Genomic DNA, 115,127 nt, shown 5'->3' with positions numbered 1-115,127 from the left:
CAAGTGCTCGTGATGTCATAAACAATTAATGCTCCCATTAGACGTATGCAACGCATTACATATATATTTAAGACTGCGCAATAAAAAGTAGTTCCTTATATTGCTTGCAATTATTCAATTAAAAGTAAAAATGAATATTTACGATATTAAAGGGGGTGCTTTGCTGGTCCGTGGCGAGAGTTTATAGATGAATATTTATCGTAACATCAGTATTTCATACATGATTACAATTCACCAGATAGGGTATTTCTGCGCCTGTCGGTGGAAAACAACAGATTTTCACAGGAATTGAAATATAATATAAACTGTTTAATTTTTTTTACACAAACCGATATGCTATCAAATTAGAATATCCTGCAGTAATATTTGTCTATCATGGAGATTGCCAGGGCAGTCTTTGGTACCAGAGATAACGAAGGATACAGCAGCAAGGCTACAGCTGGTAAGAAAATAACCCCCGATACACGCCACGAATCGTAAAATTAGCCGATTGAGGCGATTGCATTGGGACAGGACGGATATTTCTTGCTCGAGAATGCGTTAATAACGATCGCATCACAATATTGACATTAATAATAACTATAACATCTAAATTAACTATAATTTGAAATTATTTATGCGTCTATACCCATGTTGTTCGCCCATATGCACCTTTTATTGATAACAGATGTATCATTGACGTCACTGTGTAGGCTAGTGTGTTTAGATTTTCAGCTCGGTCCGGCACTGGCACTGTATCTGATAATTCCTTTGAAGTTTGAAGACAAAACGTTGTTAGGCTTATATGATTATGACTATGGTATGAGACAGTGAGGTGATATCTGACAATCTTAAAATTATTTCATCGGGACCTGACGGATATTTCTTTTTCAGGAATGCATTAATCACATCACAATATTGACATTAACAATAACTATAGTAGTTAGTATAAAATCCAAATTATCTATAATTTTAAGGGCGTTGCCATGTCTAAGATTCACACTAACTTTTAAAACTATTTCTCGGTGATACTTTAGTACCTGTCTCCTTTTCCCCAGAAAACATAAATCCTAAACACAAAACAGAAAGATTTAGCTCTGGCATACATGTAATGTATGTTTAATGAAGTTCGAAGATGGAGCGTTTTCTGTTTAAGCTAAGCACAGATAAGCTGAAAGAATTTGATTGTTTGATGCTTTGGGACATAATAACTTTGTTTCTAATTACCTGAGAAGTGATTAAACTTGATGTACATGTATAGTTTCACGTACATCAATGCCTTGATTAAGTTTGATAATGAGCATTTTCTGCTTAGGGTAAGCAGAGTGATAAGCAATTTGATTGGTCAAGACTTAAACGGCGTTTACACCATACAATCAATCCATTCAACCGTCAGTGCAACCGTCACATCCGACCAACTGATCAGACAAATGGTCGGATGGACGGCTTATTGCATGGATAGGATCAGTTCTATTCTCATCCGACCAACTTATACAATAGCCAATCAAAGTGCGTTGTATTAGACAACGTCATATGCCGTATGGCGTCGTATCAGACTTGGCAACCAGAATTCCTGTTAAAAGATGTCTTCTTCTGTCGCTTTGAAGTCTTTGATCTCCTCTAAAATGGATCTAAACCGATCTCAGACTGAATTTGAATATATAATAACTCTGTATGGGAAGCAAAGTCTTTGTGGAACCCGCGGTATAAAGACGGGGATAAGAAGTGTCGTCTTACTGCCATTTTATTCAATCACTAAGAAGGAATAAATGTTGCCATACAACGAATAGAACCATTGTATGGTGTAAACAGTCGTCCAATATGTTGCATCCGACGGTTGTATGGATTGGTTGTATCGTGTAAACGCTGCTTTAGGAACACAATAATACCTTCTAATTGAGGTAGAATGTTAAACTTGGTGTAAGTGTTTATTAGGTGAATGCCTTGATGGAGTTCGAAAATGAGCATCTTCTGCTTAGGCTAAGCAGAGATAAGCAATTTGATTGGCTGATGCTTTGGGACACAATAACTTTGGTTCTAATTAAATGAAATTTTTCCACTTAACCAAGTGTCTTACCTTAAATTGGTATTCAAAGGTTCTATTTTACATACATGTACATGTACTTGGCAATGTGAAAAACTTAACTACACACTGAAAATATAGAATACCCAATTAGCAAAACAGAATGAATTTTTAACTGTGGAATACCCTCCACTGCCAAAACACATGAATTACTCGCGTTGCATGCAAGTTATGTCCCCTTAAGAGCACCACTATACCGTACTCTATTAAAATCTTAGTTGTCATTACTACATGTAGGATGACACTGTTTGTCGAAAGATCATATTGTTAGTAATTTGTTACGTATGAAAAATTATGGTAAAATTATGATACTACGCATCCGTTGCCAGGATAGTTGTTTTCGTAAATGTTTTTAAAAAATTCAATTACAATAGATTTCAATTGCAGTTTTCGAAAATTATTGGTATAATCATGGATATTGTAAACTTTATTATCTTCAATGTATAATGATAGAAAACAACATATTATTAGCAATACGCAAGGCCCTTTGGCTTTTAAGTTGGATTGCACAAATCATTCAGTGTAGTTTATTAATCTATCATTTGAGAAACTCATAGTCATAGAAATAGTGTCTCAGTGCCTACACTTTAGAATCTGAAAGGCCTTGCGTTGACGGTACATTGCCTGTATTTCTAACCGAATAAATATTACCGATTAAAATGCAATAGGTAAGAGTAGTAAGACAAGAAATTAATTGTAAATCATTGCAGGACCCTCTGTCCTACATGTACACCCCTGTTAAAGAGGAATCATGAAGGGCGACATCACGACATGATACCAATCGGCCACCATATCAAAGCTGATGATAAAAAAAGAAGTTTGAGGTCAACTATGCCCGGCGACATTGTCTTCATTTCAATCCCAATCCTCTATCTTTTAAAATCGCCATAATGGGCCTGCTACTAGTACATGTACATTGTGTACACTGGATTTAAAAGAAGTCTTTATAATCTTGCTTAAAGATACATTATGGGAGATTTTAATAGAGAGTTGGCCATTCTTGCTATAACAGTTCAAACATAGATGATGAAAGAAGAATATATTGAAAATTTCAGTCAAATTGCTTTATTCTGAACAAAGTTATCACTATTGTAATTTTTGACTAGAAATGGGAGTCAACTCTCTTCACCGTCTCCGAGAAAGGACGATCGTTTGATTGACAGGGGTTAACTCCCACCCACATAATCTCGATTATCAAGTAACGTTTTCAATGGCTGTGGTTTGAGACGGGGCTGCAATTCAATTCGTATCACATTTATTTTTACTACAAATTTGCTACAGACTTTTAATATGTAGATAAGAAGCGAAAGTTTGAAAGGAATGGACCAAATCAATGAGGCATAATTATAGCCGACTTCTTGTTAGCCTGCGTGTACTCTTGTACTGTAACTGGTAGGCCTGCGTAACTCCCGAACAGTGATCCAATGGAACTTTCAATCAAATTGACTGACATGCGGCCTCGCTCAACAGCGGCCTCGCTTCGTACAATCTATCATTTAGCCTCGATCTAAAATTATTTCCGGGAGTATGACGTCAACGTAACGGTTAATCTCCGCTTACGACGCCATTTAAAAATTTAATCAATCAACGAAATCCTGTTTAAATCCAAGCCGAATCCAAGCCATCCGTTGGTCTACAGAGTTGATTTTGTGCTTGTTGTGTAAATAAAGATCTAATTTATAATTTCTATGACATCTGAAGCCTAAATAAAGACTTGCAATAATCAGATTTAGCTCTTGCATAATGTATGTTTAAGTTTAAGGTACCTCCCATAGTTAAGTGGATTTTTCTCACTTAAATTGGCCTTTGAATACCACTAAAAACTTAAAAGTTAAGGCAGCTTAAATTTAAGTAAATTTTGATACTTAACATTGCCTTTGAATACCACTTACCCTTAAATTATTGGAAGTCTAGTAGTTAAATGACTTAAGATATCCTTTGAATACGGACCCTGGTGTTTAGTTTCATTACAATTACATCAATACCATTAACTAAGTTCGATAATGAGCATATTCTGCTCAGCGTAAGCAGAGCGATAAGCAATAGGTTAAGTAAAAACTATAATCTGATTGGTCAAGACTTTGGAACACAATAAATACCATTCTAAATGAGGCAGAATTTTTAAACTTGGTGTAGGTGTCTATTACTAGTATTAGGTGATGCACATTTTCTGCTAAGACTAAGCAGAGATAATCAATTTAAAAATTAATTGGTTAATACTTTCGAACTATGTATAGTTAATCAGTTTGATTGCTCAATACTTTTTTTCAAAAAGATGAATGTGCAATTAGTTACATGTAATATGTGTTGTCTATTTATTTTGGGATGTTGGCTTGTTCAGATTCACACTACCATGGTTACATGTACATACATGTACATTATAGCCACAGACATGATGAGATCTTTTTTATATGCCCACATTTTCGAATTTCGTGAAAATCGGTCCAAAACTGCCAGGCAAAATGACCGCCCCTCATACGCAAATAGTGTAAAAATATGGTGCATGTATTTCAAGGTTGTGGACCCGGAGGCCACAAATTTGATCTGATTTTGATGAAACTTGAATTGTTTGTTTATAACCCAAAGATTGTGATTCCTTTCGCTATTCGCACATATCATACTTTAACTTCCTGGATTATGCCCCCTTTGTACGAAAAATCATGTTTATTAGCTTTTTTATCCGATTATAAAAACTGGTTAACTATCATCTTTCCACCATAATTTGAATTTCAGGAAAATACATGTAGAAACTAAACTGCCCGACAAAATGGCCACTCTTTGTACGCAAATTGTGTAAAAGTATGTAATACGAAGGTTATGGACCCTCTAGAGATCACAATTTTTATCCGGTTTTGATGAAGCTTAAAATAAATCTTTATACATGTATGTCAAAGATCTCGGCCCCTTTCGATATTTATGCATTTCAGACCATAACTTTCTGGATTATGGCCCCTGATTACATGAAAAAAAGCTTTTGTTTTTTTTAGCTTGTTCTCTATCCATCTGTTGTAAAATGTGGGCGTATCGTGTCTGGCAACTGCTGGTATGTAAGTTTACAGAAAGTCCTAATTTGTATTAGCTTATGGTTGCAATATAGAAGCCATGAGTCATAATAAAGCGTCAATGAATGTAACTGAAGTTTATTTAAACGTGACAACCACCTCCTGATCTTGCTTGTTTTTCTAGCTGAAACATTATCTGAAGATGAAGATGAAGTTATCAAAGTTTGTACTGGAGATGGAATCAGTGTCTCAGCTACACCAACACTGTCAAATGAAACTGGCTTTGTTCCTACTCCTGGTGGACCTTTCTCAGCGCTTACTACTTCTATGTGGCCACAAGATATTATAGCCAAACTAGGGAACACAGTAAGAATTTTTTTCTACTTTTTCACTGATATACGGCACCTACATGTAGGTAATGTGACAAATTTAAAAGCCATGTGTACACATACAGATAAAAAGTTATCATTGCACCTCCTTGCCCATTGAAAATATGAAATTTGTTTGCTCCTTCTTCTGACTTCCATGTTAGTATTGGTTCATTTACATGTACAAGTAAAATAAAAAAAACCAATAATTTTGTGTAGGGAGTATAATGTAAGTAAAGCATTGTTTTGTATATTTATAGCCAGAGGATTCCCATGGACAGCTCGATTACAGATATGATGAATTCGGATTCAAAGTCGAGGAAGAAGGTAATATTTATATTTAATAAATCCTTTTCCACTCGTTAAAACCAAGGGGCAAGATTTTGGGTACTGTTTTGTTTCTACTCTACCTGTAATAAATACCTTCTGCAATGTAACAAAACGGTATTGCTTTTTGACGTGTTAATAGTAGTTACCCGTTCCCATGTGGACAACTACAAAAACTGAGTGTGTTGTACTCGAGGAATTACTCATATTTGTCAATTATAAATAGGTTTATATAATTGCCATACATTTTCATAGCAAAATTTATTACCTTGACTAAGACTACTTGTATACATCTATAGTTTAGACATGTTTGTGAGTTGTAGTCTATTTAGATTAGCCAATGAAATTGTTAGTTCTATTGCATAGTAGTATCAGACTTTCAAATTTGAATTGAAATTTCCATTTGGTGTAAACTTGCATCTTTCGGATACACCGGACTGAGATTGAGAACTAGGCTGTGATAAACTGAAAAAAATTATATTGTCTCCAGTGAGGCAAGTTAAAAATTTATCCCCAGATAAATAATGGTAATTTGACAGGTAAATAATATTATAAATACTATATAGCGTTTGAAGTATTAATAATACTCAAGTCACAGGAGGATGGTGAGGTTTATAGAGATAAGAATTTCAGGTTACAGAGTTATGTTTACAAAAAAATTGTAAACATTTATTTAATTCAAGACATTTTTAATTTTATAGGTGAATACCTTGATGGAGTTTGCTGATGAACTTTGCTTATGATTAATTGAGGGCTTTGAAACTCCGAGTATAAATTCATTATATCATTACCTTGACTAAGTTTGATGAGAATTTTCTGCTTAGGCCAAAAGTTACCATCTGATCTGTATGAAATTTAAATTAGTGAAACGAAGACTCCTATTGAATTTCAGCAATTTCCTGTTATAACTTCTAGAATTATGGCCCTTGTTTCACTTTGTTGAATCTTGTGAACGCTCTTACGATATAAATTATCATCCAATCTGTATGAAATTTATATGCATCATTTAAATTAGTGAAACGAAGAGACCTGTTGAATTTCAGCAATTTTCGTTAATTACTCCTTGAATTAAGGCCCTTGTTTCAGTTTGTAGACCCTTTTTTTTATTGTGAACCCTCAAACATCTGAAATTATAATCTGGGCCCTTATTCACGAAAACTTAAACTAAGTTACAACCGAAATTTTAAGAAATACTGCAACTTCATTGGATATATGCAAATTGATTTTACTGGTCAGCCAATCGAATTGCAGTATTTCTTAAAATTTCGATTGTATCTTAGTTTAAGTTTTCGTGAATAAGGGCCTTGATCTGTATGAAATTGTCTTGTAAATGCCCCCATTACCGACAAAATAATAACTATGCAAATTTTAAGAAATACTGCAACTTCATTGGATATATGCAAATTGATTTTACTGGTCAGCCATTCGAATTGCAGTATTTCTTAAAATTTCGATTGTATCTTAGTTTAAGTTTTCGTGAATAAGGGCCCTGATCTGTATGAAATTGTCTTGTAAGTGCCCCCATTACCGACAAAATAATAACTATGCAACAACTCTTGTCGACTGCTTGTACAAGTTAGCTGCTGTGGGCGTATGTTTCTTGCCTGGCAACCGATCTTTACAGTAAGCCATAGCTTGAATTTTGCTCAGAATGCTTCTCACATTAGAAATTGTAACAGGTGATCGTGTTATAAGTTAAAATTGTACTATTTTAAGCATTTCCTATCTATATGCAGTTATGTTGTTTATTATCAGATGGACCAGAAGAAAATTCTAGTATTTTGCTCAGTACACCATTTGTTGAAGATCCACAATATAGATTGAAATGGACAGCTTATCTTGAATTTACGCATAATAATGAAGTTGGAGATTTAACATGGGATAAGGTAGTACAGTTTCAATCATCTATTATGATCTATACATGCTATACATGAAGGTGCTATAATACACATAGTTAAACATAAATAAACAACTGTTTCTATTAATTTGTGGCTTACTAACTAAGGGGTTCCCCACATCAATCCCTGTACGGTTTCCCTTAGTCACTGGTGCAGGATGGAGGGCAAAGAACAGTGTCTAGTCCTTCAGATGGGACAAACAAACAAGGTCCCATGTACACATAGCGTGCATCTAAAAGAACCCTGGGAGTTGGAATTCAAAGAAGAGTACTACATGACATGTAGGTGGAAACGTCATTGTCTTGTCAAAATTATCATCCTAGCACACTACATGATATATGCCTGTCTTGATTCACCCAGTTAGTGCAGAAAAGTAAGACGTTTAATCCCATTTCATTTCAAGTCTTGTGTCTGTGATTGTACTTCAATGAAATTGTCTGTTGCACCTTTGAAATGCAGAATTGATTTGTCCCTTTAAACAAATAATGATTTTGTTTCTAATCCACTTATCAACATTGGTGATGTCAGTCCAGATGTGGTCATTGATAAAACTTAATTGAATAGTTTGATAGACTGATTGATATGGTGAACTTCCTGTAGAGTTGAACTATTTTGTTGAGATCGTAATTTAGAATTATGTGTGATAGTTATAATTTACGAAAACTGCAAGTTCGATTAAATAAGACTACTTCACATACCAGAACCATGAATAAATTTTCTATTTTCTATTCACTGCAATAAAATACACATGTATTAACTCGCATAATTATGAATACTTAACAGGTTGAACCCCGATTACCTAGATCTGAAAAATTACGAGGTATGGTCCGAAATGGCATTCCACATTCTTTACGAAGTCAGATTTGGATGAGGTTATCTGGTGCATTAGAGAAAAAACTGAATTCAGAATTAAGCTATAAAGATGTCGTGAAAGCAAGTGCGAATGATCATCTCATGACATCCAAACAGATAGAAAAAGTGAGTTAAAAAAAAAGAGACAATAATTCATGCATCTCTCTTTATTGCTAAACAAGTCATTAAATATCTGAAACTGCTGATTGTCATTTGCATTTTTAATACAATATCTGATTTATGACATCTTTATCCACTCCAAAATGTAGCCAAAAAGATTAACACTGAATTGAGAAATCAGAAGCAAAATATCATGGTTGGAATTTGACTAGATTAAATAGAGGCCCATCAAAAGATTTCACATACTGTGCCACTTGTTTATGTTGTCTGCAGAAGATGTGGAATGCTGTGAAATTTTCAATTTATTATATTTTTATAAATATTGGAGGAAATTGAAACATTTTTGGACTGTTGCCCCTTTTAGAGATTCCACAATGGATTTGAAATCCCTCAGATAACGATCAGCAACTTTAAGAGCAAAACAAGGTTTTTTAAAACTGATAGACTGAATTAATGTTTAACTATATAAAAACAATGTGTGCATGACATTAATCATTTTAGATGAAACATTATAATATCAGTTTCTATATGATAATGTATTTTTTTGCAGGATTTATTAAGGACCATGCCCAGCAATGCATGTTTTTGTAATATCAGCAGCACAGGAATTCCCCGATTAAGAAGAATTCTGCGAGGTCTGGCTTGGTTATATCCTGATATAGGATATTGTCAGGGTACGGGTGTGGTAAGTTAAACTCATGACAGTTAAGCCCGGGCCATACCGCCACGATTTGCCCAGACTCTACCAAACGCAACGTCTTGTCTCAGATAATCAGTGCAGTGAGGACAGTCCCACGACCACGATTCAATCGTTTTCCGTCGCGCCGTGGCCAGTCGGCCCGATTGAACATGTTCAATCGTAGTCGGATGCAGTTGGTTGCAGTCATAATTATCGTGTTTACTTTTGGAATCACTCGCTAGAGGGAAGTGGCGTAACTCACGACGCATAATCTGTGGGAGTCGGGCTTGTGTGGACTGGTACCGTTGTAGGCAAGTGAAGTAAAGGCGCGACCCAATTTTTCTTTTACAACTACCCAAGACGCCGAGTCCTGTCGGCTTGTGTGTAGTCGTAGCGGTATGGGCCGGGCTTTAGACTGACATCTAAAACATAATGATTAAAGAATTATCATTTTCAGATTGTTGAACATTTTCATGATCTAGTCTTTTAGCTTGATACTGAGGCAGACACATATAATAATTATATAACTATTTACACTAATTAGATGATTACAGCTAATGAAGCCTTGGCAGTTGGAATTCGAAAAAAAAAACCTGAGACAGAAACACCCCTGACTGTCTGGGCAACATTTTCCTCATAGCACAGAACATGATGTATGGCTGTCCACATTACACCTATTGGTGCAGAAAAGTAGGATGTTCAAGTCCATTTCATTTCATTTATTCTAGATAGCTGCATCGTTATTGTTATTTAACGAAGAAGAAGATGCTTATTGGATGATGTGTGCTATTATAGAAGATTTATTACCAGCTTCCTATTATTCTAATACATTGATTGGCATTCAGGTTAGTAAGAAAACATGATCCTGTAAAATGATTTGGAGAATTGTATGTTACATGTACTAGAATTGTTTCCTAAAATTATCTATAAGTAATATATTTCTAGATCAGATGTGCTTATGGTTAGATATCTTTAAATAACGTTCCTGTCTTCATTAGTGCAGAATTAATGTTGATGCACATTTAATGTAAAACATAGGAATTAGGAACCCAAATACCTAAACAGATATGCATTATATGATATTTCAGTCGACTAAAATGAACGGGGTAAGGGTTGGGTTGTCCATCTGTGTGCTTTAGATTATAAATAAGGGCTGTCATGGGGCAATCTCATGACTATTCTCGCAGTACTCTGGTTTCCTTCCACTGCTAAAGACCCCTGTGCACAACTGAATTCTTGAAATAAAATTGTACATTATGTAAGTCCCAAAACAACCTATTTTTGGTTCAGCGATATTGCTCTGTCTCTCTCTCTCTCTCTCTTCCCCCCCCCCCCAAACAGTCGGTGGGTCGTGGACACTTTAGAGGCTAAAGTTATTATCCGGTTGACTTTAAATTTATACCCAGTGCTTAATGTTATGAGATGAAGAATCTCATTGATTTTCACCTATTTCCGATAATTTCTGCCAGCCAGAGTTATGGCCCTTGACCACTTTGAAAAAATCTTGTGGATGCTCTAGAGGCTAAAGTTAATATCCAATTGACTCTAAATTTATGCAGTGTTTAAGGTCATGAGACGAAGATTTCCGATAATTACTGCCAGAGTTATGGCCCTTGATCACTTTGAAAATCTCTAGCGGCTAAAGTTTATATCCGATTGACTTTGAATTTATACACAGTGTTTAAGGACATCAGGTTATGATTTTATATTTATACACCGTGTTTACGTCTATATATAATCGTTTTGATTGACTTTAGGTTGATATACAGAGTTTAACGTCTTGAGACGAACAAGTATATTGATTTTCAATAATTTTTGATAACTTGAACAGCTAAATCCAAATCCATGATATTAGATGTTTTGTATACTAAACTTTAGCATGGGCCAAAAAAATTCCAATGATTTTATGATAATTACTTAATGAGATTTTAATGTATTATAAATGTTTCATTACCGACAAAAGTAAAAGTATGCAACAACTCTTTTGACTGCCTGGACGATTTAGCTGCTGCAGACGTATGTTTCGTTGCCTGGCAACCTATCTTTATTTCTTTCAACAGGCAGATCAAAGGGTATTGAGACAATTGATAATAAGTTATCTACCTAATGTGGATTTAGTACTCAAAGAACATGACATAGGTAAGTAAAGTAAATTCAGTGGATTATTACAAAAATACAAACATTTACATTTCATTACTCTCAAGTCTGTAATTTATTCAGGTTTGCTCGATCACTAGCAATATCAATATAGGATCTGATATTATTCATAATGGACTAGAATTCATATAATTCTGTTTTTTATTTTTTAATATTCTATATATGCAATACAGGATGTGATAAGTATGGTAGTATTGTTATAAACTATACAAAACAAAGATAATTGTAACAGCTGGTGTTATATTAAAGCTACTATGTAGCAAAATTCATGTGGTTATTTTTTGTGTTTTGAGTGGGATGTATATTATAACACTCCATATATAGCAGTCTATATGTAGATAATGTAAACTTGTTACCTGTCATGTTTCTGATAACAATCAAAAATTTTAATGACTTTTTATGAAAGATGGGTTTTAATAATTGCGTAAAAGTGTGTAAGGTATACACAGTGCCGGATTTACCTATATGCTGGGCAGGCTGAAGCCTAGGGTCTCAAGATCAAGGGAGCATCCGACCAAGATGTAATATTTTGGACACTGTCATATAAGGTTTTCTTACATGCATCATCCATGGCTTCGCTCAACTGTGTTTAGACAAACTTTTTTCTACCGCTAGTCATGAGGGTGGGGGATTGGGAGGGCCCTCATAAGTTCAAAATTAAAAATCAAGAGTACTTTTATTTATTTTGGAAAAAAAAACAAGATCCTGATCCAAACATTATTCAAATCGATCAATTTTAACTTCATTTCATTTCTTTATTTCTTTAATTCTACTGACTTATTATACAAATGTATATACACACACATTATTATAATTATAGTTACATACAAATAAAAAATGTATATACATGACAAGTAAATACAAACCAACAGACAAAAGAAGTGTGTGCTGGGGTGTAAATAAATTGGGTTAAATTAATAGCCTAAATAGGACACACAGATACAAAACCACAAAAAACATCAGTATATACAAACATTCTAATTAGATCAGGTGTTAGGAAAAATTGATTATCATTTAATAGAGTTGTTCTTTTCTTATTGGGAAAATTTGGATTAGGGTCTCTTGTCACCTAAATCTGGCACTCAGTATACATTTTTGTTCTGTATATACATGTAAGAGATATTTTCAAAACACTAATATAATCAATGGTAATTTTATAACTTGTATTGGCAGTGGTAGAGATTATTTGATAACTGTTACTTATCATGATGCATGTATTTCTTGTATTGCATTGGGCCATTTCAAGTCATATGTTGGCTTGGGTAATGGTTGTGTTTATCTGGTGTTGTATTAACCTGCGCTACAAGTACAACTCTTTACACTAGGGTTAAACCAGAGTTTACAGTAGTATAATATTAACAACATTGGTGTTACACAAGATTTACTTACGGAACTGTATCAATTTGAAGGAGTATTTCAATATTGAAAGATGCATTATGTAAGAGCTAAATCTTCCTATTGCAGGTCTTTGTTTTGGCTATAAATGTTATATAGATTATTAATTAGGCATTTATTCACATGACAAACCCATAATCAACTCTCTAGACTATTGGGTGGCCCTGATTTTGAATATATTATTTTAACACAATTGCCATTTAATAATTTAATGTAAGAATGGATAATGGAGACTTTGTTAATTATCATACTAGCAATGGTACTTGTAAATCAAGACTATATAGTGAAAACGCTCATAACTTTGCCCAAAATAAAGTAATTTGACTGTAATTTTCAATATATTCATTTTGCATGGAACCATTATAGGAAGAAGGGCCAGCTCTTTATCTAAATCTTACATGATGCATCTTTAAAGTGAAAATTCTTCCAAAGGTAACATTAAAAATACACAAATATTGTGTATGGCCCTCTGAATACTATGATGATCATGACTAAAGATGAATATTTTAACACCTTAAGTTGGTTCTGGAATTATTTTTATTATTATAATCATAATACTTTTTTCTCTTAGCATAAATTTTGTTTTATTAAGCCCAGTTCATACAAATTTGTTTACATAAACCTGGAAAAGGATATTGAAAATATGTAAAAAATGAAGAGCTTAGGATTAAGTTTGTGTTTCGATAATTAGACCAATATATAATACAACATCAACACCACAGACCTTAACTAGAATAAATTTTAGGGGGCTTGGGTAGCCGAATGATCCAACAGGTGTACTGTGTACTTCAATTCCCTGCTTGTATGTAACAAGTAGAGTTACCTGTTCAACCATGTGTTAGTCCCAAAATGACCTAGTTGTGTCAAGTGGATGTTAAACCCCATTTCTCTTTCTCTGATATATTTTAAATACAGACACAACACCTTAACCCTGGACTTGAATTAACTTATCGACTCCAGAAAAACATTCCGGTAAAATATTGTCTGAACAGATCCTGTCCGTTTACAATCAAAATATATTTGTAAATGCTTTAAAAGTTTATATATTTATATCCACTTGTATGCTTAACCTGCATGTTTTCCCTGCATGATTTCAGAGCTCTCCCTAATCAGCTTACATTGGTTTTTAACACTGTTTGCCAGCGTGGTTCATATGAGAGTTTTGTTACGATTGTGGGATCTCTTCTTTTATGAAGGATCAGTGGTTATTTTTCAAATTACCATGGGCATGTTGAAATTGAAGGTAGGTTATAATATTTACTAACCATACTAATGTAAAATATACTAGAGATTGACAGTCTAAAAAGATGTGGAAAATGCAACAGTACTTCAAATTCTGTATTAAACTATTTGACATGTTGAAGAATATGTGTAAATAGTATCAGATTTTCTTATACCTTAATTTGTTTTTCTTTTCTTTTTATGATAAGTGCCCAAATTTATTGGTCTCTAGAAGTGCTTGGTTCAACTCTGGAGTATAATAAGGCATTACAAAATAACAAAATATATGCATGAAGCAAGAATTAATCATTACTTATTACAATTGCTTAAACATTGTGAAACCCAAGTTCAAATCTTACTACTAATCAGAATGGTTATCAGTCATAAAATAGTAGAGATGATAATCTATTGATTGTGTTTCAATGAATTCAGGAACAAGAATTAGAAGGATTAGATAACTCTGCCCAGATATTTAATGCACTATCTGATGTACCTGGTGATGTAGAAGATGTAGAAGAATTAATTGAGGTTAGTTAGTAATACAGTTGTCCAACCTTGTTCCAACTTTGTGAGTCATACCTGTTCCACGTTTGTGAGTCGTAATTGCATGTGTTAAATGAAAAGATAACCGTGTAGGCAAACCCACTCAGAAAGTATGTGAAAATCTTTTGAGGAATTCTCAGAACACTGGGCTTGTATAGGTTGATATACTCTAATATATCTCTCTTAAAGATAATCAACATCACAAAGCATATAAATTCCAGATATTTCTAAAAACAGACTGAAAATTAGTTATCTGTAATTTCAGTTGATAAAAGCTTGGCTGAAAGAAAGCATTATCTGATTCAAAGAGACAATGCTGAATAAATACAATTATGTCTTTTTATACATTAGCTGAAACAGCAGTGTACCAGTTGATTTAGAAGCCTAGGGTCATTTGTATTGATTTATTTTAATATTCATTTTATACTAAAATTACAATGAGCAAATGAAGTGTATGGAATTTATAACTCGATTAGACAAATATCAGTTTGAAAAAAATAGATTTTGTGTAGGGAGACAAGCATTGATACTGTTGAGGTATATGAGACTTGCTAATTTGCATGTTCTGTGAAAATGCCAAGGTTTTTATAATTTTATCTTTTTAATAAATAATATTTCATTCTTGGATGTCTGAATAACATTGAAGAACGAGATTAGCCTATATAACACCTTCACCCTCCAAATTATGACTTTGATTATTTTATAATTTTGTTCCTTGCTGATTTTAGATTGCTTTCCGAGTTGCTGGTTCACTGTCTGATGTTGTTGTTGATACTCACAGAAGAAAACATTTGGCCTATTTAATGGCTGATCATGGGGCTTTAGTAAATCCAGAATCCTCCCGTAATTTACCCAAACAGGTTAGTAACTATTACATATAAATCATCCCATTTCTAGCTACTACTTCTAGTCAAACAATATGTTAATTCTCTTCAACATGGCTGGGATGGAGATTCCTTATATAATAAAATGGTTGGGTTCAAAGTTTTACTTTTCTGCACTAACCTGGCTGATGAAGACGGATATACATGTATCACTCACTATGAGTGAATTATTGCCCAAATAAAGGAGCAATGGCAGGCTTTTATTTCAGGAGATCTTTTATGTCCTGGTAAGCACCATGGTTCATTGTCCCAATTCAAAAGACTAGACACTTCTCCTTGTTAGACTTTTATGTCCCACAACACTGACTAGAGAAAACCAGATAGAAAAAAACCTCAAGAACTATCTTTGATGACACTAGACTCGGACAAGGTATCTCCAGGTTAGTGAGCCAGTGATATACTTAGTGAACCACCTTGTCTCCAGAATAGTTTTTAAAACTTGTTCTCTGTTTTACAATGTGCATATTATTTCTCTGGATCATTTCACTTTTTCATAAAAAAAAAAAATGAATTAATTTTTTAGCAACTGAACAAAAGGCATTTAAAAAGGTCGAGATCATCACTGTCTATATTATTATGGGGAAGTGAAGATGATGACTTTGGTAAAGCTAAAAATATTCATCAAACAGAAATACTGGTAGATCTTCGTGAAGCTATTCTACAAGTTGCTAGACATTTTCAGTCTCTAGATCCTAAAAATAATAAAGTGGTAAGTTACTGATCAAAGGTACCATACATTGATTTCAACCAGAAACCATATTATTGAATCATTGTATTGGTGAACATGTAAATAAATATTGCTATATAATCATGAAGGCGATGAGAAATTGTTGTGTGCGGAGTGTTATTTGTATGTTGTGTGCTGAGTGTTATCGGTATGTTGTGTGTTGAGTTATGTCGGTTGTGCTGAGTCTTATCGGTATGTTGTGTGCTGAGTGTTATCGGGTGTGCTGAGTGTTATCGGTACGTTTTGTGCTGAGTGTTATTGGTATGTTGTGTGCTGAGTCTTATCGGTATATTGTGTATAGTCTTATGGGTATGTTGTGTGCTGAGTCTTATCAGTAATGTATTGATCTTGACGAATTATTGAACTCTGCGACAAATAATCCTTAGTGATAAATGTAATGTTCTGGCAAGAGACATTCAGTATGTTGAATAGATGAAACATGTCCCATACATACACCATACATAGATTTGTAATAAGTTAATGATATTGGTATTTTGTAGATACTAACAGCAGATTATACAATGGATAGTCATGCCAAAGATCTAGAAAACTATGTTAATGTTGCTAGAACGAGACGAAGAAGAGCTAAGGCATTGTTAGATTTTGAAAGAAATGATGATGATGAATTGGGTTTCAGAAAGAATGATATCATTACAGTGAGTATTTTTCATTATATATTGAATGTACAGAGGGGCTCTGGAGGCAATACCATTTGCTTGAAAAAGCTTCAAAATTCATTTCTTACATTTATTTGTAACCGGGCTAACTGTGGAATGTCATTATGTTATCCTGAGATATACAAATATTCATCATCATCCTTTCAACTAACACTTGTAAATAATACATTCAAACCAACTAAAAATATATCAAAACTAATAAAATATTGTTATGTAAAATAATAAACTATAATAAAACATTATAATGCAGATTGACAAATAACAAATCAACTATTGCACATTGCACTAAAGGGGGGGCTTATGTCGACTCTGCAACTCAAAGCAACTAGTTCCAGTCAGTTGCAAATGTGCTTATGTCAATCATATCAGCAACTGAGAACAACTGACAGCATCTGATTTCAGAGCGCTCATGTTGACTCAGAACTGATAGCGATTACACTAAACTGTAGCACTATGAAGTGCTATGAGTTGCTGGTTAGATGTGGAAAGTACAATTAAACAAAAAAAACCCACATCCAACTTGTGACACATACTCTCTTCTCTGCTAAATATTTTAATAGACTTGTGATCGTCTATTATTGTCTCTGGTTATATTTGTTTCTTTTTCTCTTCTTAGAACCCGCGTTGTGTATATTTTTATCTCTGCCATCAAGACGGTTATCTTCTCAATAGTTAAGACATCCATAACAATGCAACAGTTCATTTTTACATTTTATATCAAGCACTGGTTACATAAATGAAATGAAATGAAATGGGGTTTAACGTCCTATTGTTTTGTTCCGAACTGGGCTAATGAAGACGGGCATATGCCTTACAGTGTGCTATGAGGGAAATTTTGCTTGGACAGCGGCACTACGGTCTACTCTTATATCGAATTCCAACTGTCAAGGGATTTTTTACGTGCACGCCAATGTGTACACGGGACCTCTGTTTTTCGTACCATCCGAACAACTAGACAGCTGTCCTTGTCAGGCCCTCCATTCTCCCAGATACAAGCATTGATTACAATAAAGTTATTCTCTCCTCTCTCAACCCCACCATTTCGTAGAACGAGTTTACTGACAAACTTATTACATCATATGGCTCTTCTACGACTTGACGGGGCATTCTGAATTCAGATGGTATCTCTTGAGCCTCAACTGTCTATGCTTTCCAAGAAGATATTATGGTTGATGCAATTGTAATTTTCCGATCACGAGTGTTCTGGGTGCCTTCGTTTGCTTCCACTTTGTTCTTATTTATAAAGTCACATTACAAATGTCTCTTATCATGTGATGTTATTTCAATGGAAAGGAGTTGACGCCAGTTGTAAGACTGCTCATGTTGACGGCAACCAGTTGCCACTAGTTGAACAAGTTGCAGAAAGTTAACGATGGGTAACTGGCTTCAACTGACTGAAACTAGTTGCTTTGAGTTGTAAGGGGTGCTCACTGCTCAGGTCAACCTTTTTCAGTTGCATTCAGTTGATGAAATGGCAGTTGCTCTCAGTTGTAAGGTTGACATAAGTCCCCCTTAAGATGGACTGGCCTAATTTGATTTGAGGATATCAATTTTATTTCAAAGAAACTCGTTTGTTCGCTCGACCGTCCGTCCGTCACACTTTTTGTGATTGGTTGATGCTTTGGGACACAATAACTTTAGTTCTGATTAAGTGTGAAGTGTGAGTGATCAAACTTGGTGTATAGTTTAATTACATCAATACCTTGACTAAGTTCGATAGTGAACATTTTCTGCTCAGGGTAAGCAGAGCGGCAACAATTTGATTGTGTTCGAGACTTTGAAACACAATAACTCTCCTTCTAATTGAGGTAGAATTTCAAACTTGATGTAGGCGTTCATTAGGTGAATGCCTTGATGGAGTTCAATGATGAACTTTGTCTGCTTACATTAAGCAGAGATAAGCAATTTGATTGGTTGATGCTTATGGGCACGATAACTTTGGTTATAATTAAGTGATAGCTATGAAACTTTGAGTATAGATTCATTATATCATTACCTTGACTAAGTTTGATGAGAATTTTCTGCTTAGGCTAAGGAGCGATAAACAATTTGATTGGTCAAGACTTTGTTACATAACAACTCTGCTTTTAAAGATACATTATGGGAGATCAGATAACGAGTTGGCAGTTCTCACTATAATAGTTAAAAACTAGATAATGTAAAGGCAATTTGCTGAAAATTGCAGTCAAATTGATCCACTATAAACCAAGATTTTAGCGATTGAATATTGGGGCTAGCCTCGATCATCATTACTAAAGTTGGTAGGATAAAAAACATAGTCTCGATTATCCATTTTTTGATTTAATTATGAATAGAAGTCGAACAGCAAATCAGAATGTAATCCAATAAACAGCGCATTCTAGAGTTGATTATGGTCTGGATAAGTTAATTAATGTCTAATTAATAATTTAGATAACATTTCAGGCCCAATGAAAGACCTGCAATAGGCAGATTTAGCTCTAGCATAATGTATGTTTAAATGAGGTAGAATGATTAAACTTGATGTTGATGTTCATTAAGTGAATGTCTTGACTGAGTTCAATGATTTCCTGCTAAAGCTAAGCAGGGCTAAGCAATTTCTTTGACTTTGATTCTATCTGATATAGAGTGATGAAACTTATTGATAATCAGTTTGATTGCTCGATACTTTTGAAAAAGATAAATGTGCAAATAATTTATATGTGTCATCTATTTATTTCTGGATTTCAGTGGTTGATATCAGCCTCACTGTTGGCTTGTTTTTAGCAATTTTATTGTCTTTAGGTTCTCATATTTTCTAGATTATTAAATGGAAGATGATATATCCACCATTTTGATTACGTTGATCATGGTAGTAATCAAATAATTCATATTTTTTTTCGTTTGTTCAGATTATATCTCAGAAAGATGAACATTGTTGGATTGGTGAGTTGAATGGTTTACGTGGTTGGTTTCCTGCTAAATTTGTAGATTTATTAGATGAAAGAAGTAAAAATTATTCTCAAGCTGGTGATGATTCTATAACTGAAGCTATAACAGATCTTGTCCGAGGAACGTAAGTATAATTGTTTGAGTTAATATTGCTAATATGATAGTGTTCTAATCATACAGATTTAATAATGTTGGATATAGCCGATAATCGTCGGCACCTACCGGAAAATATTGATATAGATATTCAGTTCTTGATATCGATACTGGTATAAAAAATAAAGAAGCTTCAATAAACTGAAATTAAAGGAATATTTGATATCAAATATTCAGTGTCAGATTCACCAAGGTACAACTACTGCTTAGCGGTTTTTCACATTCACTTACAATGACAATGAATAATCAGTTGTTCAGGGGAAATAACTCCATTTAAATAGATTAGAAGTTTATTTATTGTTATAAGTGGCCAGGGAAAATTGTCTACAGTGATTGATGGCAAGTGCGAAGCTGCAAATACCATTTTCTTAATGACATCATCAGGTACTTACATGTAAGCTTTGAACGAAACAAACATTAAGATAACACAGTTTGAGAATCATAGTTTTTTTTTTATTTGATCAATAACACATTTTAATACATTATTAGCATACAAACAGTTATTTCTTTCAACTTAAAACTCTCCAATATATCGATATCGCCTAAATAGTTGCTGAAATCGATATGTAAAATCGGTATCGATTGCCAGCCCTAGTTGGATGAGAAACCCATTATTGAAGGTACAAATGCATGCCCTTTAAGTCATGATGATATTACAATGCAGAAAAGGAATGACGCCCAGTGGTTACATTCGTTTAGATGATCCTAAAGCCCCCTAGAATAAACTAAATTCTGTCATGATGATATTACAATGCAGAAAAGGAATGACGCCCAGTGGTTACATTCGTTTAGATGATCCTAAAGCCCCCTAGAATAAACTAAATTCTGTCACAACTTGTTTGTGTGTGGCCATGAATTAATGGTGTTATTTTATACCCGAAAACATTCATATTTTACATTAATATAGGAGGCCTCTAGATAACAAAGGTTTCTAGGCATATTCATTAGTTTTTATATGCCCACATAATAATGTTGGATATAGCCGATAATCGTCGGCACCTACCGGAAAATATTGATATAGATATTCAGTTCTTGATATCGATACTGGTATAAAAAATAAAGAAGCTTCAATAAACTGAAATTAAAGGAATATTTGGTATCAAATATTCAGTGTCAGATTCACCAAGGTACAACTACTGCTTTGCGGTTTTTCACATTCACTTACAATGACAATGAATAATCAGTTGTTCAGGGGAAATAACTCCATTTTAATAGATTAGAAGTTTATTTATTGTTATAAGTGGCCAGGGAAAATTGTCTACAGTGATTGATGGCAAGTGCGAAGCTGCAAATACCATTTTCTTAATGACATCATCAGGTACTTACATGTAAGCTTTGAACGAAACAAACATTAAGATAACACAGTTTGAGAATCATAGGTTTTTTTTTATTTGATCAATAACACATTTTAATACATTATTAGCATACAAACAGTTATTTCTTTCAACTTAAAATTCTCCAATATATCGATATCGCCTAAATAGTTGCTGAAATCGATATGTAAAATCGGTATCGATTGCCAGCCCTAGTTGGATGAGAAACCCATTATTGAAGGTACAAATGCATGCCCTTTAAGTCATGATGATATTACAATGCAGAAAAGGAATGACGCCCAGTGGTTACATTCGTTTAGATGATCCTAAAGCCCCCTAATATAAACTAAATTCTGTCATGATGATATTACAATGCAGAAAAGGAATGACGCCCAGTGGTTACATTCGTTTAGATGATCCTAAAGCCCCCTAGAATAAACTAAATTCTGTCACAACTTGTTTGTGTGTGGCCATGAATTAATGGTGTTATTTTATACCCGAAAACATTCATATTTTACTTTAATATAGGAGGCCTCTAGATAACAAAGGTTTCTAGGCATATTCATTAGTTTTTATATGCCCACATTTTTATGTGATTTTGAGGAAAATTGAAATTTTTGATTGTAACTGTGCCTGACAAAATGGCCGCTCCTTGTACGCAAATAGTGTAAAAGTAAGTAATACCAAGTTTGTGGACTCACAAATACACAACTTTTATCCGATTTTGATGAAACTTAAAATATATCTTTCCCAAATATCTCTGTCCATTTCGATATTCGCACATTTCAGACCATAACTTCCTCGATTATGGCCCCTGATTGTACGAAAATCGCTTTTTTTTAATTTTAGCTTGTTCTCTATCCATCTCTTGCAAAATGTGGGCATATCTTTCCTGGCAACCGCTGGTTCTTCTACTGAAGGTAGGTCAGCCAATCTGAGTGTGAAATAGATGTATTTAATGTCCTCTTCCACCGAAGTGATATAGCCGACAAGCTATGCAACAGTATACTTATATTGAAAAAAGAACCAGAACTCTACCAGGATTAAATGTATATTTTATCTGTTGTAGGTTATGTCCTGCTATAAAAGCTGTATTTGAGCATGGATTAAAGAGATCTAATTTATTAGGAAGTAACTGTCATCCATGGCTGTTTATAGAAGAGGTAATATTAATAATTTATTTTATTAATGTATCTGTTTACATGTTATTAATTTCTGCTATTTTGAATAACGCTGGCCATTATGGTCAAGTGATCCTTGATGTAAAGCTGTTCCTCAGTCAGAGATGAAGGGCTTCTTTGGATAAATTTATAAACATTGTTTTGAAACTTTGCATACTTATTCCTTATATACCCTAAGGATGATCCCTATTGTTTTTGGTGCATGCCTGACTCCCAGGGGCAGAACCTTGCCCACCTTTCTTATTTGTTTGTTTGTTGTCTACAGGCTGCATTTCTTAATGGATCATCTTGAAACTTTGCATACTTACATGTATTCCTTATACCCTAAGGATCATCCCTATTGTTTTTTGTACTTGTCCAACCCCCAAGGGCAGAGCCATGCCCATTTTCTCTTTGTGTGTCGCCTACAGACTACAATTCTGAAAACTTTTCATACATATTCCTTATGCGCTAAGGATGATCTCTATTATTTTTGGTGCATGCCCAATTTTTGTATTTATTTCGTGTGTCTCTGTGGCACCTACAGGCCACAATTCTTAACAGATCTTTTTGAAACTTTGCATACCTATTCCTTATACCCTAAAGATGATCGATATTGTTTGAATATATGATCCATCATAGGTTTGTACTTATTTATATTGATCTATATCCATCCACCCCCACCCCCCCAAGGGGCAGAGCCTTGCCCAATTTTTGTTTTTTTTGTCTACAGGCTGGAATTCTAAATTGATCATCATGGAACTTAGGATATTTAATACTTATACTGTAAAGACAGCAACCTTTTATCTTTTTGCATGCCCTGAACCCCATTGGGTGCTGTTATACCCACTTTTTTGTTAATATTTAGTCTGTAAATTTGGCAAAACAAACCCAACACCTCTTGTCATATTACAGTCATTGCAGCCATGTCATATTTCATTCTCTTCATTTTAAAAAAGTGCCATATCAATCAAAGCAGGAATGTGGACGTATATTGCTGCAGTAGTGATGCTCTTGTTAAATCTTCATAAAAGTTTGTCAATATCTGTTGCTTCATTTAAGAGAACTAGAGACTTCAAAACAAACAAAAAACTGTTAAGGAGCTCATAAAATGGTTATATCAAAATTGTATATACTTGTAGCCAGTATTTATTATAAACACTTTAGCTAATTGCACAACGATCTGATTAAAATTATTCAATATAGGATGACCTTCTATGTGTCAGACCCATTTCAGTTAACATGCAACAAGCTAAACTTTATTACTCAATCAACAATCTTAATCTCTTGACCACTATTCCTCCATTTTCTAAAGGACGAATAACATAAATAATACGAATGTTGATGAACTTAATTTATATGATTATTAATTGAAACCAATTTGTTTTGTATAGATCCAGGATAAATACTTATTTGTATTGGCTTCATTGGTGTTCATAGATTAGGGGCATCAATAACAATTTCATACACATCTTGTTTTAATCTTAAGCTTATTATTGTAGGTGTAAAGTTGGCTTACCCCAATATATATATACTGATCAAATTGATATGATTATCACTACAGTGACTGTCTTGGTTATGGCATTTATGAAACAAATTCTAAAGTTAAATCACTCTTTTAAGCTATGCTAATTTGTCTCGCTCATTTCATATATACATGTAAAGAAAATTATTCCGTAGTTAATTGTTTTATCTTATTAGGAGATTAAGGAATCAGCTAGGCGTTAATAAGTACTCATACCCGGTGTGTATATGATAATTAAGGAATTAACATTTCTAATATTAATATGCATTCGGTCACTGTGATGTCACTGGCATTTGAGCAGATTAAGAGTGTTTTCGATGATTGGCAAAGTCGTTTGTACAGGATTTTATATTTGCAACTTTCAGTGAAGATGGCTGAATTGATTTTAATCAGATTGGTGGGAACTTGCCGTAAAGTGTGTATATATAGATAGTAACAACTGGCTATATATAAGTAGGCCTACTTACATTTTGGGGGGGCCATTTTATGTGCAAATGCAGCTGTAATTTTGACCCTGTTGTGCTAGAATTCTCTTTATCTTCTCTTCTCTCCTTGTTAACTGTTCGTTTGTCACCAATACAAGCCATTCATGACTGGAACAACTGGTTTGCACAATAGTTATTTAAAACTGACAAAATCCGATATTGTATATAGAACAAATATAGATCTTGTATACATATATAAAAAAAAAGAACAATTATTAAACAGGATGCAGATGAACATAGTTTATATATAAACATTTAAAACTTTTAGTTGCTTTTGTATGTGGACGCAACAGTAAGGTGTGTACATTTATCATAGGGAAAACGGTTAAAGATAACATAGAATTGTTATTAAAAATGCCTTCTCAGCTACAAAACCATATTCAAATTAATCTTATCAAAATTTTTTGTCAAATCCCTCTTAAAACATTTTAATCGCAAGAACCTATCCAACGCCGTACAAATCTTGTGTCTTTTAAGGAAGGTCTATCTACAGATGGTATTTGTCGTTGCGCACTGTTCACTTAACATGAGTATATCCTTAGATTGTCTTCTGCCATTAGTCACTGTTCTCACAACCGCTAGCCATTCGATCAACAAATTACATGTACATGTGCCTCATACGTCACTCAAGCAGACAACAGGCCGATAGGTTGCCAATTAGTGATAACCTTACATTTGTGTCCTGTGCGTATCCCGTGGGTGTTTTTCAATGAATCCATCCTTTGTCTAGTAAGATTGTGTGTCCCTGCTTTCTTTATATATATATATTCCAAATTTGCCATGTACTTTTATTGGAAATGACCACCTTATAAATACTTTTGGGGGAATACATGTACATCTTTAACTTAGTCATAATTTAAGAACATCCAAAATTAAATGGTGTTTTTATCCACTCACCAAATCGATTTGAATTTAGCGGAGATGTCATGTGACAGTTTAGTTGATTTCATAGTACTTTGGCGAGTTCGTTAAATGCACCGATAAGCTGTAAACAATTCTTGTGGCTGGACATTGTCGTAGAGATTATATTGGTAAAAGTATTTTAATATTGCGGGCATTCATTTTCTTAATATGCAGTGTACGGTACTTATAATGGATGTGTGGATATGACTTCATGGTTGCCCATGGGCCTCTTAACAAGCATTTATTTCTCAGTTTCTCTAGTGTTAGATGCATGTTTGAATACTCATAATGGATGTGTTGTTATGACCCATGGGCATCTTAATGAAATGCCTTTAATTTCTGAGTTTCCCTAGTGTTTGAATACTCATAATGGGTGTGTGGTGATGACCCATGGGCATCGTAATGAAAGGGAGCAGGTCGTTTCATCCCACTACCTGTTCATCCCGGGCTGTTTCATCCCAAATTTACACGGGTCCTTTCATCCCACTTATATCGGGTCCTTTCATCCCACAAATTTAAAAACCGGTATTACATGAATTTGTAATATTTTATTTATACATTAATACCAATTACAATATGTCAATGCAATTTTATCATGAATAACGTCCAACTCCTTCTTTTGAATACGCCTTAGCTTATTTTCCGAATATTTTATTTATACAATGTCAATGCAATTTTAACATGAATAGTGTCCAACTTCTTCCTTTGCACAGGCTTTAGTTTATGTTCGGAATCCACACCAATTCTCGACATCAATTTCACTAAAATTACATCGCTTAGAATCGAGCGATGCTCATAGCAAAACATTCAACTTGTAATGCACTGTATAGTCATTTTCATGCATAACAGGATTGCCAGTGATAGAACAGTCATCAAAGAATAAAATTGCACGTGGTCACTATTTCGACACATGTTATCTTTAGATGTGTTACGATTCGCATTTTGGTATTCTAAATGAATTCTTATTCAGAATTCTTATATTTGGAGTTGTTGAGTTTCATTTCGTGAACGGAAATTAAATCAACGATCAGTTTTAAAATTAATTATGGTTTCGAATTAATATCAATCTAATTTGGCAATCAACATAAATTGACGAGTAAAAACTTATTTATTCCATACATTATTGTTTATTTAACAATAAGTAAGTGTTTAACAGTTTATTTAACGATAAGTACAACTCAGTTAATTGACTGCTATTATTATAATAACAAGCGGGATGAAACAGCCTGGGGTGAAACAGCCCGATGAAAAATTAGGTTGGGATGAAACAGCCCGGGGTGAAACGGTTGTGGGATGAACTGACCCTCATCCGTAATGAAATGCCTTTTATATCCCAGTTTCCCTAGTGTTAGATACATGTTTGTATACTCTGCATGGCATATATGTTATTTTTATATACAGCAAATACATCTATCTACATTCTTATTATAACTCTAAAGACAGTTCATATTAAAGTTTACACTATATTGATGTAATTCTAGCAAGAATTTGCCTTCCATTCATACACATGGTTCTAGAAACATTTGCTTAGTTCATAATGATCCTGTTTTCATCTGCTTTTGTTCTGATAAAGAATGTATAAGAATGATATAAAATTCATATCTATCTTAATGATATATAGTTTTACCTGATAACAATGTTACTTGATCTACATTCCATCTGATTACTTATATTGGCATATATACAATATACAACACTGGTCTTACATTTATTTATTATTCACAAATGTTTACACAATCTTACCTTGGAATTCCACTGCTCTTGAGAATCGCAGAGATTGTTTTTTTCTTTGAAAATCAGCCACATTGTTTAGCCAGGTAGTTTGTATTTTAGGAAAGTAATGTTAAGTGGATGTATGATTTTTCTCGTGTGTACGTAAAGTGAGATTTTGTGTACAATGCCAGGTGTTCACTATATGCTAGTACAGCCCTTGATTGATATTGATTTCAGTTCAGTAACCTTCGGGTCAATGAACTCTCTGAAGATTCCAGGTTTTTGAAATTAAATGGGGTTTTATGTCTTACTTTTTCTGCACGAATATCTTACTTTTCTGCACCAACCACCTGGTTTCTTCAAAACATATATTTATAATATTGAAACACGTCAGTATTAGATACTACCTTATATAGTTTATGGTATTTGTGAATTCAGATAAGATATTACCAAGATGTTCCTAATGAATGAGTATAAGATAATGGGGCAAAAATATTCTGCTGAGGACCATGTCTGTGCTCATAAATTTCTTAAATTTGTGCTTTAATCTTATTAAGTTTAATGCCTAAATGCACTTAGTTAATACGCCACAATGTGTGGTTTCTTAATTATGCATAATGCTTAAGATTAAGACAAGACATTAGCACAAATTTAATTACTTAAAGAGGCACCGTAGCAGCTATAATTATGAGTCGATAGGTAAATTATTTAGATGATATATGATTTGATTAATGAAATTAGATCAAGAGTATAGAATGTAATCCACCAATCCATTACCTTCCAATATATAGATGCTTTAATTTATTTATACAACCCACACAAAACATGCTACTTATACAATATACCCTATTTATTTATAAATCTTGTTAGATGTTACAGTTGGGGAAAGTACCATGCATATAGCAGAGTATTCAAAGTTTGAAGTTTTCTAAGTATACATAAATGTAGGTCTCTACTTTGCTTTATTAATTTCTACTTTAATATGTTTTCTCATAAATGTTCAATTTTATTTACCTCTAGGAGGTTTTTCTAAGTAAAATGTTCACTTTTATTTACCTCTAGGAAGTTTTTCTAAGTACACATATAGTTCACTACTTTTTATCCGATTTTAATGAAACTTGAAATATAGGTCTGTCTCCCAAAGATCTTGGTTCCATGATATATTGGCATATATTGGACTATAACTTTATGGATTATGGCCCCTGATTGTACAAAAAATCATGTTTAAGCTTGTGGACCCTCTAGAGGTCACAATTTTCATCCGATGTTGATGCAACTTGAAATGCATGTTTATAATCCAAAGATCTTGGTTCTTTTCGATATTCGTGCATATCGGACTGTAAAGATTATAGCTTGTGGTCCTTAGAAGTCACAATTTTTATCCGATTTTAATTAAACTTGAAATGTATGTTTATAACCCATGTTTTGTTTTTAGCTTGTTCTCTATCCATCTCTTGCAAAATGTGGGCATATCTTGCCTAGCAACTACTGGTTTTATGATTATTTGATTTGATCAAAGAAATATGGAACAATGAAGTTTTTCTCATAAAAAGGAATACTTTTTTTGTACTACCACATTTTTATATGGTTGTATATTGATTGTTGTCACCCATTATTGAAATAAAATTGAACAATATGTTCCGAAATGACCTAGTTTGTATCAAGTGCACGTTAAAGTTAAACCCAGTTTCTCTCTCTTTTTCTGAGTCTTCTGGTTTCTTCCCACTGCTATAGATTGTACCATATCTTAGTGACCTAGTTTTTGTTGAATCGATGTTAAACCCATTTGGAAATTTGTAATGTCAGTCTATCTATATAAGAGGATGAATCCTCTTGATTCCTACCATGTGTTTTCTTACAGATTAATCCATGATATATATCGTGATAGTGCAACCTATTTCTTACTCTTGTTTGAGATACTCAAGGTGTTGATGTGTTATTCAATCAGTTACAAAAACAACTTGTGCAAGATCGCTCAAAACTAAATTAGTCGGGAGAGAAAAGGCATTGTGCATAATATTATTTCAAATACAAGATGGTCATTGACCCTTTAACACTATCAGCTTGGTGCTATTCTTTCCATACAATTATTTGGTGTAGTTGAAGCAGATACAATTTGGGCTATGTTGATCAAGACTATATTTCTTAAAAGATGAAATGAATGGTGAATAGGCATTGCTGTCCTTAGAAAATTTGAATAATTGTATAATAAAAAATGAAATAGTAGTGATAACTAATGGGCTACTGGCTTCATGAGTAGAGCACATATGAGTGTTTGTTTTTTTTTTGGGGGGGGGGGGGTGATGAGTAGACCAGTCCTCGTGTAGGAGGGGAAAGCCATTGTCAGGGAAAGCAGAAATCAAATATAACTTGCATGTAGTATTTACATTTGAATTGATTGACATTCAAGTCAAGTAATTCTCTAAACAGGTCTGTAGGAAGTACAGTCAGGGTTATTTATACTTCGAGCTATGAGTATGATGAACTATCTGCACTGATGGTTTGTTTGGTCTTGGCTATAGTTTCAACCAGCATGACTTCAAAGCCTTCTACCTATATTAATATCAAAATGACACACTAATCTGTTCACAAATTTTCCCCATTTGATATTGATAAAAATTAGAATATGGTCTTACATCAATACATTCAGGATGGAGGACCCAACAAGGAAAGCTGTCTAGTCCTTCATATGTTATAAAAAAAACTGAGGTCCACCCTAGTACTTGTAAAAGAACTCTTGACAGTTGGAATTTGATTAAGAGTGGACGAAAATGCTGTTCTTCAGGCAAAATTTGACTCATTGCACACTGCAAGACAAATGCCTTTCTGCATTATCTCAGTTAATGAAGAAAGTAAAACGTCAAATGTTAAACCCTTTATCATTTCATATACATACATTCTCAGAGTCAGACTGGCCCAAAAAATGTTAAAAAAACAACAAAAAAAACTGATTTTAATCAAACTGGGTATGTGGTCCAGTGTCAATGAGATTCCAGAAGTGTACAAAGTTGAACTAATTAATGTAATTTGCTATATCACTTTATACCCATGAGAGCTCGGAAAATTTATAATTTGAACAAGATTTGTCAATTTTTTGCTGATTTGTTGTCCTTAACTTAATCTAAATAATAAATATTAGTTTGGGAACCATTTTATTTGATTTACACTAAGTTATTGTGCTGCAATTTCCTAAACCCTTTCAGTTGGCATACATGCCATAGTAGCCGCTCCTTGAGTTATAACTGATCAGGTAAATGGAGTTCTGGAAATGAGAGTTTGCCTTTGCCTCCTGGACAATTTTTAAACAAATGACCAATTATTTGCAACCCTCCGCCCACATAGGTAATTATGTTGAATCATAAATCTCTAGTAGTTCAAAAAATGAAGATTATGTAAAGCATTTAATATTGTCATTGTGATTAAAGCTAGTTGATCTACTAAAGAGAGAGAGAGAGAGAAATGGGGTTTAACGTCCACTCGACACAAACTAGGTCATTTCGGGACTAACATATGGTTTTAATTTTATTTACATAATTCGCTTGCGCGTAGGGGTCTTTAGCGGTGGGAGGAAACCGGAGGACCCGGAGAAAACCCACGAGGTTGGACAGGCGACCCTACTCCTTGCCACGTACAACCGGGGATTCGAAACCACGCCAGTCGTCTCAATGACAGACTTTATGATACAGCGCGCGCACGCTAACCATTCAGCCATCCAACCCCCCTGATCTACTAAAGGGTTCTATTATAGTAGTATATAATGTAAAAGTAGAGAGTATGTTGTACTGTTTGAAGCAGGTGGGTTGTAATGGGTATAGTTTGTTACCAGTATTAAAGGGGTATTTGATTTGACATGTTTACTTACTGTTGTATATATTTTACCTGATAGACTACATACTGTCTACTACTTTTTACATGTGTCGTGTCATCTATATTAAACCATACACCAGCTGTCTATTAAACATTACTGTAAATAGTGCATTAGATTAATAGCTTTGTACTGCCAGTCGTCTCATAAACACACAGACTACCTTTTACTTGTTCTAGTACATCTAGTAAACTAATACAAATAACATCACTTTTTGACGTTATGTCAATCAATTTGAATTTAAAAAAAAAAAACTCCATAAATAAATATCACGTAATAACAGACTGTTGCAGGATGGTTCTTGTCATGTGGAATGACAATAAAGATTTTAAATCTCAGTGACTTCTATACAATGTATATACTAGGTTGTTCATATAAATATGCAATATTAGCACATTTGTTGCCTAGTCATTCAGATGCGACCGAAAACTGAGGTCCACCCTGGAAGACTCCAGAGGCTCCAGGGTGCACATAAAGGTTTACAATTCGATGAAGATTAGGCAGAAATCAACTGTCCAGGAAAAAATCTCCTCCCTAGCATCGTACACATATGATTGAAGTCTTGTTTTGACTAGACTTTAGACTTGCTATCTTTTATATTAAAATGTAAAATAACACAATATCATAAGATTGGGTTACAAAAAATGATCAGCTATGCAAAATAACACAATATCATAAGATTGGGTTACAAACAATGACATATAAGCTATGCAAAATAACACAATATCATTTATGCAAAATACACCAATACTAAAATGAAAAAAAAAAAAAAAATGTTGTAAAACTTGTCTTAAAAATGGACTAGTACGCTGAATAAGAATAAATATGCTATAAGATTTTTGTAGTTGATCTGTTAAAGTGTATTTGTTTATTTACAGGCAGCTACAAGAGAGGTAGAGAAAGATTTTCAAAGTGTTTATTCCAGATTGGTATTATGTAAAACTTACAGGTAAGCACACAAATTGAATAATTTGAAACAGTTTTTGTGCTTGATATATAGCCAATACACACTAGTCGCTTTAAAAGATTACACTGTACCTTTATATTAATTCTTTTGATTCATATTTAGATATTTTATTTGTTTTTGTATAATAGAGGCTTATGCTGATTTTTTTTCTAGGTTAGATGAAGACGGTAAAGTTTTAACACCAGAAGAAGTTATGTACAGGGTGAGATGTAAATTTATTTAATGCCAAAATTTGTTGTGACCGGTTGATTTCCAATCTTTCATACATACAATATAATTACTCGGAAAATGTTCTTTACATTTGTTTCAACTAACCTTTGTAAAGAATATATAATATTTGATTTATGTAGTTGTCAGTGTCATGTTTGGGTCTATATAATAAATAAGTGAATTAATTGATGGTATAAATAGACGAGGAATTTTAGAAGAATTATAATTTTGATTTTTATCTTACTTTCAGGCTGTTCAAGCGGTGAACATATCTCATGATGCTGTGCATGCTCAGATGGATGTTAAATTTCGATCACTTATTTGTGGTGGCCTCAAGTAAGACATAAAGCTTTTTGAAAATTGAAACTGAACGTACCTTTATGATGCAATCAGTTGTTTGTGTTTCTGTACCCACATGATGACAGATGGCACTCTCTATAGATTTATGTAACCACATATTGGAAAGAACATTGGCGTTATTTATTGGTTGATCATTCCAAGCAATTGATTTTGAAAAAAAAAAATACTGATATCATCCTATGGGTTGACATCTAGTAGTAAAATGTATGTCTTTTGCCTGACACAAATATCTATTTACCAGCATCAGATGATGATCAGATATGAATCAGACAAATATAAATAACAATTTGGGGCTTTTCTGGGGATGCAGATTAAAAGCTTACTTACACTATGATGTCTGCTACCATTTTGATACGTCTGTCCACAATTTGTTTGTGGACACTCTATAGGTCACAACTCTTATCTGATTTTGACGAAAGATCTTGGTTCTTTTCGATATTGGCATATATCGGCATATATCGGACCAAAACTTCATGGATTATGGCCACTCCTTGTACACAAATTGTATAAAAGAAAATGTAACACCAAGATTGTGGACCCTCTAGAAGTCACAATTTTTATCTGATTTTAATTAAACTTGAAATGTATGTTTATAACCGAAAGACCTTGATTCCTTTTGATATTTGCGCATATCAGACTGTAACTTCCTGGATTATGGCCCCTGATTGAACGAAAAATCATGTTTTTTAGATTGTGAATTCTCTAGAGGTCACAATTTTTATCTGATTTTAAAAACTGTTTAAATATATCACCATTCCACCATAATAAAGGCTGAATTCGGATTTCGGGAAAATCAAAACGAAACTGCATGACAAAATGACTGCTCTTTGTACACAAGTTGTGTAAAAGTATGTAATACGAAGGTCACAATTTTTATCCGATTTTGATGAAACTTAAATTATATCTTTATAGCACAAAGATCTCAGTCCCTTTCGATATTTGTGCATTTCAGACCATAACTTTCTGGATTATGGCCCCTGATTGTACGAAAAATCGCTTTTGTTTTTAGCTTTTTCTCTATCCATCTCTTGCAAAATGTGGGTGTATTATGAAATTTATCACACAAGCGATATCTAGTACTGTAGAATGTATTATTGGGTGATAAATATGTTTAAATCCCAAAGATCTTGGTACATTTTCATATTGTCGCATATTGGACCGTAACATCCTGGATTATGGTCCCAGTTTGTAGCATTTCTGCTCCTCTCTTACGAAATGTGGGCGTGTTGAATATGCTTGATTAATGGAAATATGCTATGATAATTGGAAATATTTAACAGGTACCTGTTTGGGTATACCTGTACATACACACACAAAAAAATCATTTTCATGGATTATTTCAGTGAACAAGTTCTACATCTATGGTTGGAAACATTATGTTCTTGTGTCGAAATTGTTGAGAAATGGTATCATCCATGGTCTTTCATTAGAAGTCCGGGTTGGGTGCAGATTAAATGTGAACTCAGGTATGTTTAATTATAAATTATATTTTTTAACAGCAGTCCAAGGATACCCAGAGGTAAGGCATCCACCTTTCAAATTTTATATATATTTCATGTTGTTCAATGTTGCTATATGATGTTAATTGAAGATGCAATATGTAAGAGCTAAATATGCCAATTGCAGATTTTTTGTCCCCCAAGATTCGAAGAAAGCAGAGGACTATTAAATGGATCTGTCCGTCCATCACATTTTTTGGGGACACAATAACTTCTAATTGAGCTAGAATGTTCAGATTTGGTGTAGGTGTTTATTAGGTGAATGAATGCCTTGACGGAATTCGTAGATGAACATTTTCTAGTTAGGCTAAGCAGAGATAAGCAATTTGATTGGTTTATGCTTTGGGGCACAGTAACTTTGGTTCTAATTAAGTGAAAGTGATGAAACTTGGTGTATAGTTTCATTATATTTTACCTTGACTAAGGTCGATGATGTGCATTTTCTGCTCAGGGTAAGCAGAGCGATAAGCAATTTGATTAGTTGATACTTTGGAGCTTGATAACTTTGATTCTAATTGAGTGAGAGTGGTGAAACTTTGTGTATAGTTTCATTACATCAATACCTTGACTAAGTTCGACGATGAGCATTTTCTGCTTAGGCCAAGTAGAGACTTCAATCTGATTGGTTGAGACTTTGGAACACGATAACTTTTGTTCTAATTGAGGTAGAATGTTCAAACTTGATGTAGGTGTTTATTAGATGACTGCCTTGATAAAGGTCATTTGTGTGCATTTTCCACTAAGGCTAAGCAAGGCTAAGCAATTTGATTGTTGAGACTTTGGAACACGATAACTTTGGTTCTAATTAGGTGAGGGTGATGAAACTCTTGAGTATAGATTCATTATGTCAATACCTTGACTACGTTCGATGATAAAAGATTTTTCTGTTTAGGCTAAGTAGCAATAAGCAAATTGATTGGTCAGTACTTTTGAACATAACAACTCTGCTTTTAAACTTGGTGTAGGTAATTGTCTTGACTGAGTTCAGTGATTAACATTTTCCAATAAAGCTAAGCAGAGCTAAACAATTCCATTGGTCAATGCTTTGGGACAAGATAACCTTGATTCTAACTGATGGAGAGTGATGCAACTTAGTGTATAAGCTTAGTTTTACTACCAGGTACTTCAAAACCTTGACAGAGTTTCATCGTGAACATTTTCTAGTTGGACTAAGTATAGATAATCAGTTTGATTGCTCGATACTTTTCAAAAAGATAAATGTGTAATTAATATGTATCATCTATTTATTTTGGGATTCCAGCATGAGACATCAGCCTCACTGTTGGCTCGTTTTTGTTCTAGCTTCAAAGTTCAAATGTATATATATTATTAATTAGGCATTTGCACATAATCAACTCTCTAGAACATCGGATGACCAAGATGTTGAATGGATTTGACTGTAATTTTATATATACATGTATTCATTTTTCGTTATCTTTTTGGGCAAGTATAATGAAGGCCAGCTCTTTATCCAAATCTTACATAATGCATCTTGAATATATTATGTGTTATTAGATTATATTGACACTATTTTTTTGCTCTTAATTTTGGTGGTTATTCTACCTTTGTTTCTTTTCATTCCTTTTTCCGTGGGTTGGGACTTCTTATTTCTCTCTAATTATAAGATTTAATATATTTGCTTGCTTTATAATTTTAACAAAAGATAAGAACACATGACAAACCAAACTTAAAAATGTATTTTTAATACACATAGATTGTAGGTGTAACCGTTTCAATGAGAATTTAAAGTGACAATAAATTCATGTCAATGGCAATAAATTCATGTTAGTCAAAATAGATTGCCAATGTATAATGATACTAAATGTTAAATATGCATATTAGTTTAAAAATTCAAACGGTTTACGTTCTGAAATAATTTGCAGAAATTAATAAGCCTTTATCATATTAAAGCGGGGTTGGGTGGCCAAATGGTTCAACAAGTCTGTCATTGAGTCAAGTGACATAGTTTTGATTCTCTGATTGTACTTAAGGTCACATGTCCAACCTCATGGGATTTCTTTTGGTCCCCCAATTGCCTCCCACAGCTAAATTATTGCAAGCAAATTATTGGAGTAAAATTTAATAGGTGTTGACCCCATTTCCTTCCGTCTTTATCGTAATAAATGTTACATATGCATATTAATTTAATTAAATATGCGTATTAATGGTTTAAGCTTGGTTTCTTAAATATCATCCCTTATTTATCTATCGATGACATCTTTAAATATCAACAAACACTATTTTGGTAGCCGTCTAATTTAAGAAGTACGGTTTTCAAATGCTCATTTGAGAACATTTGGAAGGCTTTAGGATACGGTACACTGTAATTTGTAAAGAGCCATATTATGTTTTTACACAATGCAAAAATTGGACATGATTTGAGCTATAGAAATTGACAACGATATTGCTACTTTAAGCAAAGATTGCTTTCTCATGATTGCTGCTTGTTTTTAATACAAATTTTTTATTTATTTATTTTTGCAGGATTTTATCACACTTTGCCTTCTTTTTATCACAAAATTGGGAGTTACCTATAAAGACTAACAACCGAATAATAGAAGATGCTAAAAACCTTCTTGTTACTCATCATTTATTTAGTTGGGAATATTAAACAGATTAGTTAGACCATGTTATTTCTAATAACATGCTAAATTATCAACTGATATCTACTTAAACACCTGCAGACATATCTATATTATGTTACATATCATTGACATTAACCCTTTTAACATCTCAAACAATCAAATATTTACTGTATAATATATTAGACAATGCAACTGAACGTATCCACAAATGACATAATATAACACTTAAGTTCAAAATCCTGTATTTTATTTTTTATTATTGTCACCTTCTGGATGCTCAAGCATGAACATTATATCTTTTTTTAATATTGATTATGTTTTATACTTTACTTTATAATTTGGTTTTTCTGGATCTTTTGATTTTTTTGTATGTTTTTTGATATTTATTCTATTTCTACCACTTTCATTGTTTATTTATGAAAACATTACATTTCTCGTTTGTTAGGGTTTTTTTTCCTAGTCCATTATTTTTAATTTATGTTGCATCCAATCTGATATATATTGGCAGGTTTTTTAACTATCAATATTTTCCACTTAAAGCAGCAATCTTTTGAAATTGTCTTCCTTAACATAAATTGTTGTATGTTTGGTTTTGTTTGTTTGACATCTTAATATTTGTATGTGACTTGTGTTTTAATTTTCAAATGTACTTTTTATTGTATGTAGAAATTCTGTATATTGATGTTAGTAGTTTGTATACTGTTTTCTATCGTTATTCTGTTGTACACCATGTCCTATCTCATCTCTTTCAGAATACTAGCTCAGTTTGCATTTACGTTATCGACCAATTGGGAATTACCAAAGAAGCGTAGTTCACCTGATAGTTTAAGAGAAGGTGTTCGAGACATGCTAATAAAACATCATCTCTTCAGTTGGGATTTATAAATTATAGTTAATAGATTTAATTATCTCACAGACTAATATTAATTAATGACTTATATTATAAGTTTAGAATTCTTGTAGTTATAACTATGCAAAAAGTGAAACATAACTAATGATCAATGATCTCATTGTTGTGCCAGATGTAAAATATTTAAGTTTTATGTAACAAAGCACTTGAGAAACAATTTTGCTTATATATAAGATAATATTAATCTCTCAACATTTTGTTAAATACAGATGCACATACCATCCTAGAAGTCTATCTAAAGTACATTGTACTACTAATGAACTCAAAAACAAGAAATGTGATTCCCAATTTGAATATTTAATATTAAAATAAAAAATTAGGTTTCCTAACATTTTAACCATCCATCTCAGTTCTATTACATACATGTATTGCATTTTATGTAAACTTGTGTTAAGATGAATATAGATTATAAAAGATGTCTAGAGATATCGGAAATGTTTCTAACAAGAAATAAATATCAAGTTGTTGTTTATGTAAAGGTTTAAAACCATGCATGTAATGTTGTTAATCGTTTTGTGCTAATTCTTAAATTAGTAGATGAATGTTTAAAGGAGAAGTGCAGCCTTTTTTCAAATTTTATTCATCACCTAGTGCTGAAATAGTTCGAACCAAAGCATGAATCATTTCATCTTTAATTCACAAAAATAAAATTGCTGTCAAGCAAGACATTATTGTCCTAACTTTCATCTTCACTGTAAACAAATAAAGCAGTGTATTCACTCAAAGCTACATGTTTATAGGGTACAATAAGTAACTATTATTAGTGAGCAAAAATTCGCCCGTGTATCTGTTATCACTCGTCACTTCAGTCAACTATATAGAAGGATAACTCGTGTTCTCCTTTTGCGTTCGTCACTTCCCTTTCTTGAAAGCTTCATAACGCACCTATCAGCATCTTTCGTAGCATTGATCTCTATGTTAAAATTATATTTGGAACGTGTTTAACCAGTTTTATCACATGTGGAAATTGACACCAATATTATCCATTAACAGTGGCTGACAGTTACCCTGATGACATCATATATATGTTGAACATTGAGTTATGCATTATGGAAACTATTTTATAATTTTATCATTAAAAGAATATAAATGGTTGAGCTTCTCCTTTACCTAGTTGATGTGCTTTATATAGTATGATTGTATTAGTATGCACTGTATTAGTAAAGCAAATTTACTCATGTTTATGATGTATAGTACATGTATTATCATAAGTATTATTGATATTCATAAAATCACACAATTTATTAGGATATGCCATTAGTCAAAGACATTGGTCATATCACTGATAACTATAATACAGCTAACAAGTCTACTAGTATGATATTTTACTTCCCTGAATATAAAAGTTTTGATATGTCATTTTGAGCAATAGGAATCTTGTGCAAACTAATGCCAGTATTGGATTATTGGTCCAAAAATGGTTTAATTTCAATCAGTATTTTACAAAGTTATGTTGGAAATCAAATTTCATTGATCTACACCGTTCGATATGTGATAAGCCTGTCAACAATTTGTTGTGTGAGAATAGAAATTTTAGGCCTTTCTTTAAATCCGATTGAATCCAAGAATTTGCCTGGTCATTGTTTCCCATGTAAATTTTCTGCCATGTTTGAGCAATGGTTCGTTGACCGGACCACAGTATTCATGTAATAGTTTGAAATGAAGCTTATAATTGTTAAATGTAAATTATGTGTATATGACCTGACTATTTCAGATTGATGTCACAGTTTTCCTTTAATTTATCAAGAGACTGGGAACTTCCAAAACAGTCGGACACATTCCGACCTTTCAGGGATGGGGTGAAGGATATGTTAGTAAAACATCATCTGTTTAGTTGGGACCTTTAATATAAATGTGTCTATTACTCATATTAAGAGAGTATTATTATGGTATTAATTACTATATATATATTTTTTTTAATCATGGCATTGTTGTGCAGTTATCAGGGTTGCTTTTGATACTATGGCATGTACTTTATCATAAATACAATAAGTTCAACATTTAAATCCATGGTAAAAAAGGAGCTTCTTTTTTTAATCTGTCCAACTTAAAAGCTGCCCTGATTAATATACCGGTAACAGATATTCGGCATACATTACATTAAAACTATATATATAACCAATTTTTTTTAATATGGTAATATTCTGCTTCCATGGTAAACAATATTTTGGTCTGATGTATCGTCTGTGTACATGTTTATTGTATGTTCACATAGTTCATCATTTATAATAGTTCTAACAAACTATCAGACTGATTTATTTGCCTTTGGAACACTTGCCATTTCATCTTGAGAAACTTATGAGTTTCCGATTATCTATGTGTGTGTGTGTTTAAATCAATATTGATGCACAGTATGACATTGAAGCCTGATACATTTCTATTATTTTACTGAAAAGATATTGGATTACAATCTTATTCTTACAGCCTATTTAAGGTCATGAAATCTCTATAAAGTAATGGCTTGGTGTGAAAATAATTTTTAGTAATTGAAAATGGTAAAGTGAAATTTGATGGATTAGGAGTAACAGATGTTTTATTTAAAGTAATTTTGATTGAATATGGCAGATTAAGCTCTAAATTACTATTTGAGTAAGGGGGTTGGGTGGCCAAATGGTATAAGCGATTCACTTTAGATCATAAGGTCTGTCATTTAGTCAAGTGGTGTGGTTCTGATTCCACACTTGTGTGTGACAAGGACTACAGATATATATTTATTTGATTAGCTATTATACTGTTTCCCTTTCACTTGGTAAGTTGAATATATTCGAGTATAATTTATACCATTATTTTGTGTATATATATATATTGTACCTAGTTAAATTTATTTTGTTATGTTATCAATTGATTATAATTATGTAATTTATGATTGAATTATTCATTCATCATAGCATGTTGAATATATGTTATTGTTAAAAAATGTTCATAGTCCAACAACAAGATACAAGGTTGTGTTTTTTTAAGAACTATTGTCAGATTGTTATTGGGTGTATTTTAAAGTATTATCTACCTAGAATTGGATGACATGATTATCTGATATAGGATTAGAGTGAATTTCTTTGGTTTGCTGATGAGTTAAATCAAGATCGGATCTAGTCTTCAATTTTAATAGATTTATACTTAATGAATGCTTTCTTTAAGGGCTAACAATGTTTATTGCAAATCACTGTTGTTACCTTAAGTTGACAAATCAGGATTTGAATAATTTACAAAAACAACACACTCTTTCCGTACTTGGTAAATTTATAAAAAAAAAGAGCAGTTTCTAGCTTTGTAAGCCTCAGTCAAACAATTAAAGATAATGCGACATTAGCATATTTACTCTAAAATATTATAATCCAGTCAAAAGTTATAATCTATAACAATACTAGACCAGAAAGGCCTGTTATGAACAACGATTCTACGTATATAAAAAAATTTTTTTTTATAACTTAGGTAATGATTAGTACAGCCAGCATGTTAACTGAAGTGCTTTGTCAATCCACATCAGCTTGTGTATACCGTGATAAGATGTGTAGTCCCTTTGACACAAGCCAATCAACAGAATTAAGGCTGTAATTAAAATAAGTGTTTTAGCAGGTCTAACACATAAACGGTTAATATATGGTCATCATAATTATATCAAATAATTTTAATCAGATTGGTATGCAATTGACTAAAGTGTTTATAATAAACACTGGCTTCAAGTACATAAAACTTTCACATGGTCATTTGATGTGCCCTGTGAATAAGATAATGTTTAATGCTGTTTTTGTATTTTATTTCTGTACTGTAATACAGAAACACTGTAATGTAAAAAATATTTTCTCTGATGGTTAGCAAATTCACAAATCACAAATGAAAATGGTACTTAGCAATCTGACAACAGTCATAGAAGAAAACTCCTCTTGGACTGTTACTTCTGCCATTATATTATATTAACTTTATCATTCTTGATCTGTTTTATTTTATTTATTTAACAATAATATACTCTAACTATGTGCAATAACAGATTTACTTTTGTTATAATTATCTTGTTAACTAATTTTACTTTATTTATTAACGTTATTAACTACACATATACCAGCTAAATATCTCTCATTTTTCTTTATTTCTCAAAATAATATTATTTATCCTTGTATAGAATCTGTAAATGTTTAATATGAAATCACTGTGATATAGATATGTGTTGTTAATGGGTTGTATTGATAATTGAATTACTGTAAAACAAGACATTTATGCAAGTAGTTTTAAGTCAAGATCTCAGTAATTTTGTTATGTTGTAGAATAGAAAATTGAAAATATTACAACCTGTGATGTATTGGAGTTTTTCATCTTTGTCATTTTAAGGCTAAAATAGGAATTAAATTTTGCCGGGACTGTAAGCATTTCTGCTACTCTTTACCGAAATTCCAACTGTCACAGGTTCTTTCATGTTCACACCAACGTGTACATGTGTGGAATTTGGTTTTTGTCTTATCCGTGTGACAAGGTAACACTTTACTTGCCAGCCCCACAGACGCTACCTTGGACAAGTGGAAATGTGGCTTGAATTCTTGTTTTACAGTATAGTAATGCTTATTGTTTAATATTATATAATCCAGAAAATAAATAGGCCACTGTCAAAAAAAACAACAACCCAAAACAAAGAAGAAAATTGGTAAAATATTATATTCAAAAGGAACCAAGCGATACTTGTTTCCAGATCGTTTTAAGTCGGTCACTGTTTTAGGTTACATTATTTTATTTTTCATTCATTAAGTTTAATAAGATTACCAGCAAATGGACTCAGTGCCTGGAAAGAGATTTGGTGATGCCAGGAGCCAACTCCTTGAGTGTATGCCACCAAGACTAAGTACAGGGCCTTGTACTCTGAAATTTGAGAAAGGAAGGCATTTTAAATATGCTATCACAGATGAAATAAAAATTTTATTCAAATTAAGTAGGGCAAAGTTAACCGTGATAATTTGAAAGAAAATTCATATAATTTCACTCTTTGATTGGATACGCAGAGCTGTTGCCCCCTCTCTGCACGCTAGTATATGGAATATTATTTTGACAGTGACTTATTCACATTTTCACCCTTACAATGAATCCCTTATGCCCAAATAGTATAAGTATAATTACCCCAGTGGTTGTATATATAATATTGGTTGTTAATGTATATAGTTGTTGTTTGTATATAGTATAAATATATAAGTTATATATCCATCTGTGATTGGACTAGTCACCAGTTTGTGATGCATTTAAATGTCTGTCTCAATCGCTGATTGTATATATTATTATAAATGTATGATAAATCTGGGTAATTGTGTTATCCATTAAAAAATAAAAATAACATAATATTTAAAATTAAGTTACATTATAAATTTTCTCTGGATTCTCTTGTTATATGCCCACATTCCGATCTTCGGGCAGTCTATTAGTACACTAGAGGCTACAGTGTGGTTTCCCCCTCTGTGGTGCAGGACAGGTCTTGGCAAGAAACAGTGTCTAGTGACTAGTCATTCAGATGGTTAAAAAAAACGAGGTCCTGTGTACACATTGGCATGCACATAACAGAACCCTTGACAGTGTTGCAAACAAGAACCATGGACTATATAATACATGCATTCCATTCACTCAGACCATAAGACCTCTATATTTTATGATTTTCTTTGGGTTTTGGTATTGCATGGATATGTTCACCAGAGGAGTGGCGATCCTCATTGTCTATTTTCCACCTCAAATAATTGTAACAAATTTTCATAACCTTGGGAGAGGGGGAACACAGGGATTTTGTTAAAAATGTCTGTGAAATCAGTGTGGCATTGATATAGAAATCCCAGGATGTAAATTCCAGTCTAATCTCATAATTTTTTCTTTGTGATCTCTGGTTTTCCTGCTATACCCTCCCACTACTAAACACCTCAGAGAGCAAGCAAATAATTAAATAAATATTTACCATATGTTAATGACAAAATGTGTGTTAAGTAGACATTACATTTCATTTGCCCTGTCTCTAAATCAGTGTCAAAACTAATCCCAAAAGAAATGGGTCCTGGAGAGGTTTGCATACCGAGCGAGTGATCCTGTTTGGGGGACTGCAAACTTTGATGTTGATGGAGCCTTGACAAGTGTTAAAACAGGACAGCCCCTTCTTCCTACAATACGTGCCCTGTCTAATCCTACGCAGAGTTAAAACAAACTCTTGGAGCAAAACCATTTCTAATGATATGGCCACGTTTTTATTCATCACGAGGAATATTTCTAATACCATGTGTTAGCTATAAGAGCAATTTGTCATTAAGCTGGAGGGGGCTAGTGCATGTGTTCTGAGTCGGTTGCAAAAACCAAAGTTATTACATGTAATTTTCAAGGTTATGGTTTTATGGATGGCTGTTAAAACCAGATTGAATCGATCTAGTCACTGTCAGGATAACCTTGGACTTGGAGTTTTTATAAAAGCACGTACGTAGGATGATTCCGAATCATTCATAAGCTAGATAAATTACCACTGCTTTCATCCATGGTTCTGCAGAACGAGTTCCCCATACCCCGCGACCTCCGGCGCTCCGTGCACTAAACGATTGATTTGTTGTTTAGAATTCAGGTCAGCCATCTAAGTTATGCTATGTTGGACCACGTCGAAGTTGCTGTATTCACGGGCTGGAATAGCAGGAAAACGCGTTTGCGGACGTCAAGTTCTCCCAAATAGAGACTTGGCTAGCGGATTTTTCCCATCCGTATCCCGTATCCGTATCGTATGCGTGATACGTTGCGTCAATGTAGTTTTAGAGTTTTGACAGATTTTAGCAATTTTTGGTTTCACTAATGTATCATTTCAGAAAGTTTAGCCCGTAGATCAACCAGTATGCAGACAGGCGGGAAAAATATGAAAATTCCGAGAAAAACCCATCGAAAAGAATGATTAAATTCCAGTCGTTATCACTGTTAAAATCACATCAAATATACATCTTCGTGTTCTAGGATACACATAGATTCATAAAAACGCAATGATGCAACATTTCAGCGTATAAAAGTAGCAAAAAGACGGTAAAAAGACGACAGTGTTATACGGACCATTTCCGTATGAAAGCCGTTCCATACGTGCTGCCGTATCCGTGTGCCGTATCACGTATGAGAAATACACAGACATTGATGACGTCACACCCAAAATCCATACGGATACGCGATACGGACCAGGAAATTACGCTTGCCAAAAGTCTCTACTTTCTTGGGGAGGCCCCTATACGGTATGCTCAGAGACTTCGTCTCTCGCAAGTTTTTGCTAGAAAGCAGACATAACCGGCTTATTTAAAACTCTACCAATCATAATTGTAAACGCAATCTAGGGTGGAGCCCCTATGCGGTAATCTCAGAGACTTCGTCTCTCGCCTGTTTTTGCTAGAAAGCAGACATAACCGGCTTATTTAAAACGAAATGAAATGAAATGGGGTTTAACGTCCTACTGTTCTGCTCCTAACCTGGGCTAATGAAGACGGGCATAAGCCATACAGTGTGCTATGAGGGAAATATTGCCTGGGCAGCGGCGCTACGGCCTACTCTTATATCGAATTCCAACTGCCAAGGGATCTTTTACGTGCACGCCAATGTGTACACGGGACCTCGGTCTTTCGTCCCATCCGAACGACTAGACAGCTGTCCTTGTCAGGCCCGCCATCCTGCATCACTGACAAGGGGAAACCACGTCGGAAAATCTGGATGAAATTTCTCGGCCAATGCAGGGATCGAACACCCGACCTCCACGTGAACCCCCTTATTTAAAACTCTACCAATTCTAATTGTAAACGCAATCTAGGGTGGAGCCACGGCGGCTAAGTTCGTAAGACGCTTGCTCGGTAGCGGAGGTCGCCGGTTCGCCCTCGGTGTTGGCCGAGAAAAATTCATCGGGATTTTCCGGCGTAGTTTAACCTTGTCAGTGGTGCACGACGGAAGGTCTGACAAGGACAGCTGTCTAATCGTTCGATTGGGACGAAAAACCGAGGTCCCGCGTTCACATAGGCGTGCACGTAAAATATCCCTTGGCAGTTGGAATTCGATATAAGAGTAGGCCGTAGCGCCGCTGCCCAGGCAAAATTTCCCTCATAGCACACTGTATGGCGTATGCCCGTCTTTATGAGTCCAGTCGGAGTTGAAAAGTGAGACGTTAAACCCCATTTCATTTCATTGCAATCTGGGGTATGAAAAATATCCTAAATTTAAACAACGCAATCTCGGAAACAACAAAAATAGGCGTCCAATTGTTCTGTCTTTCGCCTATTCAGCGGTGTATCTGCTTTTATACGTTCACATTGCCGGCGGTTAATCGTCCACATCTTCTTGTAAACACTACAGACAAAATCCCATCTTTTTAAAAATTGATATAATAATCATGTTTTGATAACTTAACGCCGTAGCAATATGAACTATTTATTCTTTATTAATTAAAGTTCAAGACAATCTGTCTAATTAATTAATATTAAGTAAGTATAGCTTGATCACTGCGTCTCCACAAATCTCTTATTCAAGATTTGTACATCTTTCGACCTGTTGAATTAGGATCGACCCCTATGTCTTTTGCATTAAAAATGCGATCATTGCGGAGGTATTGGTATACGTCTATGTACAGTACCTAGTGGATATTGTAATTTGATTACGGCAGGTACAAAGTATAGTTCACAATTTTTATGAGCAGATAGATGTGACATACCGAGAGGGGACAGATACCAACTAATACAACCTTACAATGACATTGGCTACTGTAATTATTTACCATGTGCCTGTCAACAACAGGGACAGTAGGCTACGTCCCACACGTGCCATAATAAGACATTTTAATCCCCGAATAGTAATCTTTATAAGAAAAAGGTGGAACTAGTTAGTATCACTTTAACACCACTACATTTTATAAGAGTCTTTATCGCCCATCAATATGTTTTTGTTTTGTTTTTTATTTGAAGGGGCTACACCCCTAACTCAATATCCATAATATTCGAAATTAAAAACACGAATTAGAATTCAAAATTCGCCCATTTCAATCAATACTGATGTTATCTTACCGTGATAATATGGGTCCTAATACAGGGCCGGTGGAGTGGAGGGGCTAGGGGGGGGGGGGGGCTTTAGACACCCCAATAATTTGGCCGCAAGTACTCTTTTCTCCTGGTTATTGCGGCCCCTGGACCCTCGCCTATAAGTACCTAGGATGGAAGCCCCCCCCCCCAATCAAAAATTGCCTCCGCCGGCCCTGTAATATCCAATATTTAACACACAGATAAACATTTTAAAATCAGTACACAACTTTGTGTACTCTTTGGACATAATGATTTCAAGCGTCATTGGCAATGAACAAAGAAAAAAATTACAAATATCCGATTCACAAAATAATAATAATAATAAACCGTGTATAATGGAATAAGCAGCTGCAAACGACTGTCGTTAAAATTCGACTGTTCGTCTAATTCACCGAAAATAATTGATAAGAAATTAAAATAAAAATTATAAAACATGATACACTCATGTTAGACTAATATGTGCTTTAAGGCCCATTTTCGTATATCTTAAAGATGCATTATGGGAGATTCACCTAATTCACCGAAAATAATTGATAAGAAATTAAAATAAAAATTATAAAACATGATACACTCATGTTAGACTAATATGTGCTTTAAGGCCCATTTTCGTATATCTTAAAGATGCATTATGGGAGATTAGATAATATCAGAATCAGCATGAGAAACAAGATCCCGTCCGCCCCTCCCCCCCCCCCAAAAAAAAACTACAATATTTATATGTGTGTGCGAGGGAGGGATGGGGTGACAGTCCCTCCCAGTGCCACCAGGTAATATTGGGCTGTGTGGAACATGCTATAGAGTCGATTTGTAGCATATCTGACCCTGCTGTCAATCCGCCCTTTAAAATGATTTATTGTAAATTCTACTCGGTAATTCTTACAACACTATTTCTTCCGACAACAGGGAGTGCACTATGTAAATTGTGTAGGTTGTCATTAATTCAAGATGGTTTTCAACACCAGTACTAAAGGTGGTATAACCTCGAGATTTACCAGATTTGTTGAAATAAAACTGTTTAACAGCAATTCTTTTATTACTTATGTTATGATTACATTTTGTATCCACCCTGAAAAATGTTTGAAGTGGGAACTATGGTTCTCGTCGTAATGTTTTGGTCACGTTCCATCTAGCCTACTTACCAATACTTTCAATACTACAGAACGTAACAAATTATTTCGGGAAGCTTATCAAGGGCTCCACCCCTTGACAGACACGCCCTTGTTAATTTGGTTAGAGATTATGGTTTATATTAAAATGGCACCTGCTATGAGTGACGTATAATACGTATTATACACCATTATTTAATATTAATGAATGTTTTATATTTTATATTTCCTCGCGTACAAACTGTGTGATTTGATGATTTTTTCTAAACTAAAAACATATTCAAACTAATTTATCTATTTTCCTTCAAATCATTTTAATCTCAATAAATAAAATGGGATTTAACGTCATACTGTTCTGCTCTGACTAGGCGAATGAAGACAGGCACATCATACAGTGTGCTATGATTGAAGGAGAATCCACATAGCTTGTATTTGTCGTTAGCCGCTGTCCATTTACCGTAAATATGGAATTAACTTCTTGGATTAACCTCTGCCAACGTTTTTTCCGCCGTTTAAGTCTCCCAATGTTCCCATTAGCTATTATATCAACACATAAGAAGCGCCCCTTACGTCACTCGATTACACATACTGCGTTCTGAGGGCGGCCCGTGGGTATTTTCGTTGATTCCAGTATTTTTCTAGTAAGAATAAATGTTAACAAACAGCCCGAATTTATTTAAATAAAATTGAATCATATGTTAGTCCCGAAATGACATAGTTTGTGTTGACTGGACGTTAAACCACATTTCTCTTTCTTTTAAATGCCACTTTATCTGACGGGATAAAAGTTTAATCGAATCGAGCAGGCGCATTAGATCAACCTATAGAATTAATAAAGCCAGTTTACTGAGAAAAGAAAGAAAATGGTCTATATAAAAAAAAAATCAGTGTCATTGATATGTGCTCAAATAGGAAAATTGTGTTCAGTCATTTCTCTACCAGAATCCATTGACTACTGATATTTTTTGCTATTTTTGAATGTGGTCTTTCTCCTTTAAGTTAATAAGCAAGGCGTGGTGCTTCTTTAGAAATATATTATACAAAGTTATGATTATAAATAATATTGAAAGATCTATTAAAACTTATATAAATATATACATACATATAGTGTTTACATACTAAGCTAAGTATTAAAGATCTATTAATCTTGTGGCATCTTGAAAGTCAATAGAAATGAAATACGGTCCACGGTCCTACTTTTCTGCACAAACCGGGATAATGAAGTTGGGCATACGTCATGCAATGTGCTAGTTGCTGATTGTTGCAAGTTCCTCTATCCTACACCACTGACAAGGGGGACACAGAGCTGGAAAATCCAGAGGAACTTTCTAGAGCAACGCCGAGAATGAATCGGGTACTTCCGGGTTTGTGAACCAGCGCATTATCCACTAAGCCACAAAGAGAGACGGGAAGATCAACCGACATTTTAATACGGACTATAAACAAAACAGATAACAACCTCTTCGGACAGTTCAAATTATTGCCCTATTCAACTGTAGGAAATAACACGTGTCGTGCACGAGATAAAGTATTAAGCATTCTAAATATCCCAAACCCCTTCTCATCGTTTGAGGTTGGAACTTGTTAAACTTTATTGGAAATGATTAGTCAATAAACTGTTTGTTTTTTGTTGGGTTTTTTTTTTTTATTATTATTATTTTTTTAAAGGATATAAATGAATTTATATATCAGTAATTATCGCAGTTAGCTTAAATTACAAATCTATTTAACAATAAACTAGATACTACTAGAGTATACAAGTAGGCGAGGTTACAAAGAAAACAAAAAAAATATATTAGGTTCGACGTCCAACTTCAACAACGGGTCCTTGAAACGTCATACATGTAATGTAGGCCTATAAAAACACGTTGATGTTAACTCTACTGAAGTTGGGTAATTAAAGAGTGGGTGGAATTAATGCGTTTTATTTGTGGCAATTGCATACCTTCACTTTGAGCTACGTGTTGTTTTGCAGGTTACAAAATAGGTTGGTCATGAAATGCCATGCGTCATTTGCCGATATGTTTGTTTTGTGTTTTTGTGAGATCTTCAGCACGAAAAAAAAATATGTTATTTGTAGGTCTATTCTAACATTATTGTTTGACTATGTTGCCACTCTGTCCGATTTTAATAATTTTCTGTGTTGACGTAACCGATCGCAGCGATGAACGAATAAATCTGCAGTGGACGTAAAAGAACCCTTAAAATGAAATCATATGATGGGGGGGGGGGGTAACGTACTGCTTGTCTACACCCACTGGGCTAATGAAGACGGGCATACGTTATACAGTGTGCCATGGGTGAAATTTGACCCGGACAGCGGCTCTATGACCTATTCTTAATTCGATATCTAACTGTCAAGGGTACTTTTCGGTTTTTCGTACCATCCGAACCACCCTCTAGACAATGCTCTTGCCAGGCCCCCGTCATTCATCACCGACTTTCGCGTAATTGAACCCGTAATTACCACACGACTAAAAATTTCGATTTCATTAGATTTTGTTTGTTGGTTTGATTGTCTGAATGACAATCACCGTTGAGAATGTTACAATATTTAGATATAACTGATTTTGTTGTAGGCATCAACCAAACATAAAAATATAATCTATCAGAGCTTGCTCCATTGAATGGAAATTTCGGATCAACCCAATCAAATGCTCTATTTTGACCTTTGGAAATCAAAGAGGTTAATAGCTCCTTTAACAGGGCATAGCGATTGTCGGGGGTGTATGTTGCCTGTTAACTTTTAATTCATATTACTTCATTCTGAACACAGATACGACACCCAGTACCCACGAAGAAAACAACAGGTAATATTTCCACGCGATAGTTTCGTATGCATTTATTACCTATATATATCGTGACCCGGTATAGAGTTTATAAAGGTCAAATCATACATGTTATAAAATAATCAATACACTGGATAATTGTTCTATACACACAGATAAATAAATATTGATTCTAATCACTTTCTATTTATGAAACTCAAACAAATAATATCAGATGTTTCAACATGTTGTTTTTTATTCTGTTCAGTCTTTTAGTATTAACACAGTTTCATGTTGGCCGAGTTCTTGGTTTGAAAACTTAAAGAGGAAGCAGATGGGTTTTAGTTGACCAGGTTCTAAGTTACAAAACTTAAAGGGGCACATACCTTGTGGAATTCTTCGCAGGTTAGTAAAAATAACCCCAAAATTTGACTGTACAGTTACATCTGGAATGTTCAAATCAGATAGTGTGCAAAATATGAGAACAATTTTCCAATCCATGGATTAGATGTATACGTTTTAAATTGTAGTCGTACAATTTGTTGGTTTTCGAGGAGTTCTAACGAATGCTCGTGAACAATTCCTTGTTTTTAGTAGGTCAGTGTCTAGATTGTCGAAACTTAAACTTATGTGAATCAAAGATTATTGTGTATTAAGAACGTACGAGAATGCAGAATTTAAGACGAATCTGCCAAGCCGTTTATAAGATATTACATTTCAACTTTAAATTTACTAGTCATACAAACTGTTTAGTGAAAGAGACCTTCTTTGAGTATTTCAATGTTTGCCTTTTCTATAATTCGGCGAGTATTTTAAGCATGTTTTTGAAAGTAATTAACTACATGTAAATTTATTTTCTTGATTACACAGATAATAAGCACATATTCTATTTTTATACCTTTTAGTCATCTTCTTTAGCCCAGCCCGAGCAGAACAGTAGGACGTTAACCCCCATTTCATTCCCGACCTTTCGGTTCAATAGGCGCTAACTGGTTAGGGTTAGGGCTTAAAAATGTCTATGCCCCGAAATGTCGGTGGCATTTATACGAGCCTACTTCATAAGAACCAGGAAGTTGAAAGATCGGGATATATTGCGGTTTTATTTTAATGTTTAAAGTAGCTAAGTCTCTAACTAAATATCATCCAAAACTTTCGACAATGAAAACACGAATTATTTGTCAATTTTAATCAACATTGGTGTTGTGATCTTACCGGGAAAAGATGGGCTTCTGATATTCAATATTTATGACAAAATAAACATTTTACGATTGGTACACGAATCATGTCCCATAATGCGTTTCAGCGCAATTTGTAACAAGCGACTCGGAAGAACGAGGTTAGACATATTCCACAGGTCATGTCAAACGGTGACACCATATTTTTCTCTGGAGAGCATGAGCAATAAATACTATCGGTGTAGACTGGAATAACCAGACGCTAGAGATTGACATTCGATTGAGACTTCTGGCGTATTTCGCCGAACGTAACTGTTTTGAAATTAGAGTAAAAACGGAAACGATTGAATGTAAATCAATTTTTTTACATTCATATTACATTATTATATACGTTGCGACCCATTTGTGTCAATTTGTAGGTCCCAAATATTAACGATTTAGCTCCTTTAAATAGCAGTTCTTATAACATAACGATGACAAGTGTTAACAAGTGTTAACGATGGATAATCCTGATTTTACTGACTTTTTTTTATCACGTATGTACGGAAGCGTAATAGGGCCACATATTTTTTTTTATTATTCTATTTTCAATTTTTCAAGTTAGTAACTTGAATTTTCAAGTTAGTAACTTGAATTTTTAAGTTAGTAACTTGAATTTTCAAGTTAGTAACTTGAATTTTCAAGATACTAACTTGAATTTTCAAGTTAGTAACCTGAATTTTCAAGTTACTAACCTGAATTTTCAAGTTAGCTAACTTGAATTTTCAAGATACTAACTTGAATTTTCAAGATACTAACTTGAATTTTCAAGATACTAACTTGAATTTTCAAGATACTAACTTGAATTTTCAAGATACTAACTTGAATTTTCAAGATACTAACTTGAATTTTTTGAAGTTACTGTTATATTATAAAATAAGCGTTTTGATCTAATGATATAGTATGTCATGCAATGCTTTAGGCAATGGACGGCACGGTTATAGACCGAGACACAATTATTAAGGCTTACTTCCTTATAGGATTTTCGAATAAGGAAATTCGCATTCTTTTGGCTTATGAATATGGAATTGTTTTCAGTGAAAAAACAATGAAAAGAATAACATCCAAAAATGGATTATACAGACGGAAACATTATTCAGATGTTTTAGATATAGCCATATTTGTTTAGCTGAAATTAAAAAAGATAGGTTGCCAGGCAACAAAACACACGCCCACAGCAGTTAAATCGTCCGGGCACTCAACAAGAGTTGTCGCATATTCTTACTTTTTTCGGTAATGAAACATCTATAATACAATAAAATCTGATTAAGAGCAACAACTCATGAAGTAATTATCAGAAAACCATTAGAATTTGTTTGATTTTTATAAAGTTCTGCCCCATGCTAACGTTTTGTATACAAAACTTTTATTATAATGAACTAGAAGAAATGCCCGGCTTCGCTCGGGGGTCATAACCACGAAACCGGACGCCGGAGCGACGGAGCGACGGACCAACGGACGGACGGACGGGCGGACGGGGGCGACGACAATATACGACCACATTTCAATGTGGGCGTATAAAAATGTATCTTGAAAATTCAAGTTAGTATCTTGAAAATTCAAGTTAGTATCTTGAAAATTCAAGTTAGTATCTTGAAAATTCAAGTTAGTATCTTGAAAATTCAAGTTAGTATCTTGAAAATTCAAGTTAGTATCTTAAAAATTCAAGTTAGTATCTTGAAAATTCAAATAAGTATCTTGAAAATTCAAGTTAGTATCTTGAAAGTTCAAGTTAGTATCTTGAGAATTCAATTTAGTATCTTGAAAATTCAAGTTAGTATCTTGAAAATTCAAGTTAGTATCTTGAAAATTCAAGTTAGTAACTTGAAAATTCAAGTTAGTAACTTGAAAATTCAAGTTAGTAACTAACTTGAAAATTCAAGTTACTAACTTGAAAATTCAAGTTACTAACTTGAAAAATTGAAAATAGAATAATAAAAAAAAATATGTGGCCCTATTACGCTTCCGTACGTATGACAAAAATATAATGAACAGCATCTCCCAGACATAGTTTTTATATGAATGGGTTTTTATTGGCGCCTCTCTTTGAACAGAAAAAAAATGGCATTGGTTGTTTACATAAAATCAATATATCCTCCCTTTATTTAATTTTGTTTCCGGATTTAATCATTTCGTCGAGAGAGAAAATTAAATTAATTGTATAAACTTTATTTCCTTGCCAAAAAAAAGGCCAGTGACCTGCGCCCACGCTAGATATTATTGATGATATAATTTTTTTTTATATAAGTCTGAGTATAATATAATTACACTGAGAAAATGTTTTATGTTCGCCATACTAAATATAGTTCTAATGATTGACGAATATTAAAGTACGATATGATGTTAACTTTCGCGACGTCATCTGCCTTAGCACGGATCAGTGAGTTTTTTCAGAGAATTTTAATTCAACATTCGTGTTTGTATTTGTAGCCATTGTTGCTTCTCCCCCCAAAATTGTTTTAACTTTCGTTCTAATTTGTTACATACATCCCACTCTCTTGCACTAAGACCGCCACATGATAGACGCGTGGGTCGATTATTATAGTTCAATAAAATGTTCCTTTTTCTGTTTTTAATCATCTTTACGGAGTCAATCTGTTCGATATTTTATTCTGAGTTCTTGGGATAGTTAATTATCTTCTAACATTTACTTGTTTGCGGACTTCGGTATAAGAACCTCACAAGATTTCACAATTAGCTTTTCCTCTTAACATGACAAATTAAAATTCAGAAGAATCGATCCACGAGCAGCAAGCTGTGTTACCTAATACATATAGAAGGAAAACAACCCATCTTGTTTCACCAATGTCGGAGAGAACCCCACAGCTAGCTTTTATTCGGTATACTTACAGGGACTCGCTTGCCAAAACGGACGTCTCTAGTTCGATGCATTTATGTATTCAGGGTAATACTACAGTGGCCCCTTCAGCTTAAGTAATAAATGCTGAATTCCCATTGATTGATTGATATAGACTTTGTTCCGTGTTCTAAATGTATTTGTGATCAGTTTGAGAGCAATATTACAACATGTCCACCATTACCGGCGATACGACCAGGGTAAGTTGTGAAGAGATTCTAAAGCCTGGCCGACGGGTTGATACGAGATCTCCATGAAAACGGGTTGCTACATTTATTTATAAAAACAGAGATGACAATAAAATGACAACACTATACTGTTCTATTGTGAAGTAAAAATAGGTTTTGTGCTTTGTGACAAGGGTCGAACCCACTGTAGACCATATTACACACCTACTCCAACAAACTAACGCCGAGACAATAACAAATTTATTAACTCTAACATGTAGGGTAACGTAATAACAACGTTGTGAAACAAATACAGGTGATCTTCACTAATAATGGAAAGATGTAAAAATCCATAGCGTTTTCAAGTAAAAATCTGACATATCACGCAAGCACACTTTTGTCGTTTATTGCGCCGAACTGTCTACAGTGGTTATTTTAATAATAATTTTCCGAGTTTGGAATATATGATTGTTCCATTATATCATTATAAAAACAGATAAAAGGTTTAGCATCCGCAGTGTCCGCCCTTTCTTAAAATGTGACAATACCTTTATCTAAGCTGGTACAAATTTACCAATGAAAAGTTAGTCGTATACGTTACCAGAAAGGAAGGTGATAATCGGGTGTAACTAAGAATACCATAAACAAGTTATTAATATTTTTTATGACTTTAGTAAAAATGGAATCGGTTCTAATATCAAATGTCAAATAACAATTGGACAACATTTATTGATATTTAAGACATGCATTTGGTTACATTTTATTTTTGCGATTACCATGCTGACTGTTGAATATGAACCATATGTTACAGTGGTACCGGGAATTTCACTTAACTTTTATCCTGTAGATATCCTTATGAAAAGGTTAAGGTTGATTTTATTAATAAAGACATTTTTATATTTTGTTAAAACATTTTAAATGTATAAAACATGCCCTGAACAAAAATACGAGACAGTACAATATTCTAAGTCGAGTTCAAGTGATTTCAATAACATTTTCAGTCAGGTGAATGGTTAGGTAAAGACTATATTGGGAAACCCGAAGCTGTAAAGAAATTAGACTGGATTTTTCATTTAGCATGGTATATCGCAGTGTTCCATTTTCATGGTCAACGTATAAATTTGCTCGTATATTATCGCTACACATGTCCGTACATGGGTAAGTCAACTACTGCCTACCATGTAAACAAAACTTAACAAGCTCAGTGTTAGGCTATTCAGCTATAGTAGATATCAGTAAGCTATTAATATTTGTGTCCCTGTCATTGGAACCATTGAAGTACCGCGATCGACATGTAACTTGGCATCATTTTATTTTATCACGTCTTTAGATGGCGTTGATGGCGTCATGCTCTGTTCCTGGTCCACTGTATGCGCCTTCAAAAGAAATTTCAACTGAACCCGCTCAAAATACATATACTATAAATTTTGATTTACATATTCTCTTGCGTTTTATTTCCCTTTTAAAGTAGCTAAGTCTCTAACTGAATATCATCAAAAATCTTCGACATTGGAAACATGAATTATTTGTCAATTCAAATCAACATTGGTCTTGTGATCTTATTGGGAAAAGATGGGCTTCTGATATCCAATATTCAAGACAAAATAAACATTTTACCATTGGTACATGAATCGTGTACCATAATGCATTTCAGCACAATTTGGAACAAGGAACTCAAAGAACGAGGCTAGACATATTCCACAAGTCATGTCAAATGGTGGCGCTATATTCGTATCTGGAAAGCATGCGCAATAAATACCATCGGTGTACACTGGAATAACCAGACGCTAAAGATTGTCATTTAATTGAGACTTTGGCGTATTTCGCCGAACATAACTGATTAGAAATTACAGTAAAAACGGAAACGATTGAATGTAACTCAATTTATATACATTCATATTACATTATTGTATGCGTTGCGACCCATTTGTGTATATTTCTAGGTCCCAAATATTAGCGATTTAGCTCCTTTAAGGTTTCATACAATTGTTTTCGTGAAGAAACTGGCGAAATAATAATGTCATGTTCTCTAGTAATTTTGCCCGTAACTTAAAAACAGGTTTCCGATGATAATATATTTTCGTTACCTATAATAGGTTAATTGACGTCATAAGGCGACCCATTTAAGTTTTTTTTTAATCCTCATTTCCTGGCCTACGAACTAGTTTTTGGCCATTTATAATTTCCGCCCGTATTTTCATTTCTTTGATCAGTCTCAATAACTCTTCAATTATTCCGATGACGCCCTCATTACACAAGAAAATTAAGTTGGGTTAAAATGACATAGTATAATAAAACGTAATTAAAACTTCATTTCTTTTTTTCAGGTTGAAGAACGCAATATGTGAATAGCACACAATTTATTTCTAATAAAACGACGAAACTGTGAATGAAGAACTTGTTACGTTGTAGTAATGGGCCCGTTACACTGTTGGAGACAAAATTATCATAGCATCATGTTGAATATTTTATAGTATAGGTTTTAGCCTATTGAAAAGAAAGATCTCTGTGGATTTCCGACTTTTACTTTTCTTGGTATACGAATTTTGAAGGAGTCGCGGTTTTTCAGAGGCCTGTATAATTTTGAAATTTCAATTGATTGAATCAAATATCCCAGTTTATTTTGAACCATTTCCGATAGTTTTTGTCATGTTACTTCCCTTGGTGTGCGAAATTGTATTAACATTTTAGAATTCTTGTGCGTGAAATAAGTTTATTTAACGTGCGCTTCCAACTAAGTAATATCGCCAAGTTCAATCCGTAGTCCGGGCAAAATTATCCTCATAGCACATTGCATGGTGCATGCCGTCTTCATGTAGTCTCGGACTCCCAGAACCTCCTAGTTTTCAACATGCGGAGGGTCTGAGACCGTTGTCAATATTTGACGAAAAGTTCTATTGATCATGCGTAGCCGGGAGTTTGTTTTTTATGTGGTTGATTATCCAGTAAGAGTTGCGCCCATTCCCACAATAAATCCCATAATTCTTGCATTTATATATACATGTACTCTTAAAAAAACGTAGGGGATATTGAAATGCAAATACGGTCTGGGACCGTTGTCAATATTTGACGAAAAGTTCTATTGATCATGCGTAACCGGGAGTTTGTTCTTTTATGTGGTTGATTATCCAGTAAGAGTTGCGCCCATTCCCACAATATATCCCATAATTCTTGCATTTATATATACTCTTAAAAAAACGTAGGGGATATTGAAATGCAAATACCTATGCAGGTTGTGATGTGATAAATAGTCATGGACACTTGACATGCTTCACAGATGAAGAACTTATCGCCCCAACAGAATCACTGAGCTGCACATGCAGCACACAATAGCGACATACACGTGGCAGGGGTTCATTGTCAAATTTGACACTTGCTTCCCCATCGGTTCTTGCATAAGATTTACTGTTTAGCGTATCTTTGCTTTAGTGTGTTACGTTTAATTTGATCGGGAGACGTGTTCGTCGACGTCAACGTCAACCGACAACACTGCAAGGATTGGCCGTGACACTGCAAGAGGAGTGGGCCAGATTGTCCCAGATCGTGATTGGAAGGTTGATTAGGAGCATGCCGCGACGAATTGCTGAATGTCTGAGGATTGGTGGAGCAATTACTCATTATTAAGACGAGAATCAAAAACGTCCATTTTCACCGTCAGATAAGCCGCCCATATGAACTGTTTACGTTCATGTGTAGGCAATTGACCTGTTATTAACATACACTGGTTACCTCTAATAAAAGCAGCAGTGCATTTCCGCAATTTTGTATTGTTTCTGAATATCCCCTACTTTTTTTGAAGAGTATATAAACAAACATGACTCGTGACGACGAATTAGGATTAATTAGAATATGCATCTATTGCATACGCTTCCCTGTCGTTCACTTTTTGCAATACTTTACGTAGAAGAATCCTATAAAATATATTGGGGCTTATTTCTGCTTGGTAGCTTGTGATCGTGATAGAGAATATAATTCTCGATGAAATGTTAAGTTTTGAAATATTCCAAAGACAATTATATTCGCTGTAGCATGTTCTAAATTTCATTAGCGTCCTTCCTTATACTCGTATGGATAATCTCGTGCACTTTTATTGTATAGGGTTTTGAGCTCTAAAGGTTTCACATGTAGACGGGAGCTCTTCCATAAAAAATCGTGATTTTCATATTTAAAAAATATATAATACAAAAGATATTAGTAAACTTTTTATCGGAATTACTATTTTCCACGAATTGTCGTAATGGCGGGGCTTTCTGGACAAGTCCCTTTAATAAATATGTGCTTTTCTATGGAACCAGGTTATATGAACAATCCATTGGTAGTTATTATTTTAGAATTGGCTCCAGCTATTGTATTACAAATGTCGGGTATTCCCCTATATTGTTTTATTTTGTTTTGTATAGCACAGTTTACTTTCGGAAATCCGCTATAATATTAACTTATTTGGGTTTTTTTTTTGGTTTTTGTCAAGTAGATATTTATTCATATTACGTTATATTTATAGAATTTACATCCTCTAATGTTAACTTAGCAAATATTTACATTGATATTGGAAAGTGTGTCATACTTTGATACGTTAAAAGGGAAATAAACCAAATGATTTTTTTTAAGTCATCGCAGTGTATTGTGTGAACAATAATTTTTCACGGTGTATATAGTATAGATTGATTATTTAACATTTAACTAAGAAATTAAAACCAAAAATATCAGCGGTAGAATCATTTCAAAGTGTAAATGATAGTAAAGTATAAAAAAGAAGCATTGTTATCTGCTTCCAAACTAATATTATCATGTCTCCAAAATGGTTTTCAATATAGTCTTAAAAAAAATCAATAAGGTTGGACTAGTATTCGTCCGAATACGTCGGATAATGTAGAACATATGCGTTTAAGAAGATTTTCAGAGATATGAAAAGTATAATCAGGCAATTTATCTATGTGAAGTGAATACTGATTAAAACACAGATCGTTTCGTTTTTTTATTGTTCAAAACTTCGTTTTACTTGTATTCATCGAAAGTATAAAAAAAACCCGAAATGAAATAGAGATTAAAATACAAATTTTGTATTTTAATCAGATTGCGTACAGTGTAACTGCATCTTTATTCACGACCACGGTGTAAGCGGTTTGATTGAAAAGCGGAGCGGTGCATAAACAGATGGTTCAAATCTCTGAATTCACTTAATAGCATGTATATCGGTTGGGTGTATCATTAACTCAACACTGAAAGTATTACTGATACTAATATAGAGGAATACCTGCCGGGAATCAAATCAACTTGTCCACCCATTGAAAGCTCTTTAAATGTTACAATAAACAGCCTTGTGATTAATAGCAAATTGTAGAAAGACGCGAAGGCCTGGTGGTACTGATATAGCGTATAAAATAAAGCCCCGAGCTTATCTTTTTAACTACAGAATAAACTATTCATTTAATTTGTTCATTTTTCATAAATATAATGTACAGCTGTGTTTTTTTCTTCAAACAAATATCATAAGTACGTTGGTTTTAACAGTGGTGTATTATACTTATCAAACCCAAGTTATTATATATAAACACAAGAACATTTTTATTTGAATTATCGGTGTATGATATACGAAGTTGTTTTTCTTCTTATTTGCGGAATAAAGGTTTATATATGCGCTTCCCATAAAGTGTTAAGGACTGTTAATTTAACTAGACAGGTTGCTACATTGTCTGCATAATTTAGAATCGATTTTACAGATATCTTTATGGATTACTAGCAGGATACCCGGCTTCGCTCGGGGGTCATAACTCCGAAACCGGAAGTGGTAGACTAACGCCACCTGGCCTATTATACTCCCCGGTCCGAGCTACCCCTATACCCCAAATTTCAGACTCGGGGCAGACCTAGTGTAGCCGCCAACCCCGAACAGACCGGCTTCGCTCGGATGTCATAACTCCGAAACCGGAAGTTGTAGACTAACACCACCTGGCCTATGTTACTCCCCGGTCCGAGCTACCCCTTTCCCCCAAATTTCAGACTCGGGGCAGACCTAGTGTAGCCGCCAACCCTGAACAGACTTCGCTCGGGGGTCATAACTCCGAAACCGGAAGTGGTAGACTAACGCCACCTGGCCTATGTTACTCCCCGGTCCGAGCTACCCCACTACCCCAAAATACCCCAAATTTCAGACTCGGGGCAGACCTAGTGTAGCCGCCAACCCCGAACAAACCGACTTCGCTCGGGGGTCATAACTCCGAAACCAGAAGTGGTAGACTAACGCCACCTGGCCTATGTTACTCGCCGGTCCGAGCTACCCCTATACCCCAAATTTCAGACTCGGGGCAGATGTAGCCGCCACCCCCGAAGAGACAGACTTTGCTCGGGGGTCATTACTCCAAAACCGGAAGTGGTAGACTAACGCCACCTAGCCTATGTTACTTCCCGGTCCGAGCTACCCCTATACCCCAAATTTCAGACTCGGGGCAGACCTAGTGTAGCCGCCAACCCCGAACAGATCGGCTTCGCTCGGGGGTCATAACTCCTAAACCGGAAGTGGTAGACTAACGCCACCTGGCCTATGTTACTCCCCGGTCCGAGCTACCCCTAGAACCTAAATTTCAGACTCGGGGCAGACCTAGTGTAGCCGCCAACCCCGAACAGACAGACAGACAGACAGACAAACGACAGTCACAAATAAATATATAGAAGATTACCTGCAACACAAAGCTTCAAAGTTTCTGTAACTATACGCTTGGGCAGAAGCCTGATTAAAGTTATTTAATAGCTCTTCCATTTGTTTCACATACCCTAAATATCCATCTTAAACTGCATAATGTATTGATTGAATTTGCTTTTAGTCTGACATACCATATATATTACAGTGAACAGGCTTGAGCACAAACTAATACAGCTTTCATAACGAATATATACATTTTATTTTCACACACACACACCGCCCCAGTTTTCCCCTCATCTTCGATCTTTACCTTGTCTCGTCTAAACAGCTTTCTTATCTTTCCCCGTTTGCATAAAGCCCACACAAACAACTTCCCCCACCCCTTGAAACATGGACAAGTCCTGCACCAAACGTACTCACCTTCCAACGACCACTCATTTACTAATGGAATGACCACAGTTACGGAACAGCTTCCAACCACCGCCAGGCTTCTACCAACCACCACCAAGATTCCACCAAACACCACCAAGATTCCATTACTAGCGCCAACCAAACCAACAACCAAACCAGCACCAACCAAGTCGACAACAAACCAGCGCCAACCAAATCGACCACCAAACCAGCACCAATCACCCTCAGAGAAATCAGGTGCCGTTAATGCCTTCTTCCAGGTCCTCAATGTCTCCATCACTTGACCATTATGGAGAGCCAGGTGAATGGAACACCCACGAAAAGTTTCGCCTGGACGATCCAAGCCTGCAATGAAAACGCCTACCATAGCCACCACCATTGAGACATTGAACATGAAATGGGACAAAGACGTAGCCTCATCTATGTCGACACACTACCCAGCAACGTCTCTTTACTAAAGACGCTGTACAAGAGTACTCTAGCCATGCCCTAACATGGGCAACAAGTTCTACGGCAAGCGACTTCACGATAGTGTGAAGACAGAGCTCCACCACCCCCTTTCCACGGTCCCTTAAGCTGTTACCCCTCCTCCTTCAGCCATGCATAAACATGGTTAACATGGTTATACACGTCGGGCTCAACAACATGGAGGAAGTTGGACCAAGGATACACAAGCAGATGCTAGATCTGTTTTCCCAACAACCAAGCTCTTCATCACGCAAATGCCCACTTTTTCCTGACTCCGACTAGAAAAGCAGATCGCCTACCAATACACCAACAGCTACAACGAATTAATCACGACTGAACCTTCACCCAACGCCACCACACTACCAATCTTCAAGGCAAAGTAGAATTGAAAGGTATCCACTTGCCCAGACACGGCCAGATAGATCATCAACTGCTGGATGGTGAATTTAAACTAGAATCTGGGAAAAGGAATGAGAAGCCGTCTTTAGGACAGGCCGTTGTCAATTTGAGCGACATACTTCTCAGCCCCTTAGAAATTAACATTCTTGACAAAGGCCTCAAGTTTATTTCAACCCCCACAATAACATCCCATAGACCCCATTTCTCAGACAACCCATCGCTTTCAAAGAACCCTTTCATTGGCTTATTTTTTAGGAACATACCCGGCAGAGGTAAAAAAAAATTATTCACAGAAAAATTTTCTACATGGAAACCACCAAACAAATTCATTATCGCCAGCCATCCTAGACACTTTTGACGAAATGAACATACAAATATTATCCCTTAAACCACAATCACAAAAACCAAATCTCAACCGTGCAGCAAAAATACTATTAAACACCTTCAAAAGAGACAAAAATATAATCAGGAAAATCGATAAAGTCTCGTGTTGTATCATAATGAATCGCACAGACTATATCTCTGAGGCAGAAAAACAGTTAAGTAACCCAAAACATTACAAGAAATTGGACGCCGCAACCTTAATAAACAAAATCTTATATGAATTGCAAGACAAAGAATACATAACAGCAAAACAATATGATTATTTATCCGCTTAATCTGACTGCCGGCAACGATATCTCTATAGGCTACCAAAAATAAGAAACACGCTAATGTGACTCTCATCCGAGAGCCTCAATTTTATTATTTTTTTCTTCAGAAACACAAATACCAGAAGGCCACCAGCACCACCTTAGGAAGACCACCAGCGCCACCAACATCATAAACAAGCGACCAGTACCACAAGCTAACTTTGTATATACATGTAAATTATGTAATTTTTTATATATTATACTCTTCACAAAAAATAGTGGATATTCAGAAACAATACAAAACTGCGGAAATGCACTGCTATTTTTGTTAGAGGCAATCAGTGTATGTTAATAACAGGCCAATTGCCTACACATGAACATAAACAGATCATATGGGCAACTAATCTGACGGCCCCATTTCACTCGCAAAGTGATACACTGTCAAAAGTGAAAATCGACGTTTTTGATTCTTGTCTTAATAATGATAGTAATTGCTCCACCAATCCTCAGACATTCAACAATTCATCGTGATCGTGGTATGCTCCTAATCAACCGTCCAATGACGATTTGGAACAATCTGACCCACTCCTCTTGCAGGGCCACGACTAATTCTTGCAGTTTGTCGGTTGACGTTGACGTCGACGAACAAGTCTCCCGATCAAATTAAGAGAGAGAGAGAGAGAGAGAAATGGGGTTTAACGTCCACTCGACACAAACTAGGTCATTTCGGGACTAACATATGGTTTAATTTTATTTACATAATTCGCTTGCGCACCGGAGGACCCGGAGAAAACCCACGAGGTTGGACAGGCGACCCTACTCCTTGTCACGTACAACCGGGGATTCGAAACCACGCCAGTCGACTCAATGACAGGCTTTATGATTCAGCTCGCGCACGCTAACCATTCAGCCATCCACCCCCCCCCCCCCGATCAAATTAAACGTAACACACTAAAGCAAAGATACGCTAAACAGTTAATGTTATGCAAGAACCGTTAGGAAAGCAAACATAGATAGGATAAACCAGCAAACGGCAGTTTTCATCAACCCTTCCTTTCAGTGTCAAATTTGACAATGAACCCCTCCCACGTGAATGGCGCTATTGTGTGTCGCATGTGCAGTTCAGTGCTTCTGTTGGGCGATAAGTTCTTCATCTGTGAACATACTCTCAAAGCATGTCAAGTGTCCATGACTATTTATCATATCACAACCTGCATAGGTATTTGCATTTCAATATCCCCTACATTTTTTGACGAGTATATAAAACTAAGAAATACCACGAACTAAATTTCCATCATCCGAGGTCAGTGCGGACCCTGTCTTCATTAGCTCAGTAGGAGAGGAACAGTAGTACGTTAAATCCCATTTTATTTTATTTACTGCCTATCTCTTACCGGGCAAACCCATGGTTTCAGGTACGAAATCAGAACGACCACGCCGCTTGTCTGTTAGTTATGACCCGACTGGTCTCAGAAAACGACTGCTCAGTGCTTATCAAGCGATCTCCGTTAGCAGCCGCAGCAACCTCTCCGGTATTCTCTCTAAATATATTAGACAAATTTTAACACCCATCCTAAACGATAAGATAATATAAGCGAATGCTCAGATGATACAATAAAGAGTAAACACCCAAAACGACCTGCAAAAACGACAAGTGAAATCTCAGTTAATACAATGTCAATAAAGCCTGTAGTAAACACTCATAATGCCAAAAGTTTCCAACAACTCCCGAGACCGTCCTATACTTAAAGTAGCCAAGTCTCTAACTCAGTATCATCCAAAACCTTCGACAATGAAAACACGAATTATTTGTCAATTTTAATCAACATTGGTGTTGTGATCTTACCGGGAAAAGATGGGCTTCTGATATTCAATATTTATGACAAAATAAACATTTTACTATTGGTACACGAATCGTGTACCATGATGCGTTTCAGCGCAATTTGTAACAAACGACTCGGAAGAGCGAGGTTAGACATATTCCACAAGTCATGTCAAACGGTGACCCAATATTCATATCTGGAGAGCATGTGCAATAAATACTATCAGTGTAGACTGGAATAACCAGGCGCTAGAGATTGACATTCGATTGAGACTTCTGGCGTATTTCGCCGAACATAAATGCTTTGAAATTAGAGTAAAAACGGAAACGATGAATGTAAATCAGTTTATTTACTTGATATTACATTATTATATATGTTGCGACCCATTTGTGTCAATTTGTAGGTCCCAAATATTAGGGATTTAGCTCCTTTAAACTAAGATAACTCGGCATTTGGCAACCCCAAAATGAAATTTTTACGTAACAGGGAGCTGAAGACTGAATGTCAGACGTTTATATCCCGTGAGAGAAACACTTACTGGAATTAGAACCAGTTTGTCTTGAAAGTCTTATAGACTCTCTATAGGCCAATAAAGAGTGCTTACATATTATATTCTAAATTATAACAACACGAGACTTAGAACAGTATAAATGAAATAGTTTGGCTTTCATCCCATTGAAATATTTCTATTCATTATTCCAATTCTGTAAACAGTGATTTGATTCTTTTTAGAGACAAATTATTACTATTTTTCTTAAACTAATTTATTTTGCTGGCAACTCACGTCTTTTTGATATTTTCACTTTATTTGCTTTCGAGATTGTTTTTATTATTTATAGGGTAAAAACATGTTCGTTTTTATGTTCAGAAAGAAAAAAATAAAAAAAATACATGTAAGTATATTTAATAACATAAAAACATGATGTATCTGACAGAAGTATATCTACGATCTTTTAGCGCGAAATCTAAACGATAACAGACTAGTGTTTTTAGTTGGACAATAAATCAGTTACCGAGTTAACTAGGATGAAAATAGTCATAAATAATATCCAGGGGGAGTAGTAACACTAATATAGAGCCTGTTGGTAGATAAAAAAAAATCCCCAAATGAGCTGAGATTTTGTAAATACCTCGCTCATAACAACAGGTGTTCAACTTGACGATTTACTTCAACTTTACTTTTTACATATAGATTCTCATCCTGTTCTAATTTCTTGTGTTTTAACAATCTTTAAACGCGTCTTACAAACTACAAACGTAATTGCGGAATATTTATTTAACTAAAGAATCAAACAGCACAGTGATAATCGAGTTAGATCTATAAACACACGTTCGTATTGTTAAATAAAACAATTTATACTTGTAGCTATAATGGATTGCCTTCACGGTAAAATTGTGTTCTACAACAGAACAGGGATACACTGGTGTAAGTCTAAGAGCTACTACTTAACCTAATGAAAGGGGTAATTATCTTTAACCGAGTTGTATACAACGCAGATATGATCTGAAATGGAAAAGGGTTGGGTGGGTGCGCTGTATAGTGACATGTTGATTTCTCTAACATATGAAAAGAGATGGATGGAAAATCGAGAGGGACTCTTAGCCAGTACCTAAGGTCTATAAATACAGAAAGGCACATTATACCGATCAAATTAGTACAGTATCATTTGATAAACCAATGGACAATCTACTCTTTTGTACCAACGTTCCAATTTCACAACTAAATGGCTGTCATTTTTAGTTAATCTTTTATTCTACGTTTTATAAATACGTGTAAACAACAAAAACGCTCTATGGAAACTGATCCAACTTGAGACTATAGTTGATGTACGTTAAAACAAATTTTTCTTTTAATCTAAAGTGAGTTCGCCTTTACAAATTCTATAATTATACACCGTTTGGTGTCTTTGTTTACTGAAATTATTACAAAGGATGCAACGCCAACGCTTTTATTATTCTGTACTTCATTTAATGTTTTTCTTTTTTATTTAAGCAGTTTCTTTAAAACTGAATCATATTTTAGGATGATTAAAGACAATTTAATCCGGCGTAGACGCACCGGTTCTTAATTTAACTTAATGGTTCTACTTAAATTACTTTGGCATTTTCTGCACACGTTCGTTTTCTTTATATGGAGTAATCATACAACCAACGCAACTAAACGATATTAGCAACATACACAAGGACTCCAATAATTAGACAATATATAGACGTTGTAAGCCAAGGAGATCATGCTAAAAAAAATAACCCATTCTTGCTGTATACAATAATGGCACTTTATAACCGAAAAGTTGGTCATGACCAATCACCCTCGGCTTTACGAAGCTTCTGTTGAGTGTGACACAAAGTTAAATTTGCAGTATTTAGCAAAATACAAACTCGTAAAGACACTCTACAGTTGTATATATGTCATCCTTGACAACCGAATTTGTATTACTTGATGGGGTTTTAAATAGTCTGGTTGGAATCTTTTAAGTGATCTAGTAGAAGTTGAAAGTGTAAAATTTGTCCGAACATTTCCTCCTTTCAATTAACCCCCATGTGTTCTATCAAATTAAAATCTGAACATACCCGAGTAAGCAACAATGCTACAAAATTTAGTTGAAACACAGTAAGTGGTTAGGTCCGATCAATCTGATCAGAATAAATCTGAATAAGCACACCCCAGGCAAAATGTAACTGAAATCCACCAAGCGTTTCAGAAGTTGAAAATATTAAAGACTCGAATGAAAGATGGTATGACATAAGCCTCTTGGGCAGTTGGCCTAATGGACTAAAACGTAGACTGGGCTCAACTTTACTACAAGTTGAATAAACCCAAATAGTTTAAATCAGCGTTGCCTGTCAGTGAAAATAGACCCACCAGGAGCAGTTTATAGGATGGTCTTCAGGTTTTCGTGGTCAGGTTCAATAATTTGGGATCAACTTCGACACCTCTTTATGATAAGCCAAATACTCCTAACCAGTTTTTTCCCTCAGAATTTGTCAGGGACAATAACTCGAGAGGAAAGTGATGAGGTGGGGTCTGAATTTGGAATGTGTTCTTCCTTTCAATTAGCCAAATAATCCCAGCAAGTCTGAAAACAATCCCAAAAGCTCTGATCCGTTTAAAAAGTTTCGATGACAGGGGCGATAACTCCTGCTTTTAGCTAGAAGTAAATTCCCTTGAAAACAAAATTCAGGCTAATTCTATAGAGCGTTTACAAAGTTTCGGTGACTAGGGCAATAACACTGTTTAGATTGGGTTGTTCCTGGCGTCTAGCTGAATAATCCCAGTCAACAACTGGACCATAGAACGAAAACCTTGCTCTCGGCACTTTCGTTTCCATCACGACCTCGCTACGTGGTAATGGTGCATGTTCCACTCCCGCGTAGTCAGGTCATGCCCTAACACACTCTCCACGTTCCTACCATGACCCCATCACGCTCTTACTACGCTAACAAAGACTTCGCCACGTCGTAGCGGGACCGGGACTATGTGCACACTGATCCACAGTGAATATTCGCTTGGCCGCTACAATCACTGATAAGGATGACATCGATGCGACTTAATGACTACAAAATATTAACTTTTTTCTTTCGACAAATTAAATACTGAAACATTTTTTTTTAGTATTAGAAAAATAAATAAAGGTGTTTGATGTATATCTTGATATAAAATATTCCATATTTAGCGTAAATAGGTACAGAAAATAGTACGCGGAGGCGTAAAATGGGTAAAACGATATAATTCTGCCCGTACCAGTTCATATTACTACGTTCGATGTAAACAACGCACGTGTGACCATCAACTTGACGTTTTTTTCTGTTTGTTTACTCTGAATTCTTTCAGAAGTACATTTTTTACCGTCTAATCTGATTGACCTGCTCGTGTTTGTTTTAAAACAACAAAAACAAGCCACAGAAGTAATCTTTTTTGGCGTTATCGATGCCATCTTGCTTTGTTGGTAAACATTGTGATGTGACGTCACCCTTAGAACTACAGCGGTCTGACCTTTTAAAGGTCAGTCATCTTGGACAGAGATAAAAGACGGATGTCGCATTAGGTCTGTAAAACAGATTGGACTATGTGTGAAAGCACCATTACAAGAATTGTGGACGTGTGAATCGAAGGGGTCACGGGTCGTTTACTCCCACGTGAAATATGATGAATAAACATTGTTTTCTCAACACTACGATTATAAATACGAATGGACAGCAGCTACCAAAAACTACTTCCCATTGGTAGATTCTAATTTACTCATAAATTATTAGATAAAATAACAAGAATCTCGCGGTGTATGAAGTGCACCTTATTAGCATGAAATCTGACCTGTGTGTTTTAAACTCAAGTTATTTCAAGCGTGAAAAAAACCCGTAATTTAAAGCCACAGATATCTGGGTAAACAGGTCGCTAGAATACACGGTAACACTTTCACTAGATAACTGTTTACAGAATTGGAATAATGAATAGAAATATTTCAATGGGATGCATGCCAAATTATTTCATTTATACTGTACCAAATCTCGTTGTGTTATAATTTAGGATGTTTGCACTGATCAGTTTAGCACTCATATTGACCTATAACACTTTCAGGACAGAATTGATCTGAATTTTGGAATTTAGTCTTCAGTTTCTTATTATGTCGAAAATTATTTTTTGAATCGCCACGTTCTAGCCTATGGACTAAGACGAATGTAGTGCGAGTTATTAATAGACAATTTTTCCCTTAATTTTTTTCTCCCTTCTTCCTGCATTTTTGGGTTGACTTTTTGGTCTAGAATATGAGAATAGGAATCAAATTTGCAATTTTATAGCAGTTTTGGGTAATACTGGTGATATTACAGCGGAGGGATAGGTGTGTAAAATGTCTTTCTGCGGAGCAATTATTGTATCGGAAGTGAGATTTTCACCCTAGTTAACTTCAAATCCCCGTAGCAAAAAATCTAAACGGTCAACCCCCTACAAATTTATGCTGAGGAGATTGCCAAATGTGGGTCCCCATTGTGCCTATAGAGATTGGAACCAACGGAATGTTGAGCAAAAAGCTACAGCCTGTGATGTTACACCCATTTAACATTGAAGTCAATGAACCTCTTATCCGATGGACAGGATATAAGCCAGGAACTCCCAATGAGTAAATTTTTGTTTTTAAAATGAGCTTCTAACTAATAATTGTTTTCGGATCAACTCCAAACTTTAAATACCGGTACTTAATTAATACGGGTCGTTAAATATATGTTCTTGAAATATATTAAACATTAAATGTCCAAAATATTGTTCTAATTGAAATATTGCAGCATGTTTTGATCAAGGTGTTCCCCATTTGTTCACGCGAAATTGGGAATTTGAAGAATGATAAATCACTTCTACTTATCCATGTCAATGAAAAACTGATTGGCGTCAAAGATGTTAATGGATATTGTAGTCAAACTTTATCTAATTATTTCACCATACAGTAATACATACGCCCAGCATTCTTTCAATACGATAATAGATTTAAAACTTCATCATTTTCTATAGTCCTATCCCTGATTTTATTCTGTGGATTTTTTTTCTATTGACGGTCAATCCTTTGAATGACAATGACGACTAGAAAGCTAAAGAAATGAATCAAAAGCACAGGCATGTTATTGAGTATCCATAATCTATTAAAAGTAATGATAGTACAGTTAGTCTTTAAATATCAGACATAAAAAGTAAGAAGAATATTGTATTTAACAAGCACGTATCATATCATTATAAATTTCCGTTAACTTTTTTTTTAATTCTGGAATTTTATCGGTTCATTAGATCTTATTTGATGAATATCAAAAAAGAAAAAAATGATGAGAGTAATTAGCGAGTGAGTATCGAAAGCAAGTTTTATAATTTTAAATACCGCGACGATGATCACACGACCCAAATTTTAGTTATAGTCGATTAGCACCAGTGTTATAATTTCCATATACATATATAATTTAACCAGTACGCTTCATGTTTACGATAGTAATTTCGTCATTAAAACTGTATTCATCAAAGAAATATACCATAACCTCTGTTTGCGACTATACTTGCCATGACTGGAGTTTTAAACAAATAACCGTATTAAAGGGCGACTAGGACCCGGAAATAGTTTTGTTATTCTAAAAATGGCGGAGCCGTGGGATTTTTTCGAAGAGCGTCGCTCCCAAGAACAACTGAACAACAAAATGAGTAGGCTTGGTTTCTGATCCAAAAATTCTTATATCCGATCGCGGTTTTTATTTACGCAGTACAATAATTTAAAGATGCATTATGTAAGAGCTAAATCTGTCTATTGTAGGTCTTTATTTATTCACACGACTGGCCTATAATCAACTCGCTAGACAATCGGATGGCTGAGATTTAAATGGATTAAAACACTCGTGAGATTGAAAAATTTAACAATAAAATGGATAATTGAGTCTTAGCCTCGTTTGTTAAGTACCGTAGCTACAATAATAAACAATCTGTGCTACATATTGAAACAGTCATTTATAAATTCGCTCAGAATAGAGTAATTGGAATGAAATTTTCTCATTATCTATTTGTGAACTCTTATAGCAAGAACGGCCAGCTCTTTATATAAATCTTATATAATGAATCTTTAAACATGTGTTGTCATTTAGAATACCTATATATTTAGAGCGTTTTTGATCTTGATTCCAGAATTTACTATTTAGAATGTAGGTCCCTTCATCTCGGGAGTCCAAGGTCATACTTTATGTTATACATATTACTGTATCGGGGATCCGGCCAGGCAGAAAATATTCATAGACTGGATTTAAAACGATTCTGGATTCGCGTCTAACATATATACGTCTTTAACAGATTGCCAAATTCTTTGAGTATGTGAGTAAAATTCATAACATAATTTTGGAGATTATTCTCGATTTTGTTTGTTCTTATGACAATTCTGAAATGATATTTCAGGGCTAATAATTCCATAATTCATGAGTGACTTTGGATTCCAGTCCCGTTCCTGCTTACCACTAGCTAAGGCTTTATAATTCCGAAAACTGATCTACACAGTCAATATACGACCGGATGGAGATATTATGATATAGCATTGTATAAGGGCAGTTTTCGTTCAGTCCAGTAATAATAGTAAGAACCATGTCACACATAAACAAACGGAAACCAACAAGACAAACCCGCGGACGAGACACAACACGCTGACATTGCAAGTATTAAACAACCAAAGAACTGTCAGATCAAGTGGTCGTAAAAGCATCCACTGCACCGTACAGTACAGCCTTCCCTCAAAATAAAAACAAACTGGCAACAAAGAAGGCAATCTAAGGGGGAAAAAGACAAGTTCCCCTCCCAATCCCCCACCCTCTTGACTAGAGGAAGATGAAAGTTTGTTTTGAACACAGCTGAAAAAGCCGAGGATGATGGCGGGTGTTTTTGACTACAGTGCGTGTATGAAGGGTTTATAATAGTGTCAAAAATATTATACACCTTGGCCAGAGGTCCCCTGGTCTTAAACATACATTATGCAAGAGCTATATAAATCTGCCTATTGCAGGTCTTTCTTTAAGTCTGAAATGTTATTACACATTTATTAACAAATCGGATACTCACGATTTTAACTAGATTAGAACGGTTCGCCATTTAAAAATTTAATTTAAAAATGGGAAAGCGAGGCAAAGTCGCGAATATACCAGTGCGCTAGTTACCACTATGCACACATCTTGTCAAAACAATAAACAGTGATAATTTGGCTCAGAATGAAGTAATTTGGCTGAAATTTTCAATATTTTCTTTTTTTATCATCTATTTTTTAATTATTATAGCAAGAATGACCAACTCTTTATTAAACGGAGTGACGTCAATATTCACACAAATCTAATTGAAGCAGGTTTTTTATGGGTTATCCTCAAGAGGCTGGTCATTCATGACATCATTACTTTTTCTCTGATCAAAACGTTCTCATCTTATTATCATGTAACTTATATTACAAAAATTATGCAGATGTCATTTCATGTTGCAAGTGTTCAAATTTACGCGCATTTGAACAATGGCAAAATCAATTTAAACTGATGACTTGGTTATGATCTTTTAAATCAGACTGATGCAATTGTTTCGAAAATAGATATTTTTATTTGTCCTTTCTATTTATATTTAAGCGAAGTGTAACTTTGACCGAATGCAAACATCTCAAGTATGTTAGATTAAAATATTACCGTCGCCAGTCATCGAAGCTAGTTGCCAAAGCTTTACACTTTTTAAAAGAGACATTAATTTGTTTGTTTTCAATGGTATATATTGTTATTTCTATTATTTGAGATTTCAAAATCATTTGTAACAAAATTTTAGAATATATAGGAGTACCACAGCCCCAGTTTAAAGCCGCAATGTGCTAGGTTATTCACATGTATTTCAAAATAGGTACTGTTTTAATGTACAGACTTAATATCAAGCACATATGAACTGATTGACTTGAACGGAGAAGACAGACTTCTTATTTCTCTTTTTGTACATTAGACATATACAAATGGCAGTGAAATCAATAAAAGCGATTGTGAACTCGGGTTGTTATTGATCGATTTGAATACTTTTTGGGCCAATATATCTTTTATAAATGCATCTTTGACTGTGTATTGTTTTAAACTCTGTATGTTGACGCTTTCAAGATGATCCATTGCAGTTACCACTATAATAGTTAAAACATGAGAATGAAAAAAGAATATATTGAAAATGTCGGCCAAATTACTTAATTCTTAGCGGAGTTATGGCCGTTTGAAGAACAGTGTATATTGTTACGATATTAAACAAAGTCTCGATTATCAATTTTTAAAATTAAATCATTAACTTGTAATCGTGTTTAATTCCATTAAAAATCAAAAACATCCGATGATCTAGAGAGTTGATTATGGGCTTGGCATGTGAATGAATGTCTAATTAATGATTTATATAACATTTGAGAACAAAAGAAAAATCTGCAATAGGCAGATTTAGCACTTTCATCATGCATCTTTAAGTTTATTTAACACATGTCATAAACTATACTGTATATTTAAGTGAAATCTTAAAGTGACTAACTTAGACTTAAGATTTCCTTTGAATACAGACCCTGGACTGCCATGGTATTTTAATTATTATGTAATTGCCAATATTTAGTAGAAATCACCATGTGCCTGGCGCAATATAGGCTGATAGTGGTGACGTACTAATAAACTCCCTTTCATTTTGTATACTGTTTAATAAATTTTCCATTCAACCAGTCATATATTTTAAATGAAGACAAAGTGCATCTATGACTTAATTAGATCACATGACTTATTACTACTAACCTTTCGATAACAAGGACATGGCTAATAATAAACAATAACAAATGTGAAAAATGTATGTCTTGTGGCATTTTTTGTGCACCACCCCCACCCACTAAATACATAAGACGAATATATCCTGCGGATGCTCAGATTGAATATACCCTTGGCAAAGAGTAGTAACAGAAGAGGATCTTAATGAGAGTTAACAGTTTATGAAGTGTGCCACTTAATGCTATTTGATGAAAGCCACTCGATTTCAAGTATTTTATTGCTTCCGTAGAAATATTTTTGAAATCCTAGTCAAATATGTAGAAACGTGTTTTAGTTGAAGAGCGTTCTTTGTAATTATGAATGAATGAATATGATAGAGTGACCAAGGAGACATGATTATTACAAATGTTAATGTTTCTTTCCTGGTTTCAAGAACATCACATTCTCTAAGAATGCACATATAGCATTTGGTTTGGAAAGCTATAAGATTTCGTGATATAAAGGTACGGTAAATCTCGTTCAACGATCATCTCAGTATTTTGGGCCACTCCTGTACTGTAAAAGCACCAAATGTGTCCCCTTCTTTATTTCTTTATAAAGTATGCTAGGTAATACCGATAATTCACTATTATGGATTACTACCAGTGATGTCGGTCCCGGGTTTAACGTCCCCTCGACACAAACTATGTCATTTCGGGGCTAACATCATGGTTTGATTGTATATCAATAATTCGCTTGCGCATAGCTGTGGGAGGAAACCAAAGATAGTCCCTGGTAATGTTTCTTTGGCGTTCATTTTGGTATGTTAATTTTAATAGCCAATCGAAGGTTATTGTGGCTGTCATTAAAGGGGGAATCTCAATATATTTCATTGTATAAAACTAATTATGTGTGATAGGCTCTTAGAACCCCGTATTCTCGCCCCAAGCAACTAAACAAAGAAATAACAATAATACCGTGCTATGGTGACGAGCTTCTTAACTAACGACGAAACCCAGACAAATAGTAAAATTGTACTTTTTATAAACGAGTGTCCAAAACTGGCTAATGGTCACAATAAGGTTGTTAACTATAACGTAAATATCGTTACATTAAGTATAAACCCAAACAGTTAAAAGACTTGAAAGATTAGTGAGATAGTAATCCTGCCTGTATTTTTTTTTTGTTCGGAGTGTTATTTTATGGAGTAATAGAATTTGAAGTTTATTCTTGCTTTTAATTACATCTTGACAAAATGTTTTGCCCTCCCCCACCCCCGGGCCTGGCTAGATGCGTTTATTAGGTCACCAAATGAAAACATTGGGGAGAGCGCTATATGAAAGCCCTATAAGTGATTTGAATTTGGCAATCATAACAGACAAGGTAAATTGGCGGACTGTTTTTGCATACTTAAACTACCTTTTTTTTGACAGATCCATCGAAACATGGACCCTTCCTTTAAGTTTTCGGACCAGTGTCATAATAATTATCAAGTCGATCTGTGTTGATCAAGAGTGCATATTTACACCAGCCGTTTATTACAGCTACAGATGACAGTAACGATTATTTCGTAAAACAAATTCCCCGCTAACACTTGAGTATTATTTAAACAATTACGAACAGCTTGAGTAATTGTATAAGTTTTTGTTTGTAGATAAATATTGTTTATAAGTTGCGGTATTTTTCTGCGTCATTTTGTAATTGTAACTTTTTTTTCTGATACATGCATAACCCTGGTGTTACAATAATACGATAATTCGTTGTTTTTGTACATTTTAAACATATTTCTCGCAGCGTATTCTAAATAAAACCAGACCACACATTGTGTTTTGACAAATTTCAAGTACAATTCGCCCTTCTAATACGTTTGAATTGTGGCGAAAGGGGTTGAAATTGATAAATTGAATGACTCGTAGACGTTACCGATAGATCATGTTCGAAACCAAAACGATATTCATCAGCTTAGGTTTATTGGTCCGTCTTTTCCCCGCTCGATTGGTCGCTGACATGTATTTTACCTGAAACTTGTTTATTAGGTCACCACATTCCAGCGTGCAGCAGAAAAATTCATCGGGAGCCGTGGTGGCTCAGTTAGAAAGGCGTTGGCTTGCTATCCATCGGGGGGGGGGGGGTCGGTCTGGTCTGGGAGCCTGGGTTCGATGGTGTTGGTCGAGAAAGCACCTCGTTATTTCCGGCATAGATTCCCCTTGTCAGTGGTGCGGGGGGGGGGGGGCTCGGAGGGAGAGAGAGAGAACCCACGAGGTTGGACAGGCGATCCTACTCCTTGTCAAATACAGGCGGGGAATCGAAACTACGCCACTTGACTCCATGTCAAACCATTTGATCTAAAGCGCACGCGTTAGACCATTCGCCCCCCCCCCTTCGTTTATATTGATACTGCTTTCTCCTTTACTGAGACTTTAATTAATTTTATTACAAATAATGAAGTTTTGTTGTCATTTGTTATTCATTGGGCGTTTTGAAACTTCAGTTGATAACTACATTTTAAAAATATGGTTGTATTTATGACGTCACTTATATCCATGTTATCCGAGTAATTGTCATCATGTAATATAAGGAATCTTCTTATAGGGTATGTTTCTATATGTACGATCTCTGTTTAACTGGTAAGGTTTCTTAAATTATTATAGTTAATAAATGTGTCTGAAGAAGTGAATGTTTCTTGGGTTTATATATCTTTTAGTTCTTAAGTTGACAAATCTATAGAAAAACGTTACTAACTTATAAACAAAATCGTTAATCCTCATCCCATGTTTCTTGGATTTATATATCTTTTAGTTCTCAAGTTCCCAAATCTATAGAAACACGTTACTAACTTATAAACAAAGACGTTAATCCTCATCCCATAAAACAATTCTTCCCTATCGTTTATAAGATTATCATTCCAACTAATAGTAATTAAATATACAATTTTCAACAAGGATTTTTAGGGTGAAAATATTCAATATTATAAAATATAAAAAAAGATACTTCTTAATTTTCAAAGTTTTTAATAAACCAAAACCAAACAGCACTGCCAAAATATAACCTTGGAAATCTACGTAAAATGTATATGTTTGGAATTGTGCCTCCTATACTGGATAAATAAACATATGTTAAACATAGTGTGAAGTATAATCCCCCATTCCACAAGCGGTCAGTAACCTTGTATCATACATAAAACCTAGCTTAGACTGGATACGGCATGTTATATAGTTGGATATTAATAGTATATTCTTTGATATGCCAGTTCCAGATAGTATTTAGATTATATCGTCCTTGGCATTTCACCATCTGTGTTCAGATACCACTCTGATAATAACAATAAAGAGCCTATTTATTATAACGTGATTCTAAATAGATATGAGATAGTCCAACTATTTTACATCATCGGTATTTAGGACAGAAGTCACGGCAGTTTGGCATGGTTTATCTAGTTTCTTGTTAAAAATGATTTTGGTAAAAGATAAGGAGATAAGCACCACCTTTTGCAAACCACAAGTGAAGATCCAACGATATAAGATTAAACACCAAATGCAAGTAGACTTCATGAGCACAAATTGGAGAAATTCTAGCTAACAGAATTCTTATCGTGTCTGTGGATTTTAATCTGATTGACCCGATTCTTACCCTGTCGTGGTTATTTACACAATAATCATCATTACTGATTTTGCGAAATAGTCCCACTGAACTATTACACATCGGGGTAACGTTACCCTTCATCGATGAATATCTGGTTTCCACAATCTCTTAACATTGATGTTTAACGACCGACCTCCCACCATCTACCGATGCCCTGTCCCATTTACTATTCTTTTACCTGCACGTAATTTAGTACACGGATGGATCTCGGTTTTTATCCTATTCAAACAACTAGACAGCCCCCATTCAAATTACTTTATTCTGAACCAAGATATCACTGTTTGAAGTTTTGACAAGATGCTGCAAATATTTTTTATTACCATAACAACGTTACTTGTTAATTGAGAATCGCCGTTTTTAAATTAAATCATTAAATGGAGATCGCATTCAAATCGGTTTAAATCTCTGCCACCTGACAGTCTAGAGAGTTCAGGCTTGTCGTGTGAATAAATGTCTTAATAATAATTCATATAACATATGAAGCCAAAATAAAAAACCGACAATACGCAGATTTAGCTCTTGAATAATGTATCTTTAACGTTGATATATCTTTATATATCTTTACTATATATTAAATCAGCTAACACAGTTACGGTTGAAATTAAAGTTATTCATATCTGTTAATGTGTGAAAAAATATAATGTTACCATAAATGTAATATTCGATAATAACCGGTAATTAGCAACTAATTCAGATATTTTAAGTGTTTTTTACACACCCTACTCTATTCAAACCTTTTTTTTTATAGAGGGTAAATAATACAATGCATAGTTTAAATTGCACGTATCTATGGATATGGTGTCAATGATACGCTACAATAAAAATAGGTGCGGTTGTATTTTAAGAAGTTTATGTTCCCAGCTATCTATTAGTCATGTTACACTGCTAAAATGAAGTCTGAATTAATATATATGTGCATTTGATATTTATAACAAATGAGACATGCTGGTTGATCATAATTTATGAGCAGAAAAACATGAAAAGAAAATGACACATTTCGTGAAATTTCCTGTGGGTGTCACCAGCAATGAATGTGCCGAAATTGATAACGATACCTCGTCCAATTCATTGATGAAATTCTCGGATGCGTCTTAAAAGCAATTATTTAAAAGTACGACTAAATATAAAAATAAGTGTTATTTTAGTTATTTTGATCTCAAGCTTCCATTAGGTTTTTACCCCCGCCCCAGCCTTCTTCACAAGCGCTGTACAGGCAGAAAACTTAACGAGTAAAGATTTTGACAATGTGTACAGTGGGGAATTGGTTCAGTAGTACAATTAAATCTTATTTCATATTTCAAACTAACTACAACAAAAAAGGAAAACAACACTTTTTTTTTCTTTGATTCGTTGAGACTTTAATACACGAACCGATGCCATTTCAGTGGTATAATAACATTGTAACCTCATGTCTATAAATTCCTATTTAAGATACGAGATGTTTAATGCTGGTATTAGGCAATGGCCATTCATCTATTTTTAACCATCGATTTATACTAATCAGGGGTAAAATTCGTTTGATTCTACATACTTAAACTTAATGACACCACGCGTTTATTGAAGGACGAATCTTCCGTTCCTTCGGTAAATTATAATTTATTTGAAATAATAGTACTGAATGATCACATTCCATAGAATTTTCAGGGCGGGACAGATATTCATCAACATCATGTAAATCCACAGGGACTATCATAGTTATGTGGCTTTTACTTGTTTAAGTACAACTAATATATCGTGGTATTAATATGATAAATCCCTCGGTTAATTCTTTATATAGGCGGTATGTCTGTGGTCAAATAAAACAACCTCTCCTCATAACTTATTGCCATTGATAATATAAAGAACTACCACCCTTTACCTCGTAAAGGAGGCAAGTCTCTAACTCAATATCATCCACAGTCTTCGACATTGCAAACACGACTTATTGGTCAATATTAATTGACATTGATGTTGTTATCTCACCATGAAAACATGGGCTTCTGATATCCAATATTCAAGACAAAATGAAAATTATAAATTGGCACACTCGAGCGCCATTTGCAATGAAGCGACTTATCCCGCAGAGGAATACTACCGGTATGTAGACTGGAATAACAAGACTTCCATTCAATTTGTCTTCTTCGCATTATTTGGCCGAACATAATTGATTAGAAATTAAAGTAAAAACAGAAACAATTGAAAGTAAATCTGTTTATATACATTCATACTACATTATTATATTCGTTGTGACCCATTTGTGTTCATTTCTGGGTGCCAAAGAATATAGATTTAGCTCCATTAATTTATATTGTGAATCAGCGTGGCTCGGTGAGTATATGGCGCTGAGTATAGGGATATGCCGCTGTTCGGGCTGAGTATAGGGATATGCCGCTGTTCGTTCTAAATTTCACTCATAGCACAGTGCATGGCATATTTACGCGATAAGTAAGACGCTAAATACCATATCTTTTGTAATATATTGAAAATATGCAAACAATGTAACTGTCATTCAGTAAGACGCTAAATACCATATCATTTGTAACATATTTAAAATAATAATGTAACTGCCAAAAAAAAAAAGAACCGTTAGTAAGAAATCAACTGTAAAAGAACGGGGTGGGGGGTGTACAAATGAAATGAAATGGAGTTTAACGTCCGACTTTGTTGTACCAACCGGGAAGTGTGCCATGTAAGAAATATTTCGTATTCCAGCTATCGAGGTTTACTTTACGTGCACTCCCAACGTTCAGTATATGGGATCCATATTTTTCGTCCCACCCGAACGACTAGAAGCTGCTCCTTGCCAGGAATTCATTCCTGTACCTCTGATAAGGGGACACCACGGCGATTAATTCCCGAGAAACTATCTCAACCACCACCGGAATCGAACCCTGGACCTCATGGTTAGCGAGCCAACACCTTACTCATCAAGCCCCCACGGCTCCCTAACCGTTTACTATTTTTCACAGTTTATAGATGTTCTCGATAACTTAAAGCCTATTACAATCCTATGAATTCACCACAACGTATTTTATGTGACCAGGGTCTTGTTTCTCGAAATCTTATCTAAAGATAAAATCCAAATTTTAGTAGATACTTCAATTTTGATTGGCTAAGCGCTAAAATCAGTCTAATATTATCCAATCAATTTACTAAAATTTGGATTCTATCTTTGTTAAGATTTCGTGAAAAATAGGCCCCTGCTATACAGTAGTACAACTCCAGGGTGGGTTGTCGGTATCCGGATTATTATTGTCGGGTGGGCTGTGGGTTTCATTTGCCGACTTGTTTAATGTGTGCGCTGTAGAACAAACAACCCGTTGTCTATGTAAGTCATGGGTTCGACCCCGGGTATTGCACGTGACAAGAAATAGGGTCGCCTGCCTAATCTGAGAGTTTTTCCCCACTTCTAAATACCCCACCTCCCTCGCTCTCGCTTTCGCTCTCTCTTGACATAATACAGCTATAATTGGAAACTGACATTATGAATAATTACACAGATGTTTACAAGGAAGAGTTTAAGAACACCTCATACCACTTCACCCCACAACACATAGCTAGCCATTTTTGTTTTGCTATCGTGTATTTATAATCAAAAATACCAACGCATCTTTTGTGGAAAGCAAGCTATAACGCCTGAATAACTAAAAATCCCATTGAACCTGCTTGATCAGGACAACTTGTTCGGATCATACTCAGTGCCAGGGTAAAAGAAAGCTTATTTTTACTTTGATTATGTAGCTTTTATGATTTTTTTATACACAGAGTAAGTAAACGACCCGATTTGGAGAGGATATACGTATATTTTGTTTTATTCCCTTTATGACAGGTTTCGTCATACTCATTAGTACACACGTATTATGACGGCATATTTTTATTAAGTAAATACTACATTAATGGGTTTTTTTTATTAAGTAAATGATATTGTAAGTTTGATTTACAGATAAAGGCAAGTTTAACATACCTCCAATTACATATTAATTACATGCTAATTCAGTCAAGTTGTAATGCAGAGCTAATGATTGCATAAACATCTGAGAAATTACATGGCACTGCCGCAAGTGCATTGCACATTTGAGCATCTGGAAAGAAGAGGCGGATTCTTGGTTGCCGTACAGATTACAGCGCGTTAGGTCACCATCCTGTATTTATGAAAATTGGATCTACTTAGTCTATAACAACATATCATAGGGAAGAAAAGAATAGCAATCGACATTTATATTGAGCGTGCATCAAAGAGAAACCTATAAACAGTTAAAAATTGTTTTTGTCGACGGGAATAATTAACTTGACGTAAAACAAGGATAATGACATAATAATTTACTTTTGTAAAAGGGTGTCGTTCTCAGTAAGACGTCATCGATGTTATTGCTGGAAAAATCAAATCTCAAGCTGATAAACAATAGGGTGGTGGTGGCCCAGACCAAAATGTACGGTATAGAAATATGGTAAGAAGTGGATTGGTCGGTCCTTTCTGATTGACACCCCCTTAGCAAGTTTTAACACGAGGCAACGGGGAAAGGCTTTATATACAGTACTTATATCTGCTGTACTCATTTCCTTACTGAGATATTTATAAAGCGTCACGTAAGAGAAGAGATCGGGAGATCAGCTGTTATTAGCGGCCCTGTGTAGAAATAGCTACTCTACTTACTTTAATCAGCTGGTCTGGTATAGAGGAGGAAAAACCTCAAATCGACAGATCAACAGTTAAAGACCGAGCAGCAAGACGTTATACTTATATCTTGTATGTAAAACCTCGCTTGCATCATACTCAGTTCTAAAGTGAATAACTATAATTGGACTTAATTAATTTAAAACCAAGAGGAACTCATTATGAAGTGTTTAATTTGGATGACGATTTTCTCTACGTACATGCTGGGAACTGCAGGTAAATACTTAAGACATTTATACCTTAAACAAAAACAGAGCTGATGGACACTTTTATAGCCATGTCATTTAATTTAATGACTACGATAACACTTGGCTCAGTGGTAGATTACAATCTAATGCTTGATTTCTTGTCGATTTCCTTATAGATCACCGCTATAAACGAATTTATATCTGGGTTCTTCTCGGGATAGTTTATCAATTAATTATAAATATGTTTAACATTTAATTATAAAACACATAAATGATGCGAACATTCTGTTTGTTTAATCTATATATTATAGTGTACCTGACAAGGAGTAGGGTCGCCTGCCCAACCTCGTGGGTCTTCTCTGGGTCCTCCAATTTCCGCCCACAGCTTAAGACCCCTATGGGCAATCGAATTATTACAAAAGAATTGAACAACGTGTTAGCCCCGAAATGACCTGGTGTACGTCTTTTATCTAATAGTAATACTCATATTTAAAACTAAGTTATGCAATGAAGTGGAGCGTCCATGCATTGCTTTCTATGGGGTGTTAAAGAGTTATTCTATGTTATCTGGCAATCTGTTCCTTTAAGTACAGTGTCAACAGTATATGTAGGTGTACAGGTGTTGTTTAGATGAATTAGTAATCTATGAATAATGCTGTTTGTCAAGTAAGTAGCAACTGAAACTTGTTTACTATCTTATTAATGATCAGAATTTCATGCAAATCTTCCTCATTTTGATGGATGACAATCACTTCATCATAAAAAAATTTCTTTCAAGGGCACCCAGTTCGTACATAGCTTTTTATAACCAGAAGCTTTTCGATATGGTATTTTTCGTGTAAAATGGAACACTAAATACGTTATACAGGTTTGTAAATCTCTGTTTATCAGGATTACAGTCTAAACGTGAACGTAGTATTTATTTTCAAAACAATTTCACCTTGTTTTTCTATCATGTCAGAGTTCGGTTGCGCTGTTGCTTGTCAAAAGATCACCTTATGACCCCAATGAGATCATTGACATTATTATGATTAGCTGCCTTTCCAGTTAGCTGCCACTTGTCAACATTTTTTGTTAGGCTTCCGTGAAAACAGTACATATTCATTTACTATGTACGCGTGTTTTTATTTCTTATGTAAAGTGGGTGTCTTGTTCAACGGTAGGCCTATAGATTGTCCGATTTGTCCCATACACTGGCTATACGAACATGCATAAATATATTCAAATCTGACTCAGCCATGTAGGACGGTGTGAATTGTAAAAGACGATTTGATGGGTAAGAAAATAATTTTCCATTTGACGTGTTTTAGCTACATCAGTTATGTTTAAATGAGATTGTATGCATAATTTAAGACACGTCTATCAATCCATCGGTGAGATATACACGATTTGGCTTTTAACTTAAGATTTGTACATATCTTTTAGTGGTTTTCAAGTAGTTTAACATAAACCTGTGAAAAAACGTCTCACTTGAGTGCCTGGGTTTTCGGTAATTAGTGGAGTCTAAGGTTACGGTAGATACGATATCATTCAAAATTAATTATCTTTATTTTCTTGGTAAGAACGACATTGTTGTGTGCACAATGTGTTCCCTGCTTGTTCTGTATCATCAGAGGAACTAGTCACACTTTCCTTGTCGGTTCAACCAGTCAACATTTCTGGTAAGTGACAGCTATCCCAAAGAAACCGGGATATTTTAATCGGAACTCACAAGTCCAGTTCGTTGACCGCTAGAGTATAACAACCCTAGAAATGAAAACACTGCACTTTTGTCGTTTCAGGGACAAAAGCGTCAAGTACATGTATATCTCCATTTTTAGTTTAGCGACGTTATCGTAACTACCAGGGCTCCAACTGAATTTAAATATAAGTGTCTAATATGCCACTGCCCTGTTTGTATAGGATTTATACAAATTCTTTTCCATTGTTCTAAGGCGTGTGCTTTACATCATAAGGTCTGTCATTGAGTCAAGTGACATAGTTTCGATCCCATACTTGTATGTGACATGGAGTGCGGTCGCCTGTCCTACCTCGTGGGTTTTCTCCGGGTCCTCCGGTTTCCATCCACTGCTAAAGACCCTATGGTGGTCGCGAAATAACCTTGTTTGTGTCAAGTGAACGTTAAGCCGCACTTTTCCCACTCTCTTCTCCATTGTTTACTCTAACATTCTTAACGTGCCCTAAATTCCTTATTTATTTACAAACAAATCATAAATCTAAAGAATAAAGTAGACTTTTATATCAAGTGTGTGAGACAGCTCAAATATTTACTACTGTTTGTAATATTGACCCTATTTCTTTATATAAACACTATTTAAATACTACGATTGTCCCATATACATAGCAATTCACATGATATATTGTATAAATGGACACGTTCAGGTGCGTTAAGTACGGTATGAGTATTTATGGTATACACGATTCTGAAAACACTTAATTAAAGTTACAACCGGGTTCTATTGTGGTTAAACAGTAGTTATTGCGACCGACGATTATTAGACGGGTATTGTTATATAAATGTATTGTTTCGATTGATTTAACCAAGAAAAGGCGAGTTATTTATTACATAACCGTAAATTATGCACAAGTATTAATATCTTTCATACTTCTTAGACCACTAATGTGTGTCAAATCCGACTATTTTAGTAAATAGCCCACTATTTGTGTTTTAGAATAATTTTAAAACCTTGCCTAGAAAAATGGATTGATTTTTTAGTTAAGCTAATGCAAGCGTTGGGCAAATGTCTGCATTTGGCAGTATCAATTTCTCAGGAATAAGAACCGTTTTTGATCTGTAATGGCATTGACTAAATATTGAATAAAATTCTGATTTTGTGACACAAGTTAACCCCGAATGACATTATTAAGACATCGGTGGTCTGGATGAATTGCTAGGAGATAGGTTCCTATGCCTGCAGCAGCTAAGTCGCCTGATCTGGCAACAATGGTTTGCGCACGGTGATACTTAATTTAAATAAAAAGCTAACTTCTTTTTTATGAAAAACATCGGTGGATCGTTGTCTAGATTCTACAACAATTCTGAATATCATAAACTGCTAAGACAATCAATTTCAAGTAGATCAGATTATGACGTTTGCTGCTAGAGCGTTCTCATGTATCGCCTGGCAAGGACTGGCGTCTAGTCCTTTGGATGGGACGATAGGCCGGGATCCCGTGGACACGTTGACGTACACCTAAAACGAACCCTTGGCAGTAGGAATTCGACGAAGAGTAGACGGAGACACCGTTTTCCTGGCAACATTTCCCTGTTTGCACACTGAATCTCTGATGTCCGTTTTCATTACCCCGGATGGCACTGAAAAGTAGGACGTTAAACCCCTTGACGTTTCATTTCACCAAGTGGAGTCAGGATTGTAGGATATACAAGACAGTATATATAATTCACAATATGAGCCAAATTGGTCCATGTTGAAATCTGACTCTGTTTTGAAGTCTCATATAATTATTATTTAAAGTTTCCATTCAAGAGTTTGGCGAGCTGTCGACATTTTGATAAACACCTTGATAGGAAAGATACACAACACTCTTTTCTAATCTAATGTCTGCAAAACTTTTATTTGCACATACATGCTAAAGCAACAAAAAACAATTGTATTATAGCCGTTATAAGCTAGAAAAAACACTTGGTGTATGTTCTAAAATGTGCCCTTAGGGAATTGTAATAATATGTAACAATAGAGATGACCTTGACCGAATTCACATGCCAACAATGAACGCTGTAAAATGCTCGATTTCGTAATGCGGGATTTACAAAACCAATTGTTTGTTTTTTGAAAATATATAATTGTTTGGATGCTTTACCACATTTATCTTATTTTATTACTTCGACCGATAACTTTAAAAGCCAAACACGATTGCTATGTTGACATAAGCGGGGTTATTTATTTATTTTACTATTTTTTTAACGATAAGTGTAGTTTTATTTAAATTTAAGCGTATGTACGTAAACAAACGGTATTTTTGAATTTTAGTACATGCGGTTTATAAAGACTTTGGATGAAAAACATATCCTTATCGAATAATACTTGACTTTCATACTGTAAGAAAAATACACACATCAAATAATTAACCTGATTCGGTGGCCGACTTTTATAAAAGGGGTAAACTATATAAGTTGTTAGTAATGACACATTAATGAATTTGTAGCTATTTATATAAAAGCAGTTCTCAGGATTTAAATAATAAATAAACTTATACTCCGGGGTGAAATTCACTGATAATCATTACAACTTCATGTTTATAATCGTGACCAAAAATCGTGTCGGATATTAAATGTTAATTCAACAAAAAACATGTATTTGATAAGAGCAATAATGGGTGGAAACTATGTACTAAACTAAGTCCGTGTATTTTCATCAATAACCACAACTCGGCATTTCAAGGTCTTAGTCCAGAAGGTGATCGAGGGTGTGGCTAGAAATCAAAATAAGAATATGCTGCGGCACCGGTGTCCTGGCACATCACCTTTTGGTGCAGAAAAGTAAGACGTTAAAACCCATTTCATTCTATTTGAAATCTTTTTGGATCAGGAACTGGTCCCAGGCGCTACTTACCCTGTTGTTCTTGTTCTTCTTCTTAAGGGCGAAAGCCTGTAACTCCGTCAATTATGTACGATTAACACGAAACTTGGCATGCTTTTTCCTTGGACAATTTATTACAACGCTGGCACCCTTTAATTATTTTGCAGGTATCTTGGAATCATATTATATTGAAAACAAACTTAGAAGATAAGTAGGCAAATATATTATACTTATAGGTACTATTATCATTTACATTGTGCATTAAACCGTAGAACGTGAAATCGATAGAGGAATGATCCCACGGCCACCAAATTCGGTAGTTGCTTCTTTAACGACTATTAGCAGCCCCCCCCCCCCGCGTGCTCGTGAAATCAAATGGGGTTTAACATCCTGCTGTTCTGCTCCGACTGTGCTAATGAAGACCGACATAAGCCATACAATGTGCCATGAGGTAAATTCGTCCGGACAGCGGCGCCACGGCCTACTTATATATCGTCCCATTTGAAAGATTAGACAGCTGTCCTTGTCAATTCCCCCGTTCTGCACCACTGCAGGGGCGGATCCAGGAATTTTTGCAGGAGGGGGTTTGCCAGGTTCCTGAGACAATGTACCCCCCCCCCCTTCCGCATGGTCTCTATCGTCATTTTGGCGTATAGACATACACATTGAGCTTTTTACACAGAGAAATTCAACACCTCGTTCGACTTTTATTATGAATTAATACAATGACATTGTGATTCAATTTCATGGATGCAAAGCATTGATTGTGATATCACATTATGTCTATATCATTATCTCGTGCTTTGAGTGCCCATCCTGTCCCACATCTGACGATAAAGGATAAAGCACACGGCCGAGAAACTTTTCTCATAAACATTATTGATTTACAAAATCCCTCCACTGACAAGGGGAAACCACGCCGGAAACTGCGTGCTCGTACTACGACACAGAGACTGCTATTTTTGTAAAATAACACCTATATCTTTTACAGTGTGCTAGTTATTTTGTAACATTGGAATGTGTAAGAAGTAAGTCATTACAATTTTTCTTGTTCTATTCTTGCCAAAATACGCTAATAACCTACCGTGATTTAATCAAGCAACACGGAGTGTAAATTGTATGTTAACGAGTTATTTCCCCTTTATATAATTTTATGTCGTTAACATTCTTGATAGGCTAAAATGCGATTGTAAAGATCAATTCAAAGACATTTAGAGTGAGGAGGAAATAAAGTAAGCGCCTTTCACCCAATAACTTATATTCATATTGTCCAATAATTTGGTTGTGATCATACATAAAGTGACATGACAAGCTGTTAAAGTAGATTTTCATTGGCTAGCACACTATGAACATCAGCCAATCAACAGTTAAAAAGAATAATGGCCCATGAATGCAAAACACCCCCCCCCCCCCCAAACTAGGTCGGACAGGCGGTCGGCCCTAGGGCCTGGCTGACAGTCAAACATAAATTTACCTTACCACATCCCTGAACCTAGGTCGGACAGGCCCTAGGATTCGGCTGACAATCGGCTGGCAAAGCGGGCCAGACTGTGCACGCTCACCATTCATTCTTTTCTTACACCCGGAGCCTCTACTTTCGATGAAACATACTTTTGGTCGGATAGGCCCTAGGATTCGGCTGAGAATCGGCTGGCAAAGCGGGCCAGACTGTGCACGCTCACCATCCATTCTTTTCTTACACCCGGAGCCTCTACTTTCGATGAAACATACTTTTGGTGCTTCCCTACAAAGACACTGTGTCTTACCCAAATAAGCTGGATCAAGCCTATTTTGTGGGTTCTTCTGGCAAGTTCCATAGGAAACACATGTCTACGATATCACCCTTGGTGGAAGTGGACGTTAAACGCCTGGACCGACCGATCGATGAATGCAAGGTTACAACAATGGGTGAGTCGTGTTTACACTTGTATTTGGTAAATAATGATCGTCTGGCTACTGGTCTTCTATGAATTCTCCCGTTTCTTAAAGAATGAATATAGAGATATCATATACTAGTCTCTAAATGACCTAGTTGTGTTGAGTGGCCATTAAATCTGTTTATTTTGCTTTTATTGACATGGGTAATATTCGTTGGTAACAATCCACCAGCATTGATTTATGTCCTCTTTTTAAAAGACAGATTGTCTGAATTGGATTTTTTTCTGATTGAGCTAAAACGACCGTTTTAACGTATTAATAAACCCCTGGATAAAAAAAACGTAGCCAATCTGTTGATACGATTGGAAGTGTTACCATGCTTATAGCCTTGGTTTTATCTTTATACCCATTTTACTACTCCTATTTTATCCAAACTGTCGGTTGATATCTTTAAGTTAATGAACAAGAGAACCGAATTGATTGAAAATCAAATGATTCCACTTTCGGTCGGACAGATAATCACCTTAAGAACTTTAAATGTAACGCATGCGACTCGATAGAGTTGAAATAGTAACCGTGTTGAACATTGGTTAAAAAGACTGACGCCAAGACATCACGGAAGTTTTACCGTGTTTCAAAATACATGTACAGTACAAAATATGTTTACAATACAAACTATATTTAAAGGTTTTCGGGGAGAGGTTAAAGTAGCTAAGTCCGTAACTCAATATCATCCAAAATCTTCGATATTGAAAAAACGATTTTTTTTGCAATTTAAATCAGCATTGGTGTTGTGATCTTACCTGGAAAAGATGGGCTTCTGATATCCAATATTTAAGACAAAATAAACATTTTACCATTGGTACACGAATCGTGTACCATAATGCGTTTCAGCGCCATTTGTAACAAGGTGCTCAAAGAATGAGGCTAGACACATATTCCACAAGTCATGTCAAACGGCGATATCATATTCTTATTTGGAGAGCATGCGCAATAAATAATATCGGTGTTGACTGGAATAACCAGACGCTAGAAACTGACTTGCGGTTGAGACTTCTGGCGTATTTCGCCGAACATAACTGATGACTGACAATTCACAGTAAAACGGACACGATTGAATGTAAAACAGTTTATATAAATTCATATTACATTATTATATGTGTTGCGACCCATTTGTGCCAATTTCTAGATCCAAAGTATTAGCGATTTAGCTCCTTTAAATAGAATGACGCGAAAACAACCTCTTATATCATAATATCAACCCGTCTTCGTTCGCCCAGTCGGTGCAGAAAAGTAGGACGTTAAACCCCATTTCATTTTTTTTCACAGTGTCAAGGCGTTTGATACCGACGTACTGATTGGTGCGAATAGTGGACTTCGCATACCACAGCGCGCAAACAGTTATGGACTCAGACTAGCAATTATTTGCCCATTGATTTCAATGTTAAATGGCTGTAACATCACAGGCTGTAGCCTTTTGCTAATCATTCCGTTGGTTCCCAACTTTATAGGCATATAGGGGACCGCATTTGACAATCTCCTCATCATAATTTTGTAGGGGATTGACCATTTAGATTTTTTTCTACGAGGAATACTTCCGACAAAAGGATTACACCCCAAATCCCCCCGCTGTAATATCATCAGTATTACCCAAACTGCTATGAAAGTGTACATTTGATCTCTTTTCTCCAATTCTAGACCACCAAGTCAACCAAAACATGTAGGAAAAGGGGAGGAAAAATTAAGGGAAAAATTGTCTATTTATAACTCGCACTACATTCGTGGGGAAATAATTACTAGTCTTAGTAAGAACGCTAAGCTAGCTGATCAATAGGACACAGCTCACCAAATATTTCTACGCCGAATGTAGGGCAAAAGTTATTTTTAGTCTTTCTCTCCCTTTCCCTTTTTCCCCCTTTTGCATGGCGATTTTTGTTGACTTTTTGGTGTAGAATCGAAGAAAAGGGTTTGAAAATACATTTTCTACCAGGTTTTGGTGAATATTCATGATTTTGAAGCGGAAGGATACAAGAGTTGAGAGGTTGGTTAGGTTGAAATGTAGGGTCCAAAATTGCATGTTTTTTTGTCTCTACTTCCAGCTTGTGTATCTCAAGTTTTCCATGGTGAACCTCATACGTGCTTTTGGGCAAGAGGTTGCCACATGTTGCTCCATCTGTGGTAGAAAGCGTTCTACCCAACGAAAATTTGGGAAAAAGTTAGAGCCGGTCTAAGAGACGAGAATTAACATTAAAGTCAATGGGCAAATGTTTAGTGATCTGTGGCCATACGCTCTCCATTTGACGACCTGTCGCATGATCGTTCAAAATGACGATTCCCCTATTCCGCCATTTTGTAACCTCCAATATTAAATATGGACTATAAGGGGTCTGAAACCGCATCACAATTTTGATCATGGTATGATGGGAATCACGGTCCTTACTAAAGAATTGTGAGTGCGCTTGTCCTTGACAAATTAACAGGGCCAATGGTTCGGCGAGTTGCATTGTGAAATAAACAATTGCCTCAAACGTGGATTAATTTACCCAGACCCACTATTTACCCGAAAAAGCCCGTGTTCACATACATCAGTAGATTAGCAGTACACGGGAACACAGCCCTACTCCCAAAAGACACGGAATTTAAGACCGTATCTAAAATTCAATAAATTACCTAAAACCTTGATATTAACCAAGAGAAAAAATCATAATAAACAACATAAACATACTTGTCTGTTTTAAAAAGTATGTAAATAATTAGATGGAAACTAGTGAAAGGTGTACTGTTACTTTCTCGCATCTTGACACGTGTTGAATGCCAGCTATTTCTGGAATGTAGATATACTTTCCTTCCAATAATTTGACTAAGTTTACTTGAAATACCATTACATGGTGCCAATCACAGAGATCATTTCTCAATTTCAACATCGATGTAGGTGCACAAAAGAAAGATGTTTAAACCCCATTTTATTCCAACATTGAGGTTAATCATCAAATGTAGCTATGAAGCTATCTGATGGCTTAGATTTCTAAGTAGATTAAAACGGCTAGGAAATTTAATGATTTAATTTAAAAATAGACAGACACGGTTAAGACTCGAATTACTAGTACTGTGGTTACGATCATCTTGTCAAATCTTCAACCATTGATAACTTGGCTCAAAATAAAGTAATTTGAATGAAATGTTCAATATATTCATTTTGCATTATTTATTTCTGAAATTTTATAGCGAGAAGGACCAGCTCTTTATCTAAATCTTACATAATGCCCCTTTAATTTAGACGTTGAGTTATTAAAGTATGAATTATTGCGATGAGAATGCCAATATTATTTTAGTCAGCTTTAATGGTACATGTAGGTGCACTATACATTATTATGTTTAAGATACACATCGACGTGTTTCTGTAAGCTAAGTTATATGGATGGGACGAAAAACCGAGTTCTCGTGAACACGTTGACATGCACGTAAAAGAACCCTAGATAGTTGGAATTCATTGTTGTATGGGCAAAATTTCCCTCATAGTAAACATTATAACCCGGTTGGTGCAGAAAAATAGGACTTAAATCCATTTCATTTATTCATTCATTCGTCTCTCTGTCTTCTATACTAAAATTGGATGTAAGCTTTTCAATACAAAAATGGAAAAATAAAATTGAATAAAGTGGGGTTTAACGACATACTTCCTATAACAATCGCGTTATTAAAGACAGTCATCAGCCTACAATGTTCTATGAGTGTAGTTTTGCTCTCACCGTCGTGCTACCGTCTGCTCTCAATTCGATTTCCAGATCTTTAACGTGCTGCCAATGGTATACACGAGACTTGAATTGCTGACGATACACGTAGCCTGGACGATCTCCGGGAGAGAAGGTTCAACATCCGGTGTCTTAGGCGATACCGAGCGAAGGCCGGTCAACGTATTCCCTGGATTATGCGATGTATATTTCTCAACACCCCCTTGGTGCTTCAAGGAGACCGGTTCAGGCTAGTTATATAAAGAAGTATATTGAGGTTGAGTGATCGAATGGTCCAAAGCGGTAATGATTGTAGGTTACAAGGAGTAATATTACCTGTATGATTTTATCTGTCTTGCAGGCTGCCTCTGCGCGCAAGTAGATTAACAAATTAAAAACTACGCCATTAGCCCCCCCCCCCCCACACCACTGCCACCACTGCCACCACACACACTCCAATCTCTCGATTTCAATTTGTACCTTTTGTTTATTTAGATTCTTTCAAATTTGTATTTTTCAGTGGATTCGGTGATTATTGGTCCAGGAGCTTGGCATCCTTCCGGTAATATTCGACCAGCAGGTAAACCTAAATGGAAACCAACTTCCAGTAGTTGTTGTAAACTCGGCGAAAAGACGGCTAAGAAACGATTGTCGTGTAATATCGGCGTCCATGCCGTGACCCGCAGATTGGCTAAATCTAAGGTGAAGATGATGTTTTCTAAAAGGAAGAAGCGATATCCCAAGGCCTTGTCAGCTAAAATTGCCAAATGTTCATACAGTTACCCCAAATACTTCGAAAAATGCTGTAACTACCGCGCTGAATACTACAAACATTTGCAGATGTGTAGAAAAAGGAGACCAAAAGCAGAAAGAAAACGATGTCGGCGCAATGTGAGAAGAAGATATAGTTAAATTCCTTATTGCTATGGTTAGCTTCTTCCCAAAATTATGACGGCCACGGGTGAATGTATTATATCGTATTCTCAGGGCGGCTCATGTCGTGCTACAAGGTACGGGTGGGGTGTTCACACCGGTGCCTAGGTCGCACACCCACATAGAGTCCCATTACACGGGCAAACACGATTCCTGACTAACACATGGCAAATAATGAGTCCAGGTGAACAATGTAATTTATATTTATTATCTTGCTCATGTAAGCTTAATATAGTTGATACTTGTAGTGTATATTTACCGTGAAGTCTAGCAAAATCACGACTTGGACATCAAGAGCAAGAATCGAGAAATTGGAGGAAATCCAAGGAAAAAAATGAAAACATTAAAACCATAATAAAAGCATTGAAAACTGCGTAATTGAGATATTACCGAACCATATTATATTGCATCATGCTTTAAGTTGTTAATATTGAAATCACGCTATTGATATATCGTGTTAATTGCGTTCTTTTACTGTACATTTAATGAGAGATTCAAGTTTTAATCACCAGGAAATATTAGACATGTTTATTTTGCGCATAGAGATTAACTCGAATCACTGAAAGTTTGCTCTTTGAATTTATTGTAAACATTCTAGTTAGAATCTAGGTTGAAACCGATGGTTATGAGAATGCATGTTATTCCACATGTGCATAAATACCGCTACTCGAAAGGTATAAAATCCTCAATGTCTAACAATTTCCATTTGAATAGACGATGTATCTAGATAGCACTAGTACCTTTCATTGTTGAAGGACACTTTATAATCTGTTTTTTTTTCTGGATGAACACCAGAAAGTCAGATACATGTTCAAATAGCTTCGGGTAAATCATAAGAGTTTGTCACTGTATACTGGCGCTATGACAATGCAAGAACAGATTTTAAGAAAACTTCTTTCCAGCCCAATCTGATTAAAACACAGATCCTATTTGATTTCGTTTTTTATAGTTCAAAGTTCCGTTTTACTGACTTTACTACACTAGGATCTGGAATAGTTGTTATATAACCTACGTTCTTGTTGATGTGAGGGATTAGCAAATGAAACGGTTTGTTGCGGCGAGTTCTTGGCGAGCGATGCACGGGACTGTGGGTAACCCCACTAGAAACATCAACGCTAAGTTATTAATCACTTGTATGACCCCTGACGCGACCTCCCACTACAACCGGTCAGATCTTCATTTAGTGGAGGCCACCAAAAGTATAAAAACGAAACGAAATATAGATCTGTATTTTAATCAGATTGTTTCCATCTTAAAGGACACGTATCAATACATCATCGTGAAAACCAGGTGTGTGATAGTTTTAAAGGTGACAGAACAACATTTAATTATTCTAGATCGAATTGAGATTTATCCTCAGTTAGCAAGACGCTGGCCCGGTAGCTTGGAGGTATCGGGTTCGTTCTTGGTGTTGGCCGAGAAAGTTCATCGAGACTTTTCCGGCCTGAGATCTCGCTAGTCAGTGGTGTAGGACGGAGGGCCGTGCATGGATAGTGTCTAGTCGTCCGGATGGAACGAAAAACCGAGGTCCCGTGTACAAATTGGCGTACACCTAAGAGAACCCTTGACAGTTAGAATTATAAATCAAAGGAAGCCGTAGCGCCGTTGTCCAGGCAAAATGTCTCTCATAACGCACTGCATGGTGTATACTAGTCTTCATTTGCCCAGTCGGTGCAGAGCAGTAGGACGCTAAACTCATTTCATTTCAATTACATACATATTTCATAGATTTTCCTGGTGATTAAAAATGGAACCTATATAAATAATGGAAGTGACGGGTATAATAGGTGTATCTATATTTTCTAAGTGAGAGTGTGAGGGCCTCTTGAATTTATGCTGGGAGATGAGAAGCCGAAAGATGTTATATTATTTTACTGTTCATTTATGATATTTTATGTTCCTGTTAAAAGGCGAATGTTCATACAGAGTGTTGTACTAGATGTAGATATTCTTTTATGGTATGATTTTAAATAAATACTTTATGAATAGATGCATAATTATTATAACTAATGTATTTGTACAGGTGTGCCTTTTGTTTCTCTCGGCTTTAAAGATATATTGCAATTACCTCTGCCCACAGATAAATGGGCAACCTGTTTCACAGCGGTATGGCGATTTCAAAATCAGAGAGACACTTTATTCAAATCATTCTAGAAAACGATTTACTAAATGGATCAAAGCAATTTTTTGTGAACAGTATGTTGACACATTAGTCATTAATTCATCACAATTCCAAGACATTACGAGAAGGTTTGGACAGTCTATATATCAGTATCTGGTGTGTCCACCACGCATGTCAATAACAGCAGTGCAGCGTCTGTACATGGAGTGGACCAGGCGATTGATGAACGCCATTGGCACCTGGAACCACACTCTCAGAAAAGCCTGGCGCAATCCATCGGCTGTGTTTGGTCTCCGTACGGGGTTGGATGGCCGAATGGTTAGCATGTGCGCGCGCTGTATCATAAGGCCTGTCATTGAGTCAACCGGCGTGGTGTCGAATCCCCGGTTGTACGTGACAAGGAGTAGGGTTGCCTGTCAACCTCGTGGGTTTTCTCCGGGTCCTCGGGTTTCCTCCCACTGCTGAAGACCCCTACGCGCAAGCGAATTATTGAAATAAAATTAAACCATATGTTAGTCCCGAAATGACCTAGTCTGTGTCAAGTGGACGTTAAACCCCATGTCTCTCTCTCTCTCTGGTCTCGGTACGACGTTATTAAGTCTCCTGTGAATTTCATCCCAAAGATGTTCCATCGGGTTTAAGTCCGGACTAAGGGCTGGTCAGTGCATAACGTTGACACCGTTCTGTTGTAAAAAGTCCCAAGTAACTCTGGCGGTGTGGGCACGGGCGTCGTCATGCTGGAAAACGTTGTTTCGATGACGTGCGAAATGTGGCATGACGTGGGGTCTGGGAGCTTGATCGCTGTAACGCACTGCTGTGGTGCCGCCTCCCCTCCTTGGATCAAGATTTTGGAACACCACAGGACCAACTCTCTGGTCCTTGCCGATTCCACCCCAAACCATTATGCTGGCCACGTCGACGTCATGTTTTGGTCTTGCCATCTGCAGTTGATACGCAATACCGACTCTCATCTGTGAACAGAATAGTTCTCCATTGCCTGTGTCGCCAGTTCTGGTGTTGTTGGGCAAACTGTAGACGTTCACGTCGATGGCGAGGGGGTGAGGATCGGTCCACGGTAAGGTCTACGGCAATGGATGTTCTCTCTGGTGAGACGTCGGCGCACTGTATCGGTACTGGTGCGTTTTCCGTGTGTTCACAATGTCTGACGTGCTGTCTCAGATGCCTGTGTGAAGGTATTCTGGACGTGCTGTCGCACAACATGGCGGTCTTGTCGCCTTGTGGTAACCCCTGGTCTACCATTTTGAGGGCGATCATCCGTGGTGTTGGTGGCACGAAAGCGTTGCTGAAGCCTGTAGATGGTCCGAACATTGACCTGGAAGTGATTGGCAACGGCTTGGCCAGTGTGACCAGCGTCGAGTCTTCATTGCGCCTGGTTCCTCTGAGCTGTCGTGAGTCGTGGCATGCTGTTGACGTTGCAGTGTGAATGATTCAATCAGGTATGGGGGTGCAAATATAATATGACATGAAAATATATAATGAAAACATATATAATACGACATAAAAATAAAAGCAATAGTAGTGTAAGTGAATCATTCAGTGTAGTGCTTTTGGAAAATTTCTGTTTTGATGTGTTTCCTGAAGGAGTTCAGGGAGGAGGCATTGCGAATAGAAAGAGGGAGAGAGTTCCATAATCGAGGGGCAGCATTAGCGAAGGTACGCTTGCAGTAGGTCACCTGGATGAACGGTCGTGCTGGCTCAATAAGTACATGTAGTACCCCAGCTGATGAGCGGGTCCGCCTCTGTGGAACCCTCCGTGTTAAAAGATCAGGGCCTTGTTTCACAAAAACTTAAATCTCCTTAAAATCGTCTTAAACTAAAATTCCATCCTAACTTAAGATAGACGCGTTTCACAAAACGATTTTAAGCATTTTAGATAAAATTCACTAAAATAATATTGTAAGTTAAAATTGTAACTTAAACATACATTATGCAAGAGCTAAATCTGTCTATTGCAGGTCTTTCTTTAGGCCTGAAATGTTATCTAAATTATTAATTAGACATTAATTAACCTATCCAGACCATAATCAACTCTAGATGGCATCGCTAGCCTGCGATCTTTAGTGGATTATGAGCCGATTTACTGCATAACTTTCCTTCACGATTTAACGAATAATCGAGACTGTGCTGTTTATCATAATGTCTTTAGTAATGATGATAGAGGCTAGGCGGAAATTTCAATCGCTTAGTTTTCGGTTCATAGTGGATCAATTTGAATGAAATTTTCAGCAAATTGCCTTTACATTATCTAGTTTTTAACTATTACTCTTTGTTACTATTTTATGTATTACCAAATGATTCAAGTATAAATTATACTATTTTCAAATAATTTAATAGACCAAAAAGAAATCCCTAAGAAAAAATCTAAACTCACTTCATATCTAATGTCTATAAAAAGTAGTTTTGTAGGCCTATAATTGTTTAAAATGAGAGAGAGAGAGAGAGAGAGAGAGAGAGAGAGATGGGGTTTAACGTCCACTAGACACAAACTATGTCATTTCGGGACTAACACATGGTTCAATTTTATTTGAAATAAAATAAAACCAAGTACGAACAATCCAAACCATAAGACAGAATTCGAAGTCCTAAAAAACGTTTTAGGCAAAATAGTATATTCAAGCAAAATAGTGTAATCAGCAAATGGACTGCTCCTCGTGTACAAAATACACGACAAACAGTGGCAACAGGTGTCCGGAAGAGTAAGCTTACATTCGCTTGAGCGTAGGGGTCTTTAGTAGTGGGAAGAAACCGGAGAACTCGAACAAAACCCACGAGGTTGGACGGGCGACCCTACTCCCTGTCACGTATAACCTGGGAAGCGAAACCCCGCCATACTAGACACGTCATATGCAAAGTATTTATATATGAGCCAAGGGTATTTTATATTGGGAAAAAATCATTTTAGTATAGTAAGATAGATAGGCATTATCCAATAAGGAGTGTGGCACTTTGGCATTTTCAAAGTATTATTGAAAGGGTCCGTGGGACTGACATTTTAAATCCAGGCATCGGAACATTGGTTATTTCATGCATTAGTTTAAAAGTTGTTAAATACTTTTAAAATTCGACAATACTTTAGTCTAGATTAATCGTTTGATTAATATCACATGTTTGTGACAGTTGTCAATAGTTTCTGTTATCCAAAATACCATAAAACTACGAAATTCAAGCGATTTAGTTTATCGATACGCATTATTTCCATTGAAGCCTGTGAGTAAATCAAATGCCAAGGTCACGAAATCGACATGCAAGTTCAAGGCCAACCAACTGATACATTTCAAAACGAATAATACGCAGACATTGTTACAACGTATGAAACTCTCCTCATTGGTATTGTAACGGTTGGTTCAACCTGGCAGTTTTCAGTTTCGAGGCGTTTGAGCTTACACCCTTGAATGCCCTCGCCGGATTTGTGCACTGCGAGAGCGCAAGCACTTTTAACTAAAATCTATTAAAATTGCATTTACAATCGATCTTCGTGAAACGCATAAAATTTATAATTTCATTTTGATTTTAGTTAAAATCTATTTGAGTGATTTTAGTTTAAGTTTTTGTGAAACAGGGCCCAGAACAAAAAGCTTCTTGGCCCAGACAGATAAGGTGGTGCTAGTTGATTCAGACATTTATAAGTGAAAGTGAGAATTTTGAATTCAGTGCGGGTGTGCACAGATAACCAGTGGAGATCGTGGAGAATTAGGGTAATGTGCTCATTCTTACGGTTGCGTGTTATGAGTCGTTATGGATAGAGTCAGGGGCGTAAATGTGGGGGGGGGGTGTAGGGGTGGTACCCCCCCCCCCCCCAGGAAAAAAAATAGTCGGTCGCAAAATCAGTGCAGTCGGTCGCAAAATAAGAGAAGTCGCAAAATCAGTGCAGTCGGTCGCAAAATAAGAGCAGTCGGTATCAAAATAAGTGCTCACTGCACACGTCACGCTACTCACCCTCACTTTAGTATAAAATAACTTTGTCAACTTAATGTGTTTCACTCTTATTCTGTTGTGAGTATGTAGGTCTAAGAACAAAATTTCCCCCAGGGAGAAAAATAGTCGGTCTCAAAATAAGTGCAGTCACTGCAGTCGGTCTCAAAATTATGCATCGCCGTCTTAATGAATTAATGAGGTAAACAAATAATGCCAGAATAGATCCCAAATACTAGTCGGTTTCAGTGCAGTCGGTCGTGAGATATGGGCAGTCGGTATCAAAATAAGTGCTCACTGCACACGTCACTCTACTCACGCAAAACTTTAGTATAAAATAACCTTGTCGACTTATCATGTTTGAAAAAAATGTTTCTCACCCCATGGCAAAAAAATAGTCGGTCTCAAAAAAAAGTGCTCACCGCAGTCGGTCTCAGACTAAATGAATTAATGGGGTGTTTTCTGACCATCAGAATTCTGCAAAATCTCTCCCCAAAGTCCAGGGCATTTCAGAGACCAAGTAAGCGCCCCATTGAGGTAAAGTGCCCTCAGGCCCAGTCCTCAAACATTAAAAGCTCAGTTACATATCGGCGCTCAATTCCATTATGCCATCATTCTTCAACTCCTTCTCTGTCTTCTACTATCTCATCACTATCATATTCACAGTTACAGTGAATCGCCCAGTTAGTAGTACCACTAGTGAGTGAGTCGTGGGTCAAACGACTGTAGAATTGTTAGTTCTACTCTCACAAAACAGGCGACATTGACAGATAGGCCTCAAGATTCTGTCCCATTTCTTATCCTCTCGTTAACGAGAATTTGGATCCATTTGCCATGACATTGACTAAAATTGTCAGGCCCAGTCCCAAAAATTAAAAGCTCGGTTAAACATCTAAAATTTTTCGCGCCTGCGGCGCTCGATTCAATTATAACATCATTCTTCCACTCCTCTGTCGTCTTATACTGTCTCAGCACTATCATATTCACGGTTATACTAAAATGCCTAGTTATGTTAGTATTACCATTGGCACTGGTGTGTGGGTCGTGGGGCGTCGGACTATACAAAAGTTCTGTCAACTCTTGCAAAACAGGCGGAATTGACAGGGGGCAGATCTTGAGATTTTGTCCAATTGACTCACATTTCTGGTCCTCTCGTCCACAAGAATTTCTCCCAGCAATGACCTCAAATGCCAAGATATTGACTCAATTTTTCAAATTTTTCTCAGGTTGCTCAGTGTTATAGGCACAATCATATATGACATAAACTTTATGTCAACTTAAATAAAACTGCTTTCCAGCGAGACAACGATCGGCAAACAACTATATAATTATACAATACCATCTATGTTCTACCGGAACGCTTAATGTTATTGCCAGTATTTTGTTGACATTCATTGTGGGGTGGGATTGTGGCTGGGGTGGCGCCCTAGATTTGGCCCCCACCCCCACCCCATCTAGATCCGCTACTGCACATGGCCCCCACAAAACTCGCACCTGTGGTGCTCGGTTCCTGACTGCGTCACTCGTACTAGGGGTATGGGCATCAGTCGGTCGCATTTTGGCTAAACACCTCCCCAAACAAAATCGTTATGTACGCCCCTGGATAGAGTGGGGACTTTTAGTTAGAAAACTGTGATAGAGATCATGTAAAAGACTATTACAGTAATCAAGGCGTGAGGTGATGAAAGTGTGAACAAGTGATTCAGTAGAGGTGCGGTCTAAAACGTTTGGAATACGACCAATGTTAGTAACGTGACTAGATAAAAGACCATTTTCATCAAAATAAAAACCTAAATTACGGACAGCTGAACATGCAAGAACTTCCTTATTGTCAATTCATATTGTTTTAATTTATCACAACATCTATACTTAGAATGAAAATGTATAACCCATCACATGATTATCACTGACAGGACTGACATATTTACATTACATTTATCTATCACCTATTTTCAACATGTATTGTTGCTTTATTCTTTTAAGTTCCTTACTTTATTTTCGGAACAATGAACCAGAATCTGAACACAGGCCCTCAACCAAAAGACACGTCCCATAAATAACGCATTCTATCAATGATATTTTTGCCAGTCAGCTTTTCTGAATAATACATTTACTAATTTGGTGATTTTTGGCACGTTTCCTAAATGCAAAAACATGTTCCGATCTTTGAAAACATCTTCTGGCGGAAATGACGCTAATTTCTGACTGGGCTGTTGGATGTGGCCATTTACCAAAAAAAGGGGGTTAGTGTAATTGTATGTTGTTAAATGAGCTTAGTGTACATACCAGTATCAAACAGATCTCTATCTATATTTTGACAGGTAACAGATCTTCTTTAGAATAAACAATAATTATATTGGTAACTCGCTCTATTAATATTACAGATACCCTTAAAACCCGTAGTACAGTAAACGGAGGAGACCATAAATCCTTAATACACAGGCATTTCGTGTTCAAACTGTTTGGGCCGTATTTTTTTTTCAAACCAGTACTGCCCATTTATTGAATGATTATCCTGTATTGGCAAACATAATCTCGTTATCTCGCCGAAAAGCAGTTTTATTCAAATCGACATAAAGTTCATGTCATATTATGGTTGTTATTGATTTTGTTACTTATTTTTGTCAACCTTAGACAAGTGACTGTAATACGGAGCTACCTGAAGGGGTTTGAATGGAGGTGGGAGTGGGTCTGGTATGAAAAGTATGAAAATTTGAGTCAATATCCTGGCTTTTGAGGACATTGCTGGGAGCAAATTTTTGTGAACTAGAGGATCACAAATGGGAGTCAATTTGTCAGAATCTTGGGATCTGCCTGTCAATTCCGCCTGTTTTGTGAGAGTTAACAGAAAATTAGTACAGTCTGTCGCCCGCGCACTAGTGGTACTGTTAACTGAGGCGGGGGTGGGGGGGGGTGCTATAACCGTGAATATGGTAGTGATGAGATAGTATAAGACCACAGAGGAATGGAGGAAGAACGATGCCATATTGGAAATGAGCTCCGAAGGCGCCCAAAAAAATCACAGATAGCAACGTATAATATTATTATGTAATTAAGATTTTATTTTTTGGGGACTGGGCCTAAATTTCCTGGGATTTGAGTTCATTGATTGGAGCAAATTCTTGTGAACGAGAGGATAAGAATTGGGGCAGAATCTGGAGGCTTGCATATTAATTCCCCTTGTTTTGTGAGAGTCGGCAGAACATTTGTACAGTCTGTCGCCCTACGACCCACTCACTATTGCTACTACTAACCGGGCGATTCACTATAACCGTGAAAATGATAGTGATGAAAGAGTATAAGACCACAGATCAGAAGTGGAAGAATAATTACATAATGGAATCGAGCGCGGTAGGCGCGAAAAGATTTCATATAGCTACGTATACTATTTATGTAACTGAGCTTTTAGCGTCGTATGCGTACAAAAATTTCAGATAATATGTAATTTGGGACTTGGTCTGGGGGAATTTGTTTAACGGGGGCGCTTACATGGTCTGGTATACGACAATGAGTGGACTTCGGTGAATCCATTCTGGATCTTCTTAGAAGCTATTACTCAGCCAACACCACAGTTGAACGCGAGATGTACCTACACTTGATGGTCCATGGCGAACGGTACCGTGGATACGCCTCCCTTCGGAGAAGGGTCTAGGGTGCTCTGCCCTCAGAAAATTTTGGAAAATAGGGGTTGCACCTGAAAATGACGGAAAATTTCAATTTTGAGGCTGAATTTACGATATTTGCGTATTATGATATTTTGATACGAAGATTATACAAATTTGAAGGAAGGAATACGACTCTAACGTACCTATAATAATTTATGAGAAAAACGAAAAGTTCGGAATCGGGTTAGAGTGCGACTAACCAATCTCACTCGGCATTATGGGCGCCCCGCCAATTATATTATGGGCGCCCATGATCTCGTCGTGGGCGGCCCACCAATCACGGTATTATGGGCGCCCATCCGGGATGAGGCAAACTACAAATCATGCCGTTTAGGCACCCCATTGATCAAGTCGTGGGCGCCGAACCAATCCTACTCGGCATTATGCATTATGTGCGGCCCAACAATCATATTTTGTCATTATAAGGCGCCCCATCAATCATGTCATTATGGGCGCCCATCCCACAGACAAAGCCCCATCAGTTGTGGTGTTAATCGTGTGAGTCATTATGAGGCGTCTCACCATTTGGGGGGCGTCTTATAAATAACGACATGATTGGTGAGGTGCTCATAAAATCAAGTGGGCGCCCAACCAATGTGGCACCCATACTGGTATGGGCACGTTGGTCGTTGGCTTCGTATTGCGTCCAATTGATTTTTCAACTGCAACACCCCCACCCCCCTTAGCTACGGGCCTGCTCAATGGAAAATAATTGTAGATTAAAAATTAAAGTTGTAATCGTGTAGTTTTAAGAAACAGACTATATTCTGACAGCACAGCCCGCGCACAACCAGACGGCTATTTGCGCGTGCATTTTGAATGTGTAGTGCAGTTGTTAATAACGTAGGCATGCAAGCATCACGTTAGCCAATATGTAGGCCTACTTTAGATGTTTACTTCGTTAATTCGAACTGACTGTCATAGAATGGCATAAACTGAAAAGGTTTTACGAGTTGCAGTCGGATTCAAACTCCTGAAGGTATTCCTCCAGAGCTATGGCCAAGCCTACAATCGTCATCGTCTCGGCACTAACAATAAATAAGACGGAAAAGGTAAGACGGCGATTATGTTTGATCCGACTCCCTTTCGCCAAATTGTCTTCCACCTTTCTTTGCCATAATTTCTCACACACTTTTATCCCCCATTTATGGTTAGGGTTAGGATTATAGTTGAATGTCATTGATGAAAAAAAGCAGTCGGGTCAAACCAAATCGTCGATAAGATTACATTTCAATTAAAAAGTGACCGTTGTCCTTTTTCGTTTACGTTTTCATTAGCTCGGAGGGAGCAGGAAAATAGGACGTTAACCCCCATTTCATTTCCATTTATTTGGAATTATGAATGGTTCGGCGGTTATTTCAGAATTCCCCACATCCAAGTTTAGTCTTACCTTTGTCAAACGTCACCCCTTAAAGTGTTTATTCTTATATTTGTCAAGTGTCACTCCTTAAAATGTTTAGTCTTTTACCTAGTCTATAATTTTTAGTGTCCTCACTAATAACCGCTTGTGTCCATAACCAAACCAAATTTTGTTATTTGTATCTGTCCATCTTTCATTTAGCGCAGCATTCAAATGGTCTTTTGAAGCCTACACTATGTCCGTAGACATAATAATAAAGGGTATCTTTTGGCAGACTTTTCGTGAATTCTTGAAAATGTCGAAATGCCGAATGCGCGCCGCTGGTAGGGGGGTCTGTGGGGGTTCTCCCCCCTGAAAATTTTTGAAATTTGACAACGGGAAACGAGTTTTGCAAGCACTTCTGGGAGAAATCTAGGTATCATATTTTCCAAATTTATGCTGCTATTTTGACTATAAGACATACTACTGTACTTTCTCTGACTCCACTTTATGATTTTGCTGTAGTCGGCAAAATTTTTAATCAAAGACCATTTCACCTTAAGGTGACAGACATTTGCACGTCAGCATAATATATTTTACTAATCGTTGTGTATGTATGATTCTTCGCGTGCGCACTCTCAATTTTTTGAGGGGATTCCGCGTGAAAATTAGAGCTCTCAGGGGGGCCCGCTTATACGGGTGGACTTATTGTTTAATGGGGGCCTGGGAGGACACCGTCCTCCTAAACTCCCTGCCAGCACGCCCCTGGTCTTCCCTAAACTTAGGACAGTGATTTAAGGTAGGCTATTAAAAACGGTATTGTTTAAATTGTATCCGTATTGATAGCCTCGTTTGTCACGCAATTGGTTTTTCTGCATTGTTCTGCTATGCACTGGTTAATTGGGCATAATAAAATCGTGATTCATGGCGTAACGTCATGTAAACATATTTGGTCCAATTTGGAGTCCCGTTTAAAGCGTAATGATATTGTTACGCAGTTAGCTATTGGTTGTTAATCGGCCTATTGACCAGTCATAATTTGGAACAAATTTGCTTCCATTACAGCAGTGTTAATTAAGTGGGATTTGCTCCAATCAAACGAAACAATGCGAGGAGTATGAGGGGCCCGGGGCCTATTTGTTGGTATAAAGTCAGTCTGATTAAAACAGACCCTATTTCCTTTCGCCTTTTATAGTTCAAAATTTCGTTTTACTTGTCTTTACTACACTAAGATCTGGAAGAGTTGTTACCATTGATGTGTTCTGGATGATGTTAGGGATTAGCCAATGAAACGGTCTGTTACGGCGAGCTTTTGGCGTGTGGTGCACGGAACTGTGGGTAATCCACTAGAAACATCAATGCTGATTGGTTAATCAAATATCTGACGTCATATGGTAAAAATCCGCTCGTATGATCTCTGACTCAACCTCCCAAAACAACAGGTCAGATCTTCATGTAGTCTAGGCCACCGAAAGTATAAAAAAACGAAACAAAATATACATCTGTATTTTAATTAGATTGGTATAAAGTAATAAAAAAACCCACCGTTACTTGATCGTAAAGTAAACTTTTCTGAATGAGAGTACCTAGTGGCAAGGGTGAGATTAGAATCGGATTCTGTCAGTTCACTTTTTTTGTTGAAAAATTGGTAAAAACTATTAGCCACCTGCCCAGGCCTTAGCACCGTGTAGCCCCGCCCCGTTCTCGGGCCAAGTCCGGGCCGGAGGAACGCTACATTGATCGCTCTAGGTAGGCTGACTTGTATTCGATCATTCGAAACGAAACTGAAAGCGAAACGTTTCATTAGGCGCTATGTTTTTGCCAATTGTGGACTTTTTTCCGACCAATGTGCTTTAGCAAAGTGCCCCCAGATATACGCCAAGTGACGTCCATCCACGATTTGTTTATGGACACTCTACAGGTCACAGTTGTTATCCTATTTAAAAAAAAGTTCGAATATATCACTGTTACACCATAATAATGGTTGAGGTCGAATTTCGCCAAAATAAGAACGAAACTTGTTCGCAAATGAAAGCAGATGAAATGTCAACAAGTCAAAACAAAATGTAAGAAATTTTATTTTAATCCCTTCAAGTGCCTGTGTGTAAACGCACAGTAAACGTATGGTACATGTATATCACACTGTCAAAATTATTATGTATTTATTTTTAAATGGCATAAATATTGCCATCGTAATAACTGTATTTTAACATTGCATGTTATTTCACAGTGTGTAATGTAACTTTACCTCTAGTTATTATATACATCCAAGGTAAAATTACGTATCTGTAAATGGAGTACATGTAAAATTACCATGATGTTAATTTACATGAATTAGTGCAATAACATTTTTAAAAAAAACGAAAAAAACCCACATGTTTTTGTAATAATAACTCATAACTATTGTAGAATTACATATTATGTAATTTGCCAAGGTAAAATTACTAAAAGGAATGTGTTTGCCCCCGCTTGGCTAATTAGTCCTAGGTTCGATTCTGGCGAACACAGACAGTTTTTCGGAACTTTCAGCCGAGCATGTTAAACAACGTTCGATAATGTAAAGAAATTAAATGAAATAGGGTTTAATGTCCTATACTGTTCTGCTCCTTACAGTGGAAAGAGTAGGTGGCATGACACCGCCCAAGCAAAATGTCCCACACAACCCAATGTATGGCATAATATGCCTGTCTTTATTGGCCAGTTCGGTACATTCAGTTTTTGAATAATCTATTTTTCTAAAATGGATCGACTGAACTGACTGACAGAACAGGGAGCCACGGTGGCTAAGTGGTTAAGACGCTGGATCGCTAGCCTGGAGGTCGGATGTTCGATCCCTGCATTGGCCGAGAAAGTTGATCTGGATTTTCCGACGTGGTTTCCCCTTGTCAGTCCTTCGGATGAGACGAAAAACCGAGGTCCCGTGTATACATTGGAATGCACGTAAAAGATCCCTTGGCAGTTGGAATTCGATATAAGAGTAGGCGATAGTGCCAGTGCCCGGGCAAAATTTCCCTCATAGCACACTGTATGGCGTATGCCCGTCTTCATTAGCCCAGTGTAGGAGCAGAACAGTAGGACGTTAAACCCCATTCCTTTCCTTTCCTGACAGAACAGTAAATATTCGATATGTGGTCAAAGGAGGCCGATAATCGATTACCACTATTTGACAGTAAATTTACAATTCTCTGTAAAAATAATATTTCAAATGACATTTTTGTTACTATACAGCTCACATGATGTAAACTGACATTAAAACATTAAGTTTGATGTAATCTTACGTAGGCCTGGTATTCATATGCATTTACATCGTTTTAAATGTAAGTTAACAAACCATATGATTTGACAAATCCGACACACACTTTTTATTATAGTTATAACTGTAAATATAAATATAATTTTAACAGTGTAAGGTTGTTGGACCCTCTAGACGTCACAATTTGTTCCTTTCGATAATCGCGCATATCGGAAAGTAACTTCCTGGATTATAGTCCCTGATTGTTGGTAAAGTCGTGTTTTTAGCTTCTGGACCCCCTCAAGAAATCACAATTTTTATTCAATTTTGAAAAAAAAACCGGTTTAAATCTATCACCGTTACACCTAAAGAGTCATTCCACGAGAAAACCATGCAGAAGGTGGAAAGGTGGGGGTCGGCAGATCAAGATCATCTCGGGGGATTTTATGGACTCCTCAAGACTACTTCACAGCCAGGAGGGTCGATCTCAAATTTTCACCGTTATTGAGAAACAGCATCTGGGTGATTTTTGGCCAATTTTGCCATTTTTCAGGTCATTTTTGGTCAATTTTCAGCCAATTATTGTAGCGAATCTAGGGTTTGGATGGAAATGGTGGTGATTGGTGATGTTAGTGGGGGGCCTTCCTGTGCCCCAGTGTGAAGACCATAAAGTCGCATCTATTCTCTGGGAGTAATGATCAGCAAAATTGTAACATATGGCGACTAAAATCGAAAATATACACCTGCGAAAATTAGCTTTATTTTCTATGATGCAGGGGTAGGTCAAAATATAGAAATGGTTTTATGCACAGCTCGACACACTCTATCGATATAAAAAATAAAATCTCTATCACCTCTCTTCAATCAATGTGAAATAGTAAGTCAAAGTTGGTGAATTTTCCCTATTGTAATCTCTCATTCTCTATGAAATGGCCAACCACTTTCATTCAGGGTAAGCCAGCTTTCTCCGTTTCTTCACCAAATCATTCGCCAGCACTCGCAGGTAGCAGCTTGAAACCCGCTCGAGCAAAACTAGTCTCTTTGATGATGATTGGTATCCAATCCATGATGGCCGTGTACGAGACCGCATAATATTGTGTTTTTTCTTCATTTTTGGCCATAGAATGTGGTACATATCCAAGATATGAGCCATGAAATGACTTAATAGATTGAAAGAGTGTACTAAGGACATTAAGGCCCGTCCTTTAGCACATTACATAGCAATAAGTGAATTGAGTATCGAATGGGAGCTGATTTCTTGACGAAGTGGGATTTTTGATCTTGATAAGTCGATTCTAGATGGAAAGGTGATATGTTCTGCACATTGCTACCGCCTGGGTCTCAAATGGAATATTCCAAAAGGATGTAAACAATATGTTGTCCATAATGAGGAAATGGGCTGTCAAAAGAGCCAATTTGCTACACCACCTCAGTTTAGTTCTTCAAATAAATGATATGACGAAGGGTCAAAAATTAAACTTCATCATGGGATCATTTTCAGAGCCAAAATAAAGCTTGCCATGCCCTTTAAAACTAAATTTGTATATGAAGGACATTTCTATCAGGGGCCAACACTCAAAATATATGGGCCAACACTCAAAATATATGGGCCATTGAAAATGTACTATTTGCAGGGGTGCAACATTTGTAAAATTTTCTGAAACTGGTCCCAGTCAATCCATCATCCGGCGACTCGATACAAGAGATTTTTCAATTGCCCATATACGTTGAGGTTGATATTAAAATATTTTCAATCTGATTAAAACACAGATCCTATTTCGTTTCGTTTTTATAATTCAAAATTTCGTTTTACACTAGGATCTAAAAGAGTTGTTATAATTGGCGTGTTTTGAATAGTCTGAGGTATTAGCCAATGAAACGGTTTGTTACGGCGAGCTTTAGGCATGTTTTGCACGGAACTGTGGGTAAGCCCTTAGAAGCGCTAATGCTGATTGGTTAATCAAATGTCTGACCTCATAGGATCACTTGCCGCTCGCATGACCTCTGACGTGACCTATCGTAGCAACCAGTCAGATCTTCATGTAGTGTAGGTCATCGAAAGTATAAAAAAAACGAAACATAATATAGATCTGTATTTTAATCAGATTGGAATATTTTGAGAGGTGGCCCCTGATAGAAATGTCCTTCACGTACAAATTCAGTTTAAAAAGGCCCAGCGAGATCCATTTTGTTCTCCGAAAATCATCATATGATGAAGTTGAATTTTTGACCCTATGCCATATTTTTTATTTGAGGAACGACCCTGAGGCAGTGTAGGAACTTGGCTCTCTTGACAGCCCATTTCCTCATTACATAGAATAGAAGAAAAAAAATCTAAAATTAACAAGAACTTTTTAATGCTGCCAAAGTTAAAAAAAAAAGGCAGAGAGAGAGAGTTTAACGTCCACCGACACAAACTAGGTCATTTCGGGACTAACACATGGTTCAATTTTATTTCAATAATTCACTTGCGCGTAGGGGTCTTTAACAGTGGGGGGACCCGGAGAAAACCCACGAGGTTGGAAAAAAAAGCAGAGAGCTGGCCTTTAGTAAAGGTATTACAGCTATATCAGACTCAATGCAGCTGGTTTAAGGACTTCTGAAGCCCATTGCCTGGAGTATCACCGCACAACTGTTTTCTGCTAATTTGATTGTGGTCGAGCACACACACAAGGTTTCCATCGATATTTTAAAGACACAATTTCTTCCCTCTTTTTTTCAATAGTATTTTATTTCACTTAGCCGTTCCAATAGGAATATGTTGATTCCAAGTGACACAACGCGGTCTTTGTATGGCTTCTCCTTAGATGTGGCAGCATGCATCCTTTTGGAATATTCCATATAATGCAGCTTTGTCAAGAAATCAGCTCCCATTCGGTTCTCACATGTACCACATTTAATGGCCAAACATGAGGAAAACCCGCCTTTTTGTGCGCTTTCGGGCACGCCCATCTTGGATTGGATACCAAGTCTCATCAAAGAGACTAGTTTTGCTCGAAGGGGTTTCAAGCTGCTATCAGCTGATTTGGTGAAGAAACGGAGAGAGCTGGCTTACCCTGAATGTAAGTAGTTGGCCATTTCATAGAGAATGAGAGATTTACAATAGGGAAAATTCACCAACTTTGACTTACGATTTCGCATTGATTGAAGAGAGGTGACAGAGATTTTATTTCTTATATCAATAGAGGGAGTCGAGCTGTGCATAAAACCATTTCGATATTTTGACCTACCCCCGCATCATAGAAAATAGAGCTAATCTTCGCAGGTGTATATTTTCTGTTTTATTCACCATATCTTACAATTTTGCTGATCATTGCTCCCAGAGAATAGATGCGACTTCATGGTCTTCACACTGGGGCACAAGAAGACCCCCACTAACATCACCAATCACCACCATTTTCATCCAAACCCTAGACTCGCCACGATAGGTGGCTGAAAATTGACCAAAAATGACCCGAAAAATGGCAAAATTGGCCAAAAATCACCCAGAGGCTGTTTCTCAATAAGGGTGAAATTTTGAAATCGCCCCTTCTGGCTGTGAAGTAGTCAGGGGGAGTCCATAAAATCCCCCAGAGATGAACTCGATCTGCCGACCCCCCATCTTCCCGATTCTGCACGATTTTGCATGGTTTTCTCATGGAATGACAATTGATGTCGAATTTCGTCAAAATCGGACAGAAACTGCCCGTCAAAATGGCTACTCCATGTATGCAAATAGTGTAAACGTATGTAATACCAAGGTTGTGGACCCCCTACAATTCTGTTCCCTTCGATATTCGTGCATACCGAACTGTAACTGTCTGAATTATGGCCCCTGATTGTACAAAAAATAATATTTTTTTTTAGCTCATTCTGTGTCCATATCTTACAAAATGTGAGCATGGCAACCACTTGTTTTAATTTCCAAAGATACCCTCCACCTCGCCTCCCTACTTTATGTTTCTAAAACAAAATTTAAATTCGAATGTAAGTTTCCTTTTTTGAAAGTTTTGTGAACGTTTTATGATAGTTATCGGAGAGGAGCCAAATACAACAACATCATCCAAAATTTTCTTTTGTTTTAATTCAAATTTCTTACGCTCTGGGTAAAAATATTCACTTCAGATTATTAATATTATCATAAAAGCGTTACATGACAGTGCCCTTGGTGATTCGTTTTTTTTTTTAAAACTTGGCCTGTTCAAGATTGACCGGTGTTGGGTAACAAATCAATTACATCATGTTCAAATATTTGAGGAACTACTGAATTGCTGTGAATATCTAGGCGTCTTCACGACGGAATGTAAGTTTGCTGAATTGCGCAATTTAGACTTATGGCGTGAAAAGCAGAAAGATATAATATCCTTTCCCAATTAAATATTGTTGTTTTAAAAAATTAACATCCTTTCCATTTCCGAATTATTAAAAGTAATTGTAACCGCTGGAATTTATTTTAGTTTCAATCTTTTCTCTGTGGGTTATTTTGGTCTCAGTAAATATGGTATATTTGTCTAGGACGTTCGCTCTGCACAATACCAATCCATAATTGCCCAAAAAGAATATATGAGTTCGTTTCCGCAGTCCGGATATAGGAGAAAGCTTTGACATATCAATAATGATAAAAAAATTGTATTCATCATCATACTTAACAAACTGTCAGCGCATAACAATATTTTACACTTTGTATATAAGGTTTCGGTATTTAAAAACTGATTGCTCAAGCAGCGTGGGTGTATTATATCATAAATATAACGATTGTCAATAAACTTGATTGCCCTATGATATTTCTGGTTGAATATATAGATCCATATTTTATATATTTATTAAACATGTAAATTGAAATCCTCTCCTTTACTCCCCCGCATTCAGTCCATTATAGACGAAATTAATAGCGAGCAGGTTTCGTCTCATATAACAAACGATTTCCTCTAGTCATTATGGTAGCGTAATTTAGATGGCGGACAAAACTCAAATTGATGTATAATGAAAATTACTGCTTTCGAAAGAGCTGCTATTAGTGCTCACACAAGTCTGCAAATTGGTTAATTGAAGTAGATCGCTTAGAGCTTATTTAGACGGCGTCGACGATTCATATTACAAGTCTATTCAAACGATTTCTATATGTAAGACTTAACTGGGGCTTCAGAGAAAAAGAATTGCTGATCAGAAATAACTAGTATTTAATATCAGTACGAGTGGGTCTAAGTAATATCTAACGATCCGAAGACAAACCCTTTGCCCTGGGGTTGCCTCCATTTATCATAAAACTCTGTATAACCATGAGATTTTCTCGGAATTGTCTGTCATTCCTTTTTAGAAGGGACATAGTATGAGCAAATGTAACTCTGCCGTGTAAACATTAAAATATATTTCCTCGACATTCCAGGCCCTATAGATGTCAGTCGATAAATACTTACTGTTAGGTATTCAGAAGACGTATTCTTCAATTGAAACCGTTCAAATTTTCAAAGGTCGAAATCGCACAGCGTTAAGGTAGCCGCCATATTACGTAAAGAAATTAAAAGAAAACGAAATGGGAATTAAGGTCCTACTTTTCTGCTCCATCCGGGCAGTGTGCTATGGGGAAAATTTTGCCCTGATAACTGCGCCACGGCCAAATCTTATTTCGAATTTCAACTGTCAAGGGTTTATTAGGCGCACGCCCCATCCAAACGACTAGACGTTGTTACTTGCCAGGCCTTTTGTCCAGCACTACTGACGAGGTAAGCCACGGCGGAAATCTGAAGGAATTTCTCGACACCGGAATATCGGAATATGTAATGCAATGAAGGGATGGGCACAAACGTTGTCGTGTGTGCGTTCAGATAAAAACAATTGAGACACTTGTCTAAAATAAGTATATGGGTTGTGGGGTTGAATAGATGACAGTAATTACCAAAATGTTGTCGTCGTTTCTAGCAAATGTAGATTCTGTGATCATGCATTATTTGAGTGGACCAAAGGTTACATTGCAAACTACTTGTCTTGAGTGACATATGACAGCACGTTCCAGAGTGCAGCACCAGTTACCGCCGGTTTCTCATTGTTTGGAAGAGGGAGGGGGGCATCTCGATTATTTTTCTCAATAAAATGAATCGGATTGAAAAGTTATCTCCAAAAATAAGAATAGATAAATATCATAATATTTACAATAACTATATATATATATATATATATATATATATATATATATATATATATATATCTAGTGAGTTACAAAAATACTTTAATTTCTGTAAGTGCAATGTGAAGATACATACTACATTTTGATGTTAAATTATAAAGTAAAAACAGAAAAACTATTGCATTGTATAGACATATTTTAACTGTTAGGATCTCTTGCTATCTTTTATGTATTTTTCCACTATTTCGAATATATAGAATTGGTATCATAGGAGGGATCGGGGTTGCCATATAAATTCGATCTATTGTAACATTTTGATATATGGTGGTGTGGAATATATTTTATAAAATTGTTCTTAAGTTAGAGTAGGCTGGACATATGAAAAAATGGTGGTAATTATCTTCTAGGGTACACCTTTGTTTCACTAATTAAAATGGTAGAATAAGTAATTATTTAAAGATGCCTTCCTGCTTACAAACTGGGTGATTTGATGATATACTTGGACTAAAAACATATTCAAACTCATTAATCTATCAAAAATTTGCTTCAATCACTATTTTTAGAATTCATGTTTGTCATGTAACTTGATTGAAGGAGGGTCCATTTCAGAATGTATTTGTCGTTACTTACTGTCCATTTGCCATACATATTGAAGCCTAAATAAATTCTTGGATTATCTTCTGCCAACTTCTTTTGCCGCCGTTGTATTGCTAGTCGTATTTCTTAATTGACAATGAATAAATATTCGTATTATAATTCGTTGCGGTTTAATTAAAGGATATATTTGTAAAAGCCTGATTAAAAAGCACTTAAGATTTTTAGATTTTCATATTATCCTGTAATTTGTTCCAAAATCTAATTGTACAGGTGAATGAATTATTAAAATACGAGTTTGTTTTACAAAATTGTAGTTTAGGGTTTATTTTGTAATTAATTACTAGCGGTTCGATT

General features: G+C 35.8%; 1 protein-coding gene across 5 annotated transcripts; it reads left to right on the top strand.

Annotated features, from left to right (window-relative positions):
* Positions 1 to 269: 269 nt before the first annotated feature.
* On the top strand, positions 270 to 42,798 carry LOC126810727 (small G protein signaling modulator 3). 5 transcript variants are annotated; one of them, XM_050535945.1, is made up of 20 exons: positions 270 to 442; positions 5,249 to 5,430; positions 5,693 to 5,759; positions 7,515 to 7,645; positions 8,441 to 8,635; positions 9,180 to 9,314; positions 10,037 to 10,153; positions 11,369 to 11,447; positions 13,958 to 14,103; positions 14,514 to 14,609; positions 15,353 to 15,484; positions 16,032 to 16,217; positions 16,736 to 16,891; positions 19,783 to 19,946; positions 22,358 to 22,451; positions 31,818 to 31,888; positions 32,060 to 32,108; positions 32,367 to 32,452; positions 33,820 to 33,942; positions 39,185 to 42,798. In XM_050535945.1, the coding sequence occupies exons 1-20, from the start codon at positions 376 to 378 to the stop codon at positions 39,315 to 39,317; spliced, it is 2,409 nt and encodes an 802-aa protein (XP_050391902.1). In that variant the 5' UTR covers positions 270 to 375; the 3' UTR covers positions 39,318 to 42,798. The 5 variants fall into 5 exon arrangements, 4 of the variants coding, with proteins under 4 accessions (XP_050391902.1, XP_050391901.1, XP_050391904.1 ...); XM_050535944.2 differs by lacking the exon at positions 39,185 to 42,798 and adding an exon at positions 37,313 to 38,689; XM_050535947.2 differs by lacking the exon at positions 39,185 to 42,798 and adding an exon at positions 36,460 to 36,923.
* Positions 42,799 to 115,127: the final 72,329 nt, after the last annotated feature.

Source organism: Patella vulgata, chromosome 2 (genome assembly GCF_932274485.2).
Source record: "Patella vulgata chromosome 2, xgPatVulg1.2, whole genome shotgun sequence".
NCBI classification, from domain to species: domain Eukaryota; kingdom Metazoa; phylum Mollusca; class Gastropoda; family Patellidae; genus Patella; species Patella vulgata.
Note: the sequence above shows the minus strand (reverse complement) of the source record. Positions and strands in the feature narration are given on the sequence as shown.

Bases quoted from the DNA above. Each gene is read 5' to 3' on its own strand.
- LOC126810727 (XM_050535945.1), top strand. From the start codon at position 376: ATGGAGATTGCCAGGGCAGTCTTTGGTACCAGAGATAACGAAGGATAC. The intron at 14,610-15,352 runs GTTAGTTAGTAA...TGCTGATTTTAG, and splicing joins ATGTAGAAGAATTAATTGAG to ATTGCTTTCCGAGTTGCTGG. The intron at 32,453-33,819 runs GTAAGACATAAA...GGATTATTTCAG, and splicing joins CTTATTTGTGGTGGCCTCAA to TGAACAAGTTCTACATCTAT.